Source organism: Chamaea fasciata, unplaced genomic scaffold, assembly GCF_029207755.1.
Source record: "Chamaea fasciata isolate MVZ Bird 193981 ecotype frontalis unplaced genomic scaffold, bChaFas1.0.hap1 SCAF_2, whole genome shotgun sequence".
NCBI lineage: Eukaryota > Metazoa > Chordata > Aves > Passeriformes > Sylviidae > Chamaea > Chamaea fasciata.
This window is the reverse complement of record NW_027094087.1, coordinates 39,926,569-40,038,221: the sequence shown is the minus strand read 5'-3', so window position 1 is coordinate 40,038,221 and position 111,653 is coordinate 39,926,569. Positions and strand designations below refer to the sequence as shown.

Here is a 111,653-nt window from a genome sequence, read left to right as displayed (position 1 = left end):
CTGCTCATGGTACAAAATCCTGTTAATGCCAACTGAAGGATTTCCTCTGCATCACGGATGTGCTCTTCCTGAAGTCAGGGCAGTATTTAAATGTTACTCAGCTGATAAATGCAATTTCATCAGGATGATTAAGTAATGAGCTTAATATATTAAAAACATAATTTCATGTGTGATAAAAACGTTTTGCATTGCTGAGATAGTATACCTGTAGTTATTTCAATGAAAAATCCAGGTGTTACAAATTACCAGCTTAGAGAATTTGGCACAGTGAAAGAATGACATTCATTCTTAATTAAACTAATCTTTCTACTGAAGAGCTAATATTGGTCTGTCAGATCCAATTTTAATTATAAATCGCAAACTACTAGGCATTGTTTTAATGTAACAAGTATGAAATAATATCAAGTCCTAGAAAAAAGAAAGTTTGTAAAAAATACTAAATGAAAAAAAAGTTATTGTCTTGATCCAGATTATTTTTGAACCCAGACATACGCCTCACTGATGCAGGTGACTACACAGAAGGCACAGCACTGGGAATAAAGATGATGCAACAGAATCTCATGAACCTTGACCTCCGAGTATAAAACATTATAAATATTTCCAATACAGGAAGCCTCATTTTCAGCTGAGCTACCTGTGCCTCTTCACAGTCTTGCCTGTGTTAGTTTAAAAAAGACTCTCCCAATCTCTAAAGCAAGACACAGCAATGTGAGTCTACAAATAAGCAAACACTAAGCAAAACATCTGTGCTTTCATTTTAAACAATGAAAATTACTCAGAGCTTCCTGTAAGAAAATTATCCTTATGGACAAATTGAATTCAAGTGATTTAATGGAGGAAGAATTATTGTTACACTTTTTAAAAAGATATTTTTCTTTATGGTTTTGTCTCTGTATCAAAACTCTAATTCAGATCCAAATGTTTTTCTTTTGCTCTTAAAATGCCAATTAGATTTTTCCCATAGGAGCTGGCATAGTGGTAGTAATTCTCCTTTTGTGAAATCCCTACATTGCTCTCTGCTCCTTTAAAATTTATTGTAAGCTACACTATTGCTACTCCTTCAGTTAAAACACCCCTTTTACACCATGATATTTTTTTTTGCACTTACTGGGGCCACACATGAATCTGTCATGTCACTACACTCACTTTGAGTTTTTGATATGAAATCTCGGTATTTTCAATGCTCTTCTCTTTGGACAGCTGAATTGAACAGCTTTTGGCTAATTCCTGAAATTCAGTCTGTAAACTAGTCTTAGTTACAATTTGCTATAAGTAATGACCAAGATGGGAATTAACTGAATTCGTCAATTTCAGTGAATGTAGGTAGTTATGAAATATAGTAATCAAAATATGAACTTTACAAGTCTAAAAAAAGCTGTCATCAAAGTCTATTTTTATAGAACAGCAACTGGTAAGATCACCACACATTTATTTACAACTGTGAGTACAATAAAAAGCAAATTTCTCGAGGTACTAGTCCCATTTGATTTTAAATAGCATAAACATTTTTATTTGCTTCAAAATCGACAATGTAATATGTTTCATGGAAGTGTGTAAAGAAGCACTGCTCGATATCATAATCAGTTATTCCAACCCAATTTCCCAGACAGTGTAGAGGTCTAGAGCCATATTATTAGCAAAGTTATCTAACATGAATCTTTCCAGCCTAACTTTTCTAGCCTGCTGCTACAGGAATCAATAGGCATGAACATGAAAAGCAATTTTTCCCTTTCTTTTCTATAAACCATTTATCAGTTTCTTTTCTGAACTATCCCTAGCTTTCAAGTGGTTTTCCTTAGAGTGCAGTTTCTGAAGTTGAGCACAGTATTAGAGCAAAACATTTACCAGTATGGTGCAGAGATTAAGGATTGCTTCTTGTGTCTTGCAGGTCATATTCTAGTACAGACACACATTTTTAACAATTAAGATGTTCATAACTGATTTCCAGCTTGTGATGTCCCTTGAGTTTCTAGGAAAATATTTCTAATTAATTGTTTCCCTAGACACTTGAAAAATGCAATATCCTGAAATAAACACCTAATACTTATTCCTGTTGAATTTTGTCCTTGTTTTACAGAACCCTCCACAGGAGTTCATTTTTTATTGCAATTCTGTTTCCAAGACAGGTTGTCTTTCTGAGCTTCCTTGTTACCTGCAAATTTAACAGCACATACCTTCTGTTCAGTCTTCCAAAGGGTACAGGAAATTATTGAAGAGTAATGAATCCAGTGCATCTCATGCAATCTCAGAATAGTTTGTGCTGGAATGGATGTTAAAGGTTATCCAGCTCCAACCATCCTGCCATGGCCAGGGACACCTTCCATGAGATCAGGCTGCTCAAAGACCCATCTTAAGCTGCCCTTGAATACTTTTGGGAATGGGGCAGCCACAGCTTCTCTGTGCAACCTGTGCCAGTGCCTCACCACCCTCACAAGAAAGAATTCCTTTTATCTAAACCTACCGTCTCCTTGTTTATAGCCATTACCTCTTGTGCTATCACTATATCCCTTATGAACAGTACAACCTTCCATTTTGATAATCAACAAAAGATCTGAATGAGGTTTTCTAACTGAGGCTATATCCACCCTATGGTAGTTGTATCACATTTTAGAAAAGTGAAGCCTAATCCATGGTTTTGCCTATCAAATTCTGTGCAATACTCGACAAGCACACAAATGGCTTGTGCCAAAACAAGGGCGTCTCCCTGTCATGCACTAATGGAAAAAGCTATGCTGGATTGAGAGTATTTGTTCATAACAAGTTTGTGATAGGAAGTCTTCATTTAAGATACTAGTTAAATATTTTTAGCAGAATTTCTACGGTAAACTAAGTGGATTAGTTTGTAAGTGCTTGACTCCTTTTTTTAAGGAAAGGTGCTGTGTTTGCCTTCTTTCTCCATTCTCCACAGCTTCTCAAATAGGGCAGGCACTCCTCTGATGCTGCTTTAGCCAGTTCTAAGGATCATAAGCTGACATTTATCAGGCACGCTCCCCCTCTACTCCATCCATTTTAAGTTGTAGTTTTGGAATGAAAAATGAATGTGTGAAAACATTACTTGCATTTTACTAAATCCTGTCCTGTCTGTCTGTAGCTTTTGTCAGGACACAAAGCACGTGCAGCAATAGTGATAGCTAGGTGGTGTAGAAATACATGGGTTCTGCATCCAGTTACTTTTCCTGCCATGTTCCATGGGTTGAAACATGCACTAGGATGTATTGCTCTAAGATCTAACACTTCCTTCCAAACTCCATTATTCTTAAAAAAAAACTCAAAAAACCAAAACCTAAAACCAAACCAACCAAACAAACAAAACCAACAACACCACCAATTAAAAAAAAACCAAACAAAACCAAAAAACCAAAACCAAACCCAAGAGAAACCCAGCAAAACAAAACAAAAGAAAAAAAATACTAAAGGAGAATGTTGCATTTTGCACTGCAAGGACAATATTGTTTTCAAGTGCCAGCTGGATTCCTTTCTGAATTAGGAAGTCTTTAATGTAATTGCCTGAAACACCCTAATCTAACTGCAAATTCCTTACTGAGATTGTAAGAAGGTAATTAGAAAGTAGTTTGATTTTATTTATTTAATGTGCTAAATTCACTATTCCCTGTACCAATAAGATTATGTCCAATTAAAATGCAATTGCTTCTCGATTTCCTCAAACAAATGACTGCACAAGGGAGACTTTTTCAGGCTTGGGGAATCCTTTCCAGTCCCCATTCACCCTCTTCTATCAGTGTGGTGGAATTCTGTTGGTTTTTCTGTGGGTTTTTGTTTGTTTGTTTTTGGGTTTGTTTTGTTTTGTTGTTGTGAAGGTGGCTGTTTTTTGTCTTTTGGGTGTCTCCGGTAGAGACACGAAAGAATGAGGCAGGCAGCAAGAAGGTCAGCAGGAAAGTTCTATATTTAATTTTCTGACTCCATCTTATATACAATTCTTTCAGAAGGCACAAGATTGGCTGCATAGGTTGCCACCTCTTTGACCTCGTTTGGTGAAGACCACCATCAGTCACCTTTCTCCTCCCAGAGGAGAAATATGTAAACAAAAAGATAAATTCTAAAAATATGCATTGTTTTCTTGAAGCTGCGTGAGAACAAAATGCAAACTCTGAAAAGCAGGCAAAGTTGGGGCGACATTTGGGGGTTTTTTTTTGTGCTTTATTTATTTGTTGTTTGAACTGTTTTTTTTCTGATTGGGGGTTTGTAATGAAGATAAATCAGTGAGTAACATCAGCTGGTAGAAGTAGATGTGAGAGTTACCAAAGATGTCTTTAAACATTTAGAGGATTTTCTGCAGAAATAAGCAGATGTTTCTTCCTCTCCTGGCATCTTTCAGCCTCTCTCCTGTTCACCTTCTCAATTTCAGCATCCTTTCACAGTTTTCTAGGCTTTATTTTATAAAGTTTTTACCACAGTGAACTTTTATTCTTGTTGCTGTAAGGTTTGACTACAAAACTGAGGTCATTAATAATAAGTGAAAAGCTATGGCAACACAAATCAGTAAAATACAACCATCAGGTCATGAAGATCTGTGAACTTTGTGGAAAGAATTGTAGTGCTTTTTCTCTCACCAGACTGTGCATCTCTTCTTCTGGAAGTCCTTTAGTTAAAGCACTAGAAGTTTGTGGTAGCTATGTAAAATATATGGTGACCAGATTTCATTGTTAATTTGGGACATTAGGTTCATCTTGAAAGCAACACTTTTACAGATTTTTTTATTGTATTCCATATTTTCCATTTTCAACATTCTCAAAATTATATTGTGAAGAATGTGTTGAATGTGTTCTCCAGAAACAACAGGAGTCATATGCAGATTTGGGCTATCTCTGGGGAAAAAAAAAAACAAAAAAAACCCCAAAAAACCCCAAAAAACAAACAAACAAACAAAATCCAAAAACAAAACAAAAAAAACCAAAAAAACCCCAAAACAAATACAAAAACAAAAAAACCCAAAACCAAACCCCCCCCCCAAGCCCCCCCCCCAAAAAAAAAAAAGAGGAAAAAAATCTTGAGAGGACTGACTTATATATTGGAAAAAAGAATGTAATTTTCACAGGCTAACTGTATCCAGGTGACCTTTAGCAGGATGATGCTCTACTAGGTTTGAAAACCAGGAGGGAGTGTAGCAGCTGTTCCAAAGCCAACATTAAAATACATGAAACAACATGTTCACTGGATATGCTCCCTGCCTGTCTTTTTCTTCCACATCATTGGCCTGATGTACAGCAAGCATGAGGTTCTCTGGCAATGAAAAATATTTCTGACCTTGGAATATGTGTCCTCAAAGGCCTAAAATAGCCAAAACAGGGTAGCCTTCCTCCAGAAGACACCTATATAAGGCTGATTTGGATTGCCAAACATCAGAATATATCTAAGTGTAGAACATTCTATACTGTGTATTTTTTTAACCTCCTCGCAAGAAATTATATTAGAAACATAACCACATAAATTCATCATGTTTCATATATTTTATGTGAAAAGACTTGACAAAGGGAAAGACAGAAATCCTAATGAGACTAATCCTCCTTTGGGTATGCATATGAACAGTCAGTTTGTGTTGGATGAGTATGGGTGAATGTGGTGGACAACAGTGACATTTATAAAATTAAGTCATGGGAAAGCTTAGAACATTTGTATTCTCTTTCACATGCCCTTGCAAAACTCTGTGTGAAGCTTTCAGTGTATCTATAACCAGCTCATGAAGCACCAGACATACATCAGTTAATCTTTGCATATCTCCATTCATTAAAGGAAACATCAAAGCAGCATTCATGAGCTTTAAATGCTTTCACTTCCTAATAGCGTGGGGAGGGCCCCTGAAAACTCATAATTTCATTTAGGTATAGCCAAAAATGTTTTGTTTCTTTGCTTTTAGAGGAAAGTTTTATTTTGAGGAAAGTAAAATTTCTTGTTGCATGTGGATGGAATGGACTTCTTGGAAAGCTGTGGACCTAAAGGAGGAGTTTCACAACTTCTTAAATGTCGAGCTGGAGAAACATGTTCTCTTGGGCTCCATTCTCTCCCTTTCCATTACTGATCAAAGAACCTAAACAGGTACAAATCCCAGGGAGCACTTCAGAGGCCCAAATGTCTGTGACAAATGCAATATGAGTTGTTTAATTGAGCTTCCCATTGCCATTTGCAGGACAGGCGTGTTTTATTGCCAAATACATCTTCCTCATACAGATTTCTCAGATACATCAGTTTCCTGCCCACAGTATCTCACTTATCAGTACTTCTGTTTCTCTGTGGAAATGCTTTGACTGCTACCGTCCAGAACTGTATATTTTCTGTCATGATTATGAAGAACAGTGACTCACCCTCCACTCTTATTTGATTTAGAGAATTAGATCTCTCTCCTAATTGTCAAGATTCATTTCAGTTCCTCTGCTTCAGTAAAGATCACATTTATTAATTTTTCTATTCATGATTTGGATGCTATAGAGCAATACTTGTTCCAAGACAATAATTTCCTTATGTTTAAATATTAGTGCTGTATGATTTTAATAACTTACACACATAAAAAGTAGTAAGTGTTTTTATAATAAGGAAAAAAGAAATATTGAGAAATGGATATAATAGTTCCAATATTTTTGGTACATTTGCATGGATATCATCTGAGCCTACATCCTTTGAAAAGGACACCAATGTAAACTTGAATCCTTGCAAGCACTGTATTTTTCCTTCTCTTGCAATTTTTGTGATGAAGATGATAACTATAACATCCCACAAGAAGTTTAATAACTGAGCTTCCTGTACAACTGTAACAACTATTAAGTTATGTCAGGTCAATCTTCTTGAAGTAAGTTAATAAAAAATCCCCCAGTGAAAAGAACTTTAATAGAAAACCAAAGCAGAGAAGTAGTCAATAGCCTTGTCCAATAAATAGAACCAAGAAACGCATTTGCTCAAAATACATAATTCAGATCCATAGATGATGCATAAAGTACATGTGAAAGTTTAGAATATGTTTTAATTTATGCATGCTTGAGTTCTGAGACTAAATTATCCAGAAAAGATGTCTCTCAGGCTATCTGGCCCAGCAAATACTCCAATAAGAGAATTATTTTATCTGATATCATTTAAAAACATTTAAAAGATGAAGTGGCTGCCTCTCTTGTTATTAGCTTGCAGGCCAAAAGAACAGCTCATAACCCAAAAGATTATAGTAACAACCACTTTCAAGTACTGAAAGTTAATGAACAACTCAAACATAAATGTGCTATGATGAAAACAATTGAGGTTGCTAAGAGACAAAAATACCATGGAAAGTAAATCACTACCTTGAACATTAGTTTATTCAAGCAATGAAGTCGTATGTATTCTTGTATCACTATCTCATATGTGCATACTCAAGTCTGAGATTACAGCCTGAGAATTTACAATTCAAGTGCATATATTCATAATAACAGTGTTCTTTCACAAAAGCATTTCACAGCTTGAGAAAAGGCCAGTAATTGGAATTCATGTTCTCCAGAGATCCCCAGTATATATCTCTGATTATGCATCAAAATGATGGACACTTCAACTCTAGTGAAAAAGTCAATAGGTCCCTGTGCCTTATGCCTGATAAGTAATTGTCAATTATACAACACTATTTTTTTTCAAACGGGGAAACATTTGTTTTCAGTCTGTAACACTCCTATGACACAGAACCATGTTTGGAAGGCTGTAAATGAAACTAAAACCAAGTCAAAAACAACTGATGAATTTAAAAAAAAATCATAAATTTTTGGGTAACATGTACATGTATTAAAAACTGCCATGGTATTCTATGCTCATTTAACTTTAATGTGAATTCTTGGATGCTAAGTATTGACACAGAAAATCACTGCTACAGTAACTTCAGGCAGAGACCAGTTCAGATGGTCCTAGTTCAAAGGGTATGCCATTGAGCATACCTAGGTGCTCTTCCACAGCCCCTAATCATTATGGTTTCTAAACATCTCACAGTGTTTAATTTAATGCACTATCTCTCACAGTTGTTCTCCTTTGTAAGATGGGGAAATAGTAGGACATTTAATTTTTCTGGTGGTGGTACAATCAGATGTTTGGGTGCCTCACTGCTGCACTGAAATGCCCCATCTCTGCCTATATCCTTGATGTCTCCGGGAAGTGCCTGGGAAGGACGAGTGATGCCCCAAAGCAGGGAGCATCTAAAGCACAGCACTGGCTGGGAAGCCAGCTAAGGCCAGCCTGTGGAGAAACACTGAGAACAGGATATATGATAAATGCCATTTCTCTCCAGGGCTGAGATGCCTCATGCACAGTAGCAGATGAGTGCTTCTTTCCACTTTAGACTCTCACCTCTGTATCCTACAGCAGGGATGACACCTTTCTTTCTAAAGCAGAAGCAGAAAGAGCTTCTTTTTTTAAAACTGAACCTTTAGTCTTATGCTGCTGTTTTTGAGCAGCATCTTAGCACTTGCTCAGAATGTGGCATCCTCACATTTAATTCCCTCTTGCACCCAAGTGAATTAAGGCCTCTTATTCCCCTGGAAACATCCTAGCTTTAAGTTATTCTTGGGTTATGATATTCTCCACTTCTCTGGGTCTTGTACTTGCTGAGCAGCAATTCCCGATGGGAGATGGAGTAAGTTTCAGTTTCTGCCCTGCTCAGTGGGGTGTGAGGAGTGGAGCTGCAACTGCTCCATGGCTCAGAGCCTACAGAATTAAATGGCAGAAAGAGCATGCCCTATAATTCTATAAACTGCAATTCACCTACACAGTCTTTCAGCTTTGGTTTATCGCTAATTACAATCCTCCACAAACTGAATTATACGCCATTACAGGTCATTATATTTTACCAAGGCAGCAGAATTTTCTGTGAGTGACAGTTTTGAACACCTTTATGTGGTGTGGTTCTGATCACAGCGTCCCACACAGCCTGGCCAACATGAAGTGCAGGAAAATTTGCTGTAACAGAGCCAGGAGATAATTTTAGACCTTTGACTTATATGCATGGGCTGGGACCTCAGAGCCCCTTTGCAATGAAGGCAGCCTTTAGAGAGCAATTGAGAGCAGCCATGCTGGGAGCCTCCTCCACTCCCACATGGGCTCCCAACTTAGGCACAAAGTTAAACGCCTCAAGTAAGGAGGGCGAATGTTGCCATTTTCATTATGCTTATTAGAAATGACAAAAAGGCCAAATTATCATGTGCTGATGCCCTAGCAACCTTTTAATGTAGTGCCCTTGCTGTAACAGCAGAGAATTTAATCCCGTAAGATTCCTCCCACTGTTTGATGAGAGAAAGGTTAGAAACAGATGAGAACAAATATCCTAAGATAACAAAATCTTTGGGATTTTTCAATGGATTATTCCTCAAATAGTGAAAAGCTGCCTGGAAAGCCTGAAGTTAAATATTTAAAATCTCCATTTTGATGGTGGAAATTAACCCCTTCATGAAAAGCACAAGCCAGGATTCACTTTGGCTCCTCAATGTGTGTCTCAGCCACAGGACTCATCACTCCAGCAGCAACTTAGCTGCTTTTTGACACACAAGGTGTATTTATGAAGTGTTGAGTGGCTGGTGATGCCACTTATAGTCACAGGTTTATTAACTTCTCTCAGTAACCCACTCAAGAGTTGGGGTGTTTCAACCACTTTGACTTGGAATGGCTGTGAACAAAGAAGAACACAAACCACTTTTTAATTCCACAGTTTTGTTTTAATACAACTGAATGGAAAAATACATGGATCTTTACCGAGGCTTTAGAATGGGGCTTTTGAAACTTTATGTATAGTAATGATACAAGGCAACTTGAGCTAACAGTAAATATGTTAGTGGGAAACTGGAAGTTATATGCTCATCCTGGCAGGGTCTCCTTGGACCCAGAACTAATTCAACTTATTAGCCCAACTCATGAGTAGGTGATTTTCCTATGGAAAGTCCAAATGGGATTTGAGATCCTCATCCATATTGGTCTTTCAAAAGATCCTGGCATTTATGGGATACTTAAACTATAGATTATCTTCTACCATCAAGATTTCTGGTTGTTCTTCAGCCAACTTTTTGAAATAGTGCTGTGGAAATGCAGAGGTTTGTTCAGAATATGTTATCTGAGATGCTGTAACACTTCCTTAGTTTATAGCAGCAATTTTAGTAAATATTCTTGTTTTGAGGAGAGTGAGGCTACAGCAAATAGGCAAGCAGTATAGGAAAAGCATGCATAGGTAAGAAATCAAAAATAAACACTTCCCATCTATTGTTAAAATGGTAAAAAGCAGGTAATATTTTTCCCCACATGGATTAAAAGACATTAAATTAATGAGTGCACAAGGAAGAATGACTACCATTGTAATATATTCACAGTTGCTTTGCCAAAATGTTTGCATGACTTGCAGTTTCATTTGACTTTAAAATATTACAGTTGTCTCATGCTCACAATTGGATTTATACCTTTGGTTGCTTATATTTGAACAAAAAAATCCAGACACATTTTGAAACTGCTGTTCAGTGGTGTCCAGTGACCTGGCAGATCCTGTAAAGCAGACTTGTGGCTCAGCTCTGAAGAATTGCAGGCAGAAATGACAATAATTTAACTTCATTTTGCTAACAATCAGCATTAATTATTCAATTCTGAATAGTCATCTAGTCCTGTTGTCATATTATCCTGTTTCAGGCCTGAAGTATTTTTTTCTCTATGCAACTATTTCCTTAGGTCTTTTCCAGAATGTTTTAATGAAGTATCCCTGCCAGAGGCATAAGGTGGGCATTCCCAGCTCTCTCAGCTCAGCTCACCCTCTCTGGTAGGATGGGGCTTGCCATACTCTCTGTAGAACAGAGCAACTTCTTCAAATAAATGGAATATAAATTCCAACTTTATTGTAGCTGTTGGGTGTTTTTTTTTTTTTTTTTTTTTTTTTTTTTTTTTTTTTTTTTTTTTTTTTTTTTTTTTTTTTTTTTTTTTTTTTTGTTTCTCTCCTCTTCATTTGGACACGAACTAAAGAGGCATTATTCATACAGCTGTACATTTTAAGTGACTCATACATTTTACAGTGCACTTACCAACACTGAGGATAAAGGCTTCTGTCTCTAATCCTTTCTAAACATTATATCATACTCTGTTTATAAAATCCAGTCAAGGAAAATAATCCAGAATTTGGGTATTGCATTTACTATTGCAAATATCTCTGTGTTTGCAGGTGCAATTCCTGAAATCCCTGGAAATTAAGACACTCACTCTGAACTGCACAGATAGTCCAAACGGAATTCTGCATTATTTTTCTGGGGATTGGCATAGCACAGTCATTTGTGTTTCCTTTTCTGTAGGAAGCCTAATTACAGAAATTTATGCGGATAAAACTTCAAGTGTACTTTATCAAATTTGTTTTTCTGAGGTATGGCTCTGAGAAATCAGCCAAAACAAACAGCAAACAGCAATTGATTTACACCTAATTTTTACTAATGGTCTCCATATTTTTTAATATTATAAATCTTTCTTATTTTATGGTACTCTGCAACGTCATGATTTGGACTGGAGCTCATGTCTAGTTAGTTTGGCTCACAAAGTGCACAAAGCAACAGCCTTTCATCTTACTCTACAAAAAGGTGGTTTATTATCCAGGTTTTCAAGCAAACAGAGACTAGTGATGCATAGGAGCAGCCTCATATATTTCTCTGTTCTTGTTAGTTTAATCTTTCACTGTAGAATTTCCATGATCAACAGTTTGATTTATATGTCTCAGTTGCTGCTCTTTTCCTTTACAGGCAAAAAACTATATTTAAAGACTCTGTTCACTTCATGAGTGTTATGGCCTGCACAGTTCTATCTGCGGGATTACATCTGTCGTTTAAATTGTCAGATGAAAAATCATTTACAAAATGCTAGAAAAACAAGTTCAAGCATATTGAGGCCTCTGTCATCTTGTGAAACTTCTCATTTGGGTAAGGTTTTTATGAAAAGAGAATATTACATTCAGATTTTCAAAAATACTACACAATTAACTGAAATGTAAGCATAGCCTGCAACTCCTCCAAGGCACCATGCAAGCAGAAGGATGAGGGATGGGTCTGCCAGAAACATTCCTACTTAATCATGGGTACGTCACTGCACTTTGCTCTTTCTCCATTCTTGGTTATAGACAGTAGATAATCTGGACCTCGTAAATACTTGACATACTTAGTAATATTTTGTTGTAATCCTCTCTTCAAAGTGGATATTGAGTAGAGCACAGACAGAGTCAGATGAATTTTTCACATTAATTTTTCTTTAAAAAATATTAGTGCTTTTTCAAATTTTATTTTATTTTCCATAGAAATAACTGCAATGTTTTACATAGAAGTTTTACTATGACCTTACTAGAAATCTCTTCTCCCCCTAAATGCCAAAGACAAGCCAAAATCAGATTTGTATGGATTGCATATTTTGCATCTTGGAATTTACATCACAATCAGCAAGTCTCACCTAATCTTGAAGGATGGTTTGCTTGTGTAAAAACACATTAAAATTAGTAACCAATTATGAAGAGTAAATTTATGGGGTTTTTTTCTCAATAAAAGATTTTCAGGACATCAAAAATGCTCACCCACGTTGCAGAACTATAAACATTTGAAATGTAGCAGATCTGCAAAAACATGCAGAGCATGAGTTTCAAGAAATCTGCTGAAAAGTGTTCTGAAAAGCACTAAATACTTTATCAATTGGGAAAATGAGGAACAAAAAGAATAGTTAGTTAAATCAGACTTTTGCAAAATCTTGCCATCAGAAAGCGAAATTGTTGCATAAAATCAGTGGCAACAAATGTGTTCTCATCGCTCAGTGCTTGAATTGGTGGAGTTGTGTTGGTGCATCATTCATAAGTCTGTATAATGAAAAACCAGGGCTGAGCTGCTGGCTCAGCTGAGTAAGGGAGTTCTCTGATTCTGTTCCTGTAAAGACCCTGTTCAGCCCTTCTTGCCAGAGGCTGGTGTGGGGGAGATGGTAAGGAAGCATTACAGTATATACCATTAGAAGACAAATGAGCCCTTCTTTAACTCCCCTTTTAAAAAGTAGTTTTACAACCAACAGTGAATATCCAGCCAGGGGAAAATTGCTATTATCTGTCTTTCTTCGGGATTCACTTCATCCAGCTTCAACTATTTGATTTGTGCAAGTTGCTGAGTGTCAACAACTGAATCAAGACAGGAGAGGAGCCATGAGAAATCACTGAAAAGGGCAGTCATAACCACTGTGTGCCTGACTGCTGCTCTTAGGACATCCAAAGGAGAAAGTATGAATACTTTAATGAAGTTTTAATATGCGCTATTGGAAGGTTATTTCTCAGCAAAACAAGCATTTAAAATTCCTTTAATGAAACATAAACAAATGTACAGTGTCCTACCCAACACCAAGGAATTGGTAGTGGTTAGCTAAGTCTGCAAATGTCCACGTGCTTGTGCGCATGGACACTCATATCAACACCTGGACAAAGTTCAGAGGTTCCCTTCAGTCTCTTCACACTCAGGATTGAGAAATCTCTGAAGTATCTTGTGTTTGAAGACCTGTTTTCAGAGCTGACAAGCATACAGAGCACCCAGAGCACAGCATTCAAATTGCCTTATGTGTGACAGGGGAATACATTGCTGTACAGAAGAACTTTCTCAACCTGCTTGTTGCTTTAAAAAAAGGCAACAGATCTAGAAGTATTTTAGAGGTGGCAGTGTTGTATGTGTACTTGGAATAGGAGAGTCTTTCTTGAGGAAACCATCTCATCTAGTGAGCAAAGGCATTATGGACTTTGGAAACTGTGATGAGATCAGATCTCTGCTCTTGAGTTTGAATTTCTATTTAATGACACCTACTGCCATTTTAAAGACTACAAAAGGATAAAAAATGTATCATTCCAACTAAGGTGGTCACCTCTCCTGAAAGGGGTATTGCTGTAGATTTTATTGAAGAAGTTTTACATTAAGATTTTGGACAGATATTTACTTTGCAACAAAGTCCTACTGTACATTGTTTTCTGCAAAGTGCTCATTGCTTCATCTGTTCTAGTGGAGACTCCTACACTCTTCTGAAAAAAGCAGAATGAGTGAGAAGGATGCGTGCCAACCTTGCATCATTACTTCAAGAGTACAGGATATTAGGAATCTGCAGCTTCCTAGTTTACTGACTACAAGTCAGTTGTCACACTTTACACAAGACAATTGTCATATTTGCTTTTCTTTCAGGAGATAATGTAATGCTTCTTGAGAAAATGCACCAATCTTTGCTCCTATTATGACTGTTATTATGATCTGTGTGTTATTGATTTTCATATTGCTCTGGTGTTATTTAATCTTTATACCCGGTTTTATATTTTTAAAATCCTGTTCACATACACTCACACCTTTTGACCACAAAGATAAAATGGGTTGACATCTCGATGGATCACTATATTTCTATTATTTCTTTACTATCTTTTATCTTCAGAAAAAATTATGTTCTGTCTGCAGCATTGTGAGATTCGGATAATGTACCGGTGTGTGGTGGACTCACTCTGGCCACAGCTAAGCCCTACCCAGCTGTTCACTGACTTTCCACCTTTAACTGGAGGGGAGAGAGAGTAGGAAGAGCAAAAGCAAAAAAACCTCATGGATCAAGACAATGTCAGTTTAGTAAGTGATGGAAAGATGAAAAGGCAAAGAAACAAAACCTGAGTGATGTAGGCATCAAGATGACCAGTAGTAGACCAACGACCCATGAGTCTCCAAGCTATGGCTACCTCCCACAAAGCCCCCTTCCCTCAGATTTATTGTTGAACATGTGACATAGCCTGGAATGTCCCTTTGGGCAGCTGCAGTCCACTGTCCCAGCTGTCTCCTTTTCCAGTTTCTTGCCCACCTCCAGCCTACTAGCGGTTGGGGCAGAATGGGGAAAAAAAAAGAAGTCTTGATGCTGTGCAAGCACTGCTCAGCAATAGCCAAAGCACTGGTGTGCTATCAACATTGTTTTAATCACAAATTCAAAACACAGCGCCATTCAGGCTGATAGGAAGAAAATTAAGTCCATCATTAACAGCCAAATCCAGTACATACATACTGTTAGTATTATCCAATTATAGTATGAATATTTGAAATAACCAGAACATATACTGTGAGGTATTTCAGAACCAGCCCCCACCATATGTGAGTGAAACAAAAAAAAAGTAGTGCCTGTAGCATTACACCTCAAATAAAATTATTTTGTATCCACAACACTGAAGTTAACTGCTGGTTTATTCTTCTTTCATCAGCTAGACATTAGCTAATTTATTTATTTTAAAGGTGGATGTTGTGAATCAGGATTGTTCAGTTGATGTGACAATCTAGCCAAATTGAAATTACTTACGATATTGCTTGGGACGGACTGAAGGGAAATTCGAATTTCTGGTTTGAAGACTTGAATCAATTTCAAGTCAACCTCTGTACACTGGCATCTGAAAGAGTACACACAAAAATTTTGGTGACATCTGTGTTTCAAAAAGCAAATCTCTTTGGCATCCTCAGCAGCACCCTGCACATAAGGACCTCTAAAGTCTATTACCTTCTATTACTTGTGAGAGACCAACCTAGGACTTCTAAAACCATTTCAACCCCCTCAAAACCCCATCCAATGGTGCTGACTGCTGCCCACTGTACGGCATTTGAACATAATTCAGCTTCAGAAAAGGCAGCTGTACCCTGGGCTGCATCCAAAGCAGTGTGACCAGCAGGGTGAGGAAGGGGATTCTGCCCCTCTGCTGCGCTCTGCTGAGACCCCACCTGCAGTGCTGCATCCAGCTCTGGGTTCCCAGCATAGGGAGAACAGGGACCTGTTGGAATGAGTCCAGATGAGGGCCACAAAAATGATCAAAGGGGTGGAATGCCTCTTCTGTGAGGAAAGGTGAGAGCTGGGGTTATTCAGCTTGGAGAGAAGAAGGTTCCACAGATATCTTAAACCATTCTATGATTTTTGTTAACATATTAGACTCAGGGGGGATGGTTAGTAGTGGCAACACTTCATAATCACAAAGATAAATCTGTTAGAGTCTATGTGCCTTTAGAAACAACCTTTAGGAAGAAAAGATTTTAGAATTCTAATTACATGGTATTATTGTGAAATGCTATGGGATCTTATAAACCATTCACCTTGCAGTCTCAAACAACCCAACTGGAAAACTTATCTTTTCTCTAAATCAGATGTTTGATTAGTCCAAATCACACACAGAGTATCAGATGAACTATGTTTCTGTTTTCAAAAAACTGTCTACTAAATACACTGATACCTATCAGTGAGAAAATTTTGAAAGAGTAATAGTCTGAGTCTCATGTGTTTCTGCTATTCAATCTTGGGTAGGAACCTGAAGAGGAAGAAACGAAATACACAATTTTGTTGAGATTCATTTCCTAAGGGTTTTCCCTCCATCTCTGTGCTGAGATGGAGGGAAAGTAGTAGCTCAACTTTTCTGAGCCTTTTTTCTGTGATTCTGAGAGGAGCAAGAACGAGCAATCATCTCAAGGCTCTCTGTAGATTAATGACTTCAAAATACCCAGAGCCCTGGATTTGTGGTGGACCTGGATGTCCCCACAAGTGTATGTAGCGGTCAAAATGAAGCAAAGATAAAAATTTTGGCTTGTTAATCCTTCTTTCTTTCAGATCTTATTCATAAGGAGATTCCTGCTGCACAGTGATCTGAACGTGAAATAAAGCAGAATATGAGTCACAGAATTAGATTCAATATTTCACCATTTTAGTTGGATCAATTCTGACAAATATGGGTCTATCTAATATGCTTGGAGTCTCATTTCCCAAAGCTAAATTTGTGCTATTCTTCAACACTAAAAATGAAAGAGAAGCTGATGAGTTGATTGGTAAATGAGTTAATTTTGAATGGCTTTGCCCTGATTATTTAGTTTTGTTTTAAGAGCATTTGTTTTTAGTTGGAAAACACACAGAAATTAATTGCTAACCAGAGTAGGTCTCCTGAATTTAGCTGTTCTAATTTTAAGCAAGCAGTTTTATTCAGATATTTTAATTGTTTCCCTAAAGGAGGACTTAAATACACACATATGGACTGGACTGCACTGCACCAGCAAAGTTCTTGTGTGTAACAGCCTGAATGGCTTTGAAGGAGTAATTCAATACAATTTTCAGGCAGGGTCACAACCTCCTTTGGCATCAACCTGATCTGGCATGGCCTCCTTCACAGGCTGCAGTTCTGTTCTTCATTCTGCTTCTTACCTGTATTGAAATTTAGCAAATCAAAAGTCTCCTGTCTCTTCATTTACCCATAATTCATTCTTGTCTCTCAAAATTGCTTCAAAGATTCATTAATTAATAGAGGTTCATGTAAAATTCAAAGTCCTTAGCTAAAGTAATGTTGACATGACATGCTAGAAAGAAAATATAATGAACCCTATAGGAACTGGAGGGAGATCAGTGGTAGCATATTTTATCAGGTATCAAAATAACAAGTGTAGGGCTGTGGCAAGCTTTATTAATCATGCTGTCAGAGAATGAGACATTAAATTATAAAAACATGGATATAAAATCGAGTGAGCAATTGTATATGATAAAAGTTAAACATAGCAGCACACTAGATTTGACTTTTTTAATACAAGAGATCTCTAAAATGCTAATTCCCCCAAATTAATAATTTAACACAGATTGCTGAATTATTCAGGTTTAAAAATACAAAGCCATGCACAATAAAATGTGTTACACAGGAGGTATTAAATCCTCTCAAACAAACTAAGATTTTTGCCCAGCCTTCATTCAACCCAGACTCTTATAGGAAACTTCTAGTGGAAACTTGGTTGAGTGAGGGTCATGTTGGAGCATTCTGTGAGAATTTTGCAGTAGCTGAAGATGGTTCAGGCGAAAATCAACATCTTCTGTTTAGGGCTTGATAATTAAGAGAGGAGAAAAAATTTTTAAAAACTTCTCAGATCTAAGGATTTGACTGGGAAATGGAAGTTTAGCCAGGCCATTCTTCTAATACCCTAATGGTAATTAAGAACTAAGAGTTTAATATGACTGCTTTAATATGCACGTGTAAACTGTGATGCAGAGCTCAGTCACTGTGAAAAAAACCACTCAAACAGACTCATCAAGAGGAGTGTATAATAAGTGCTTAATACTGAGTGATATCTTCAGAAACAGACCACATAGTAGTGACTTACTGCTAATGGATAATTAATTATTAGATTGTCTTATTTAAATTCAATACATCATGAACTGTTGGACGGGTTGTGTCTCTACTGTACACCAACAGTAACATCCAAAAGCCTAGTAAAAACACATTACATCAAAAACAGCAGCACAAAATGTAAGTAAGGAGCATTGGGAGATGAGGAAAGGAGCAGTGACTGCAGTGGCAGTAGGATTAAGGTTGAAATACAGAGAAAACAAATCAGGGAAAGGTGACTCCATGAAACACCTTACTGAAGTTTATATGTACAGCAGTGGAATTATGGGATCACAGCAACTCAGCTAGGTTTAGAATCATAGAATGGTTGCTTTGGAAAAGACCTTTGAGATCAAGTCCAACCATCAACTCAGCACCACCAACCACTACGTTCACATTAAATCAGATCCTCTAGTGGTCTAGGCTGGTAGGTTGGGGTTAGCTATGCAGTATCACAACTGTGGCACAAGAGCACTGATGACACCAGCAAGTGCTAATCTAAGAGATTGCTGCACCCTCAGCTCCCCGAAAGTAGTTCTGGACCAAGTTATTACAGTTTTGTTTTAATCAGAATGAAAGTCGATAGTGTAGGAAAAAAAAAATTACTAGTTTTATTGAAAGTAGGTTTTGGAACCTGTGAATTGAGGATTACCCAGTTGTCAGAGATATATATTGCATTGTGTAATATTCTTATATTTCCCTCTTGAATCCTATACAATGTAGCAATATCTCTGTTAAATTTATACTTCTGTCCTTGAGCAGCTGCTGCCTCTTCTCAACAGGACAGTATTGGATGTTGCTTAGAATATGATTTTAAACCAAACTATGTAACTGTGTTTATTTCAGATAAACTATATAGATTTTCCAAATCTATTATGACTGATTATCAAAAGGACAAATTTAAGACTTCTCAATTCCACAACTGGAGATTCAGCTCTTCTGATTTAAATCTGACAAAAAAGTATCTCAGCTCCTCTCAGTTGCAAAGATATGATTTTGAAGAAGTATTCTCACTTTGAACACAATACTTCACAACGAAGTGGAATTTAGTACGAATTTTAACCTACCTGAAAAAAAAAAGAGCTTCCTCTAGAGTCCTGTTGAAAGGGCTTGGATAGGCCCTTTCATTGCTGCTTCAGTGCATAAGAAGAGGATACAGACACAGGGAACTTCCCAGAACTATTGTGTCTAAACTGGGGGTCTGGTGTTTTTTTCCCTTATAATTGGAAACTGATTCCAATTCTTCTTGAAGTCAAAATTAATTTTAACATTAAAGCCTGAGAATTATTTTAAGCATTATTCCCAAGAAGAATGTGAAGTGGATTATTATTTTCACTTCTGTCTTTGCAGCTCAGAGTATTAGAAGCTTTTTTCACTGAGAATCCTCATGCAAGTAACATGGTCCCAAGAGCTGATAAGTGAAGAAGGTGAGGAGATTCTTTGACTCAAGATTCCAAAGAGCTATTTACAATATACAGCACTTAGACATAAATAGCAGCAGTCTTGCAGTTCTAAAAGAGTTCCATGGGAGTTTCATCCAAGAATTTATTAAATAAATCAGTCATGTCACAACTTCTTTTCTCCAATGAAAATGAATTTCTGAAATAAGATGTTGCCTGAAAAAATCCTCTTTAGAATGCTACTGTGGTCTTGGAAAACTTAACACTTCTTGGAAATACCAGTGTTTTGGAAAAGACTCAACAAAGAGGACAGAAACCAAGGATTAATTTTTGCAGAGATTTCTTACCTCCAGTCTCACAGCTCACATGTTCCTTTCCAATGGAACAACATACACTTTTAGAAAACATATTGTAGCCAAAGTAACTCACTAATAAAGTGGATACTAACAATTAGTATAGGATTTGAAGATCAATTCTAAAAAACTTCAGTCCTGAAAGATCATGTTTCTAGCTCCAAAAATGTACGTAGTGCAACTGCAGAGAACAAGGATGCCCACTGTGCTGGTTACAGATGGGACAGGGATAATTTTGGCAGTGGGTAGGAGGGGCATGACCAGGACCCAGAGGTTATGTGATACCACCTTCTATTTCTCTTTTCCAGGGATAAGGGCTCTCTTATGGGGTCAGTGTAGGAGGACAGCAAAGGGAGCAGTCAGGTATTCTCTGGGGGTTTTCATATGAAATTTTTGCCTCCCTCTCATACACTCTGTCATTAGTACTGTTGCTATTACTGTTGGTTTTCTTACCTCATTGCTGTTTCCAGTAAATTGTTTTTGTCTCAGCCCATGATCTTTGCTTTTTGTGCCTCCAATTCTCCTCTCCAGCCCACCACAGAGAAGGAGTGGGATGGGAGGAAGAAAATGAGCAGTGCGTGGCTTGGAGTGGTCTCAGTGGGAGCACTAAATTGGAGAACACCATTCCTAAACCCCAAAACCTACAGAGACCTAAAAAATCCTGCAAGATTTCAGGATTTACTAGTTATTAAATGCCATGGTATAGCAACCCATTAGGTCTTCTGAATTTGGTGGCTGGATCTATAACTGATGATTCTAAAAGAATTCATCAGACATTCATGACTTTATAGAATATAATGCAAGCACAGGTAATGTAATTCTTGCAATGATAACTTTTAAAGTAATTTTCAACAATTCCCAGTAAGCAAGGCCAAAACAATAAAATGGAATTCCACTGGGCTTGCTCCTGGTTCTGGGAGAATTTTTGGTATTATTACTAAATATTATCGATACAAAGATGCTTATCTAGCCCATCAGTACAGCTGGGATTTGCTTAAGGCTTGTACAAATGCTGCTAATATGTAGGATAAACTCTTGGTTTTGTGGTAGTCCATTGATAACATGACTTCCATGGATTCCAGTGGGATCAAAATTTCATTTCAATAGTTAGTTTTCTGGTGGACTGTCTACTGAGGAGGCTGACACCAATAATTTTTTTCTTTGTCAGTAACTCAAACAGTTTGTACTAATTGTCAACTGTCTGGAAAGATGAAATTGTTCCAATGCTTAATTAATGGGGAAAACGAAATTTATTTGACTTCCTGAATCATTTAACTCTGAGAATGTTTAAAGTACTTCATTCTGGTTTCAGATTTTCAAATGTAATTACTGAAATCAAAAGAAAGTAATCACAAAAAAAAAAAATCAAGGGAAAACATTTTGAAGTGACAAAGAATGGCAGTTTATTGTTTGGGGATTTAATTTCTTTCTAACACAAAAAACACTGTCAAGTAATAACTAACGATTTTGTGGACGTTGAATCTGCTAAATATTGCAGAGAAGAGTTTTGGCTAAAAAATTTAATCTAATCAGGATATAATTAATATTATGCAGGTTAGCTCATTTATCTGAAATATTTTAAAATTCTTCAATATCCTTTCTTTTTGACTTTTCCTTTGAATTGCTTTCTAAAGACACAAATTGCTTTGACAGAATAAAATTAATCCCTTTTTGTACAAATTTATTGTTCTTATTAATCAATATAACGAAGTAAAACTAAGAGTGTCACCTATGTCACACAATATGGATAGTTCTGTGGATACTATGTATTTCAGGTAAGTTTTTGCTTTGTCCTTGTTATACATTTTTTGTCACATAAATGTGATCTACACATTTATGAGCCAGCAGAATGTTCTGTTAGCCATATTTTCAAAGATGCCATGAAGAGTCAAAACTACAATGGTTTATCTCTTCATATCAATGAGGAGGATTTTTCTATGAAGAGTTGCATCCATTATGTAGTTTTGAGGACTCAGACAAGATTAAAAATACATCATGCAATTCTGGATCCGTATGGGTGGCATGGACTACAACAGAATGAGTGCAGGACATTTGCACAGTTTTTACTCCAGATATGCTCCCTTTGGAGTAAAATCTCATTAATATCTAATTCCGTAAAAAAAATCTCAGAATCAAGGTGAGCTGCACAGAACAAACTGCTCCCCATAACTCGTGTGCAGTAGATCACTGCTGCAGTTAGCATACACTTAAGGTGTTTTTTTGCATTCTGTTTTCTTAAGCTCTGAGGAAACAGCAGACTGGTGAGAATCCGAGAACTGTGAAGTCTGGGACAAGAATGTTTTGTAACTGCAAGTTATTTAGCAACTTCAGCTTGGTGAAGAAAACAGAGACCTGTGGACTAAACAATCAAAACTCTGTTAAACTTTACCTGGAAGTACCGAATAAATAACTCTAGCTAAACACTTAGTAGGCCTGCTTTACTCAAAATTATTTCATATACTTCAAAAATGCATTCAAAATACTTATATATCCCCTGAGGAATTTTCTCTGAATTTCTTCAATGTACTTATCATCATTAATCTTCAAACACTGACCACAATCATAAGACTTTGAATCCAGTCTTGCTTTTACATACATATTTATTCATTTCTCATTAATCCTGTTTCTCAGGAATGAACTGAATACTCAGATTCCTTTTGTGGTATTTGTGCATATTGATACTTTGTCAAATCTCATTATGTGTGGTACATCTGGTCTCAGGGGATAAAAGAAGAACCTGCATATTTAATGAAAACAATACGAGCATAAAGATTCAATGATTTCATCTTCTCATTTGATTTCCTTGCTAGCATTATTTACAAATACACCAGCCATGCAGATAATTTACAAGGCCTGGACAAAGGTAAGAACCAGACCAATTTACTGGTACCAAATGTAACAGATCAGTATTTTGGAAATATTTCTTACTACATACAGATATCATATGATAATGGAAAAATAAAAAAACACAACCAAATCTTTCTAAAGATGTAGATTTTCTCCAATTTTTGGATAAATATTTTTAATCAGGAAGGTAAAATAAAGTTCCTTAGAGCAGTTCTGTCTGTTCCCCTGCCCGAACTTTATCCTCATCTGTCCCCATGCCCCAGCCTCATCCCACTCCTTTACTGGACTAACTTTTTGTTAGAAAGTCTCTACTAAATCCTAGAATTGCCTTTTTCTTTTCTTTGGAGGGTTAAGTGGTCATGTCATGAAATGCAGATACCATCTCATCATTGCTATTTGCAAAATAGGAGTCTGGAAACATATTCCTGTTTAATGTTTTTCACAGTTTTGTTTCTCATGATTTCATGGGATGTTCATGCATCTATTACTGCAACATGGTCTAAGTTTTATGTGTTGACTGTTGTGGGGGAGCCCAAAAGGTAACAGTCGAATGCTGAACTATGGAGCAGAATTTATTTTGCTTAACTTTTGCAATATAAGAACATGTACTTCAGGTGATCCTCCCTGAAGATTACTGGGGGAAAACTGGATATACAATTACCCAAAGAAGAAGTCTGAGTAGCTCAATGCCTGTGCTGTAAACATCTAAAGATAAGTGAATTTTTTTCCACCCCATATGGTATCCTTAAAAGCCAATGGATGATGTATCTCTGCCTCCAAAGATATCTTCCCTCTTTTATTCCCAGCCACTATCACTTTGCTTTTTCTGCAAATAATCTGGTAGCAAATTAGGCAGATGAACATTGCAGTGCATTTTGTAAAGTCCATCAGAAGGAAAGTTTTCTTTAGAGAAACGGCAAGTGGGCATGTTTCATATTTTAACTTTTCTAGATTGAAATTGATTCAACTTACATGATGCTGTGTTTAATGAATTTATTACTTGCATGTTTCCATGGACTGTTTTTGTGTTCTTATTTGCTTGTTATGGTGTTAGCTAAATCCTTTCATGCTATCAGAATGGTCTGAATCAAAGAAATTTTGCAAACTGTGCAAGTAGTGACCATCATTCCTGAAGTGCCATGATGTAAAAGGGGCAGGCAAATGTTACGCAATCAGGCGTAGCCAAATTTGGGGCACCTGTGAATTATACTAAGAGAGTATAACTAACAACAGCAAAAAGTATTTTTTGATGTTGTGGTGGCATAGCCAAACACAATGAATAATCATCTTGTAATATATGTTAGCAATTTAACCTCCTTTATTGTAGTTTATGAAACTGAAATTGCATCTGGTGTCAGTGTGTGAACTGCAATATGGAGCATAGAAGATTTTCATGTAATTATTACCCAGCTGTCCCATCTGGTGGCAGGACACAGAGTGACTGCTCATTCAGGTCTGAAGTCACAATGGGTAGAAGTGATTGTCAAAGCACATCCTGAAACACGCCACCATAGCTCAAACTGTAGAATAGGGGACATATGCATGGAAGGTATATTTATAAAAGACTTTATCTTACCAAGAATGCTGGGTAGAGCTTGTCAAATTGTTTGTAACAAACTCACTACGTAGTAGACTGAGTTGTCATATATTTTCTGTATCAGACCTGTTTTCTTTCTCAAGGTATATGTATACTTGTGTTATATGTGATACATATTATAGATTACATCTTGTTATTTAGTTCACAGAATTCAACAATTAATGTATATAAACAGTGCCATCCCAGAAATCTGTGTATGTGTTTTTCTTAAAGTGACAATAAGCAAATAATTATCACCATTTTATTGTATTATTTCCTCTTAATGAATGCTTGGTGGAACTTCAAAAAAGGAAAAAAAGGAAAATAGTAGCAATAAGTAAAGGATAGTGATTATCTGTTCTTGAACAATCTCGGTCACATATAATTGTTGATGTGTGATTACAGACAGGACTTTTCTCTTAAAGCAGTTATTCAAACAAACCCTTACTAATCTAAAAATACAGGAATGACAAATGGTGGTAGGCATGAATGTAGAGAAACCAGTGAATTACTCAGAGGGGAAGGCTGTCATGCACCACATAATGGAGAAAAGCCTGTAGCCCTCAGCTGGAGTTTGAGGTGTCGCTCGGAACCCTCCAGGCAACACAATGCTCTTTTCCCAACTTACTTTTCCCTGATTTCCAAACAAAACAACTCAGGCCAGCAGCAAGAACACAGAGAAGTCAGGGTGGAAGAACTACAGATTTTACCACAGGCCTGCCTGCAGGAGCCAGTAGAGAATCTCTGTGATAGCTGTCAGAGGTATAGCATCAACATACAAAGGACATGTCTGAGTTCAAAGAGCAGCATTGATGCTAATTAATTCTGCATCATGTTTTCTCTGTAAGACTGATGCTCTCAGACCTTACAATTACAAGGAAAAAAAAATCAGTGTATTATGCCTTAAAAGTAGGGAACCCTTCAAGATATTAATGCTGAAAAGCATGAAGGCTCTCTACTACTGAAGTCACTGAATAAGATGGTGCAGCACATACATGTAGCAAAATGAACACAAAATAGAATATAAGTCCAGACAGGATTATTTTATTACGTAGGGCTTTGTTAACAAGAAGTTTAGGGTAGAAATTGATTTACTATAAACAAATAGGATGTACCTATGTAGTTCAGAGAAAACATAAACATTATTTATGCATAACTTATAAAAGATATTTTGACAGATACTGTTGTGATTAATTATTTTAAATACAGCAGGATGAAATCAGTGGCATATCAATAATTATAAATTCCACCTTCAAAGCAGAATGGTGGCACTAATATCCATCATATCAGGATTTCTAAATGACGAAGCTGGCATAGCAGTGAGATGATAAGGAGGTGTTCACTGCAGTTGCTCTGCTTTTAATTTAAAAAATGTCTTCTGTTGGTCTCCTTTCAATGCATTTTTCACACTTTTTTGGTTTTGTACATTTCTCAAAGAGGTGGAAAATTCCTAGTGTTATGCTGGGCTGATAACTGATAAATTTATCCAAGTATCATTAATAGGCATAACTGATTTGAGAACTAAAATAACTAACTACTGATGTCATCTCTTAATATGACACAGTAACAAACCTTAATGTCGACAGTGCTAACTCAAGATTTCTAGTATTTGCCAGGAAAAAAACTCCCAAAAATAAAAAACTATTATCTTCTCATTAGTAGAGGCTTCACACCTTCAACTTGTAAAGAACTTAAAATAAAAAGCAAGTAGAAATTTTTTCAAATTATTAACCACACCATTGCCATGGCTGTATATGATCATGTCAAGCTAAACAACTTGTTATTCAAATACACTTTGCAGGCAAAAGTTAATGACCAGGAATAGTTGTTTGAATGTTCAAGAACCTATTTTTGCTAGAGCTGTGATGTATTTGTCACTTTTTACATACTTGATACTTGTTTACTCTTTATACATTTGCAGGTCTAAATATCAAATCTCCAAGATAAAAACCACATGATTCTGCAAAGTATGTACACAGAAAGCTTCAGTGTATCACATTCCTTGCTGCTGTGACAAATTTAGGCGACAAGTGGAGATGCTTTCAACCACTCAGGCAGGACACAGAAGTTAACACAGGGCATTGAATGAATATGGAGTGGACGTTCAAAAGCTCTTAGGTTAGTTATTAAAATGACAAATTGAAAATATTTTATTTCTTTCTGTAATGAAAGAAGGTAGAAAAGGGAAAAAAACGTAATCCATATCTCACACTTGTAAGTCTATTGATTTCTGTCAAATTAGTCTTACATTTCATGACATACATGATCTCTGGTCCAGTATCTCTTTCCATATACACCTTGATTGGAAGGTTAAAAACTTTACCACTTCCTTGGAAACTAGAAAGACATTTTCTAGTTGATTCTATCTAGTTTTGATTTCAAATATCCTCCTACTCACTTAACATAGAGAAGGAGTATCTTATTATCTGTAATGGGAATAGGGGCTCGATGACTAGTAGAGATTTTTATCTTTGAGCAATATGCCTCAGACTACTGGGTTGGAAACAGTATTTATTCAAAACCCACAAAATTATGTGCAATGAAACTGCAATGGGTTTAATGACAGTATTTCAATTGGACTGACTTTTGCAGTGTAGATATAGTACAAGTGGGTGTCAGTAGGTTTCAAAATTTTAAAATTATTTGACAATAATTATTTATACCATGTAAACCAAGGCAAATGTAGCCTGACAGAGCTCGTGTGAAGGCATATAGGGAAGAACTGCATGTTTCTGAAAGATAAAGGCTAGGCGGGATCTTGCAAAGGAAGGTGTGTACACCTGTTTAAGTGACAGGAGTAGGATCATCCCTAGCAGTTCAGCAATAATGATGCTCCCAGAAATCTCTGCGTCCCAGCAAACTTGAGTACTGAGTTTAAATGTCCAGGTAGGAACATATCCTTAAATTAATTCTTTCTCCCTGCAGACCCTACTTCTCTCTCTTCACTCTCTTGCAGTGCAAAAATGCTTCAGTATGTCTAGCCCATGAACACCCAAGAGTGTCCTTAGCCAAGACATTTTGAATGGGTTTCTGTGACCCAGTCCTACTGCTCTCACCTGGCTCACTAGTAATCTAAGCCTAACTCCTCATGAAGCTCTCCTTTGCAGAAAAAAGGTTCATTTATAATTTCTGACTGAGTGATTAAAATGTGTGCTACAGTTTCATACATACATCCAAGCAGCATTCCATGTGAACAAAAGGGATACAGCTATGAGAGCCAATCACAGAATCATAGAACAGTTTGGACTGGAAGAGACCTTAAAGATCATGTTGTCCCAGCCTCCCTCGATGGGCAGGGACACCTTGCACTCGACCAGGTTGCTCAAGGTCCGATCCTATCTGGCCTTGAACACTTCCAGGGACAGGGCACCCACAAGTTCTCTGGACAACCTACTCCAGTGCCTCACCATCCTCATAGTGAAGAATTTCTTTCTACTACCTAATCTGAATGTGAAGCAGCAGGTTGGACTGTGGCCAGAAGAGACCATACAAGGCAAGAATTTTAGAAATAGGGAAGGGTTTCTGGTTGGCCTAACATGATTCTGCCCTCACTCACATTTAAACAAAAGCAGAAGGCAGATGGGATTGGAATTAGTAGTTGACAATGGTTATTCCATTCATTTTATGCAGAGAATTAACAAAATTACTAAGTAGTAATGGTTCCATTTTTAGGCTTTCTGAAAGCAAGTCCCGAGTTCTGCACTATAAAACAGAAAAGAATTCCATCAGGCGGGTTACACATCCTTCACACTTAGAAGCTGTAAAGCATTCTTCTGTTCTTTCCAAGTGATACTCACACCCACAGCAGTGACACTGCTTAGCCATTGCACAGTTAAACTGACTTGAACCTTTCCTGGTTTATTCAGCTGTGGTTTTGATAGTATTCCCATTGCATAACAGAAAGCCAGGAAACTGACTGTGGCATGTTCTGGAGTACCCTTGTAAGTGCATTCCAACCAGCTTACACAACAGGACTCTGGTTAAACGTAAGCAATTAAACATCACTGTATGAATCTTTGAAAATTTCCTTGGAAGTACAGGTTGATGTTGCCACTTTCTCTTGTTCCTGAACAAGTTATGATTAGTCTACAAGTCAGCAATACAGTTGCACCTACATGTATTCCACTAGATAAGAGATAACCTTTTTGTAAGTTATGCAGTGAGGCTGAATCATGGTACTGTGCTGTTCTGCATGGCATCTTTTGCAGCTTTCATTGCCATGGCACCCAAGTGACTTCTAGTAGCGCATTAAGCAGTGTGCCTGTCACTCATCAGGCAAGCTCACTCCATCTCTCATCTTTTCCTTTGTACATGGAACAGGAGCTTTCAGCTTTTGTTTTTCATCTTTGTGAGTGAAATATCTCAGTCACTAGACTTGATTGAGTGAATGATGGTTTGTAACTTTGTAATAAAACCAATTAAGTCAACTCTAAACTACACTTACATTTCACATTAATGCATCAGTTCTTTTTATCTGAGAAGACAGATGTATTTTCTAATTATGTACTAAAAAAGGTGCACAAATGAGATACTAAACATGCAAAAGCTGCAATTTTTTTTTTTTTTTTTGGGTCAAGTTTACATATTTTTTTACTTCTAAAGGCTAATATGTGTACAAGTCATGTAAAATATCAGTGGTGGTTTAACCGTGGCTGGATGCCAGGTGCCCACCAAAGATGTTCTATCACTCCCTTCCTCAAGTGGACACAGAAGGGACAATATAAGGAAAGGCTCATGGGTCAAGACAAGAACAGAGAAAGATATTCGCCAATTACCGTCACGGGCAAAACAGTCTCAACCTGGGGAAAATCACTTGAATTTTTTACCAATCAAACCAAAGTAGGATAATGAGAAATAAAATCTGAATCCTAAAACATCATTCCCCCAGGGGCACAGGAGGGGAGAATGATAATGGAAGTAGCATCACGTTGTGCTGTTCCTTCCTCCTCAAGGGCAGGACTCCTTGCTGCAGTGTGGGTCACTTCCAGAGGGTGCAGTCCTTCAGGAGCAAGGCAGCTCCAGCATAAGTCCAACTCCAACACCTAGATGATCATAAGTCCTGCTAGCAAAGCTGCTCCAGCATGGCTTCTTCTCTCCAGGGGCCCACATTTCCTGTCAGCCTGCTCCAGCATAGGCTTCCCATGGGGTCACACCCTCCTTTGGGCATTCCCTTGTTCCAGAATGGGCTCCTCCATGGGCTGCAGGTGGATCTCTGCTGCACCCTGGACCTCCCATGGGATGCAGGGACACAGCTGCCTCACCATGGGCTGCACCATGGGCTGCACCATGGGCTGCAGGGGAATCTCAGTTCTGGCACCCGGACCACCTCCAGCCCCTCCTTCTGCATTGACCCTGGGGTCTGCAGGGCTGATCCTCTCACATACTCTCACTCCTTTCTCTGGCTGCAAATGTTCTTGTGCAGAAACTTCCCTCCACCCATTATCACAGAGGTGCTCCCACCATTGCTGATGGCTCAGCCTTGGCCAGAGGTGGGTCTGTCTTGGAGCTGGCTGGCACTGATGTCATTTGACATGGGAGAAGCTTCTTGCAGCTTCTCACAGAACTCCCCCCTGTAGGCCCCCACTACCAAAACTATGCCACACAAACCCCATAAAGACTCAGGAAAAACAGCTTGTTTTTCTACTTCAGTATTCACTCTGAATGTACATATAGATATAGATATATAGATATATACACTTATTTACAGGAAATACTAGAGGGAAGATCTGATAACTTTCTCCAGAACAGCAATTTCATTTTAATTCAATTTGCAATTTAAATGTCTAGTAAATGACTGCATAAATATCAATAATGGCTAATTCATTAAAAATAGCATATATTCATCTTTGCAATAGAAATACCAAGTCATTAGGAAAGCCAGAATAATACATAAATTTCATTTTGGTGGTGGAAAATCTTGCACAAAGCGTAATGAATAGTTATACTCTCTGGTAGGAATCTTTTTTCTTCTCTCTCACAGAAGGAAAGGACCACACCTTGCTTCTTCATTCCAGCATTTTGGTGTCCAAGGTAATTCTCTTTAACCTCACTAGCTTTCAGATAGTTACAGAATGGATTATCATCCCTAGCCTAAAAAAAGAAAAAATGCAAGTCCACTCCCATATCCTGAACCATTCCAACACAAATGCATCAAAAGGATGCACCACCTTTAGCCAGCATTCCCATCACCTTGTGACTCCTGGAAAACCCACAGATTTCAGAACATCAGCGCTTATCTGACCCCAAGTAGAAGTATGGCCCACTCCCATAGTGCTGTGTGTTTTCACCCTGTAACCAGGCAATGGAGACAAGACCGTGGCTACAGTATGTTGAAATCTGTCTTTTTAGACTATAAATCAGGTTGGAAGGATTCATAATTTCAGCTCAGCATACTTTTTTCCTTTCAAGGGCATTGAACATTTTTTGTTCCTATAATTTATCTGCCCAATGTTTCTGGAAAATCACACAGCTGTGTCATCACTGTATCATCAATAACACCTATTGAATGTGGCTTCAGGATTTGTGAAAGGTTTGGGATTGGTGAGAAAGTAAGAGTGCCGTGGGGAATACCAGAACTTATGAGGCTAAAATGAGAATAACGATCAAGGAAAGTTTGGCATCTAGGAAGGGTAGCAACAGAGAAAATAAGAAATGTCACCTGGAAGCTGAGAGAGATGCACAGGTATCATGTGGTAGATGAGAAATAATCTAGGGGCATTCAATCAGTAAGCACAGGATTGAAGGAAGCAGGAGATTGAAATAGAGAAAATGGCTGTGCAGGCTCTGAAATCAAAGGATCTGATAGCCCATCAATAAAGTAGGATGTACTTTAAGAAAGGAGAAAATATACCAGAGGAGAGGGAAAAAAAAGAAGGGAAGGGAAGGGAAGGGAAGGGAAGGGAAGGGAAGGGAAGGGAAGGGAAGGGAAGGGAAGGGAAGGGAAGGGAAGGGAAGGGAAGGGAAGGGAAGGGAAGGGAAGGGAAGGGAAGGGAAGGGAAGGGAAGGGAAGGGAAGGGAAGGGAAGGGAAGGGAAGGGAAGGGAAGGGAAGGGAAGGGAAGGGAAGGGAAGGGAAGGGAAGGGAAGGGAAGGGAAGGGAAGGGAAGGGAAGGGAAGGGAAGGGAAGGGGAAAAAAGGTACCTGGAAGAAAAGATTTGAAACAATAGTCTAGTATCAAATAGACTACTTGAAATAAAAAGTAACTGCAAACATTTGGGGAATATACAAAAAACACTAAGTGGAGAAGTACTGTCTCTTCATAACAGAGTAGAACAAATGAAATTAAATGGTTATGCACAAGAGCAGTGGAACGCATCAAAATTCCATCACAAAGTATTCTAGAAAACAATTTTCTTTCAAAAAAAGTGAGGTATTATCAACAACATATTTCTCAAATGCAAAGCCTCCACATAACTTTGTATTGTCTGTTTTCATAGTAATATGAAAGAAGAATCAGCATGAGAACTGTAAAATACACATGGTATCATTGGTACTAAACTTCCTATTTAAAACAAAATATCCTTTAACAGAAAAAAATGGTTTGCAAAGAGGGGAAGATTTCTAAAACCCTTTAGAGTGTCATTTTGAGAGCCATGGCTAGAAGGACAAAAGAAATTTTGGAAATTTGACTGCAGGTATTTCTGCACCTCCTCTAAAGACCACGGAAATGAGCTGCAGGTCTCTTTACACACCTCTTCCTCTGGCAGTTTCAGAGGTGAGACGAGTCTCAGTGGCCCAGGGAGCCACTGAAATCATGGTCCGGTTTGGGCTGCTGGAGAGCAGGGGCAGTGCCAGCCTGCTTTGCAAACGACTGTACTGGGGCTCACCCAGTTATTTTCTCAGCACATCACTAAATCAGGGGAAGGTCTGCATGCCTAGAGAGTACAGGGCTGTGTTTTTCCAACACAAACACTGGCAAGAATTCACTATGTGAACATGGCCAGGAATGAGGGAGTGATTCTATTTGGAACCACTAATGTTTTAACTATGCATTTACAACATTTAATTCTAATATTCCCTTATGAAAGAGTAAGTACGATGTTTAACGTGAAAGATACCTAAAGGTCAGATGTTAATTCTTCAGTGCAATACATTTTCCCTAGAAAAGTTTGTAAATATTTATTTGCAAACTATCATCAAACAAAGGGCTACCAGTGACGCTGAACAAGTACAAGTGGACTGAGTTTTGATTAAGTGTTATTACTGCAAAAAAAATTGTGTTGTTTTGGGGTATTTTACTATGATATTTGGATTTTGTCCCTGCTTTAACTGAAATTATGAGAGGTGATTAAAAACTGTGTTTTCTCTGAAACAGGTGAACAGTGTTTGTAAGAGGATGTTTCAGAGATGAAAGAAAGAGGCAAAGAGCCTGAAAAGGAAGCATAATTCCCAAGGAAATTTTCCAGTTTATGGGGGAAACTTAAAAGTTGCAGATTTTCTGGGTGCACTGGATTAGCATTCATTTTCATTGACGCTCTTCCTGGGCCACTTACACGAGGACACAAGTGCAGCGCAGGCTGTACTCCCAAGCTACAGTAAATCCAAGCAAGAGTTCTGTTCCCCGGCCGCGGGGAGCCACCGCCGGCTGCGCCGCTCCTGCCGAATTCCCACGGGAGGGCTCGGCGGGATCCGTTTCAGGCCACCGCGGGCCGTGCCCCGGGAGGAGCGGCGGGAGGTTGGCACGGTCCCGGCGGGGCGGTCAGTGGGACATGGCCCCCGCCCGGGGCAGCGCTGCGGGGCCGGGGCGCGCACAGGGCCGCAGCTCCGCGGGGCCGGGGCGCCGCGGGCGGGGGAGGCGCGCAGGGGGCACCGAAGCCCCAGGGGAGGCGAGCGGGACCCGCCGCCCTCCCTCCTCCCGCCCCTTCCCTCCGGCCGGGGATAGCCGCGCCGGCTGACGCGCCGCAAACTTTGCTGCCCCCGCTCCGAGCTGCGCCTCGCCTGCGGCGCGGCGGGCGGCGGCTCCCGCTGCCGGGAACCGCTCACCGTCGGGAGCCCCTCGCCGCCGGGAGCCCCTCACTGCCGGGGCGCGGAGCGAGCGCGGCCGCGGCGCTGCCAGGCGGGGAAGAGCCCAGCGCGGTCCCGAGCGCCGGCGCCGCCGCGGCCGCTCCCGGCGCGCCCCGAGGGAGCCGCCGCGCAGCCCCGCAGCCCGGCCGCGGGACAGCATGAGCCAGGCGCAGCCCTACGCCCCGCGCAAGGGCAGCTCCCCGGCGCCGGGGGCCCGGCGGAACGACAGCCAGGACTACCTGCTGCTGGACGCGGAGTTGTGCGAGGAGAGCGCCCTGCCGCCCTACGCCTTCTACCCCGTGTGAGTCCGGCCGGCCGGAGCGGGGGAGGCGGTGGCGGGACAGGTGCAGCGGGCGCTCCGGGAGCCGCGTGGGGACCTGTCATCTTCCCCCTGCGGGGGAGGAGCGGGGTGGCTGTGTTTGCCATGGTGGAGGAGCGGCGTTGGCACCGCCGTACCCGGGCCGGCAGGTCTCCTCTGGGCAGACCGTGGTGTCGTCCCGCTGACAGGGAGGGGAAGGGCTCAGCTGCGGAGAGCAGGGCAAGAGACGTCGAGTGTGCATAAAACTGATGGCGTCTAATGGGTTTAATGTAATTATAGAAATATTAACTGCTGGGATCGGTTGCTCCCACCGAGAGAGCGCACATTGCAGGTGTGTGCGTAAAACCATCCTCCTTTCCTTATTGCAAAATGCAAAAAACCCCATCCTCCTATCATTATTTTTGTCAAATCCACGTCGCCTCGTGTAATTTCATAATGTGAGTTTTGGCAGGTAGTTATCTTTTAAAGCCGAGTGCAAGAACCTATGCAATGAAAGCTAAATTACGTAAACATAAATTAGAAAGGTTCCAGGAACCACAACTTAACGTCCACGTCGATTGGTGTGCAATGTTGACAGTGTCCCTTTGGTTATGTGCAGTCAGCATGACTACTGTATTTACCACTTGTTAATGCTTCTGAGGAGAAGCTATCCAGCAGAGGGGGAAATTGGTATTAAGCAATGCAAAATGAGTCCTGAAATCTCAGATGATTGTCAGAAGATGTGTACTTTCTTTTGTACAAATTATATTTTATTGCTTAACTGGTAAATTCCAGTTATCAGTCTCTCCTAATATTTGCTGTTTTATCTGTGAGCCACCTACCAGCCACTTGACAGCTACCTGGATATAAGAAAGGAATAACAACAGCGAAACTGGGAACACTTAAAGGGTTTGAATATTTATCAACTCAGCGAAGAACAACCAGAGTTTTCAAAATTTACTGCTCTATTGCTGTTCTTGAGTGTCTTTGTGGATCACTAATTCAGTATGCTCATGTAGCTGAAATGGGCACATTGGACTTAAACCTCATCTCAGAATATATGAATGCATCTATCTAATGAATCCTTTCAGAAAAGAAAGCCTTATGATGTTTAGTTCAGATTGGTTCTCAGTAGTGGACTAAAGCTTTCAACTAATACAGCAATTCTGAAGTTCTTTTGCCATCTACTCATTCAGAATGGTTGTGCAGCTGTGACAGGATAGATCTTGCATAAGTGTTTCAAATCATCTCTTCAAAGAAAATCTGCAAGTCTGTGGGGTGCTGATAATTTCCCTTCAAGACTGAAGTGAGAAAAGAGCCTGTGCTGGCAGCTCTTGGTCCAGCACATTCCCAGTGTGAGATTGCCTCTCATCACCTCACAGTGGCCATAAAGAAAGCCTGCATCCTAATCAAGTTGCTTTGTAGAACAAGGGTAGCACTAACCACAGGAAGGTATTAAAGGCTTGTTTTCAACATGCACATTAGGCAGGGAGAAGTTGTTCTCTGGGGTTTCTCTGGCTATGGAGAAGAATCATTTCACAGAGGTCCGTAGGTGATGCCTACATGTGGCTGCTGCCAGGACTTCCTTGGCTGGCAGGAATGAATGGAGTGAATGAAACCCAGTGAGTGAATAGGCTCCTCCAGGGTACCTCCCTGGTGATTACCAAGCACAGTTTTTGTATTTTTCTGCCTCACTTGCAGCTGCATCACATTTCAGGGACATTTTGCAGGTACACCTTTTCAGCCAAAAGTCATTAATTTTGCTAGAGGCCTTCATATGGCCAAGAATTTAATAAATAATAAATTAGGCCATGTGTAATCTGTGATCTTTATACTCTTTATCATCTACATGCTGTAAGAATACTTTTCTCTACTTTTTTTTTTTTTAATTCTCCAATTACTGGTTTTCTTGATGTTATTATGGTGATTAATGGATAACAGTACTGCAGAGTACAGCTGATGTCCAAGAAAAAGCTGAGTTTTACCTCCTTTTAAACATTACTGAGAGGGTAACACACTTACTGGTATAGTATGGTGTGTGACTATTGCTTGAAAAGTAGCTTGATACTAAGGAATAGTTTTCGTCAAGTGGTAATTTAGTACTAATGCTGGTGTTACTGAGTATGTTGTTTGTAGAACATACTTTTCATGTGTTGTTTTGTGACTGCTGTTAAGTACTGTAGTTTCTGGATGATAATAAAACCCCACATCATTTATAGAGACCTATTTCCTGTATTTTAGCTTCTCTTTCTGGAGAACAGCTTTATTGTATCCAAGGTAGCTGCTACCTTTATTGCAAAAAAAAAAAAAAAAAAAAAAAAATTCAAGAAGGTGCCTTGAGCTCATCAACTGTGCCAGGTTGGGTCACACAGTCTTTTGGCAGTGGATGGAAGGCTTTTACCTTTATATGTGGTATGATGCAAAACAAAATTTTGTGCTGAAAAATCCTGCTTTTCTTTTGAATTCAGAACCTTAAACAGGAAACCCAAAATTTGGGCAATCTGTAGAATTTGTAAATAAATTATTTCCAAAAGATGAGGCTACTTTTTAAGACTGAAGACTTTTAAGATGTGTTAGAAATTATATGCAAGTAAACATTTTCTTTCTAGTAGTGCTCTTCTATCTAGTCATTGAGTCTTGCTCCTTATGTATCAAGAAATACATTGCAATATACATGGCAGAAGATTGACTTCTGGAATGGAAAAATCTGTATATGTTGGGATTTGTCCCTCCTATGCAAGTATTTCATTGGCAAAGAGCCCAGTTTTGAGGTTTAAAACAGGATAGAAAGTGCATTTTAACATCTAACCCCAAATCTGAGTGCTGATGTGCAGTAGGATTTGGAAGTGATAGCACTTGTATGTAAACTTCCCTGCTGAAAAAATGTTAGTGCAGGACAGATTGTCAGTGTACTAAGCTAGTGAGAAGGCACTAATTCAGTCAGACATCTGGGTATACTGCTTATTTATACTTTGCGATATTTTGCATTGTGAAAAATAAATGTTTTCTTGTGGATGTGAGGAGGGATAACTGTGTATTAAAATGTCCATAGTAAAGTAAATGAGGCACACAAATTACCAGATGAAAATGGGGGGGGGAAAGGGTTCTGATGTGCATAACTGCCTTGAGATATAGACTGTTCCTCAACTTTTGTGGTTTTTCATCTGTTTCTCGAAATTACCATACCTAGTACATACTTACGAATCTATTCTTTGTTAAATAACATGTTTAATGATTTCTTTCCTGCCTGCAGTATAACAGTTTCTGCCATTGACAATGTAATTTTTATCTCTAGTCTCAACTGTCTTGCTTGAAATGACCTGTAAAATTATTTTCTAGACTCTTCATTAGACATAATCTCTTCAGGGAGTGCTGTACAATGTGGCAGCTGTGTTTCAGTGTGTCAGCCTCTTTGTCTTCTGAAAATATGTTGCAATAGTCTTGTTGAGATCAAAAAGGTAGACGAGTTGGTATGGAGGGGGGTCCTTTCCTTTTATAGCCTAGTGTATGGAACAAATACACAAATCATCATGTGATTTAGGTTTGATGGATCTACTTCTTACTGGGCACTGGAAAAAAAAGCATGTCTGAGTCTCTCATATCCTGGGTGACTAAATGTAGTCCCTGAGGTCTTGAATAAAAGGACAACAGCATTGTTATCAAGCCCCAGAAAATCCAGCTTTTAGTTCACTCTGTATCCTGCAAGTAAGTAGAAGAGAATGCTTCACTTTCAACATCACACATTTCTTTATTTACTTCATATTAGGTTGGCTTTTTCCCCCACATGTGTTCATTTTTGATGAAGGCTTGTGGGATTTCTTGGGTTTAGTTGTTAGGCGCTCTTGTGTTCGCTGTGCACACTCGCTAATTGAACTGTGAACTTCTTTGGTCAGCTACAATTTCAAGCAGTTTTCTATCCTAGTACTTCGTAATAATTTTGCTTGAGCCAGTGCAATATATCTGCAAGTTTATTTATACCCTAAATTTCATGTAGTCACCAAACAAATGAAAGTCACCTCCCTGGGGGATGTAATTTTATGAAACTGGAAGATTTCCATGAAAATATAAGTAATTTGTTAAATTTGCATGAGGAAGGTGGAGCAGTGATTCAGAAATGTGTGGGATGTATGTGGCATACTTTTCAGTGTAAATGTTAATAACCAGCATGCTGTTTGTCAAACACTCTCCCAGCAGCATTTGCCACCACCGAAGCTGAAGGTTATAATAATAACTGGCTACTTTAAGAATTTCTGCCAATATTGGTATCCCCAAATAAAGGCACTTTGGCATGGTGGGTCTGCATCATCAGGCTGTGTTAGACTTTCCAGCTCTGCAAACATGAGCAAAAGAAAAGTTTTGGCAGTTAAACTGATGTGTTCGTGATGAATGATGAACTGATGTGTTCATCAAGTTCTTTGTGACTTGGTTTCATACCTCAGGGTCTTACACAGTGCAAGGCAATGCCTTAGCAGAAGGCCTTAAACTTGAAGTGTGCACAGTGTGTCTTATATATAGATTTGTGCACTTGTGACTGTAGCCACTTGCACACAGATCTACTCAACAGGAGGCTTAAAGGATCTGCGTTGATAAGCAGTATTTAAATATAAGTTTTGCTAATTAAATGTGGACAAAAAGCTTAACAGTAATTAAATGGCAGGCAGTGTTCTCTGGAATGGATTAACATTTTTGTCTTGAAGTAGAATGGTTATTATTTGTTTGGCACTGACATACACAGTCAAGTATACTATTTTTAGTGAAATGAAATGTATGGAATATAATGTAAAGATGACTGACTAAGATCTGGGCTTATTTTCTATATCTGTTTCTATACAACTACGCTTTTTCCTACCAATAGTGCATTTGTCAGCACAGCTCAATTGTAATCCCCAGTCTGACATGTTTGAATAAATTTTTGTCAATATTGAAAAAAAAATTTAAAAAAGGCAAGCTTTGGCATTAAGAATAAAATGTGAGATTTACTACCAGAACCCTGACTAAGTGAAATAATGGCATATCAAGTATTGCCATTTTTAGGTGCATTCTCAAAGCTGTGTGGGAAGTGGATAACTTGTTTTCTGGAAGAGTTGAATGTAGTTCCCTTTTGTTAAAAAAATTACTCCTATGAATAAAATACCAGTATTGTGGTTGTGAGCTCAGATGATCCCAGCTCAGAAGAGCATGACTGGAGTTCTTAAAACTTGACTAAACACAGGGTTTTATGTCAGTAAACCTTAACGAAGAGAACAACGAAGTGAGGAGATTTAAAAAAAATATTTAGCATCCATGAAGCCTTTCATGCAGGTGGAACGAAGGACCATAAAACCAAAAGATCATGGTTGGTCTGTAAAAAACAGAATACAGACCACAAGGCCTGGCGGCACTGCAGCACTAAGAATTTTGCAGAGTATTCAGACTGGAGAATTTTCACAAAGCTTTGTGCTGTTAAAAAACCACAGAAGGGTCTGTGTTGGAGGAGACCATAAAGATCATCTAATCCCAACACTCCTGCAATGGGCAGGAATGCCGCTCATTAGATCTGCTTGCTCAGAGCTCCATCCAACCTGGCCTTGGACATTTCCAGGCATGGGGCATCCACAACCTCTCTGGGCAACCTATTCAAGGTGTCTCAGTACCCTCTGAGTAAAGAATTTCTTCCTAACAGCTAATCAAATCTCTCCTGTTTTAGTTTAAAGCCATTCCCTCTTGTCCTATCACTGTCTGCATGTGTCACATCAGCTTAACTAGCAAATAGGTGAGTGCCCAGCAGACTGAAGGGGTGGATTCAGACCTGGTCTGTTGCCTCCTGTCATCTCCTGTCCGCACTGGTGTTAGTTCAGAGGAACACTTGGTTGTGCTCATTTTTCTCCTGGCCCAGCCTGGGTTTCTCCTATTGTGCACATGGACTGACTTTAGGACTGATGACTACTTAGCAGCTTTTCAAAGGGGAAGATTCCCTTATCTTTGAGGGGTGATTTATGTTTTCTTTTCCTTCTGTAAGATGTTTGCCTGCCATCAACATGTTCCAGGTTTTCTGGTCATGATTTCCTCCCCTTACTATGAACAGCTGGGCAGGCCAGACTGATGAACTTTGGTAGTCTTGCTCTGTGTACACGTCCCAGGCCTGCCAAGTAGTAATAGCCCACAGTAAACTTCTATGAGAATTGTTCCTAAGCAACTGTTTTTCACTACAGAAAATTATAAAGCAATTTTCCTTTCTGCTTTTCAATGCAGTAATTGATTTTCTGTGCTAGTTTTAATTCCACTGTGCAAATCTTTAGTTATATACTTTTCTTTCTTATGATAACTTAAAATTACTTTAAATTTTCAAGTCTTATAAAAATTCCGTAATGAAAGAAACATGTACTAGGAATTTCTAGTTTATTATCTTCATTTGTTAAGGTTGTTGTATTGTACATGAAAGTTACGTTTCTTTGGGTTTTTTTCCATCTGGATTTATTAATTTATAGTTAATTCCAGTGAAACTACAATGATCCAAGTGTATTACCTAAAAAAAGCTTTTGAAATGGTAATTGAAAGGTCATAGAGCTTCATTTGGGGATATGTGGGAGAGGAGTTCTTGAAAGTTACACATGTGCTATACTACTGGTACTTATTCAAAAAGAAACCCTGTGCTCTAACTCTCAAGGTTCTCCTAGCCCCGAAGGATAAATGTGAACTCTCAAGGATCTGCCTGTGCTTGTCTTTCGCTTTCCTTTGTCCTGTAGGAACATGTAGTGTAGGATGATTGCTCAGAGGGTTCAAGCTCGCCAAAGGATCATCTTGCTCCAGTGGTGAGTGGATTATTACCTCGTTACCTTGACAGATCAGGTGCAAAGGTAGGCTGTGGGAAGGCAGCAGTGACTCTTCCTCTCTGTAGATTTTATATTCCTCTACCCTTAAGAACAAGTTTCCTATTAATTACTCAGGACAGTTTTTGAAGATTGCTGCTCTTGTGAGTCTCAGAGTGAATCTTGTGAGTCTCGTGTGAAACTTAGAATTGTACTTCTCCCTATACAAGACACAAATTTGTTTTCTTTTAAGTGTAGAAATCTGAGCTAAAAACTGCAACAACCCTTTATAAAAATACAGTTGAAGTGCAGTAGCACTGACAAAGCTAATATGACTTCATTTTCAAGTAGTAGGCACGGAATGAAATTTTTTAGGATACTGGGTATTTTGTGTGGCCTCTCATTGTCAGATTTTCTCACTTCAGGATCTGAAAAACTAAACCATACAATATCAAAAGCTCTTTAGGCTTTTGAAAACTTGGGCTGTAATCCGTATTACTGTTCAAATCCCTTGGATGTCAGTGAGGCTGGGAGTCTGTAACAATGAATTTCTTCCCGGGGAAGACTAAGGAGTTGCAACAACATGACAGATATGTTGGAGGAAAAATAGCAGTATCTTGAACTGGCATCTGAGCAACAAGTAAAACAACCAAAAATTAGGAGGGGAAAGGGACTTAAGTTTCCGAACATACAGTTTAGATTATTTGAAACACTTTGTAGAGCACTTTTAACAAAAAAAGTCAGTAATAGCAGTATCTCCAGGTCTCCAGAATGAGTGCTGAATATGGTACAAAGCTGAATAAGTTAATATTCACTACTTTTCTTCAGAAAAGAATTTTAGAGGTTGAAGTAAGAAAGCTATTTAATCAGTTAGCAACATCTGATATGAGCACATTTGCAGGTAAACTGCAAATGATGTGATAGTGAAATTTCAGAACTTCTGTGTATGAAAAAATGCATATGATAATGCTCTTACCTAACAAGTTGATATATAAAATATACACTGGGATTTCTTACCCACAGCCACTTCCATCCTAGAATCAGCAACAGCATTTCATGCATAACAGGAAGAGAAACTTAAAAAAATCATCTAGGCAGGAATTTACGGAGACAGCAAGGCTAATGCCCCTCATTTTACAAAGCTGTCTGAGGATCTTTCATGACCTGAGGTTTCTATGTTACCGATTTTACATCAAATCTAAAAACCATCAGAAATTTCCCCAGTTATCAGTGAGAGCATTGATAATGCCTTAGAGGGTAAGAATATCCTTTGTGGTTTAACTAGCTTTGTGCAGGATATGGATAAATGAGGAAGGTGCTGGTAGCAGCACAGCTGGGTATCTGTGTGCCTTTTTCAAACTCTGTCTATGACAAAACTTCTGACTACATACAGGTCCTGATGTCTTCAGAGGGCCAGAAAAGGCATGGAAGTACACATTGAGGAGGAGGGGAAATAGGCTCACTGCAGGGGCATGTGGTCCAGTTCCTGTATGTGTTCAGAGACCTGAGGACCGTTTTGGGGAATCAGAATTGAGTGTGATGTAATTTCTGAATAATTTCTATGTCTGGAATAATTCTTTTCGATCTATCAATATTATATTGGCAGAGGGGGAATGTTGCCCCAAATATGGATTTCCAACCAGACAGCCCCTTGGCAGTGGAACAGTACAGCTGAGTGCTCTTTATCATAAGAAGTGTGGAACAAGATTTGTAGCTCTGAACGTCATCTGAAAATGGAAGTGTGTCTGTCTGCGCAAGTTCACATCCAGACTGAGCAGCAGGCTCTTCTTGTGTGTGATGCAGGGTTGGGATCCTGCCTCTTTGCCTGCTGGGGTTGTACTGCTGTGCTATGTCATGATAGCAAGCAGTCAAGATCTCTCCAGCCGTATCATCATGGTGTACTGCCTGTTTGATCAGGTAAACTCAGCTTTTTGTTATGCTTATTGAGCTGGTTCTCATGTTGCTCTAATCAGAACATTTGTCCTGTATATAGGCAATGGGTCATTAGTGGAATATGTTCAGTCATACTAACAGGTGTCGCTGTCTTGGCTGAAGAGTCAGTGATTGATAGGATCACCTTACCTCTCGCTCTGCTTGGTAACCCCTGAGCCTAAGACTGAGACAAAAGATAGAAAAAGACCAAGAAAGCATCTACTATTGTTCTATATTCTTGAAAGTACTAGTTCTGAGAATATGGGAGGCAGTAAATATGAAATTATGACTGCCACATGACTTATCATAAAAAAAAAAGGCTAGCTGCTAAAAATTATGTAACTGGAGGGGATATTCAAAATGAATTGAAAAAGTTATGGATGTACAAAATAAGACTGCCTTTCTTTCCACCTGTCTCCAGTCATCAATTAGCATCTTCCTAAGGATTCAAGGTAATTTCCAGAAAGCAGCAAAGACAGATGAATCTGCTGTATATTCTCATGCACAGGAATGGAACATTGCAGAGTGGGGGGAAAGTATGGTAAAACTATTTTCGTGACACTTTTTATGTGCAGCATCTAGAGAAATGATATGTTGACTAGACTAACTTTATATCCCAGACATCTCTTGTTGCAGAAGAGCATGACTCTCTGTTCCTCACACTTCTGCACTTGCTGCTGCTCCAGAGAGTACAGGAGCAGGAGGATCATGAGGAAAAAAATCCAATTTCTAAGTAAATAAAAATTGTAAGTAAAACTCTGAAAGTGCATGTTTTGTCTTCTGGGTTTATTTCCTTCCACTTCCCTTCTTCTGGGATATCACCTTTTATGCTTGGCAAAAAAAGAACAATTTCATTTTTCCAATAGAGAATATAGATGAAGTCTGTGTTCCCGTTTTCCCAAGTCCCATGTAAAAATGAAAACTGAATAAATCTGAAACTTCTGTTCATGTGGAATGTTACTGGGTTTGTATCTCTTTTCATGGTTTAAAAAATTACTTTCATTCTTTTTTTTCCAAAGAAGTCTTGACAGTGCTGTTCTCAGAGGTATTCTCCATTGGCTTTTTGTTCAGAAGTGTTTTAATATGGCTGAAATAAGAATGTTTGCATTTGAGTTGTTGAAGGCGCCGTAAATCATACATGGATTGACTCAATATAAACTGCTTTTGGATCCCCCCTCCTGGGATGGCTGCAGAGAGGACAGTTCCAGCTCTCTGCTGAACACTTTCTCTCTCTGCATATGTGACTTGACTCCCTCAGCACACAGCGGTACTCAGTGTGTATCTGCTTGTTGGTGTTTGGCTCATGATGTTCTCTCAAGAGACCAGCCCAGGCAAAGCAATTGTGACCAAAACTACACTTTTGTCTCCCTTCAGTAGGAAAATGTAGCTAATTGTGCTGTGGAACTCATGCAAAGTTGTGCATTTCAGGTCAGTTACAAAGCAACCATACAAATGCTTGCTTCTCCTCTACAACGTGAAAGTTTGGATTCAGGTAATGGAGCCTCCCCTTCTCCCTTTAATTTTAATGTATTGGGTTAAAATCTGGCAAGTGAAGTTAGGCAGTTAGACAAGCAAGAAGAATTCCTGATGAAAGGTTTTGATTTTTTCTCAAAACCTGTATATACCACCAAATAAATGAAAAGGCATTTTAGATTCTTATTTCTCCTGCTCTACTTTATTTCTCCAGCAGGAGACTTTCCTTCCATTCCAACAAACTGCTATTGTATGGGTCTTAACTCTGCTAGTGTCCATCCAATTTCATGCAAAAAACCGCTGTATGCTGTTATTCTGCTTTGTTTCACTGGATTCTCTGGATGTTACAATCATCATTCTTTATCACTATTTAACTAAAGAAAGTTTTAATTACATTACAGTTCTTCTCTGAAGCATGTTTCAAATCCAGTATAATTTGGTAATAAATAGGACCATGTGAGAGCTGGTTTTGATTGGTATTTACCATTGTACCCAAAGGTCAGTGCTCCAGATTCTTTCAGTTTGAATCAATGTATCAATTTGAATAAATACCCCTTAGGAAAATTTCTCATCTCTATGTTTCACCATAGCGAATTATTTAGCAGCGAGAGTGAGCAGTGAAGACCAAGTTGCAAGAGCAGTTTCTACTCAGAAAGAACAGAAATCTCAATCCACAACAGTTACCTGCCAGAAAAATATTAGCAAGGCAAAACTGTTCTTGTGTCTCTTCCTTATGTTTTTTTCTTGAAGATAAAGTTTTTCTGTATATTTTGAAACTTTATTTTTCTTCTGTGAAAGCAAACAATATCATTTGAGCTATGATATTAGTCTTTGTCAAGTGATTGACAAAATCCTGCCTATGCTATTCTATTATTGTTACCTAATTGGAGTGCAGTAACAGCTAATGACATTATCATGTGACTAACTAGTTCATGGATTTCTTCTGTTCTGTGGGATCAAAGGCAACATGGAGTGCCTCCTTTCAGTGGAGTTCAGGGCCTTTTAATCTTTTGTGAGTGTCAATTTTTGCAAATGTCACATATTCTGCAAAATACTCTGCAATTATGAAGTAAGAGTACCTGCTATAGGTCTCATTCTATGCGTTTTATCTATCAAATTTGATCACAGCTCTTTTTTAACTTGTGCTGTGTGCTGCACTCACTATAACATCTCAGATCTGAGAAAGCCAAGTGATCTTTTCCTGCTGGAATTGTGTATGTGACTTTCCACCAATTTTGTTTTCTCTAAAAGTGTCACTGAGATCATAATGCCAAGTACTTTATTTCTGCATAGGAGGGAACAATAAACATCATAATTGTTTCTTTATTCTTACAAGGTAGTTAATTTGAATAACAGTAATTACAGATATTACAAATAATCCAAAGTAATTCCTTTATTTTTAAATTGTTTTCCCTTTTATGTAAGCACACATTGAAATGCTAAGGTCTTCTGATCTTCTGCAGGAACTCTTCTTCATCCTGAAGTTATACTGCTGCAGTTTTTATTGTGTGTGTGTTAAGGTAAATTTAATGATAATGTATGGGTTCTTTAATTAGAAGTTCATCAAATTTACATGATGAAAGTGGCTTATTCCTAACACAGATGCAGGCAGAATACCGATGGGCACACTTCATTATTTTCCCACAAACAGAGCTGTTAAAAAAAAAGAGCTCCTGGACATGAATGTTGTATATTGTGCAAATCTTTATTTTATCTGTGAAGGAAAAGTTTACTTGGATTTCGTGTTCTCTCTGAAGTTGTTGAAGTTGCTGAAGCCTTTCATCATAGGTTGAGTTACAAATGCAGTTTCTCAGTGAAATTTTAATTTTGCAGAAATGGATGGTCAGACTTAGAATCATATTAGGTGATGGACACATTTTATTGCATACAAAATATAATGGAAAAACAAATGGATGAGCATATTAAGTTCCTGAATCAGTCAAATGTGACTGTTGGTATAATCTTACTCATTACCTTTTTCTCAATTGTATTTGCTATATTATTGCATATCTGTGTTGTTTGAAACACAATTATCTCTAGGTTAGTTACTGTCTTTAGTATAGTTATACTATCTTCTGCTTTTTTTGCAAAGCACAGACAACTTACTGTTCCTTCTTCCTCAGGTGCCAAGCAGAAAATGTACATGCTGCGTCTGCAGGAGGAAGTTGCTCTATCACTAAACCCTGACAGATTATCCAATTCCAATAGATTTTCTTATTGCCCTTTTCTCTTCAGACATTTCAAAGATCTTTAGTACTTTTTTCTGTACTCTGAGTAGTCCTGAGGTTGTTGGTTGTCAGTTTCCTAATCATGGCTTTCATTTAATATCCAGTCCCTTTTATCCACAATTGCATGCACTCATGCATTTTCAGCATGACATATTCAGCATGGAGAATCCATGATGTTAAAATCCTTATTTTTCTCCCATCCTTATTTTATTGTCAGTTTTCTTCAGTTCAGAGCCCTCACCCATGACAGGTCAAGATTAGTGAGAGGTACACAAAGGAGAACATATTGAAAGATATTAAATTTATAAAAAAGAATAGCATCTGAAATTAAAAAGGAATATGCTCTGAATAATATTTCGCCATGAAAAATTCTGAATGTGGAGACTGTACCTAGGAATTTGATGAGATCTTAGGGTTGTTACATTTCGTATTTTCAGCTTTCCTGAGACTTCAGCTACATTTGATATTAGTAGTCAGATTTACTAGAAATAAATACAGACTGAATAGCTCTTCTGAGGATAAAAATAATCAATTTTTGATTACAACCTAGAAGCTGACTAATCTGATTAAAGCATAATTTATTCCCATGTTGGAGTGCTAGTTCAGTGCTGACTGGAGGGCATGTTGATCTGCTGTTACAAACTCACTGTTTTGTGTCATTCACTGTAGGCTTTATGGTTAAACCATGTAGGTGTGTTTCCCATCATTCAATTAACCATTTTTTAATTTTCTCCTTTTTTCCACTCTTTTCTATCTTTACTTGCATTGCATGTGGAAGTATTGGAGTAATCTTAGTTGCCACATTGTTTCCTGTCTAGGATTTGTACTTCACAACTTGATGGGTTTTTTTTGTAAACTCTGTGCTACAGAGGATAATAATAATTCTACTGGAGGTCTTGTGCATGTTTTTCTTAAAGAATGCCCAGTAGTCTTGGTTTAGACCAAGCAATAAAAATTAATAAAGCGTTATAAAAATAAAGTGAAAGTGATGTATTTACACTTGCTACCTTTAGCAGCATTTCTCTGACCAAGTAGCAGAGGAATCAGCTACCTGAAGAGCTATCTTTTTAAGATGTTTTACATTACTTTTATCATTCTTTTTCTAACCATCTCCAGGTCTCCTGTTCAAGATGATTTTTGTGTTTGTCTGACCTTTTCTGCTGATACCATACCCTATTGCCTGGCACTACAACTGTGAAATAAACTGTGCCAAAGGTAATTGTGAGAATTGTGTCTGACTCATGCCAGAAGTAATTGATAGCTCTAGAAGAGCAGGGAGGAGGAGTAAAACAAGACCTTGTGAGTTTGGTCTGAATTCTGTTCAGTGTTTCACCTTGTTCTTGAATCCCCCATGCAGTTCCTGGATTGCTGTATTGCAGCTGGATTTAGATGCATTCAGTATCTAGGATGAGCTCTATAATCTGTACCATGTGATAAATGTTTGTTTTCCTTCCTTTTATAGATATATATGTAACATATGCACATGTTCATGCATGTTCCCCTTTCCCCCCTTTTTGAAAATAGATGGCATTAAATGGAATTAAAGGAAATTACCCTCTTTCATTAAATGATCGAAGTAGAGAGAACTCAGCAGAGCTCTTGACAATGCCAGCACAAGCTTGTGTTGTTATCCTGTCACTATATTGTTGTGTTCCTCCTCATCTGCTGAAAGTTCTGTGAGTGTATGGTCTCTGGACCTTACATGAAACAAATTGTGTAAAGGCAGTCAGGAGTTCCTTCTCCCTCCCCATCACATGGCACCCCGAAGGGGCCTTGCATCTTCTGAGCTAAGGAAGTGCATGGCACTGCTGGCTGGATATCCTTCAGTAGGCTTACCCAAAGATGCAGAGGGGGTCAGGGAGAGGGTAGGAGGACCATGTCTTTGTCCCACATAAAAGAGGTGTCTGGAGTGGCCAGGCTTGTGGGGTGCACTTTGTACACACAGAACTGTTCTATCTGGTTTTGTGTCTGGGGAGATAAAATCCCAGACCTGGGAAGCAGGCAAGCAGTGTTACAGAAGCTGCTGCTTCTTCTGAGGCTGTCACTGAGTATAGGGGCTCCATTCTGGCAGAATAGTTATTAACTTACGACCAGGAATGCATGAAAGAAACATTGTTAGTAGCGTAAAAAATGTGAGGACTACAAGGCACTTGATAGCTATTCGTTTGTTTTGACAAATGGGATTCTCTGTGCTTAAATTGTAGTTCTGTAAGCTTTTGAATTAATATGTACACAAAAAGTGTGTAGGGAGCAGTGGAAGTAATATGAAAATGTAAATTATTTAAGCTTATGCATAAATGTGTATTCAACCTTAAGACCCCTCCAATTCAGAAAGCACTTTACCCTGGGATTAAGTCTTAATGGTTTTAAGGCAACTAAAGTGAAGAACAACAAACTTCTTTTATGAACTTTGACTTTGGTTACATAAAAGGAAGTGGAAAAAACCCACTCTAATATTTTACTATTCTTTTACTTCTACTAAAATATTTTTTCTGGTTTCACATATGTAGTAGATTCATTTTACTGACCTTAAAAAAAAGACTTTTGAATATACTAAATCAGTTCATTTAATTTTCCCAGTGTGCATATCGTATCACACTTCTAAACATGATTCTGGCTTTCTGTGCTTCTAAATTTTTTAAAATTATTTTTATTATTTATTACATTTGGAAGCATAAAATTAAATTTCCTCTAGTATTTAATTGAATATTAATGAGTCATTTAATCGAGGTGATAATGAGTGAGAAATTTTGAAAGGCATAAAAATTTACTTCTGACATTTAACATTAGTTAACAATGTTTATGTGATTTGATACAAGGATGGGTAGGCATGGAAATATTATACTTTTATTGAGCTAATCTGTTTCTGTGTGTGGATTTTATAAAGCATGTTATATGGCATTAATGCACTTGTCAGTTTTGCAGATTTAAAGGGGTTAAATACACAAGTTGGTTTGCATAAATGAAGATTGACAGATGATTTGGCATAGAGGAGCAGTAGGATGTTTATCTCCTAAGAGGTTTTATTGACGGTAAGGTATTAGAATGAGAATTAATTTAACACTGATGCTTTCTTCTTGCTACCTGAGATAATTTAAACATGTCAGCACTGAGTAGTGGTGTTAACTCACAGTAGAGTCAGCACAGAGAATCACAGTGTTTCATGTCTGGTTGAAGAGCAAGAAATTGAGAATAAGTGCTGCCAACTACAGGGAAAAAATCAGCCACTGAATTAATTTTAAAGAGCAAATTGTAGTACCCAAAACCTGGATATATCTGAGAAAGTCTTTAAAAACATAGAGTGTATATTGGCTTTAGACAAATCGTTGAACTTCAGATATTCTTACAGATGATAGTCAAGATGGGAGAACAATTGCTGTAGTTGTATAGTTCCCCTGCAGGAGCCTTGAAACTTGTAAGTTTTAGCTTAGTTTATCCATCTCACATCTCTGCAGTTTGTTTATTGAAGGTAAACTGTAGTTGACTGGGTATTGCTGGACTTGTGTAACACTTTCTAGTTATAAAAATTGTGCTGTTTCCTGCACTTCTCCAGATATTTACTGGTTGGATTTACCTTGTGCAGGCTGAAGGGCTGTGTGGATTCTTGATTACCTGGATGGCTTACATTCTTACTGATTAAACTGCCTTTTGTGTTGTGTCTTGTGAAGGGTGTTGTGTTTTGATTTGAGAACCTTAAGAATGTGCCTTTTTAGTTGTTAAAAAAACCAGTTGGATGACTGGATGATTTCTAATTCGCAAAACTACAAAAATAACTTTACTGTCATCCACTTTCTTTTCACAGTTCAGGCCTCTTTATCTTTATCTTTGGAGTTCATATAATTTACAAAAACAATTCTTTGGAATCATGGTACAGATGATGTCATAAATGCAATTAAGTGAGACAAAAATATAATGGGGATAATGGGGCATTTATGCATGTCAACATAACTGGGAAAAGACAAGTGGTTTCAGAACAGCTTGCACCATCTGGAGATCACCCTTATTTATGGCATTGACTGTGGGAAGGGAGCAGTGTTTGTGCAAAGTTCATCTAGATGGACAACACTGAGTTATATTTTATTTGAAGACTAACTTGTTATGAACTTTCAAAAGCCATTTTTTTCATACATGCAAAGCCCTCCAAATAGTAAATTTATTTTAAGATTATGAAGATTAATTTTTCTGATTATGGATGTTCATATTGTAACACCACTTACAGAATGAGGAACTTACTGCATGGGCAACTGTAACTACTGTGAAAACAAATGTCTTTGTATCTGACACTGGATTTAAAGGATCTCTGATTTTGTGACTTTCAAATGAATTTTCTAATGTGAGTTTCAAGGTTTGATAAAGTTGCCTGTGTATGATTGTGGCAGAATGTTTTTATGTGCAGTCTGTCAAAATTTATCCTGCTGAAAAAGTACTAGTCTGTCAGCAACTCAGTACTCATTTAGCTGTATTTTTCCAGTTACAAGTGTAATAACTTCAAGGAAAGTTAATGGTGACTTTCAAGCCTGAAAAAAGACTGAAATATTCTCCATTTTAAAGTTACATCTCAAGATATATAGTACACTTTCAAGCTGAGAGCTTTCATTAGGGACTTCTATATTGTGAGTTGATCTAATTTTGATTTTGGGACTTTTTGAACCTGATAGAGGTTATGATCTGTTTTTCTGCAATAGGTGAAAGTTTCCAACTCAGGGGGAATGTATACCCTGACATCCATATCCTAGGGCAAGTTCAGTGAAGCAGATTATTACCTATGCTTTCTTTACTCTAAAATGTACATTTCAATGACCAAAACTCCTGTTTAGAGCCTGAAGGCATCATCACACTTGACACAATAATTCAAAATACAAAGGCTCTGTAACATATTCTCATGTGGGTATTGAAAGGCCAAAGGGTTGTGTAGATCACCAGCTGGAGTCCTTAAAATTTAGAAGCCCTTCCACCTTCAAACAAGCTTGAGCATCCTAAATATGGTCAATAACTAGAAATTTATGAAATATCATTGGTAAAACTAAATTTGACGATGAAGCTACTTTTCAGTCAGATGCTCAGAGGAAGAATTAGAAATCTGTCTCTTAAAATGAAATTTTGTATAGTTGATTCAAAATTTGTTGTAAAAGGAATATGGAAAATATTAAATTTTTTTTCAAAGCCTATCAGAAGCTTTCAGTTCTAAAGGCAAACAATCTTTTCTTTGCCATTTCAGTTTTTAATAGCTCTATCAGATAGGAGTGATATTTTGTGGCTAATGCATGGTGGATGTTCCAGCCCCATTTTAAGAACAGAATACAAAGTTTTAGAGAGAAAATTGAGGGAAAGAATAATAACACAAAATGTAATGTAGCACACTGCCAGCTACTGCAAGGTCAATTGTATATTAATTAGAAGGACAATAGGAGTTATTGTACCAGGACTCAATAATGCATTTGATATAATGTCATGTAGGAATTTATTTGTTAAGTTAGGAAATACTGTTGTCATTGAAGAAATTGCTTTGGTGGAAGGAAGTAAGGGGTTCAATTCTGGTTTCCAAATGTTTAATTTCTACAGTTTTTCATGATGTAACTCCTAGCCTAGTTCAAGGAAATAGGTTTCTCTTTTACCTTTGAAGCATTACGTAGCTGGAATTTTTTTGTACACTGTAGGTCCTCCTAGATTAAGAAGAAGCAATCCGTTTCCGTCGATTTTTTCTCAAGAGCTCTTTTCTTGACTTTTAATAATTTATTACCACCCATCACACCTTGCTGGTGATGATTTGGTCCATATTCAATGACTTGTAACATAGTCTCTCAGAACAGTTCCTGTTTCTTATGTTTCTCTGCTTCCAAAATATACTTACTTATTCATTTTCTGTGTGGAAAGGGAGGCTACATTTATAATGGTGGATACTGGAATGCAGTTTTCTATGGTATTAAATTCGTCATAGAGTCACCAAATCTTAGAGCAGCGTAGGCTGAAATGAACCTGTTAAAGTAATTTTGACTAAACCCCTGCTAGTCCAACTAGTTCATGTTGCACATGGTATTGTTCAACTGAGTTTGAACAATTTCAATCTCCAGCAGTGGAGACTCCTCAAAATATTTTGTTCGTCTTTGCCACGGCAGAGCATTTTTTCTTTAAACCAAATCTGAATTTCCTGTGTTGCAACTTCTTATTGCAACTTCTTATTCTACTTGTCATTTCACTGACATGAGTCTGGCTCAGTTATCTTCATATCCTTCCAACAGGTCTTCATAGAAAGCAGTTAAATCTTTACCTCAGCTTTCTTTCCTTAAAGATGGCTAAGAACCGTTTCCTTAATCTCTTCTTTCATTTCTTGAGCTCCAGCACCCTTGAGCACTTGTTGGACTTGCCCTGTTATGTCCATGTCTTACTTTTGTGCTGGACACAGTACTCCAGATGTGCCCAACGGAGTCTCAACAGTGCCCAGTAAAGTGTAGGGATGACTTCCCTTGATCTGCTGGCAGCACTGTTACTGATACAGCACTGTACAGGGTTGATTGTCCTTGCCAAAAGGGCACATTGCTGAGTCTTCTTTACCTCGAAGACCTTCAGATCATTTGTGGAATGTTGCATATTCACCAGCTGTTCTCCAGCTCGTTGCATTGGTTTTATCTGTCTTGGACATGCACTTTGCAGTTGCCTTTGCTGAAGTTTATCATGCTACATTTAACCCACTTCTGTGTCCTGCCCTTTGAGCAGCAGCCCTACCTTCCAGTGTGTCAGTGCTGCCACCATCTTCCCAAAGGTGTGCTCTACCTTGTCATCCATGTCACACATTAAACACTATTGAACACAAGTTTTCTTCCAGGAGAAACTGTTCCAGTTCCAGTTCCAACTGGTAACCAGCTGTAGCTGGGCTTCGCAGTGCCTATTGCTACCCTTTGGGCACAAATGCCCTAGCATTTTTGTGTTCACGTTATCCTGTCCCTCTCCTAACTAGACCATGTCAATTTGTCTATCCCACTGTGGGGTCATATTGAAGGCCTTGCTAAAATCAAATTATGCCATTGCTCTGTCTTGGTGCAGGGAGCTTGACATCTTGTCAAGGAAGGAAGTCCAATTGTCTGGTGTGATTTGCTGTTTAGTAAATTGATGCTGCCTATTCTGCCTTGTTAGCCTTCATGTGTGGGAAATGTCTTTTAGGAGAATTTACCACAGACTTCTTGAGATACTGAGATTGGGCTGATTCACTGAAAGCTGTGCACAGTTTACCTCTGGGGAAGCCTTTTTTTTGAAAATGTGTACAACATTGGCCTTTTTCTGGGCATCGAGAATCAGGAACCTTTCTCAATTTCCAAAACCTTTGAAAGATAGTAGATGATAATCTGGTATTGGTATTGGCAAGGTCCCTCAGCAACTTTGCATGTGTCTAATGTGATCAGTTGTACTTGTGTATATCCAATTGGCCCAATTTAATCTTCTGGTAACGTAGACAATGCTTTACCCCCCTGCACTCTCACAGTTGGCTCACAGACTTGACAAGCTTTTCCCACCAAGGTAAAGAAAACACCAAGCTCCTTAGACTTACTCATTCCATTAGGTTCACTGCCACATTGAGTAATGGACCTATCTTCTCTTCAGCCTTCTTTTTTTACTATTTGTTTTCTTTAAAAACCTTTAGAGTTACTTTTCATTTCCTTTGATAATTGTAACTTTACCCCGACTTTGGTTTACCTAGCTCTATCACTATGTGGTTGAACAGTATCTTTGTATTGAATCAAATTGTTTCCTCCTTCTTCCACCATCCTTGTGCTTCCTTTTTACACCTATGCTCAGTCAGGACATTGTTGTTCATCCATGCTGGCTTTCTATAGTGTTTTTTTGGTGTATCACAAATGGTTGTTTTCATACTTTTGCGGAGGGTGTCCTGAAAACCGACAAGTCCACCTTGACTTTTTACCTTCCCACGGGATGCTGCAGAGAAGCTTTCAAACCAAGGTCATGTTTACTCTCCTGAAGTTCAAGACTCATTTCTATTGTTTGTCTTGCTGCCTACTTTCAGGGTTTTGAACTGCACAACTTCACAGTTCCTGATGACAAGGCTGCTGATGCCTTTGTGTGTTATACCAATTCTTAGTTTGTGAGTAAAAGGTTGGAAAGTTCCTTGTCGTGCTTTTTGCCTAATCCACATACATTGTTGCAAACAATTCCTTTAACAGTTTAAAAACTGAGAGTGTTTCTGGACCTGTTTCCAAATGTTCATTTTCATGCAACCACCCTGTTCTCAGCAGTAATAGAGTTTGCTGGAGCTGAGCACAGTGACTGATGTGAAACATTCATTCTAACCAGCGTAGAGGTGTAGAGGTCGCTGAGGATTAGCCTCACAGGCCTGCCGTCCAAACAGTTGACTAAACTTGTGATGAATGCTCTACCAATTAGTGCCAATTAAAAGAACACATTTCTTTGTTTTGTAAAAGAGGGCTTTCGTCAGCTCTAAAAAGGAGAGAGGTACAGAACAAATGATAGAGAAATTTAAGCGTCTGTCTGTATGTGTTCCCCCAAGCACTCAGCCAGTCCTGACCTGGGAAAGTTTTTAAGTAGAGAGTTCACTGATAGTAAGGGACAAGTGATCCGTCTTAACAACCTCTTCCCTCCTCCCCCCCCCCCCCCCCCCCCCGCCCATGCTATATTAGTTTTCCTTGCTCTAAAAGTTTGCTTCCTGCTGATTCTAGAAGGAAAGCCTGAAGGAGTAGCTGATGCTCTTTGATTAAACCAGTCTGTACACACTTCCAAAGCCCTGTACCTGACACATCGTGGAAAGCTTCCAGGATCACAGTGTCCTTTCCCCATTCCCATCTTCCCCACCCCACTCCTGTCTCTATATGAAAGAACCTCTCATATGCAGGTTGGGAGGGAACTGTATAACTCTGCAGTTTTTTTCAAAGCGGAGTTTGGACTAAATCTTAATAAATAAATCTTCTATGACAGTTAAATTTAGCTGCATATTATAGCCATAATGTAACCATTGAAAAGAATCTTCCCTGACAATACACTGGAAGGCAATATATTTATAGTTACACAATGGAGGTGTAAATGTGTTCTCAAATATTTCTAATAAAATGAAATGTGTCATAGTAGCAAAAAGGAGAAATTGGCTGGAGCAACACTTAGGAATTTATTGTATGATAGTATTTAATTGAAAAGTAAGTCACAGTATGATTTGTTTTTTGGTTTTTCTTTTACTGATTGCAATGTTTCTGGTAGATGTTTTACTTCCATTAACTCCTCTATATGGTACTTCTTACCAATTATGAAGGTTTTGCATTTGTAGTGGCGGAATTTAAGTCTGTGTGTTGATGTAATTCTGCAGTGATGGGCATCTCCTTCTGGATGGAGATGATATGACTTGTACTGAACTGGAGCTCTGCAGCCAGGACAGGTTGAACCTGGCTCCTGCAGAGTCCCCATCTCATCATCAGTCAATGCTGCTGGAGATGCGTTGTGGCTGGGTACTGTGGGTTGTGTGTCTGCTGACCCATGTTTACTCCAGTGCTGCAGTCAGTTCTTTGTCATTATCCCAGAGTGATGGGACACTGCAGGAGTCCTATGGACTCAATAGCTTCAATTTCTTGCCAGCATGGAAGCTGTAGGCTGTTTTGTGCAGTGCAAGTTCACAGAATCACAGAATAAGCTGAGTTGGAAAGGGCCCACTGGGATCATTGAGTCTCCTGGCCCTGCACAGCACCATCCCTAAGAGTGACACCATGTGCCTGAGACCATTGTCCAAACACTTTCTGAACTCTGTCAGGATGGTGCTATGACCGCTTCCCTGGGAACCGTGTTCCTGTGCCCAAACACCCTCTGAGTGAAGAACCTTTTCCTGGTAGCCAACCTAAACCTCTGCTGTCACAGATTCAGGCCATTCCTTCAGATCCTGTCACTGTGACCAGAGAGAAGAGATCAGTGTCCCTCCACTTCCCCTCATGAGGAAGCTGTAACTGCAATGAGGTCTCCCCTTAGTCTCCTCCAGGTTGAACACACAAAGTGACCTCTGCCACTCCTCATACGATTTCCCCTCAAGGCCCTTGACCGTCATCACTGCCTTCCTTTGGACACTCTCTAATAGCTCTGTCTCTGCAGCACACTCCCACTGTGTATATTTTCACAGCTTCTTCATTATCTTTGTGCTGATACACTGCTAATGAGTGTTCGGGTGCACTAGCTATGTAGGAATATTGGTTTGCAAAAAATAAAAATGCTTATGTGCTGGTAAATCTCAAAGGAAGGAGATTTCCTGAGGATTTCCATAGCAGCAAGTTCATGACTGAAAGAAGTATCAGCCATAAGTCAAGATGCACAGAAGGTGGATAATTTTTTTTTGTGCTATGCAAAAGTTTCTTACTGGAATTTTTGTTGTTAAACACAGATTGTTTTCTTACTGCTGTGTCTGATACGTGCTTTCCCCATATTAAAGACAGGTGGAGAAAGGACATAGCAGAAGTCTGCAACTAGTTACAGCAAAAAGACTCATCAGCCTAAAGTTTAATTCATCCTGAAGAACAGAAAACCTTGCTAGATGAATAATGGTTTCTTTAAAAGCTCCTCACATTTTATCAATATTGCCTCCAACATGAGAAGTCACATAAATTCCTCCTTCAAATCCTGTAGAAGAAATTTACAAATATTTTATGAAATACTTTGATACAATTTTTAAGAGTTTTCTTTAGTTCCAACCACAGATTTCAAAAGTAGTTTTTTTAAGTTTATAATTTTCATAGGTATTTGTGATTGATTATTATAGAACTCTGGTTTCAGCAGATAAGCATAAAGAATTTCCATCAGAAAGTTTATTGAGATTCCTCTTTTCATATAAATCACTTCTATTTCATGAGGCTGTGTTTGAATAAATATGTCCAATGTTTCTTGGTAACATAAGAACAAGCAGAATTGCAATAAATTGTGGAAATGAGGCAATGAGAAAATTAGGAATCTTTTACTCCTCCAGTAAATTCACATCTGAAAAGTGAAGACAGGTTTCTTGAGCATTTCTCAAAATCATTCCCTGAGGATTACATAACATCAATGAGATTCTGTGGTGACAGGATACAAGGATTTATACTTCTCTATAATGGATTCAAATCCACTTTGTGCTGTTATAACTGGGGGAAAGATCCTTGCCTAACTAAAAATGTCATACTTAATTGAACTTCAAGAATCTAACTTCAAAATTATTAGTAGCCTCTTGTTCTGTGTTCATAAGAAATTAACTGGCATTCTCATTTTAATTCCACGTATACCATCAGGATATATGCATCTAGGGTTTCTGGCTGACTACAAAATTAGGTATTTCATATAGATTATATAAATAGCTTGCTGTTCCCATGGGGAACCTATGCATGGGTACATATTCAGAGTCCTGCTCAGGTGGATGCCAGCTTGGCCTGAACTTGCTCTTAGCTCGTAAATGCCATTGGTATGGTGCAGCACTGGGATTATGCACTCAGTGGGAAGGCAGATGGCTCAGGCTGAATTTGTGGTTTAGCTGTGAATTCTCAGCTTTGCTCTTGGTGGAGGTTCACATCAGGCCAGCTTAGAAAGTCAGTAGAATGAACCTTTGCCTACAGGCAGTAATTGTACAGATGTCAAGAGTGTAATTTTTATGTCCATTAGTGTATTTGCCCAGGAACTTGCATTCGGCTTTTCTGCTGCATGAGGGAAAAGGAGAATCTTGCAGTGATTCAAGTGTATGACCTATTCTACTTCTACCATTGCCCTAAGTGTAATTAAGATACTGCAGTGTTGCTTATTAATAACGTATTGATTACAATCTTTTGCTTCCACTAAAATATTCCTTTCTTTGCAGTTTTATCTTGATTTCATATTTCAGAAAACTTTGAAAGTCTTTGTTTCTTCCCACTGCTCTATTTTTCCACCTATCTCAGTACTTACCTTCACAAACAGGTAAAAGATTGCAAATTACCTACATAGAAGGATTCAGAAAACCCGGAGGATCCTGATATGGCCATCAATTATAATGAAATTGCTATGCTGTTCATTTTGAATGACTTTTCCTCACTTTGTTTCATTTTCTAGAAAATATCTTGACGTAGCATAAAACAGGTTTAGTCATAGAGATGTCATGGGTTGCAATGTCAGTTTCTTTCAATTGTTTAAGTGTTCCATTCTTCAAACTCCCTCCTGTTTCAGATTCACATAAGCATTAGTCCAGATCCGTCCCAAATATCTTCTAATTGTACGATAATATTTACATTTTTACATTGCAAACAGCACGTCCAGAGAAAACAGATGGCTCATTTTTTCTAATAGATGTAATTCTGAATTGATTAAAAAAAAAAAAAATGAAGAAAGAAGAAAGAAAACCAGGAAAAAAAGCTGCTGCTTCTTGTACAAAGGACTTTTTTGATTTTAGGAGTGTCATACATTTGTAATGGATGCAAGACCTCAGGATTTTTTGCCTCCCTTTCCTCTTAAATTCTTTTCTTCTCTTTATTTTGTTATGTCCCCTGTCCTTGGAAATATATGGGGGAAGGGAAATTTTGTCATTCAGCTAGCCATGTTTCCTGGGATATGCAAGGTTTATTATTTGTTTTGGAAACACAGGAGCTTTATTAGGGTTATTCTTGGGCATCTGCTCTCTACACATTTTTCTTTCAGGACCCAATGTGCCTTTTCCAACATTTTGAGCATACCCAGCAATTTCATACAACACCTGTAAATGGGATCAGTAACTACTAGGAACTGAATTGAAAAAATTATAATTTTGTCACTCATAAACTTGTTGGTCGCAAAAGTACCAGACAGCATCTCACACAACAGGTTTCTGCTCAATTTCTAGTCCCTAGTCTGTGTCTGTACTAATAAATGAGTAAGTGCCAGGGAATGTTCCTGGGCAGCAGATGTCACTCTGTATGGCTAAACTGTTAGAATGGTCCCTGGTATGTTTTTGGGATAAGCCAAGTAGCATTACCAGATATTCCCACGCACCACTCAGGAGTTAACCCAGGCCATGGAAAATTTCCATTAGCTAGTCTGAATGCTGCCACTGTGTTTTTGTAAATAACAGGGTTTAATAAAGGGTGAAGGGCTGTTCAGCACCAGTTCACCTTTTGGTATAGATACACCAGTTCCCATATGTGTGTCCCACATAAACTCTAAAACATAATTTTCTTCAGCTTTCCTTCCGCTGTCTTGAGTCTTCCAAAGAAAGATTAATTTACTGGCTGAAAGGCAATCATAGCATGCTCCAGACATACAGTCCTCAGCATGGACAGGGACAGGAGCAGGACAGTGGAACAAGCAGCAGAAAGCACCTGCAATTCTCTTTCTCTATAACCATACATGATGTGTCCTGTTCCGAGCACAGAACAATTACTTTGACTCTTGCTTCCTGAATTAAAGGGAGGAATCTATATTTTCTTGGGGAATTATTTGTATTGCAGTAACTTGAAACCTTCAAGGACCAGTGTGCCAGAGGCAGCTCGCTAGCCTTCCCTGTGATCCAACAACTCATTGCACTTAGCACGTGAGATCAAGAAGAGTGAATAGACAAAACAGAGTGGTGTGCTGAAAGCCAGGGAAATGGATGAGCTTCATCCTCTCCATCTTGGATTGGGTCCCAAGTGTGAACATTTATATCTTAATTATAGGGTTAAACTCAAGTACACACAGAAAATATGACACGCAAAATTTGTCTGTATTTAGATAGGTTGACTAATATTTTACACAGTGCAGCAAAGCACAATACATTTTTTTAGAGTTTTCATTTTGATATGCAGTGACAATACACTGGACATACAGCCAAGTCATACAGTAAAATCCCAGCCTCAATGAAGTGAGCAACAGGGCTTTATATATTCTTTGATCAAGTAAGAATTTTATCCCTGTAGGTTTTTCATGGATGTTTATTCACTTGTTTTGTTTTTCAAGGATTGAAATTCTCATACATTGTGCTGACTAAAGTAATATCATGGCATATTTTAATAATGATTCATCTCTTCCAAACAGATAGCATTATTTCATCTCATTACAGGACTTTTCAGACCCTTTTTGAACATTAAAGGTCCAGACCAGTTCCCACACAAGTCAGTAACATTTGGATCAGATTCAAGGAGATGTTTGGCTTTATCTAGCTTATGCTGCCATGGTGAAAATGCAGCTGAATGGGGAATGGGGAATTTTCACAGCATTATTTGACCTTTTGCAAGAGCTTAGATTGAATATCAGAAAAGTGTGCTTTCAAGAGGGCATTGGTTCTTACATAAATCTCTCTGATTCATGCTTTAAATCTAATTTCTGGTACAACTTCTAGCTAAATTCCCTGCATTCTGCTTTACAGAATGGCAGAGTTTGAAAAATGGCATGCTTCAATTTACAGACAATGTTACAGTCAGAATGATTTGAGGATGTTGGCAAGGTAAGATTTGGGGACAAAGGCGATACCTTTCTGTACCATTTAGTGTAGACCTGAGTCGGAGCATGAAAAAGTCTTAATCCTCTCAGATAATTTTGGTGATGTATATGAAGGATATGGAGGTACTTACATCTCAACTAGCTGTGCTTAACTCTTTTACAAAAAGTGGAGATAAATAGACACTTCTAGTGTGCAGTTCAGTTTAGACATTTACTTGGGGCAGTGAATCATGCTGGGGATGGGCTTATTTCTGTCCATCAGCAGTGTGGAGGGTTCAGGATGCTGAGTTCAATTGCAGATGTCTGCACTGTGTGCATCTATATTTAGTCGAATCAATTGTGTCTGATTGTGTCACACATAATGGATATGATTAGATACTATCTCATTTTCCAAGTCAGTTTTGGTGTCAACGTGAGTATACCCCAGGAAAAGCATCAGATTATTTTCTACTGTGCTGAGTGACTCATGTTTAAATTTTTAAAAAGAGTAATAGACCTTTCTGACATACATTATGTTTCTTACTATTTGGCTTCTTGTGCAGCTTAAGTCAGAAAGATCTAGTGTAGTGAGGTAGACTGTGCACAGCAGGAGAGAGACTGCTTGACAGAGGAGTTCCTCCAGATCTCATTAGCAGTGGAAATGTGAGTGAGTCAGTGTTCTGAGTCCTTTTTAGGGAGTATATGGAAATGCCTGGGGTGTTCTGCTCAGGTGTGTTGAAATCTTCTGTGTAACAGTATGAGAATCAGAGTCTAATTTGGTCCTTCTAGGCAGAGTTTCTGGCATTCAAACAGTCTTTCAAAAAATTCTGCAGCCATTCAAAGAAAAGTAATTAGTTTATTAACTCTGTCAAAAAGCATTTAGGAATTAAAGTCAAAAGAAGCATTGTTCTTGTAGTTGTGATTTAAAACAAAGTAAAGCATTGATTTATAAATTAAACTTATAAAGTTATGGACTTAACCATACCAAGCTGTGCTAAATCTGTGACTTGAATTTGATGGCATATTTTGATATTTCTTACAAGTTATTGCCCAGTGTCTGGACTTCAGCACTGGGAACAATTACAGTGCTTGTTCCTTAAACACCAGTTTTTATATCCTGATTGCTTCAAACCCTATTATCCACAAATGCATACACACATCCCTTCCTTGCTCATTTTACCTATCTAAAAGTGTCCCTTTATGGACTAAGCCACAAATTGGCTTGTTACTTTGAAAATTGAGATGATAAAACACTGTTACGAGAGAATGTTCTCTGAAACCTCTCCAAATGAAACCTACAGAGGGGGCAAGGCTGTTAATGATCCTATGAACCCTGCATTTTCATGCATATTTAGCCTTTCCATAAAATTGATTGAGGTGGCAGGGCATGTATAGGGAACGCACAGACAGCTGTGATAGTTAATTACTGTTTGATTGTCAGTTTGTCATATTTGAAAAAATGTAATTGTGACAGATGGTGCTCATAAAGGTAGAGATCAAGATTTCCTCTAAGTTCTTCTGAGGCTTCCTGGGTGCCTGTGGAGCAGCCAGAAAAATAAGGATTAGCAGAAGTAGGAGCTACGTCAGTAAACAATCATAAGGGCAAAACCTTTCTCATAAGATGAGTGCTGTTTATTTAGTTTTGCATAGTATTTTCAAGTAACTCCTGTCATGTCATTGAATTCAGGACACATGAACTGGCTGTGAGGTTTTATTCTGGCGTAGTCTCAAAGGCAGTTTTGATGTACACAGTCATAACCAGATATGGGTAACTCATGCAAAGAGCTGAGGCTCCCTCTCACAAAAGCAATTTCAGAAGCTCAGAAAATAGAACACAAAAAGTGATGTTTCACAAAACACAGGACATTTATTAGTTCTTTACCAAGGGCAGCATTTAGGACATACTTTGTTAATCCTAACAAAACAGGTTATTTGGGAGCATTATCTAGTTTCTGACAGTGTTCAACACAAAAACACCCTAGACATAACAATGGCTGCTGTAAAAGGTTGTGTTCTATTCCAGATCTATTTTATGATATTTATTACTCGATTTTTAACAGTTTTTCTTTTGCAAAAAGCCTTGGTGCTCAGGAATCTGGTGGCACAATTATATTCTTTCCAGAAGCAAAAGCAGACAGAAATTAATGGTTGCATCTCAGGGCCACTGACACCAAGCATAAGACACAAGCACAAGACACAAGCACTAATTTTTCCTTTTAAGGCACAAAAACGATGATTTAGCAATTAGCTTGTGACTTTGAAGATCAAGATTAAAACGTGTCCTTTTGACACTAAGCAAAGCACTTGAGACCTTTTTTAAACTTTGCACTGATTGCCCTGAAGAGAATCTCAAGTTAATATTTGGGGTTTGCTCCATGCCTGAAGTCACTAAAACCTTTCATTTCCTCACTAATGAATTTCAGAACAACCGAAAAACAAGTTTCCCTAGAAAACAAGCTGCTTCATCCTTTGGTCTTATTCCAAATGAATTAATATCTAGGGGAATGTTCTCCTTTATTGTTGTCAGGTTTTGGACTTGAGTTCCTGCTGTTTTGAGGGAAGAGGACTCAGCTTGAATTGTTACCTTTTTTAGGGAGACAGAATCAGCCAGTAGATATAAAGCCAAGTAGGTTATGGATGTTCAGTGTTCCATGTAGTGACATCTGCAAGTTTCTTTCTTGGAGTTTACTTTCTTTTTACTTCCCCTGAACATTAACTCAGCTGGGAGGTCTACTTGCAGGTTTTCAGTATTTCTGTGGAATTTATAATAAGTGTAAGAAGACTTTCCTGGGTACTAGGTAACATGAATTTTGGCAGTGTAAGACAGCAACATGTTCAGACTGTTTCCTTAATACATTATTGATACTATCCATAATTTCATGTGAAAATAATAATCAAAATGCTTCACTAGCTGCTATTTCACTTGTTTTGAGTTTGGGTTTGTTTTTCTGTTTTTTTGTTGATTTTTTTTTTCCTGCCTCACACACAGACCCTGAATAGTAGCAGTACAGCTGGGAATAGAACTGGTGTAATCTTGTTATGCCAGACTAAAGCCTTGACCAGGATCTGCTGATTTTATGATGCAAAAGGAGAGGTGACATGCAGCCAGAAAGGGGCTGACAGTCTGTTTTTCTGGAGTGTGTATGATCCAAATTCAGGCCGCCTCTGACACCCATGGTTTTTAGAATTGCAGAGAAATGTCCAAGAGAGTGTACTGTTTCAGGAAACAGAGTTGGTAATCCTGAGTCATTTCCTGACCTGAATTCCTGATTTTTAACTTTTCCTTTAAATATTAACTTTTCCTATAATCATGCTATTCCCTATTTAAAGAACATTTCTCCCCTGCCATTTTTTTCATTTTTTAAAGTGCCATAAATAACCCAGGTGCCAACATGAGAAGTATGTTTATGAGTCAGGTTTCTTGCATTATATTCTTTCTTGTCAGCAGGGCTTGCTGATAGAGCTGTGTTATGATAACACAATCCTTTTAGGTCATTCAGCCAATTTTTTTATGAGGCAGTTTAGCCAGTCCTATTCAGAAGATTCTCAGATTTCATTCAGGTTTTCTTTTCTCTAAGAAAAAATGTACAATTGAGACTCATGTTGTTGATTATATTCCAGTGCTATTGTTTGATATTTAATAATACATATTTTGATTGCCTGTTTCTGATTTTGACTAATTTAAAAACATTTTAATGTTTGCTTATCTTCTTTTATTAATGGAAATGAGTCAAAAAACTTGAGAAATTATGCCCCAGAGTCAGCAAAAGTTGAAGGAAGTATGTGTTCTCTGTCATGGTATTGTTTTTCTTCTCTAATAAATTTGCAATAAATTTACCATCCTTTCAACAAGTTCATTATTGCTCAGTATTGCTCACTTCAGTATTTTAAAGCTGTTGTGATTGCTCTAGCAATTGTATTATACATGAAAAGTTATGCAAAGGAACACTGAAGATCTAGACAATGATAAATACTGTTATGTTTGATGACGCAAAGGGAACGTAATGTATTAAATTTATTTTCTCCCTGCCATAGCAATGAAAACATACTGATTTTCTTGGAAAAGATGAGACTGACACAGAAAATAAGCATACTATTCCTATTACTGACCTATCTAGAGAGTGGAATAAACTAAAAAGAGCTAAACCAAATTCTATTAAAATCTCTGGCCCAATAGAGACCAATGTAGAAAGTGATGAAGAGGGGACAGGGAGAAATAGTACAACTCATATATGAAGACCTGAGACCAAGGTCCTTAGGTTTTGTATTTCTGTGTAATTCTAGAGCACTGTAATTTATACAAAATGTTTTAATCAGGATAAAGGTAAAATTGAGTGGTTTTTATAAGGAACATTGAATAGTCCGCTCTTTACATCTCTTTCCACTGTTTTTATTTTGTTTCATATTTTCCTTTTATTCAGTTTCAAAGCTATTATTAATTTGCTCTGAATTCTTTTAACTGTTGGTGTAAAATTTCTTGTAATGGGTAAGAGAAGCCTGTTCTCTTCTACATAATTCTTTTCAGACTCCCATAATGCCTGTCCCTTCCCCCCCAGTAGTATTTTTCATGACTAAGAAACAGAAAGCATAATATCCAAAATGCAGATCTCAAAAGGAAAGACTGAGATAATCCACCATATTTTTCATAGAATTTTTAACATCTGCTAGTGCCAGGCATTTAAGGAGGCACAAAAGGTGCTTCAGTAAGAAATTAATCCATTCTGAAACTAGAGATAGCATTAAATGAATCTGTTCACTTTTTTGGATAGCTGACCTAATTTTTCTCCAGTGAACTTGGCCCAGATGCTTCATATCACTATTACTTATTTATAGGTCAAATAAAGTATTTTTAGAAGAAAAAAGTAAAAGCTCTTTCTTTACTTACAGGAATTTTTTATTTAGGTCACACAGAAAGAGAAAGTGGGAAATTTTATATAATATAAATGAAACATGAATGAAGAAATCTAGTTTTGTCTGAGTTTCCAGCCAAAGCTACCACTCTCAAATCGTGCAGCAGTGAAGACTTGTGGCAGACTAAGGCAAATTGTTACACTGGACACAAACTTCTTTAAGCTAAATTCAGCACAGCTTTAGGTGGTCAGAATTGTTTCTGCTTCTGAAAATGAGATAATTTGATAATTTTTTTCCTTTTAGTAGTAAGCACTGGAATGCTCTCACTTTGGTTTTCAGAGTAGAGATAATTTCCTGTTGCTTGTCTTGTATGCAGAGATAACAGGCATCTCTGCAGAAGGGGTTTATTTGGTATTTGTGCAGGTAGTCTGTGAGAAGATTTTGATAATTGGCATAAGGAACTGAGGACTAGACTTTTGGATATATCAGTTTCTCTGCTCACTGGTAGAAAAAACAGTTCAGGATGACCCTGGACCATTTACCAGCTTGACTGACATTAAATAAGCAGCTGAATAGGTTGACTGGATACCTTCTAAAACAGTCCAATACGTTTACTTAATATTCCTTATCAGTGTGGAATTAAAGCATTGCACAAACTCCTCTCCTTAACAGGCTACTAAATATTTGAAACCCTGTTTGATCGTGGCTTGTGGGAACACAATTACGTTACTTCATCCCAGTCTGGTACATTTTGTTTTCTGAAGTTGTGAATTTATTTTCATCAAAATGCTGGCCACAGCATAAGTTCACTGTTTTTATTTATTCCTGGAAGATAAAGATTTACATAGATTTTAGGTAGATTCATTGTTTGCATTGAGAGACAGATTTTTTGTGCAGTGCAAGAAAAATGTCCTAAGCAGAACAGAGCTGGAGATAGACAGCAATTGTTCTCAAGTACAGTTGAAGCTTGCACAGCCTGAAGTACTTCAGCACACCTTTTCTTTCCAGAGGCAATTTCAGTCTTATTCCTTTCAGTTTCCATGTATCTGCTTCATCTCTTTATCAATAACAGTTGCAAGTTCATGAGGTATATTCAGGATAAAATCAGGAATTTGCATCAGGAAAATCTAACTAGGGACCTGTCTTGTTCTGATTCCTCTGCATCACCAGTTATCTCTGAAAGCTCAGTCAAAAAATAAAGAGCAAGAAAATGGTATGCTTTAAAAGGAATAGAGAGTGGATGTATTGAGTTCAATTAAGAGGCCTTCAAAACTAATTGTTTGAGGTGGTTAGTAAATCTAATGAAGAATCATGATTCCCCTTTTTACTCTGCTGAAAAAGTAATGACTATCTGGGCTCAGTATAATGCTCAAGTTATCAGTTAAAACAATGGTCAGTAGAAGATGACCTGCTCTTTGTACAGATTTAGCACTGTTTGCTGTAAAATGTGTGAATGGAAATTCAGCATTCTTGCAAGTGGAAAGACATACAGCTGTGTTATGTCCTGTGTTATTTCCAATTCTTGAACTTCAGTGTCCATCTTCCATTCTGTTGCTGGGCTGTTCTAAAATGGTTTGTGGAAAAGCAGCTATCTATCTACACTATGTGTAACTATAACATTGTATTTAAAGAATTGTTTCTTGTATGAACCCTCTGACATTTCTATGGTTTGAGGAGTTGGAGATTCCCTGAAAAGAAAGGATTTATCCATCAGTAGCGGGAGGGTTTGAAAACAAGGGAGCATACCTTGTTAATTTTCTGGAGTCCTTTCTAAGCACCATAAAAATGTTGCATGAGATAAGTGATATGCCTTATGTTTTCTGAAATCACTTGACAAGATTCCTTGCTGGAGATTATGAACTGTGGTAAAATAGTGTTGAGTGAAAGATGAAATAGGATACTGGCCAATTTCCAGAAACCAAGAAACAGCCATAGATGGATCTTTTCCTAATAGAAGGGAGCTAAGGTTGGAGTAATCCAGCAGCCTCTTTCTGTCAGAAGGCAGAATTTATTTTACTTTTGGGCTTTTTTATGTCTCAGGGGTGAAAGAAAGTTGAAAAATGGTATTAGCACAAACAGGAGAGACAAATACTGTCCTACATCCGGAAAAAAATTGTGCCATGTTTTCTGGGAAAGTAAACATACCTTCTGTATTTTAAAGAATCAGAAATAGAAATGGTAGATGAGTTTTGGTGGGGGGTTTTTTGGGGGGTTTTTTTGGTTTTTTTTTGTTTTGGTTTTTAATTTAATCTGTTTTGGATTGTTGAATTTTAGGGGTAAAACCTCTGCATTTGTTCTTACAATTACAAGGCAAGGGATTTTGAGCCCTGATTACCTGAGAAGGTAATTATCTGTCAGCTGGAATCTGGTGTATCTCCCTGCAACGTTTGAGCAACATTTTCACTGTATGTATTCCCTGAAGAATTTCTAAGTAGGATGCCTTTTCTGCCTGATCTGATTCAGTTGATTGTTATAAACAGCTATTTTCTGGGTTCAAACCATGTGAAGTGCAGCCCATTAGTGCCTTAAATACCTTTAATTTTACACACAATACTAGAACTCAATGTATTGGGAAGAATGTTGTGATTTTTTCGGGGGTTTTTAAAGCATATTAATTTTACTGTATATTATTATTTACAAGCAATTTATTAATATCTTCTGGCAGGTTTTGAATATGGATAAAGTAGGTGACAATACTGTCTCTAATAAGTATCGGTTTAAAAATAAATTAAGGAGTTAAGAAAGTGCTTGGGGAGAAGCATTTCACAAATGAGGTTAATTAACACATATGTCAGTAAGCAGCATTCAATTTATGGAAAAAAAAACCAAAAACAGCAGAATGAAAATGGCTGTGGTAAAAGGGCACAGTTAAAATAAACTGAAGAATAGCAGTGCTACCAAGAGTGTAGAGTTTCTCTGCTCTTAAAATATATTCCTGAAGGTTACAACATTATGAGCTGAAGTGAAATTAATTTTTAAACGGCTTCTGATAGCAACTCCACTGCAATCAGAAGGCTAATGCCTCAGAACTGTAATAGGACATCGCTTCATATCTGAGGAATGACTTAAATATACCCTTTCCCAGCATTGCTTGAGTTTTCTTTCTGTTTTCCATTTGTTCGTCAACAAGATTCAGCCAGAATCTTTATTGCATCTCTATGCAGTCTCTGCAGATCTGCCCATTCTATCAAGCAGAACAGAATACTGGATTCAATGCTGTTGCTAAAGGCTGCTATGTTAGGTTTACTCATTGCTTCAGAGGTTGAGGCAGCCTTTCACATGCTGCACCTACCCACAGTGTTCAGCTGTGGCCATCTGGAGTCACAGCCCCTGTGGTTCCACAGCTGGGATTTTGCTGGAGCTCATAAATGCGTAACTGTACTCAAGGGCGCTACCTCTCCAGCCGTTGCTCTTTGCTTTGGGAATATTAACTAGTGACTGTAGATAGTGTCACTTCCCTGACTGCAGACAGCCTCAAACCGTAGTTTCACAAAGTATGAACTCCCCAGTTTTCCTAAATTAGGTGTCTGAGGTTTCCTGCCTTTATTTCAAAATCACCTGGTCTCAGCAGTATTAAGCTATACAAGTAGTGAAGCATTATTAAATGGGATTAAATCCTATTAAACTGAAACCCCATGTACTTGCGTCTAGTGTTTTTCTCTTCTAAAGGTCAAGATATGCTCTGCAAAGTATGTTTCATACATTATGGTGTGAACTATTCAGATGAGGGGAGCTGTTAGAAAAAGGTTCTGACTGTGCTATCAGATACTTTAAAGAACTCAAAGTTAAACTATGTTGGGAGAGCACAGGGGGAAGTTTTCCTCAGCTGTGTTTTTTACAGCTAGTTACTCATGTAGGAAGAAGTTGATCATCGGAATCATGAGGCTTACATTGGTTTTGTTCTCTAGCTGTGAGCCACAGTTGTATAAGATTTTGCAAAGGCAAGAGGAGTGAAATTTAGGGGATGATCCATGGCACCAGTAGTCCACCCACCAGTGATGCTGGAGAGTTTATAGGCTCTTGCAGCAGCATTGAGAGCTTGTGCCATTGAACTCTGACATTTCAGTCCTGGAATGACTGATGAAGAATGGGCTGCTACAGAGCTAATCAATTAATGGTTGATTCCCCTGTCTTTCTGCTACATTGTATACAGACATTAGTGTCTTTTAAAGCTGTTGTTTAATTTCAGACATTGATATATATTCCAGAGGAACTTAAATCAAGGTCAGCTGTCTGAGCACTTGAGTTCTTCAAATTCTCAGGAAAGACTGCAGCACAGGACAGTTTCTATTCCTTAAATTTATTTACACTAACCTCTTGAGTCTAGTTCTTTCTCTTAGGCGTGAAGTGATTTTTATAAACATGAATCCATTAACTCTAAATTACCACCGTACTAAATCAGATTCCATGTCTCTCTGATAGATTGTGGCTTTACTCAGAGGAGAAACGCAAATGTAATTTTGTCTCTAGTATATAGATGTACCTTCCTGTTGCCTAATTTAATATTCTTTATCCATACTCAAGTTTACATAACAAAATATCCATAAAAAGAATTTTTATTAAGCTAAATTCTTACAACATGGACACATCTATGTGATCCAAATACTAAAACTATTGAGACTGGAATAGATTATAACAGAAGCTTTTGAAATATGCTGTAGGCTATGCAAACACCTACAAACATGGGAATGGTTCATGAAAACCTTTTCAGTTAGGCACCTATATACAATTATATATATTATTTGGTATACACATGATTCTATGTCTAAGTATTTATATTAAAAAGATTCAATTCAATCCCAGCAGTGGATTTCAGTTGGCTGAATTTGTCTAGTTGCCCCTTGAGCCTTTTGTTAGCTTTTATCACCCGTAGCATTGTCTGGCACGTTGGACATACTAACTGCACAGTATGAGGGAGCGCTACCTTTGCCTTGCTTTGGACTTGTAATCTGCTAATTTACTTCTTGCTCCCTTTTCTTCAGTTTCTTTTGTAGGTATAAGTTACAGTCTCTGCTTGTACTTGTTAGTGAAAAAAAAATACTAAAGAAAGAAGGACAGGAAGAATAATTGATCAGCTCTCCCTTCAAGTACTAAATAAAAACATGCCTATAGGTGGTCAAAATTGAAGACATGGCAGAGGGAAAATGCAAACTATGAAAATGTGATGTTGTGTCTCCAGATAGGTTTAAATATATTGTTCTGTCAGTGCATTGGCATATGTTCTCTGGATAGAAGGGGTGTGTGTGTGTGTGTGTGTGTGTGTAAATGGGCCTCTAATCTTTGTCAGCTCCCAACCAATCTCTGGGATCCTCTGTAGCTCTTAATTAGTGGCCTTGTGATGACTCAGAAATGTGAGCAAGAAAGCTGTGCATGAGCAGTCCTTGGGGCAGGGAATCAGAGCAGGGTGCCAACTGCAGGCATCCTATTTATGAACTGTAGAGAGTGAGTGGACAGGAGAGCATTAAATGCGGAGAAAATAACCTGGCCCTTCTGGACCCATAGGTTTCAACCTGTTTTCTGTTTAGGATTCACTTAAACTAGAGATTTAGTGTCTTTCAGGTTTGCATTTTCCAGTTTTTTCAGCTGAAGGACCACTATTACTAGTCTAAATATGATTGATATGACTAAATTCTATTTACATGGTTGTGAAATGGGAAAGCACAACCCAGAGTTTGATAGACAAAATTCACATGAAATTGTCTATTCTGTTTTTCCCCTGTCCTCTAGATCATCATCATCATAGATAGATCACTTCATGAATGAATACAAAATGCTGGTTTAAAAAAATCCCCTTTATTTTGCATCATAACCTGTTGTTTTGAGTAAGAGCTCACAGCTGGGTGGTTCAACAAAGGGAATATACAAAGGAAAATACATAGTTATGTCTAAGTGACTACTGTAGACAGTAGTGTTTGTGGTACAGACTGGTATTAGAATCAAATGTCCTTCTCTCCTCACTTCCTGCCACTGATTCCTGCCCACATACTGCCTCCTACCAGGGCACAGCACAGGGGTTTGCATCTGTACGATCATCTGGATTGGAGAGCTTGGCTTAGAGTAAGCATTTTTCTGGAGGGATGGGGGAGAAGAGGAGTTTGCTTATTTCAGAAATGTGAATTTTCATTTAGATAACTCCGTGCTTGGGGTCAGCCTGGAGATATCCCAGCATGTCTGTCCAGCTACTGAATGACATGGTACAACAGTAGCCATGAGCAGCCAAAGCAGAGCAGAGGATTTGGAGTGTTTCTGCAAGAATGCACATGAAACAGCACCCTGACCTAATTTATGAAGCAGTTAGCAAAACTGCTGCACTGTATAAATTATAACAGTACAGAAATTAAGCTGTTTAGTTGAATAGAAATCAGGCTTTATCCTTTTGAAAAAAAAAAAAAGAAATTCAATTTGTCCCTCTATGGGATCAACATTTTGTGTAACAAGATTTGAAGAAATAAAACACTGAACCTTGTCTTTAGTTTATTGTTTGAAAGATATTTTCTCATTAGGAATCTGAGGGTTTCTAACAGTTGAGGACCAACATCAAGTCATTTTTATGTAATAGAAGTTTGCTTTGTTTGTATCCAGTTTTAGCCTTGGTACAAATATCCACACTCTATTTAAAGTGCTTTTATTTAAAACCAGTGGGACACAGCACTGAAGCACGTGCTTCACGGTAGCACAACATTCCATGAGATATAAGAGAAGTGGGTTTTGCTTTTATTTGATTCCTAAGGAGCTCTGAGAAAGTAGCAAGGGCTATGGTGTTGATGTCTACTACTTCACTGCTAATGTAATAATGTTCTGTTTATAGAGGCATGTTTGTCATAAGACAGACAGCTGTGTTTGTGTTACAGCCACTATATCGATTGTGATCCTTCTAACTGAACAAAGTTTTAGCTTCATTTAAAAAAAAAATGACCTGTTAGCTTTGGTGATTTAGTCTACAAAACATTGAGAGTAGTCTTATGGTATTAATTATGATAAGAGAGTTACGGAAACTAGAGTGGTGACTCTGATATGAACTAGATGTACTTTTTCAGGGGGTTCCTATCTAGGTAAACAAATGGTTTTTATTCTTCTCAGATAAAGTCAGGCCTGGAATTCTTAAATTGCTAACTTCAGTGGCTTATTAATACAGAAATGCCAGTGATACTTCGTGGAGAGGAGAAGCTTTCTTGGGGCAAGCAGGCACCTAGCAATTGTCTAGAGTAGTCTTCCTGATAGTCATCTTGCAGCGAGGTGGGTAATGAACGCCATAACTCCCCAGAGCTGGTGGGCACAGCCGACTGCTGGCAGACAGCTGCACTGTGCTGAGAGCTCTGCAAAAGGTGTGTCTTGAAATGGACAGAAAGCACTTGACCAGAAAACTGAGTTTCTGAAAGCAGGGGGGTAGTTCCAGGGCTAACAGGAGCCCCCACAAGGACCGTCATCTGCAGTGACAAAATTAGGCATTGCCAGGTAACTGGGGACTGAACAAGGCACAAGACATTAAATTTCACAGAACATGCAAGCTCAGATAGACCTATATTAATTGTTTAAGCCCCAAATACAGAGCCATATAGAAACATTCAGAAATGAAGAATTATGTAATCTCAAAATGATGATGTGTAAGACTGCAGGAATACAGAATTTAACATATCCTTTGGTACATGCCAGTGGAATGCCTCCATAAACACATGACACTGAAGACTGTGATGTACTTCAGGTATTCATAGAAAACCCACAAATTAGAAAAGTCGCCAGCATATAAAAATATGCTAAAGTCATACTTTATATTTCATGTCTTCTAATTTTCCTTTTTATCCCCAATCCAGAAGATAAAATACTAGCTTTGATTTGAATAATTTGAAATCTTTGATCTTTGTTTTACTGTTCTTAAACAAGTGAACTTTGGATGGTCTGTCTCCAGAGGGGCAGATGATGTAACTAAGTTATACAGTAGGCACCAAGAGGAACTTCCTGAAAAACATGTAAGGAATGTGGAATCCTGTATTTTTTTTATTGGATGCTGGGTATAGAGGAGAACAGTGGTGTTATCAAGTGCCAGGATTAATAAGGTGTTCCATCTGGTGGGCACACAGCAGTGTTCTTGCCACCTTCTGCAACAAACAGTGCCAAAAAAGAAGTATTTCCTATCTTTACACTACCTCAGAGTTGAGGTTGATCAAATGAGCTGTAAAAATAGGCAATTACACTTTAATTAAAGTGTGTTTTAAAATGTGAATTCATTCAACATTTTTTTACAGTGGAGGAAAAATGTTTGAGCAGGTGTTACATAGAAAGGAACTGGTTTTGCAGACATAGCTAGACATCATTCTGAGAAAGATCAATTACTGGAAAATAAAAATTCAGTTTTTTCAGTAATGACACTAAAATTAGTCGGCAAACATTATATTTAAAGTTTATTGTCAAATGTTTTCAGCAGCCAGCAGAAAATTATGAATGTGATCAGGTCCAACTCAACGTTCAGACCTACAAAATCCAGATCTGTAGAAGTCTTTTAAAGCTTTAAATTATAGTAATCCTCAAAGAAAAGAATGATCTCTTTTGACACTCCATGCTAAGCAGTCTCAACCCATTTCTTCATGTCATCTGCCTTGCTTTACCATCCTGTGCTGACCCTGAGATTAGCTCACTTGGTCAGAGCATGGTGCTAGTGACACCAAGGTTATGGGTTTGTTCCTCATGTGGGCTGTTTACATCAGAGCTGGACTCACTAATCCTCGTGGTCCCTTCCAACTCAGAATATTCTGTGGATCTCTTTGCTTTGCTTTGCAGCTGTGATGTATAAAAGTCTCTGGGCTGGTAAAGCACTCTCTTCTCTCTTTCTTTCTCTTAGGAAAGAATTTAAATCTCGTGCCCCTCTTTAGAAGCTTGAAGCAATCTTAGTGCTATTACCTTTTATGTGTTATTCCTGATAAATCTGTAAGCTGACTCGGTTACAGTTTTTCAGGTTACCTTTTCTCCTTAGGCCATTTTTATTCAGACTCTGTTTTCCCAATCATTTCTCTAAATACTTCTATTTACTTGTCATTCCCCTTTCAGTGGTTGGAAGCTACTTATCAGTAATAAGCCACTGTTTTTTTTACTCAGCTAAGGGTAAAAATTAGGGTGAATGAATGATAGATGGAATAAGGAGCCTGGGAACTGGTTGTTTGCCTTATGTTGGCTGCTTTCTCTCCATCATCCATTAGATAGCCACTAAACTACTTTTCAGGAGAGAGAGAAAAATCTTTTGTTATTTCCTGAAGAAAATGTTTGTCAGACTATTACCCTTCCAGGTTCACAAACTGTGATTGATGAAATACTCTCTAAAACATAATTGTTTTTAACTGCTTCTGGACAAAAACATTTGCACAACATAATCAATCAGCTTGGAGAAAACACTTCTCAGCAGTCTGTAAACAAAAATGCTTTGACAGTCCAGGTCTCAGAAAGAACTCTGGGACAGTTGCAGAAGGTAAATCAATTTTAACCAAAATTTCAAATAAAAATCCTAAAGATTATATATTTCATGCTGTGTGTTAAATGTACATCTTCTGACAAAAACCCCACAAGAGTAAAAATACTCTTACTTGCACCTTTCATCTGCTATAAATTAAATACTTAAGGGATGATTATTATGGGGTTTCCTTACTTCTAAGACAGTCACTGTCACTGATTATTTGTAAGCTTTATTGTACATGTCCACAGATGGTTTTGGCTTGTTATTTATAGTGTTTTTCAGCCCCAGCTCACCTATAATTCACCACCAGCTTCTAAGGGTTATGGAGGAACCTTGGATCCTCATGCCAAAAGATGGAAAGCCCAAGTTTTTTCAGACTTGTTTCAAGATGTATACTGTCTTTATATTTGGAATTTCAATTTAATCTTACTTTCTGCAGTTTGTAATTTTCTGTCCCTTAGCATGGTATCATATAGAGGTCCACACCATGTGTCTGTCTAAGCTTCCATCTTGTCTCTAGTTAGATGGAGTTTATATTATTAAATTTTATATATGCTGCTATTATTTTATGTATATCAATATATAATTTTATAAAATATGTTTGGCAGATTATATATAATATTATGCTATATGCTACATATATTTTTATATTTTTTTATGTAGAACTATGATAAAGGACAATAGAAGAATAGAACATCCAAATCCAAATAATTAGATAGTTTCAAGCTAATTTATTCTTGGGTGTTTGGTGCTGATGCTCTTGTTTGGTATACTTCCTATCTGATCTCCTAGGTAACTGCTATTTATTGACAGCTTACCAATAGCATAAGAGAATTAAATTTGAAAATGATTGATTTAGTTTAGCTTTTTTCTTCTGTTTGTAAAAACAGGCTCATGGCCTTTCAAGTTTTCTGGAAACTTCCCCACAGAGTTGGTTCAGAAGTGATTAATGGTTTCAACCTTATTAAAACTGTGTACTTGACTTTTAACAAAGAGTGGATACTATTGTCACTGTGATTGGACAATTTTAAAAATTCTTGAACTTCACAAGACTGAGGAGTTTGTGATTAAACCAGTGTGTCAATACAACTGGTTTCTCCATTTAGTTTACTCTGAGAGCTTTTGTCTCTATGTCTTTTTTTTTTTTTTTCTTTAGGATGCTGCCTGTAGTGTCAAACTCATTTTTCTTGCCGTGTTTCCAGCCTGTAGATTTGCACTGCTGGCAGTGTACATGAGTACACATTTATTTTCTTTTCATGAGAACAGCAGGCTTTATGTCTGGTTTTGGATTAATATATGCAAGTCAGGGACTTCAGTGTAGTCTCTTACTAAAGCATGGTCCTGAAGATAGTAGCAAAGTTGGGTTTTTTGAGTTTATATGTTCTAATTTATTGAGATGTTGCTCAATCTTCTTCTAAAGGTTAAAAACTTTTGAAGGAAGGACAAACCTCAAGTTTAAATGCATTAAGAGATTACTCTTTAAGGTAATTTTAAAGTATTATAAGCTCTTTTAAGTGAGTAAAGGAAGATGAGGATTCTAACCTGCTACTATACAAGCTTGTTCAGCTTCTAGCAGATACTGCAGAATCTCCTAAAAAACATTTTACTTTGGGTGCTAATGCTGTGGATACTCACAGTTGTTTCCCATGCCCAAACTTTCCCAGCTTCACCAGTCTTTGTAATGACAGTTCATATCCTCAAAGGGAATCGAGGATAAAAATCAGCTCTTTCAGCACAGTTCTTTCAGTTCATAAATCTGAGACTCATTTTCTGACACCTGATTAAGGAAAGTCAGAAAAGGCAGAATTCTGCCTCGCAGGAGAATCCAGAGTGCCTAAATGATTTCTTGGATGTAAATGCACTTGAGAGATAGCCAGAGATGTACTGTGCCAAAAAAGGTGTCTAATCATTTTACTTACAAACACTGACACAAGGGATTGCTGTATTTTAAGTTCAGGAAGCTTTATTCTAAAAGAGTTTTGTTCTGTGGCAGATTTAACCGCATGGATGTAGCAGGAAATGAGAAGAGCTTAATTTCACTCAGCAAGATGAAGGTTGAGAGGGGATATGATTGCTATGAGTTCATGTTTTGCAGGTAACTGCTGTCAGGGGAAAGTGCTACTTACTTTGAATAAAATAGATCCAAATTGGTGATTTTTAAATTTAGGCTGAAAAAATAGGTTAATGTTTCGGAGTACTAGAACAGTCAAATTCAAGATTAGTCTTTCAAGTGTGATTAGTGACAGACAATCAAATTTCAGCAAGACAGCAATTTCCTTCAAGACAGTCTGATACTTTAATGGGAATTGATATCTGTACTTGTAAGGAACTTATTTCATCATCCTTCTGTGGTCTATATTCCTGTTAAATTCTATGCATTAAAGGAGGCCTCTCACCTAATCTGCTGGGATTCTCTTTGAAACAATGGAAAAATATAGGTTCTCTATTTATAAAGTAGGTATGAGAAATGTCTCTCCTTTATCTACAGAGAAGATAAAAATGACTAATTTATATTAGAGTTCTACTGATCCTAGGGTGGAAGTGAGATGAGTGGAGTACCATCCTGTATAATTCACAAAATTAGTCTTACTATACTGCAAGTGGAAGATATGGTGGAGACTGTGTAACCTTTGTTGCTCTCTTGCATTTAATTTCTAATTTTGTAGAACTCCTTCCTGTAATATGATATCCAAAATGAAGACAATGTTCCAGCCTTGGTCATAGAGGCTCTTCAGTACTAAGGAGTAATGAGTACGGTACTTTAGACTGCATTTGCCCAAAGTACATTGATAGTGTCTTGCAACCAACAGTTACAATCTGAGAAGGATGAGGTTTCAAGTGGCTTTAAAATGTATGTGGCCACTACCTGTGACTTGGGCATCTCTTTAAGAAAAAATAAACTGGAAGGACCTTAGTGAATGTAAAATAAATGAAGGAACATCAAAATATAACAGGACTGAACATACTCTTCTGGATCATCAAATTCCTTTCCCTGCGCTTAGAGGCAATCAAGTGTCTTAGGCTTTTCTAAACAGACTCCTGAAGTAATGTTTGCTTCTCTATCTAATTAAGCACAAATAATAAAACAGAAAATTCAGCTTTCTGTGTTGCAATTGAACATATTCATAGCCTAGTGCTGCAAGAACCAGTTTTAATTACAGACCCTTAAATTTAATTAACTGTAGTTGAAAATGGACAAACCAGGATGTTCATTTCATACACATGAAATGCACTGATGCAGGAAAAAGTGATTATGTTGAGATTCTAGAGGTCTGCATCAGACATGTGGTACAGGCCAGCAAGCAATGAAAATGTATTCTATTTCATTCTATAATAGCTTCTAATTCAGATGATGAGCTACTGTATAAGGAATGCATGTATTTAATATCCCATTTAAGCAATGATTTTCTTCTAAATTCAGGCAAGGAAAGAGGAAGTGGTTATTAGACAAAGACGCTAATTCTAAGTGTTCTTCACTAGCAATGATTATCCTTTGCTTTGACAAACCATGCTGAATGTATTGCTAGAATAGAAATATAATCTCTTTCCATTATTTGAAAAATGAAAGAGGAAGTGTTTAATGAACAGCAATTTTTGGCTGTAGGCCGTGTCACTTCACCACCACAGACTGATTATGCTGGTGGACCCAGTGACAAAGGACCCAGGTGAGGCTGAAGTACTCAATGCTTCCTTTGACTCAGTTTTAAACAGTAAGATCTGTCCCCATAAGCATTATATTAGGTCAGTTAATCACCCCAGGCTGCTGAAGCTGATGCATCTCGGGAAAAAATAATGACCAAGACACTCTTGAAGGGTTTGTTTCCTTGTTCAAGGTTCGAATACTAGCAAAATAATTTTATACGGGGTTAGTTTTGCAGGGCACATAAAGATACGTACTTTATATCAATGATGTAATTGACGATTAGTTTAAGATTTGAATCTACACTGAGCACATCTTTATTATTTGGAAGAAGTTTTAAAGATATGATTTTTTTTGTGAGTTGAATTTATTATCTGTTTATAATCTGTTCAGAGGAGGTTCAAGTTGGACATCAGGAAGAATTTCTTCTTGGAAAGGGTTGTTAAGCATCAGAAAGGGCTGCCCAGGGAGATGGTGCAGTCACTTGGTACTTGGTACTTAGTGCTTTGGTCTAGTTGACAAGGTAGCAATCAGTCAGAGTTTGGACTTGATAATCTAGGAGATCTAGATCTTGAGATCTAGATCATGATGATCTGATGATCTGATGATGATGATCTGATGATCTTGAGATCTACGAGAACCTCCTGGATTCTGTCCTTCTGTGAAATAACTTCAGTATAAATAATTTAAAATATGTCTAGCAGTAATTGGTTGCTGCACAAAAGAAAGAAACAGTTCAGGATAGGGAATTTGCAGCATGCTGCTCAATAGGATGGATTCAGCATTTAAGATCATTTTGCTACTGCAGTTTACTCAATAATAATCAGTTTACTCAAAACTGAGAAGCCAATATGGAGCCAAGAAAGCTGCAAAACCTGTTGCACTTAAAAGATGGTAGAGAGCAACCTTGCCATGATTTCTCCCTCGGGTCTCAGGACTCTGTGTCTGGTTGGTTAAACTGAAGCCCAGGTCAGTGTACCTTAAAATTAGGTAGTGCCTCACACTGCTAAGGACCTTTTCTGGTACAAAAGAACAAATAAATAAAAAATGTATATGAAAACTTCACACTGCTTTTCAGATTTTCTGCAAATGTGATGTCACAGGAATACACTGAATTGGGAAAATACAGCAAGCTTACACAATTCAATACATACACGGGAAAAGTAGGACAAATATAAAATAAAGCTCATATAGCTTTTTTTCAAAGCTACATTTCAGAATTCATAGGATTCATATTTATCACTAGTAAAAAATTGCTTTCAAAATGAATTTAAACATAAAACTAAGTGTTTTTTTACATTGATTTAAAATATTTTTTGAAACAAGAGGAAGTGCTTCCCTACTAACAATTCTGAAAAAATACTTGTTAAAAATATCAAATAATGAAACTAATGATTATATTTAATAGTTACTGTTGTCAGTTGTGATATATTCGACATTCTATACCTATTATTATCTTGCAGAAAAATGCTCCTTTTATGTTTAAGACTTTGGCAATTTGAAGTATTTCCAGTGCTGCAGTGGACTGTATCTCTAAGAACAGAGAAGGCAAGAAGCAGAAAGGAAATTTATACTAAAGCTAAATCTTAACAACCTAGAATAAATAATACCTTGTAATATTACTTCTTGTGAAGAAATTTTGAGTCACGAAGGACTATTTTTTTTTACTGATATTTAAATTCATATTCATTAGTAATTAATGAACAAAATATTGCTCATGGTTATTTTTTGTGGGAAATATTGAGTGTACCGAAGTGTATTTGAGCATATGTATGTAAAGAATAATTAAGCTACTGTTTAATAAAGAAAAAAGATGAAGTTGTGGGGAATATTAAATAGTTTAGTGCAATTTAATTTCTGTTGAAGATTGGGATCTTAATTGGCTGAAATAAGACTGAATTAGTAAATTAAATTTTCTTCTTTTTAAAGAGAATGTAGCATGTTTTGTAACATTTCTCACAAAACTAAAGTTTTATATGTTCACTTTATTTATAATAATCACTAAATAATTATTAATGAGGTATTTAATAATTATGGTTGGAAATGGCTGAGGATTTCAGTAGTAGCAGACGGGACAGCATTTCAGAGCTATCATGAATCAAGAATTAGCGGGATTTGTTGGCAAGCCCCTGAGTGAAGGAATAAATAGCATATCAAGATTATGAACTGTAATAATGAAAAGAATGGCGGAGATGGGGAGTAAGAGATGTCATACAATGTATTTGATGTGCTTTTATCTTGTCCAGATTCAGTTAATGCCTGAGCATTCAATTATAGATGTCAGAAAAACATCAGCAGGGTGAACAGGAGAAACCAGAGCCAAAATGTAACTTAGATGGTTGCTGAAGTAGAGAGAATAAGAGCAAGTGAAGTCAGCCTGACTGATTTTGTGAAGCAGAAGGGCATTTAGAAAGTTTCCATCTTTGTGTGCCCTGCTGTCCTGAGTAGTCCCTCATTTCTCATCCCATGACTGCTGACTCCTTTCACACTGTGGCTTGTTCTCTGAGCTATGAGGACAAAATAAGGAAAAAAAGTATGGTTTTAAGTGATGATTGATGACAACTTTTTCTTCTTGTTGAAATAAAATGTAGCTAGCTACTGATTCTCAGGTTGTGTAGTAACAGTGGTTACAAAATGCATCGAAGACAGGGATTTTGGTGTCCCTGCTGCATTCAAAATACACAGCAGATAAAGGATTAGAGTATTTTTATTAATTATTATTCAAAATGGATATGCCCTTGCATAGAGAAGAACTAATGATTTTTCTGTGTGCACACAGCCGGGGCAACGAAAACAGACTGGCGCTGCGGCGACAGACCATTCTCCGGGAGAAGGGCAGGAGGCAGGCCAGCCGGGGGCCGGCCTACATGTTCAATGACCGCTCCACAAGCCTTTCCCTGGAGGAGGAGCGCTTTCTGGATGCTGCCGAGTACGGAAACATTCCCGTGGTTCGCAAAATGCTGGAGGAATGCCCCTCACTCAATGTGAATTGTGTGGACTACATGGGACAGAACGCCCTGCAGCTGGCGGTGGCCAATGAGCACCTGGAGATCACGGAGCTTCTGCTGAAGAAGGAGAACCTGGCCCGGGTGGGGGACGCCCTGCTGTTGGCCATTAGCAAAGGCTACGTTCGGATAGTGGAAGCCATCCTGAGCCACCCCGCGTTTGCGGAAGGCAAGAGGCTGGCTCTGAGTCCCAGCCAGTCAGAGCTCCAGCACGACGACTTCTACGCGTACGACGAGGATGGAACGCGGTTCTCCCACGACGTGACACCCATCATTCTGGCCGCGCACTGCCACGAGTACGAGATTGTGCACACCCTGCTGCGGAAAGGAGCCCGCATCGACAGGCCACACGACTACTTCTGCAAGTGCAGTGAGTGCAATCAGAAGCAAAAGCATGACTCTTTCAGCCATTCTAGATCCAGGATCAATGCCTACAAAGGTCTGGCCAGCCCTGCTTACCTGTCTTTGTCCAGTGAAGACCCTGTCATGACTGCCTTAGAGCTCAGCAATGAGCTGGCCGTGCTTGCCAACATTGAGAAAGAGTTCAAGGTGAGTAGAGGGACGCTGATTCTGTCAGACACAGAACTGCAAACTTTATCCTTCCTAAATCAGCAAGATAATGTGGGAAAAGATACTGTTCTTTACTGAATGGAAGATTTAAATCTTTTTGAATGTCGTATTGCCATGTGCGGACTGTAATTCATGCTGCTTATGTGGAATGTGCCAGTGAACTAATTTTCTACTTCCTATCAGGCAGGAGAGTGAAGGAGGTCCTTCAAACCTATGGCTGAAGCTGGTTTAGGGCAGGGGAAACAGGAGACTAAAGTGGCACATTTTAGTCACTTATGACAGATAAGTTGCATGATTCTATTAAACCCTTGTGCATTCCCTTTAGTTTCTTGTATTTGGACTTGAAGCTTTCATACTTCTTACAGTGTTTTGCATTCATTCACAAGGAGGATTCTAAATAAATGTCCTCCTTTTAAAATGTGCTATTCTGGTATTTCTTTTCACTTCTTCCTCTTTCTTACTTATTTGGACTTAGTTATATGTGAACTCTCTAGAGTTAAAAGTCCTTTTCAGTGTTGCACAGAAATTTTAGTATTTCATTAATGCATGTTTTTGAAAAAAATATTAATGGTTGAGACCCAGGCTCCATAGATTCTTGAAGCATGAGTTAAGGCAGTAAGAATGCAAGGTCTTATCTGTCAGTAAATGCAAATTCAGGCCTTGTGCAAACATTGCCAATGTTATTTATGAGCTGGGTTAGCTAAAATCACTTACCCTCAGTTGGCCTCATGGGACCCTGTCAAAAGCAGATGCTCCTGTGACAGAGCAATTTGTATAGACTTCACCAGCAGGAGGTCAACATCCTTCCAAGGCTGTAACAGAATAATTTCCAACAGTGTGTTAGCAAGTGTTTGAAGTTATCATGATCAATATTTAACAATAATCTTAGCAGTGGTACAGTTCATAAGACTGTGAACCTGTCTCTACTCAGCCAACCTGAGCTGAGGTGCTGCAGTTCTGAATGAATTCCCCTGCACTTGTGTTCATAGATATATCTTGGTACCAGTCAGTTATAAGATGCTGGAATATTTCTTGGAGAGGCAAAATAAGGAGGAGGAATGTACAAAGTGATTTTAAAAACTGCAGCTGAACTGCTGAAATTGGAGGCAAGTAGAAAAAATCAAAATGCTGGAAGGACCATTTCAGATTATTGCAGAGGATGGATATCTGCCCCATGAAGTCACTGGCAGAAACCTTTAGGACCTCAGTGGACTGAGATTTCATCCACTGATTTCATGTACAGTTCAGAGAAGGGTATTAAAACCACATACTTCTTTCTCTTTAGCAGCTGCTGATGGGAACAAAAGGACTTGATTAACTTTAAGCAGAGTAAATTTAGAACAGAGCTGAAAACCATTTTTCATAAACCATAAGTGCAGGCTGTTAAGTTCACTGCTATGTTGGGATAAATAGCATGTCTGATTTGTAGGGGCTGTATATCCTTTACTACAGTTGGAGTCACACAAGCTGAGATTATTGTTAGGATAAATAAACATCATCTGGAACAGCCAGCAAGAGGTGCCCTTCAAATGTATGCTACAGTAGACTATCAGTGAGATGAATGGGAGCACAGTCCCTGTCCCTGGCACCACCAGGCAGGGAGTGGAGCACACAGGTGAGAACCCAAGTAGTCTGGGTCACAAAACAAGCTTCTGCAGCCAGGTCTGAGGAGGTCCTTCTTTGGTGACTTCCGTTTTTCCAGTTCCTCTTTTGTCTCAGTTGCTCTCTCTAAAATGAGAGCTTCACTTCTAGTGTAGTGTTGTACAAAGAATTTTAACAGGTTTTAGAACTGTCCCTCAGCAGAAACAGATGAGAGACAAAGCAGCTCCATACTGCTGGGCATTAATCATCCAGGCTCTGCTGGGAATATACATACTCCTTGGGTAGAGTGGAGTGGAATAGGAACAGTGAGGAGCATGAGCACAAGGCAATGCAGAAACTTAACTCTCCAATAATTCAAGGTTTCACCGGGAGCGGGAAGATGGCAATGTAAGGTCTTTTGGAAATGTTTTTATAGATACTGAAACCATGCGGTGGTTCTGGATAAATATTAAAGACTGTGGAGTACATTTATAACTGAATTGATGAGAGTTGACATTTACACTATTGATAAGCAGTGACATTTACAGTATCTAGACAGGCCAGGGACTTGACTGCAAAATACCTGCCTTAGGTTCAGTGGAGGCAGTAAAAGTGTGTATAAGTTACGAGAAATGGAGGCTGTCAGCTTTACTGAGTCTGGGCTTGTTTGCACCCCTGCAAGCTCATATCCCTGCTTGCAGCAATTAATCTAAAAAATTATCCTTCCTTTATTTCAGGCGTTTGCTACAATTGTTTGGAGAGTCTAGTCACTGCATAAAAGTGTGGATTTGGTAAAAATGCTTTACCTCTATTAATGTAGTCAAAACAAGTATATTTTTAGTGCATAGGTTAAGTAGACATGGCAAATCTTTAGCTCCACCTAGGGTTAGCCTGAGCCATTTAAAGTATTTCAAACCTTACCTAAATTAAAACCGAGCTTTCTGTAGTGATGCTCCCCTGGTCTCCTGGCTGTGGTCTCCTGCTGCATGGTCAGAGGTAAAGCAGGGCATGGTCGGCTGAGGTTTTCAGAGTGGGGAGAGCCTGCTTGCCCCCTTCCTTGGCACCCCAGGACAGTCTGCAGCTGCCACGAGCACTGAGGGTGGGTGACTCCTCTCAGCAGTGCTACTCTCTCTCTCAGCCCTCTACCCACCAGCATTGTTCCCCTAGCTCCTCATCCCCCACAGTGTTCACCCCAAATCATCACTTTCCTTCTGCAGGGTGGGAGCAGCTAGTACTGCTCCCTCATCCTTGGTGTTGTGAAATTTGGCAAAATTTGTTTTTTTTCCTAAACTGCTAAGGGGCCCTGAACCAGTGTTGTCACATGCAGAGAATAAAGCTAACACGTTTTACTGGAGAATTCAGTGCTGATTCTTTTTAAAGCCTCCAACTTTAATTTCTAACTACCATCTGAAGTTTCTCAGGAATGGTTTTTTTTTTTTTTAAATCACTAAGTTTACAACATGCAGTTAAGGAGAACTCATTATCCATGCCTTTGTCCATTTCTGAAAATAAGTCAAACAAATTGCCCCATTGGCTCACATAAATTGTAGGAGACATGAGACCCAGGGAGGGGGAACTTTGTGTGTGTGACAAGAGACACTGAAGATTGTATCCATCATTTTTGCTGTCATTTCATTTTTGTTCTGCCTTCAGCTGACTTTGCCTGTGCCACGGCCGAGGTGGAGGCAGTGATGGGCAGTGCTCAATTTCCCAAAGCTCGTTTGCCGTAACCTGACTGCCGAGAACTTTTCAGCTCAGCCACCACCAGTGCTCACAGCTGTGGCAGCATTTCACGGGAGGAGGAACTGTTTTATTGCATTTGAAAATGAGAAAATAAACTGACGGATTTTATGGATGAATTTACAGGGTACTGATATGTACTGTGGTACTGTGTACAAACCTAAATTCAGAAGGGATAACTCCCCTGTACAGTAATGGTCTCCTCACATACTGTTTTGAAACTCCATGTCAGGTGTCAGTCGCTTGAGATGGTAAATACTGTTGAAGAGTGTGTGTGAGTGTGGATGTATGTACCCATCTTTCTATCAGAAAAAATGCACATACTAATATATTACAATGCTTTATAACTTACGAATGATATTTTTCTTATGTTTATTGAAAGTTATTTGGTTTTTTATATTGGTATTCAAGGGTCAAATATCAGTTTGGAAGGGTTGGTACTTAATCATACAAGGGTGGGTAGTTGCCTCTATGTTTCTCCTTTGTCTGTGAATTTAAAATGGCTAATTTGCCTTTCATTTGGAAGAGAAAATTCATGTGTTAAAAATACTGAATACTGAATTGCAGCTTCTGCAAAAAATGAAAGCCAAACAGAAGGTGAAATATTACTCTCAAAAAATGTCTTTCTGTAGTGCCAGAAGTCAGGATTTTGGTTACCCTCTTCTGTTATTCATCTGAATGGAGGGAAAACAAATAATGCAATAATAAATTATTCAGAATGACAGAAAGTTATTAGTTTTAGTATTTAGCTTCTGTTGTCTTTTTACATAAATGGCATTGAAGTGCCTTTTGCTTTTATGACAGATCTGAGTTACCTTGTTTATGTTATATTATTAAAAAAATAAATCACTAGCAGTTTTATGTAGATTTAAAATAGTGTCTGTAAATATTTGTCTGTTTGCATCCATCTAAGCAAAGTGAAGTGTAAAACTTGGATGCAATCCTTTAATATATCCAAGTAATAAACTGTTATTGTAGTGTTGTGGGTAATAGAGCACAAAGATGCATGAAGTGCACCCTCAGCAAATAAATTAGGGTGTCTTGTATGCTCATTCTCTTCCAGGATGAAGTAATGGATGCATTAGATGGCAGTTAGTATGAAGGAAATGTTTAAAGAGAAGGAGCTAACTAGGGACTAAGAGTGGAAGAAAGGGAAATACCCTGAAGAACAGACTGGAAGAGGGGGAAATGTGTCAGTGTAATAAAAGCATTTGTAGAAAATGACTTTGAACATGCCACAGAGACTACATGAGACTACACATTCCTGTGTGGTGTTGGGTGGTTGGAGGTTTATTCCACTCTTTTGTTTAGGAAAAATTTTACAGTAATTTCATCTTTTAAAGACATTAAAATGAGTAGAAATCACAAAAATAGCAGAAGTTGTTGACACATGCATAAGTAAATCTCTAGTGAGAATTTTTTTTGGCTTTAGATGCACATCTATACCTAACTCCCTGTCTGCCCATATAAAAGCTATATCCAACTTTTATGACCTAAACACAGGCGCATATAAGGAGTGGTTAATGAACTGCAGATTGCAATGATCAAAATACCGTTTTCTGTTTTGACTTGCATCTTTTGGAAAGCAGTGCCCAAGGAAAACACTTGTTAGTTAAACAATAAGCAACTGAAGCTCCAGTTGCAGAGCAACATTTTGGCTCACAAGGTGAAGTCGCTTGTGACATCCTTGAGCTAGAGCAGAGCTGCAGTCAGAGATGTGGCATCACCACACAAGCTGTACCACTGCTGGCAGTGTTGCTGGAGAACGGCAATCAAACCTTGTGTTTGCAAGCTAGAATAGGTGTTGGAAAAGGGGAAAGCCAGAGTGTACAAGAATAATTCTAAGCCTTAGAAAATACTTGTGCAATTCAGAAGGAGGTTAAAAACTTCTTTAGATGTATTCTGTGTAGGACATTCATCTTGTCCAATTGATATCTCTACGGCGCAATTTTCTGTTTCTTTTCTAGACTTCTGTGACAGTGAAAAGAAAAATTTCCCCTGTGCTATACATCTCAACTTGAACTGGTCATTAAAATGTGTCATACAACACCTGTGAAAGTGTTTGGGTTTTTTTTTTTCTACTTTAATTTCCTCTAAAGCACATCTAGAGGAGTGATTCAGGTGTGAAAACTGATAATGTAGATGTGCAAGACAATTTGGGACATTTGGCAAAAAAAAGCTTAAAAAAAGATGCAAAGAAGCTATTCATGTTCACAGAAGTGTAGATGTAATGTAAAATTGCTTCTCTCATGTTGGATCTAAACGCCAAGTTTTTTTCTTTCTGCTTCTGTTTTCTAGAATGACTACAAGAAACTGTCTATGCAGTGCAAAGATTTTGTAGTTGGACTGCTTGATTTGTGCAGAAATACAGAAGAAGTGGAAGCTATTTTGAATGGTGACGTAGAGATGAGCCATAGTAATGGAGAGCACGGTCGTCCCAGCCTTAGCCGCTTAAAACTCGCCATCAAGTATGAAGTTAAAAAAGTAAGCAATTATGTTGATCAAACAGGCGTGTCATGATGGTGGTATAAAATTGTGCTATTGTTAAATTTTATGTTTTGGTAGCCTGCAACACCAAAGTGAATATTTGGGCCCTTTGGGCACAGTGGCTTTACAAGCAAAAGAATCCTCACTTGCAATATAAACAAGAACAAGATATTTAAAGTGAATACTGGTCACAATGAGCATCAGAGCAAATTACTCTAAAACAGTGTGTAGCTATGTGCAAAATTTTTTGATATATATTTTTATTTTAAATCTGTTTTTTAAAGAAAACAAGATGGAAAAATTTGGCACTACTTCTGAAGCTTGGAAAAATGTAGGATTAAATAAATGCTAGAGAATAGCACATCAGTCCCAGTGTTCTACATAATAAATGTTGATACAGGTTTTTGTCAAGTTATTGTGTCTTGCTCAGAAATTTGAGAAAATCTGGAGCAACTGCGTGTCTCAGAAGAAACTGTGCTTGTGTCTGTACAGAGGTATCAGAGGCACAACCTAGGAATATCAGTACAGTGGTTCTTAGTTCAGGAGAAAGCAGGCTTTAGGCAGTGCCAACTACAGGCCTTTCTTTGGCTAGCTTTCATTTCTACTGTCAGTTTAATACTCTGCTCGCCATCTGAATAGTGCTCAGTGAAACCAACTGATTTTGTAGCTGCATAAACATTGGAATTTCCTAGGAAACTTATCTTGGATAGTATAGGTTGTAAAATTGTAGGTGACTTGTGTCAACCAGGGAGAAATTGTTTGTGTGGTGAAGTTTGTACGATCAAGTTTGTACAAAGTTTTCAAAGATCAAGAAGACACAGATAAAAGGTATACTTCAAAAGCATGTTACTCTAAATTTTTACAAAAATGGAGTTCACATGCTTGGGGGACACACAAAAAACTTATATGTGAGGTGAATTTATGTGTTCATGAAGAGAAGAACAAAAACCCCATTTTGGCTGAACCAATATATGAACACAAACCTGCAAAACACTTGCCAAGCTACAGTCACTGAAGAGAGCTGAAACAGCTGTTGAAGAGAACAGATTATATTGAGTATGGGTGCTTCATACTGTTTGGTCTTAATGATTCTGCAAATGTGAACTATTTTGCAACACTTTCTCTTGTCTCAATATTATTTCTTGTACCTTCAGCCAGACATCTTTTAAGTATAGAGGAAGGATTTAGGAAAGAAATACTACATTAAATTAAACTTTTATTTTATTTATAGATTTGGATTAAAAAATGTACAGTGCACAAGAAACTACTATTTTTTTAATATCTACCTTTGTAAGATGACTTTTATACTGTCCAGAGGACACAAAGAGCCTTATAGGACAGACTTTTCAGTTTTGCAGTTTGTCCAAATGGTTCCAGAGCCAAGTTATAAATAATCCTCATCTGATTTCCTGCAAATGTGACAGCTGTTTTCTCATGCCAGCTGAGAAAAATGGTATTTTCTGTGTTAACATGTGAAAATAGGATATATTCTTTCTTTCCTAAGTGAAGCTTATGTAACGTTTTTTGCAGAACCAGACTTAAACTGTCGGAATTTCTGAAGCAGTAAAATTAAAATTATAAATATCAGAAACATATAGAGTTTGCCCAGATAAATTCACCTTAGATGAAATTAATAGTTTGTGATGGAACATAGTGTTAATAAATATGTTTTTTAAGTTAAATTATTTATTGCTGATGGCAACATGCCTGTTTGCTGGGAGATTTGGCTTAGCAAGATAGTTTTTCTTATGACCCTGTTAATGCTCTTTTGAATATATGCTGCGTTTTCAGTATTCCAGCATTCTTAATGCACTTCCTCTATATTTTTTAACAGAAGTTATTCTGATAGCAGTATTGTTTCTGTGCCCTTTATTATTATTATTATTAGTTTGTAGCGCACCCAAACTGCCAGCAGCAGCTCCTCTCAATTTGGTACGAGAATTTGTCGGGTTTGCGGCAGCAGACGATGGCAGTGAAGTTTCTGGTTGTCCTCGCGGTTGCGGTCGGACTGCCCTTCCTCTCCATGGCCTATTGGATTGCTCCTTGCAGTAAGGTCAGCCTGGGAAACCTTGTCAGGGCCTCCTGATAACGCCTCTGCACATAAATTCCTTTATGACAAAGACACACTTAAGTGATATTTCAGAAACGTCTTGTTTTAAAGCCAGGTTGGAAAGGAATCGCTGCAAGGTTGCATGTTCAGCAATTGTAATTAAGATAGGTAAATGTGTTGTGTTAATTGTAATATGAAGTAAACTAAGCTACAATGGTTGACCAAGTGTTGCCTTGAGGAAATCCTTTATAAACAATGAGTCAAACAGTTTTTCATTTATTTCTTGCTTAGCATGCAGATGCAGGGATACTCACCATTGATTCCAGATCTAAACTAAGTTCAAGCTGTGGGTTGATTCCAATCATCTCAAAGCCAGTTTTATTTTTCATGATTAAAAATAAATAGATGAAAGTCAAGACAGTGCTAATATTCATAATATTTAGTAAGGCCTTCAAATCAGTAACACAACCTGCCCTGCATTCTCTTGCAATGCACTTTCTGGGATTGGATACCAGAAATATGTCTGGTTTGGTTTATATATAGTATGAAAACCCCTTCCAATAAAGATGGGTTGCAGTTTCTGACCTCACTGAACTTTGTGTTGAACCCCTGTTTCAGTTGGCCAGTATCCCTTTTGAATGATCACTAATGGAAAATTTCCCTTGAAAGCATGTTAGAGAGACAAATGGCCTCTTGTAAGCGTTGTTCAACATGTTGCAGTGTGAGATCCACAATTCTAGCAGGTTGAAGTCTGTAGCCTTTTAATTTTTGCCATATTGTTAATGTCTTTTAATCTAGACAATAAAAATCAGTTACATTATTTTCACTTTTTGGTATTGTGACTAGGGGTTTTATGAATAGTTTTCTCTTAAAATGCCTTGAGATACAACACATTTCAGTAATTGATTTTCTGCTCTAGCAGTGACTTACCTACTTGTTGTTTTCCTTTTTCAGTGATTTATTTGTCCTATACAAATGCAGTCAGTCTAAAATTAAAAAGTACTTTTCTGCAGCTGCTGACTAAGTGGACAAGTTAAGGCTCTTAATAATAATACAGGCACTCTCAAAAACAAAGTAAAGAATTGCTAAAAGTTCAACATCATGTGAGTTTGTATGGAATTTTTAGGTTTTTTAAGTGTTGCATTAAACCATTTTTAAGTTGTTCGTAGTCATTACAAAGCTGAGAACTTTTCTATTGTACAAGTCAGGAGGAAATTTAGACTCTACAGAACTACAAATATAACCTTCTGAGATGTCACGACTTTTTTTAAAAAAGAAAATAAGTTGGGAAGACTGCAGAGTAACTGTGCCAAATTGAGTACCACATTAGTCAGGAAAGGGAATTATTTTCTTTATAAATCACTTATAGTGATAATGCTTCTAGTGTGTCAAAATCTTATTTTCTGTCTTGCCTCACAATGCAGCTGGCTAGTATTAAGAAATTCAACAAATGTAGTAGGTTTTTCTCTTGATTATCTATAATAGACATGGATGCCACAAAATCATTGCAGTATTATTTCAAATCACTGAGTTAAAATATATATTTTATATTTTTTCATTTCCATTTCACTGTTAATCTATCGCTGATATCCTAACAGTGAAACTGATAGATTATTCCTCTGAAAATAGCAGATCAGTAGAAACTTCTAAAGATGACTGTGAACAGGGCAGCATACATTTTCATATATACATATATATAAATATATATATTTCATATATACATATGCATATACAAACATTTTCAAATATTTGTTTCTTTGTGTTATTGAAATATATGGTTATCTGTGTGACTGCTCTTTTTATGTATGTTTTATTTGGAATCAGTCAGTGCAATATCCTTGTGTTTCTTAATCTCTGTTGCAGCTGGGGAGGATAATGCGTGGACCATTTATGAAGTTTGTAGCCCATGCAGCCTCTTTCACCATTTTTCTTGGTCTGCTTGTCATGAATGCAGCTGACAGGTTTGATGGCACCAAACTCCGACCTAATGAAACAACAGACAATGTAAAACAGCTTTTTAGGATGAAAACATCCTGTTTCTCATGGATGGAGATGCTTATTATTTCTTGGGTAATAGGTAAAAATTTTTGCTTAAATTTGTCTTGCTGTGATTACGAGTGAAGCTGAACCCAACTGAATCCTTTCCTTTTAATGTTTTGTGTAAAAATTGCAACGAAAGGAGTTTATTCAGCTGTCCTCATTCCCACATGAGACTTGTGTTTTTAATTGGATGGCAGCAAGATTCATGTGTCTAGTTTAACACCAACATGAAGACTAAGTATTTAGGTGAAATATATATTATCTGAATGTGACTTAATTCAGCTTTATGAATGACAAAGCAAAGTGTCTACCAGTTTTTGAGGTGGTTGAGTCACAGTGTGAGCTTCCAAGGAGAATGATTTTTATATGACGAGACAAGACTTTTTGTGTCCAATTGTCTCTTATCCTCTTACTTTGCAAGCATGCCTGCAGAACTAATAGTGTTTAGCTGAATATATTGGTGACAAAAGAGAAGAATATAGATCCCTGAAGATTCAGGGGTAGATTTTTCCATCCCAACTCAGGACTGAAATGACTGCCATTGAGTAGTACTTTGAGCTGACCCATTCACCTTGGTGATGTAGAACTCTTAAGCATCAGAACTTGAGCAAAGCCCTTCCAAAATATTTTAGCTGTCAGATTCTTAATTACAACTCTACTACTTTTTAGTCCAATAGGTTTTAGATGCCCAAATATTTTCAGGAACTTTGTTCTGGTTAGTTAAGTCAGTAATATGTGAGAGTTAAATTCCAGCTATGCATTCAAGAGCTTATGCATTCGAAGTGTTTTGCTTTTATGATCTCACTGTGATTGAAATTTATATACCAGCTGATACTTACAGCTTTAGAAGACCTTGGTTTTATTTATTTAATTTTAAAGCTGTTTATAAATTATTAGACTTGTGTATTATAGGAATAATATAGTACTTAGATTTCCAAAGTCTATAAATATCAATATTTTCATCTGGTAATAAAAAAGTAAATAATAATTTCTCAATTTGAAATTCTAGTTTGCTAATTTAATCCATTTTTATATCAGTGTAATGCATAAGACAGTTTATGAAAAATTGATTCATGCATACAGATGTGACATTGAATTTAGCTACTGTAATTGACATTATTCTTGTCCTTATCTGAAAATGATAAAAAGTACTTTCAATTTGATAAGTGTAAAAATTACTGACATTATTCCATTCAGTTATTAACTCTCTTTAGAATCCTAGAATTGTACTTCAGAATTATATAATTTTTATCCTGAAGAGGAAAAATGATTTTCACCATAAAAAAGCTGTCATAAGATGATACTGTACTTTTATTTTATTACTAAGGGACAGTAGTTGGGAATCAGATTCCTTTGTCTTATTGAAGAAGCAATAGGTCTGAGTCTTACTTTCATGATCATTTGTCACATATATAAGAGATTGTACCCAGAGTAATGGCAAATAAGAAATTTTGAGTTAACACTTTAGCTCTCCCACCACTATATGTTTCTGCCAGAGCATTTCTGCTCTTCTCGTCTCTTCCTGTGTCTGTAACAGATGGTAATACTCACATCCTGTTCCTCTCTTGGAAAGCTTCTGTAGTTTTACAGGAAAAAGCAGTCTGAAAGATTGTTATTATTACTCAGATGAAAGAAGTCTCGGAATATATATGAATTTGCAGGTCCATGGATTTCATTTTGTGTTTGAACTCCAATTGATCAAAGTATCTTTGAATTTCACCAAGATCATGTCCTATATATAATAAAAATATAAAACAAGCATGAAGAATAAAGAACACACTGTTTTCTCTGTTCTGTCTTACACAGGCATGATATGGTCTGAATGTAAAGAAATTTGGTCTCAAGGTCCAAAGGAATACCTGTTTGAATTATGGAATATGCTTGATTTTGGCATGTTAGCAATTTTTGCAGCATCATTTATAGCAAGGTTTATGGCATTTTGGCATGCATCCAGAGCCCAGAACATCGTTGATGCAAATATGAAAGATCTGACAAGTCCAACACTGGAGCCCAGCATAAAATACTACACCTTGGGTAAGTTGACTGCACACTTCTTGGGCCAAAACCAACCTATTTTCTTTTAATAAGTCTCCAATACCATACGTTCACAATCTAGTACTGAAAAAATTCTCACTCCTTCTCTTTCTTATCCCTATGGAAAACTGAACATGAGCCAGAAGTGCCCTGGCAGCCAGGAGGGCCAACCCTGTCCTGGGGGGCATCAGGCTCAGCATCACCAGCCAGGCAAGGGAGCAGATTGTCCTGCTCTGCTGTGAGCTGGGGCAGCCTCACCTCCAGTGCTGGGGGCAGTTCTGGGTGCCACAATATAAAAAAGACATTAAAGTATTGAAGAGTGTCCAAAGGAGAGCAACAAAGATGATGAAGGGCCTTGAGGGGAAGTCATGCGAGAAGCAGCTGATGTCACTTGGTCTGCTCAGCCTGGAGAGGAGAGGAGGCTGAGGGGAGACCTCATTGCAGTCTGCAGCTTCCTTGTGAAGGGAAGAGGAGGGGCAGGCACTGATCTCTTTCTGCAGTGACCAGTGACAGAACTTGAGGGAGTGGCCCGAAGCTGTGTCAGGGGAGGTTCAGGTTGGATATCAGGAAAAGGTTCTTTGCCCAGAGGGTGTTTGGGCACTGGAAGAGGCTCCCCAGGGCTGTGGTCACAACACCAAGCTGTCTGAGATTAAGAAGCATTTGGACAATGCTCTCAGGCACCTGGTGTGACTCCTGGAGATGGTGCTGTGCAGGGCCAGGAGCTGGACTTGATGATCCTCATGGGTCCCTTCTGACTCAGCATATTTCATGATTCTATGATTCTGATTCTATGATTCTGCTATTGGATCATAGTTCCCCCTGGCTGTGTTTGTTCATCTTTTTGTAGGCTCTTCTAGACAGCACTGAAATCATCTAATATCAAAATAAACTCACTGTCACCCACCTCTTTTCTCAGTCATTTTAATCTGTTCAATTACACAATAATGTCCTGCAAATCAGTCTGTGGTGGTGTAACCATGAACGGAGTGTACTGTAATGCAGGGACAGAACTGAGCAATGAGATGCAGGAAGTTCTTAAACCTGCTTTGGCAGCAAAGCCAATATATCCTTTATGTATGATTTGCTCAGAGACTCTATTATATTTCTTTAATATTTCTCAATCCACTCTCTTTACCAGTAAGAGATAAGAATGTTAATAAACTTGTCTGGTATATTTGGGAAGTCTTAGAAGATATTTTGCCCAAATGAGAAAAAATTAAGCACTGTTGACTTGTGTTCACTCTCAACACCACCACATCTCTCTTACCATTATTAGATATTTTTCTCTAGATACTGAATTACATCAGTTTCTGTCTCTATTCTGTTGTTCAGATACTATTTCTGAAAAGATTGCATTTTTGCATTTTCCAGACTGTAGAAAAGCAGAGCAATTAAAATGTATATATTCTGAAACACATTAAATTGTAGTCCTATAAATTCTACTGGAAAGTTATAAATTTCACAGAAGTCCTAAAAGCAACTAGTTAAGGCATTTTTTCATGTATACATGTACACTGAATTCTGCTTGGAGACCATCTGTGTATGGATAATATTAACAGTGAATATTTAATGCCAGGTTTTCTCATATGCTAGCAAACGTAACTTGATGGACAGCAGGTTGAACATGAGCCAGCAATGGGCCTGTGCAGCAAAGAAGACCAGTTGTAACCTGGGCTACATTAGGCAGAGCACTGGCAGCAAATGGTCCTGAAAGACCTCCCATGGATAAGCACATTATACTGACAGGAATTCTCAATTTTTGTTTCCAGCCAGAATAAACTGGGATCCGTCCGATCCTCAGATCATTTCTGAGGGGCTGTATGCAATTGCAGTGGTGTTGAGTTTCTCACGGATAGCCTACATCCTACCAGCCAATGAAAGCTTTGGGCCACTGCAGATATCACTCGGGAGAACCGTGAAGGACATCTTCAAGTTTATGGTGATATTTATCATGGTGTTTGTGGCTTTCATGATAGGCATGTTTAATCTCTATTCCTACTATCTGGGGGCAAAACAAAATGAAGCGTTCACCACGTAAGTACAACTGATTTAACTGCAACCTTTATTTTCTTAACAATAACTCAATAAAATACTAAATGTTCTTTGCAATGCTGCTATATTTTTGGTTGTGGCGAGCTGAGATCTCTATCAAAGTAAGAGAAAATAGGTCTTTAAACAGATGGAGATAGGAAAAAGTACCCCAGAGGGCTGGAAATACATGTATTAATTTAAATACATGTATTTCATCCTAATCAGTTTATTTATAAACTGATTAGGATGAAATACATGTATTAACTAACCTGAAAAAAAAAATCCATATTCCCACACCATGGTTTTACGCTGGAAATGTGGAATAGTAAAAGCTCAACTGGAAGGTTATGGGCCATAAGACTAATTTTTTTGAAAATTGATGATTTGCCTTTAGATACCCTATTTTCTTCATTGTTTCAGGATGTTTGTCATATTGATGGTAAAATAATTCCCAGTAAGTGAGCTAATGGTGCGATTTAAATAATTTACAGGTTACTTATTTTTAAAATTTATTTTCATATTACCAGGAAGCTTATAGCATGTAGATTAAAATAGTTAACAAGTGAATCATTGTAATATCCTTTTGAGGATGGATATATGATTCCTAAAACCATCTGATATGAATCAGATTTTTTTTTTGTCAGTCCTAAGCATTAGGATTTTTGTGTTATGAAACAGCCTGTACCCATGAAATTAGGCAGTCTACTTTTATGCACTGGGGTGGAGTTCTACATTATGATAATGGAAAAATTTGTACACTCTATGAAAATGCTAACTGGTAGTTTCTACAATAAGAATATACAGCTTTTCTTCAGTAACATATGCATGTGTCCAATTTCTCCTTTTAGTGTTGAAGAAAGTTTCAAAACATTGTTCTGGGCTATATTTGGACTCTCAGAAGTTAAATCAGTTGTTATCAATTATAAACACAAATTTATTGAAAATATTGGTTATGTTCTTTATGGAGTCTATAATGTTACCATGGTCATCGTCTTACTGAACATGCTTATCGCAATGATCAACAGTTCATTCCAGGAAATAGAGGTAAAAAGTCCATTTATGATAAAATATCACCCTATTTACTGTTACAACTAATTGTCTCAGGCTCCTGGAAAATTTTCTTGTTGACATCTGATTTAAGACAAGTACCACATAAGCTTTTGGAATATTTTAGAAGGAAATATTCATCCCAATGTTCATTTTTATTATAAAATACCTGGCAATTAGTTGGCTGCATGTGTTGGCAATAGTAAGAACCAGAATGGAATAAGAAACTACTGGTGAACTGTGTTATGTTCCTGAAGAGTATGGGCTACATGGTGTGACTTTGTGAATCTTTCATTTGCCTCATTTGGAATTACTTGATTAGTGTCCTTCTTGCATCAAGGATGTTCTGTTTCCTGTGCCTCGACGTTGCAGGCAGGTCTCCAACATGCTGTGTTCTTCTTTCATTGAAACAAAGTGTTGTTCTAGACCTCTGCAGTGAACAAAACTTTACTTGGCAAAGTAATCAGCAGGGCTACTGAATTCCAGCATGACCTTTTGCATTCCATGGGAAACAGAGGGCTAAATCATTATCACTGCTTAGGAAAAAAGTAAGCAGATCTCCAGGAGCTGGGCCATCCCAGGCTTTCCTAGGGGATGCTCCTGCCAAAGCAGCAAACTCAGGTTTGACTCCACTTTGGTCCCACATTCTGGGCGCTGACTGGGGGCCGTAGTATTGCCAAGCTAGAGCAAGAACAATACATTGTCTAGGGAGGTTCACATTCTTCTAGATCAGGGGGCCACAGGGCAAATCTGTCAGGTTTGGAGCATTAAAAATACAGTGACGGGGCAAAGCAGCTTCTAGAAACAGGTGCAGCAATATTGAGTCATGACCTTGAACTGATGTCAGTCCTTTCTGCAGAAAACCCTCTTAAACTTTACAGGGAGAAATAAAGTGAGTGTTTTGGTGATCGTAAATGATAAACATAAACCATGGTGATGATAGTATACCTGGTTTAATCATATATTCCAGCAAATGGAAGGAATTAGGTAAGAATCACCTCATCTTTTTTAACTTCATGTTGAAAGTTACGGAGTCTGTAGACTAGTAATAGAGTCTGTCATTGTGATCCTGTATTGCAGGCTATTAGCACTCACTCTGGAATAAACACTGCTTAAGTTAAATCCATTCTGTTCTTCTGCAATTGCATTATTTTAAATGGATTAAGGAGAACAATTCCATTCATTGACGTTTTGGTTTTCATAGATCTTGATCTCTTTGAGATTTACTTCACCAATTACACTTAAAACACACATAAAATATAGCTAGAGCATGCTCAATAGTCAAAGTGGTATTAACAGTACCTTAACTGCTTGTTTCTGTTTTACAGGATGATGCTGATGTAGAATGGAAATTTGCAAGGGCTAAACTTTGGTTTTCTTACTTTGAAGAAGGGAGAACTCTTCCAGTACCCTTCAACTTAGTGCCAAGCCCAAAATCTTTGCTGTATCTCCTAATCAGAATCAAAAAATGTATTTCTAAACCATTTTTGTGCCAAAAGAAGAGCTTTCAGGAAGATGCAGAGATGAACAAGGTAATTATATCATATATATACTGACTGCTAATTTTAGAAGATAAAGTGAATTTTAACTTCATTTTTAGTATTGTCCTGCTTTACTCATTAATTTCCCAACATGCTTAATTCATACTGAAGTCAGACACTAATGGGGGAGAGTAGAATAGAGTAGAATGGAATGGAATGGAATGGAATGGAATGGAATGGAATGGAATGGAATGGAATGGAATAGAATAGAATAGAATAGAATAGAATAGAATAGAATAGAATAGAATAGAATAGAATAGAATAGAATAGAATAGAATAGAATAGAAGTGTTAAGATCTCTGCTAAAGTTCAGGTCCAGTAACGTTTCCTGCTTTCCCCTTATCTGCAAGTCATTTTAGCATCTAGATGGTCAGACAGATTTTACTTTTCATAAATACACACCTGCATTTTCCAGTCACCATCTGTTCTTGCATGTGCTCCAAGAAGTTCCATTTTTCATTCTATTATTTTGCCAGTTATTTAAGGGAGGTTGAGTGGCCCAGGCTTGCTCAGATCATAATTTTGACCTTTTTTGAAGATGGATCTGACATTTGCCTTTCTCCAGCTTTTGGGGACCTCTCTCAATACTCGTGGTCTTTCAGAGATGATAGCACATTTGCAAGGGGTGCATCAGCTCTCTCAGATGTTACCTACCTGTGGATGTAGCACTCTGGACTTGCCTGGGTCAAGTTCTTCCTGTCTCCTCAAATTCCTTCACTAAGCACAGAGGTCTGAGAGACTGTCAATGAAGCCTGAGGCAAAAAAAGACATCAAGTCCCTCATTCTTACCTTCATCCAACTTTCACTTATATCCCCTTCCCCACTGATCAATAGGCCTGCATTTTCCTTATTCTGCCTTGCATTGCTGTTGTACCAATAGAAGTGCTTACTGCCCTTGCAGACGTCAGCTGAAGACAAGCTTTGCCTTTCCTAATGCCACCCTCACATGCCTGGGCAGTTTCGAAGTTTCCCCTTGGTAGCCTGTCTCTGCTTCCACTGAAAATGCCCCTTGCTTTTATTGTAAAATATTTTGTTACCTGTTTTACTTACACGGCTTCAGTAAAAAGCACTTGATTTGATTCATTGGACTTGCTTTAAGAGTTTGTAGTCGGTGTATTTTTCCTGCACTGTCTTGGTATAAATCAAATCAATTGCTTTAGAAGAACATGGAATGTTAGGTGGTATTGGAGAAGTAAAGACTGGCACTATTCTAGCACTATTATGATGTGCTAGGAAAGAAGAGTTGTGCAAGGCAGCTGATCAGATGTAGTGAGTAGAAAGGTGAGCATGTGCTAACATACGCCAAAAGAAAAAAAGTAAGTTAAGATTTGTCATGGTGGCAAAACATAATTTTCTTCAATGGACTTTTAAATGTGGAAGGATCTTTATTAAAATAGGCTGTGGTCTGAGCAGAGGCCTGTTCAAAGTTTGGAGTTCTTGAGTCTGTAGTATTAGTCATTAGCCATTATGTAGCCATTAGACTAGGGACCAGTAAAGAATTTATGGTCATCTATCAGTTCTCTGTCACCAGTGTGACCAGCACATTTTCACACTTACTAGTTGAAGAGTAAAAGAGAAAAAATGCTCACAATCGTAGAAAGAAAAAAATGGAGTTTTAGGGAAAAATCCTGTGCCTCGGGGTAAGTTTATACAGTTTGTGAAAACAAATATGAGTATTAAAAGCACTGTTGTGGGAATACATGAGACTGAGAGTAAGACAGACTTAATTAGCATAGCTAGTCTGGTGACTAGGATGCCATGGTAAGGACAAACAGAACTTTGAGCTTATGAAAAGATGGGAGTAAACCTGCTTAAAAGAAGAGATTCAATCAACCCCCTATGATAAAGATGTTGTAAAATGCATAAGTTGCTTGTATGATCTTTTAACGTAATTATTGTAGTAGAAATTATTAACCTTACTGAAATGGTATATAAATTCTTAAAAAACCTGAGTAAAATCGAATTCTGATCATGAATCAGTCTTCCTGTCTCTCCCTCAATCGCCAATACACTGTCACCAAAGTCCAAACTGTTACTAAGTTCAACTGTCTCATCCCTACTACCAGTAATTTTTCTACTGTTTCACAGATCTCACTTCATTTTATTTGAGAAACCTAATCCTAATGTATTTAAGACCTGAAAGAAATGATACTGCATTTGCTGAGGTTTTTAATGAATCTGACATTTGCAGAACTTTTCATCAGACTGCCTGATGCAACCTGATTTTAAAACCTCTGTGAGTGGTAAAGTCATCACTAAAATATTGTGCATTTGAGGATATACATATAAACTTAAAATTGAGTGGTGGTGGAAAACAGCAAATGGTTCTTTTCCTAATTCACTTACTCTGTGAATTTGAAAAGCAGATAAGTAGGTTTTAAGCTTGTTTATGACATTTTAGCATGAAATTTATGTTCCCATTAAACAGGTACTGTTGTAAGTCCCATTTATACAGCCTAAGAAAAGAAGATGTATTTTTGTCATTCCATTCAAACCTAGAAATTCATGTTTTCTAGCATGTTTCTAGAAAGGTGCAAAGTGTGATAATTACCAGTTCTACATGAAACAGTAGCAGGTTTGTCAGCTTTTACAGGAGTCCCTCTGAAAGAGCTGTAGGGATGCAAATGTTGTTTATCAGATTCCTTCCTAACACTGAATTAATTTAAAGTCTTCAAATATTAATGCATTACACTCAGTACAGATTTTAGTATAACTAATCCTGAATGAAATGTGCTTACTCCCCAGCCAAAGCAGCTGTAAAACTGCAAATCAAATTAAAAAAAAAAAAAAAAAGAAAAAGCTTTTACCTTGAAAAACACAAAGCGTCTGAGTCGTATTTATTCATTTCTCAGGTTTTGCAGCAGGCTCTGGGAGATAATTACATTTTTATTTAGCTTTTGGGCTGCCAAATGCTGTGGAGCTGACTTTGTCTGAGATGCTGCCATCCTGTAAACTTCCAATGAGTAGCTAAAGTGGTTTTGTGTTACCTTTTGATCCATTTTTGACGATTCGTTGTTGAGGCTGTCATGGCATCTTCTCAGTGGCACTCTCAGGCTTTTGGGATTCTGACTTTTGATTCATTTAGTGCTGAGCAGGTTGATGCTGCTGTGACTGCTGAGCAAGGAGCTACCTGTGCAGGGAGCTGCTATAAATAAAATGAGCTGTGGAAAGATAAGGAAAGATTTGGCAAGACCAGACCCAGGACTTGATGGCTGTGTTTGTGCTAATAAAATGTGGGTAACTTATCCGGGTATTGAGGCCAATTCAGGAATGACTGCCCTATTCAGGCAGTTTTCCTCACAAAATAGGAAACCATTTCAGTTGTTCCAAACTGTGCCTAGGAAGATAGAAGGTTGTTCTGGTGTATGTCCTACATGGGAGGACAGTAAAATTGCATTGCAGTGCCTAATAACGTTAACACACACTTGAGTTTACTGATTCAGACCCAGCCTGTGGGTTGTTCTGCTGCAGAGCCTCAATCTTCTCAGTGCAAAAGCAGCAGCAGCTTTGGAGTGAGTGTGAAGACAAGCATTAGGGTGGGAAGGAAGGAAATTCTACTCCTAGATCCAGCTCTGCTATTATTGCTAGCAGAAAATGAAGCCAGATGCTGTCAGTGCTAAACAGCAAGTAATTTACATAGATGTGTTTGAAGTGAAGTACATCAGAAATTACTTTCCTGAGACATATCTAAATACAGTAATAAAGACTGAAGATGTTTTCTTTCAGTCTGTTGATTAAAACTGATAGATTTCTTGTTTCAGGCTAGGATTGGCATTTTAAACATCGAGTGAGAAACTCAAACCAATAAAAGGCAGAAAGAAATGGAGACAAAGGAGAGTTTAAAAAAAAAACAAAAACAAAAACAACCAACCAAACCCAAAACTACTTTGACTTCAATTCTAAATTTAAAAATTGCCTTGAGATTGAAAAAGTTTATTGTTCAAGTGCCACAGAACTTGTTCTTCTTCCTGAGCTAAAAATCAGCAGTGAGAGATGATACATTTAAATTTTGTTCTTTAAACATGGCCCTACAAAAAAGAAGTAAGGGATAAATATTTATTCAAGTAGCTTTAAGCTCTCATTCAAACAAGAAAAATATGTTAACTTTAACCGTCCTAGTGTAAAACAGTGTTTCTGAAATTTTCACGAATGATATCTGGTTATAGGAGCACAAACTGAGTCACTTTCTGGGAACCCTCCCTTCTGATCCAAGAAAGTACAATTTTTTGGAATTGAAAGGAGATAGCAGCTTCTGATTCAAGACATCAATATTGTTCACAACAAAACAGCTACCATAATTTAATTACTATTCTGATCGCATTGAATTTTAAGTAACACAAGAAAATAACAAAATGAGAGGCAAGTTTAAAGATGAAGGTGTTTTCGAAGAGCAATGATCCATGTATCCTGCATTTCATATTTCACACAACATTCTAGGAGAAGAGTTATTTTTGTTGGGATTTGTTTTATTTCATTACATCATTTCCCCTCTGGTTACTCATGTTCAATAAATGTTAACTTAAAAATACAAATTCTAGGTCAATGTGACAGGCTGAGTGTACTCGAGTAATAATTTTGGAGAAAGAAAAAAGCCATAGGCAGAAAGCTTAAAGAGAGTTTAAAGAGAGCTTAAAGAGAGTTAAAAAATGTTATTAGATGTTATAATGAAATCTTGGCAGTCTCTGCCACCAAGTGGTCATTCAGCAATTTACAGTAGCTCTTGTTTCTGGTACACATAAGAAGATCTAATGAAGTTACACAACTTCTGATTTACTTGCCAGCTTTCAAGGTGCACTCTGTAGCTAATTAAAAGTACATTATTATCTTAAGAAATGTGCTGGAGGGTGAATGTTAAGATAAAGGCATTACAGTGAGCTTGGTGTTACAAGTTTGCAGTGTCATAACTCATCTCACCACATATTACCAATTTTGCTATTTCAAGTGAAAATCAAATTGCAGTTAAGCGATGGATTAACTTTTGAGGTTAACCAACGTAACATAAGTTTGAAACTGGTAACCGGCATGACACATTGCTTTTAAAACATGTAGTAAAATACATAGTAAATACCCAAGGCAACTTTCTTCTGCTGCTGCAGAGAAAGCATGGTCTTACTCTTATTCTACTATATTATTTCCAAAAATGGTGCATGAGAAATCCAGTAGTTGAAATAGCAGGAAGATTGTTTTCCTCTTTTAACCCAGCATTATACATGAAGCCCAAGAGAGTATAATCACTTCTAAAATCCTGAAAAACTTAGTGATTACATAGTGATTGTGTAAGCTCACTAGCCATTATTTATTATAAATCAGATATGTAGTTTAAATTAAAACATTTTGATAAGATTATGTTTTTTAATATATATTCAGAATATCTGAAGTGGCTTTATTCAAGCTTGAAGAAAGAGTAACTTGCCCTTTGTATACATCATTAATTTCCATCCACATGTTGATTAATATATAAGAGAAATATTAATTGCTTTATATGTTTTACACTATTTATCTTCTATCATTAGTTTTGCTAGTCAAATGAACATAGTATGAATAGATAAATAATGGGGTTTTTTTAAAGTATGGGCAAATAGACTTGGGAATCCTTCTAAAGAACAATAAAATTCCCAAATTCAGTATATACTTTATATTAATTGCTAATGAATATATTTTAACAATAGATATAATCAATTTTTGTAGCAACATACAAGCCTGATCTAACAGAAGGTGTCCCTGCCAATGGCAGGGGCATTGGACTACCTGTTTTTAGATGTCCTTTCCAAGACAAACCATTCTGTGATTCTATGGAATGTTAAACAAAACCTAGCAGTCTTTAAATTATTCCCAGTGTACAGCTGTGTAAGCGTCAAATCCTGCACTACTTTTGTCCCCAACAAATTATATCCCAGCATATCCCACAGAGTATTTAACAGGCTTCAAAGTGCCCCAGTCTGCTTATCAGTAGATGCTCCATATATTAGGATGCAACACAGAGAGGAGGCTCAATGGAAGTACAAAATGATCCCACAGGATATGAGAAACTGCACTGATAGTACCACCTTTTGAAACAGTAAAAAATTTTGTTAGATCATGAATAATTTCAGGGAACTGAGTTTTTAGTGGCAGTCCCGCTTATTCCTCATCCAGATCCATCATGATCTGTATTTCTAGCCCTACTACTTCTTGAACTGGCCCTGATCTTTATCTGAAGTAATACCACTTGTTTTACAGTTTCTGTTCACTCTTACTGCAGCCCAGTCATTCAGCTTTAGTCCTAGTTCACCATTTTGTGATGCCTTAGGTTTTCTGTCATAGGATATATACATGAGATATACATATTGATCTTCTATTTATTTTGTACTATAAATAATGTTTCCATTTCAGCTTGGTCAAAGGAAGCAATCGAGTATAAGAAGCTCAGATGAAATCCACTTAAACAGTTTAAACAATCCTCCAAGACAATACCAGGTAAAAACCAGTTTATTTTTAAGTAAAATCAAGAAGTAGTAGAACTGGCAGACTGATGGCATGAGGACAGTTTTGAATTTGTGCTAAACAACATGAGTTAAGAATAAATACACAGACCTTGTATATATCAGAAATAAACGAAATGGTTTAGGTATTTGCTGCACAATTTAAGGGTGTTTTTCTCTCCTCTTTGTTTCTTTAATGGTACCCTTATAGTGCAATACATTAATGTGTTTTAGAAAAATGTTTTTGATTTTAGAGTTGAGTCCTCAGCTGCGCAATGTGAATTGAGAAAACCAAAAATAAACCCCAAATCTTCCCATTCCTTTTGCTGAGGCAGATCAGCTTATTGTGGCACACCTTTACATAACAAATGCCGTAAGCACTGCAAGTATCTGTCAGCCTTTATCCTATCAATGCAGTCTGCTTTTCCTTTGCCTCCTAAACAACTGCAGTGAGCCTTTGTGCAGTTAAGTATAAAGAGACCCAACACAGTCCACATAAATATCTGCTATTCTGGTCTAGAAACTGCTTTTTTCCTTCTTGTAATACTACAAAGTGGGTAAAAAGGAAGAAGCAATAACTGCCTGGGCAATATAAAAAGACAATATGAATGAAAAAGGGTATGGAAAACAAGTATGCTTTATTGACCACAAGACAGAAAAGGAGATTTTCCCTTGGGCAGGCTAGCTCTGCTCCACTTTTGTGTTATGCAGTGTCTACACGAACCTGTTCCAAAAACTTGCTGACTTTTTCACAGCCAATTTCATTATGATGCAGGGGTAGATACTAAGATTAAAAATCTACCCCATAAACATGTAGTGTGGCTTCGTATTTGAAACATTCTTGGATTATTATAATAAACAGTACAGCTGCTGACTTTGCAAGCGTGACTGTAGTGATGGCCTGGGACCACTAATCTGGGATGACTCACCTCAAAACCAGCTCTGGTCAGCTCTGTTATTGTGAAGACAAAAGCAGACATATAAATCTATGAATGTTTTATATCTTAAAATGGAAAAGAAAAAGTATTTTGTTGTCAGGATCTACCCCCTATGAAAATATTGAACCCAAAGGCAGAAAAACATATCCTAGAACCTACTTGGATACCTTGTTCTTTTTAAAGTATTTTGAACTAATGAGAGAATCAGGGCCAGAATTAATTTTTTCCTTGAAAGGTAACATTTACAATAAATTGGCTGGCCTAGGTTCCTCTTATTATTAGCAGAGAGGTTGGTCATCCTCATGGTGTAAGCTATTTGATCAATTTTAGTTGTCTCAGATGAACTGTGCTCTCAGGTTTGTTCATTTTATCCATAGAAGGAAATAAAGGTGACAGATACATGTATTTACATTAGAAAGTCTTTGATTAGATGAGTCCCAACTGAGATACTTAAGTGACTTAGAATTTTGGATCCCATTTTCTCTAAGCAATCCCTACACTGGGAAAACATAACCTAGCAAATATATCAAAATAGGTTTAGCAATTAGCACTGCTAAGCAGGGTCATTATCATCTTTGGGTAGCAATAAAGGCCAGATGGCTTCATCTACTTCGAGATCAAAGGTGCAACTGTATTAATAGTTCTTACAAGCTCCAGTAGTAGGTTAAGGCTTGTGAATTATAACATTAATAAGATTGTCTTTAGTTCTCTAATTTTCAAGTATATATATATATATATATATATGCAGAATCATAAAGGTTAAATATCACCTCTAGATGAATCAGAGATTTTTGCATTCAATTTCTTTAATCTGTCAAGTCCTTCACTGAAGTATCTGAATGCAACAGAAGGTAACAGAGGTGTCATAATTTAACCCCATCTGTCAACTAAGTACCACACAGTTGCTTACTCACTGTCCCCACACTGCCCCTTCCAACTGCATGAGATGAGCGGGAAAATCATAAAAGGTGAAACTTGTGAGTTGAGATAATAATATTTCACTAATGTAAATAAAGCAAAAATATTAAAAATAGTAGTTGTGGTAGTAGCAGTAGTAATGAAAAGGAGAGATAGAGGAGCTGTGATCACCCCTCAAGGTCAAGCCTCCCCCAGTTTCTATACTGAGCATGATGCTCTATGGTATGAAATATTCCTCTGACCAGCTTGGTTCAGCTGTCCCAACCATTCTCCCTCCCAGCTTCGTGTGCTCAGTAGCAGAGCCTGAGGCATTGAAAGGTCCTCACCTTTGGGTAATCACTGCTCAGCAACAACTAAAACAACAGTGTATTATCAATACTGTTCTCATACTAACCCAAAACTCACACTCTACCAGCCACTAAGAGGAAAATGAACTCTGTCCCAGCTGGAACCAGGACAAGAGCGCTTATTTTGAAATGTCATAACAATGCTAGTCCAACTAAGAAAACTCTTTCTTTCCTTTCTTTCTTTCTTTCTTCTCTGCAGAAAATAATGAAGCGTCTTATTAAAAGATATGTGTTGAAAGCTCAGATAGATAAGGAAAGTGATGAAGTCAATGAAGGTGAGTATGTTGATGAATTGTATGTTTCATCAGAGAATCAAACCAAACTAAAGTGGTTACATATTTCCAAAATACATAATCCACTTGACATGTTTACAGGTGCAAGAGGTAAGATTAGCATGCTATGGAAGAGGAGATGGGATTTCTGTCTCTTCTCTCCCATCAGAAACTATCACTGATCTGACAAGCTTTAAAACATGTTGCTATGTCTAGTAATAATAGAATCATAGAATAGTTTGTTTTGGAAGGGCCTTTAAAGATCATCCAGTTCCTTAAGGGTCTGGTGGGCTGGGCAGTGCTGGATTAATGATTGGATTCAGTGATCTTAGAGGTCTTTTCCAACCAAAATGATTCCGTGATTATGATTCTGCAGTCTCTCTTGCAGCAGAACAGCATCTTCCATTGAATAGATCATGTGAGTTTCTTGAACTCGTGGTCTCTCACACTTTTGCCTTCAGATTTGTTTGCTTCCTGAACTGCATCTTTATATTCCTATCCCCAAGACAGCATTCCACTGAGGTTAGCTCAGCTGGTCAGAGCATGGTGCTAACATCAAGATTTTGAGTTTAATTCCTGTGTGGGCCATTCACTTAAAAGATGGACTCATTGATCATTGTGGGTCCGTTCCAACTCAGACTATCCTATGATTCACCAGTGGGCAGCAGAATATCTGCTTCTGTTTCAACAACGAAATACAGAGAAAAAACATGATAATTGTGAGATATTTGGATGTGCTGGGGTTTTTTTGTATCTTATTATTGTGATATTTTAAAATCTGTTACAGGTGAATTGAAGGAAATTAAACAGGACATCTCAAGTCTCCGGTATGAGCTCCTTGAGGAAAAATCTCAGAATTCTGAAGATCTGGCGGAACTTATACGGAAGCTTGGGGAAAAACTGTCACTTGACTCTAAGGAAGACGAAAGCAAGAGATAACCGAAATAAGATACGCAACAGAATGTTAACAATTCACTTAAAGCCATATTTCTGTTTTCCTCAAATCTAGCTTACATTTCCAAAAAAGATTCAGAAATTAAATCATTCCAATTCTTTATTGAAAAAACACAGTGGCAAATCCTCTAGGTCTACAGTTTAGAGGCCATACCACTTCAGTAAAGATATTTATTCTTTACCTGCTGAAGAATAGTTGATCTGAGATAATTTAAATACTCAATTCACCTCTTAGAATTCCAGTGGAATCTTGATAAGCCCAGTCAAGAAAGATTAAAAGCATAGATCTAAACTTTTCATATGTTAACTGTTTATTTTTTGCAAATTTCCTTTTGGAAGCATTCTTACATATATTTTAGTGAAGCAAAAGAGAAGAATCCAGGCTTTTATATATATCAAAATATACTGAATTTTTCCAGTATTCCCAACTAGCAAAAAAAAAAAAAAGCTACCTGCCTTTCTTAAAAATGTGTGGGATATTAAAATAAACTTATGAACATTTCCATATAGAGATAGATATTAGGACACTCTGAGCACTGTGTTGTACTTTTCCCTACTGATTCCTATCAGCACTAGACTATCCTGCAAGATACCTAGGTTCCAGTGGAAGTTAGTGCATTAAGAAAGAAATATTTTTCACCAAGTTTGTTGAAAAGCTTATTCTGAGGCTGGGAGGCTGGAAGAAAACCTTCTTTAATCCAAAATAATTAACCCTTGATGCCAAATCTGTTTCAGAATTCCCAAGTTCTCCAGCCTTTATGTCTTGAACTGAACCTCCCAAACTGCGGGTTAGGGGTTTGAATGTAACATTTTTAATTGAAGTGGAAGATACTAAAATGTTAGGTGCAAACCTTTCTTTGGATTCTGGGAATGTCATGCATGGGGGACCATGTTTCTCTGTGTTAAACCTGTTTAAATGATTAAATTTGCTTCAGACATATAAACAGCAAATAGAACAATCTTGTTGCAAAAAATTATGAAATCTCATCTTCTATGGATTTGCACCCCTTGTCCTTTTTACCACTGGTGAAAGCTCAGTTCTTGTGCTGTATTCTTTATGACTCTTTAAATGAAGAATCTTCACTCCATGTGGTATGGAAAGCCAACAGTTTTACCCTGCCCACTGCAATAATAAAAAGTCTCTTTTGGTTAAACTGCAGATGAGATATCCCATGCTCTGTCTGGGGGTTTGTTATGTAATAATGTCCATGCAGGACAATCAGCTGGTTTCCATCTTTCCAGATAGAAACAGTATGAATTCCATGTAATTTTTCCCTTGGTTAAAACAGTAATTTGTGTTTCTCTCTCTGGACAGTCACTAATTCTGGAAGTGTTATAAATATACATTACATTGGGCATCTCTGCTTCTCTTTAAGCTTTTTTTTGAGATTAGTGAAAGGGCTGTGAAAAATTATAACACGGTGTTATACATAATTATACATCAAGGTGTATAACACAACTGTAAAAGACTTGTGTGAAACAAGACTTAAAAGACTTGTCAGTAATTGCTTTAAAAATAGCTTTGTGAAACTTATTTACTGTGGAATGTATTAGAATGTTTCTGCCTCTCCCTTTCAGGCTGGAGATGATTTTTAATGGGTCTAGATTAGTTTCCAGCTGGATTTATTGATAGTTCTTTTTTTTAAAATTTTTGCTGGAATCACTGTGTATTTTCAGGGAAAAAAACCCCCATATTTTAGAATGGGTTTTGAAATCACTTGGAGACAGGTGGAGGTAGGGCACTGAGGCCAGTCTGCCTCTGCGTGTTTGTCATGCTTTGGAGGAAGTGCTTGGCATGAAAGTTTAGCCAAAAATGGAGTATGGGGAGCAGTGTTTGTCCTGTGGGCCTCAGGTGTAGTGAACTCAGGGTTTAGAAACTTCTGAGGCTTCTTCCTCTGAGGGAGAAGAAGGAAAGTGAGGATTCAAAGGTAGTAGAGCACAGGCAGTTGGTGTGACCTCAAGCTGGAAAGCAGCATGACAGTAACTTCAGTGCATTTTGGCTCCTGGATGGTTCCTGGCCACCTCCCTTGGCCAGCCAGGACTGGCCTCTGAATTGGAGTTCCACCTGAGTATTTTGGGCCTGGTTTTCTGAAAGAGTGGGCAATTGATTCAGCTCCATTGAATGGCTGTGCTAGAGGCCATGCTGCTCAAAGTGCATCTTCCATCTGAGAGAAACTCTTCAGGAAATCTGTTGGTCAGAATCTGAGGTAACAGGGATGGTCAATGTTCACTTCCAGTAATCAAAAGTGTTAATTTTTGGTCATTTTAATACACAAGTTGGATCTGCTATAGTGCTCATTGATGGTAAACCCTCACTGTCCATAAACCCAGTGAAAGGAAATGCATATACAGAGTTTGAGATCAAGGCACTTTTAAAGTGAAGATTTTTATTACAGAGGTAAAATGTACACTGTGAATTTGTTTAAACCCAAAATTTGATGTACCTTAAAACTATAAGATCGTAATGTATATATTGTATTACATGAAGAAAATACGTAAGGATTTTTTAATCATTGAAGATATTTTATATGTAGTTATTACTCATGGAAAAAATTTGTTAAATATATTTGAAGAGGTCTTTTGCCAAATGTAGTGTGACAAGCAATGTAGTATTTAAAATGAGCACAATACCAAATATATTATCCTGATTAAAAAAAATTAAATGTACCAGACTAAAAATGCCTTTGTGATCCATTGTATGAACATTATGATATTTCACTGGGAACCTTTGGCTGCTCCTGCTTGGAAGACTGATATGGTAAAATTCTTTCATTTGCTAACAACACTAATATTAAAAAAAAACCCATTTCAATGAAGGAACAAGGGTCTTTTCATACTTAATTAGACTCGGGGCCAAGTATTTTGTCTCCTGTGACTGTGTCTGATGCTAGATGTTTCAGAACATCTGCATAACAGATAATTTTCACCTAACATAGTTCTCCTTTTGGTTACTAATAAAACAATAATTTGATGAGGAAGTATTTCCAGATTTTTTTGTAAATTATTAGAATAACAAGAGAGTCTTGCTACCTACTTAATTGTTTCTTTAAACCTTGTTAATTACTTGAGCTCAGCAATTCCAATTCTGTAGCAGCAAGTTCCACATCTAAACCAGGCCTGACATGAAGTATTGCCTCTATATATATTTTTTCCCCTGAGTATTTCTTAAGCTTGAATTATGAAATATGGTGAGTAGATTTTGTCATCCCTTAGAGAATCTCTTTTCTGTTCACCTAAATGTATTTCACTAAAAGTTATGGAAGGACTTGAGAACCTTTGAAGAGAAGAAAATGAATTAAGAAAATCCCCAAATCAATGTCTGTCCAAGATTTTCT

General features: G+C 37.8%; 1 protein-coding gene across 1 annotated transcript; it reads left to right on the top strand.

Annotated features, from left to right (window-relative positions):
- The first annotated feature begins 33,444 nt into the window (after window positions 1-33,444).
- Window positions 33,445-111,448, top strand: TRPC6 (transient receptor potential cation channel subfamily C member 6). The gene is made up of 12 exons (XM_066175736.1): window positions 33,445-33,587; window positions 81,082-81,856; window positions 87,497-87,682; window positions 89,574-89,738; window positions 91,599-91,812; window positions 93,582-93,809; window positions 95,579-95,843; window positions 96,689-96,884; window positions 98,216-98,419; window positions 104,801-104,884; window positions 107,292-107,367; window positions 108,152-111,448. The coding sequence occupies exons 1-12, from the start codon at window positions 33,445-33,447 to the stop codon at window positions 108,301-108,303; spliced, it is 2,688 nt and encodes an 895-aa protein (XP_066031833.1). The 3' UTR covers window positions 108,304-111,448.
- The last annotated feature ends 205 nt before the right edge of the window (window positions 111,449-111,653 follow it).

Excerpts from the sequence above, each read along its gene's own strand:
- TRPC6 (XM_066175736.1), top strand. The coding sequence starts at position 33,445 with ATGAGCCAGGCGCAGCCCTACGCCCCGCGCAAGGGCAGCTCCCCGGCG. Across the intron at positions 89,739-91,598 it reads GGATTGCTCCTTGCAGTAAG|CTGGGGAGGATAATGCGTGG; the intron begins GTCAGCCTGGGA and ends TCTCTGTTGCAG. Across the intron at positions 93,810-95,578 it reads CATAAAATACTACACCTTGG|CCAGAATAAACTGGGATCCG; the intron begins GTAAGTTGACTG and ends TTTTGTTTCCAG.